Genomic DNA, 144,179 nt, shown 5'->3' on the forward strand with positions numbered 1-144,179 from the left:
AAAACTGCCCCATTTGTAGATGACATGATTGTCTACGTAGAAAAAAAAGGAAAAGAAATCTACCAAAGAAATTTAAGAACCAATATGCGAGGTCAGTAAGATCTTAGGATACAAGATAACCATATAAAAATAAACTGCAGTTTGATTTACTGGCAATGAACATGTGGACACTTGGATTAAAATACAATAGCATTTAGATCACTCAGGAAAATAAAAGAAATATTTACGTATAAATCTAGCATTGTAACCTATGAAGCACAAAGTCTTAATTTTGATAAAGTCCAATTCATATATTTTTCTTTCTTCTTTCTTTTTGAGATTTTATTTTTAAGTAATCTCTACACCCAGCATGGGGCTTGAACTCACAACTCTGAGATCAAGAGCTCCACCAACTGAGCCAGCCAGACACCCTCATATATATTTTTTTTCTTTTGTGGCTTGTGCTTTTGATATGATATCCAGGCAACCATTGCTAAACCCAAGGTCACAAAGACCAGCTGAATTACAAAAGCAAATCATTGTAAGAAAGATAACCTTTTCAACAAATGGTGCTGGAGTAACTGCACACCTATAATGGGAAAAAAATGAACGTTGACCTAAGTCTCGCACCACATAATAAATTAACTCAAAGTGGATCATGGACTTAGATGTAAATTGTAAAACTACAAAACTCTCAGGAAAAAATATAGCAGAAAATCTTTGGAATATAGGACTAGGCAGAGTTTTTCGACTTGAAACCAAAAGCATTATCCATAAAAATAAACAGATGAATTTTACTTCATCAAAATGAAAAACTCTCTGAAAGAATTCATTAAGAGGATGAAAAGACAGACTACAGACTGAAAGAAAATATTTGCAAACCACATATCTGTCCAAGGACAAGTATTTAAAATATATTAACAACTCTCAAAACTCAACAGTAGCCTTTTGCCTTCTCACATCCATTAAAGCGAGATGGGTCACCACCAGTTCCATTGAAGCCACTCATGAGAATCCAGCCAGGTGCTTGCTCTTGCTACCTTTGCTCAAATCTGCACAATCTGGTCTGGAAATAAGGCCTCAGTTAAGTGACAGCAGTGTTTGCATCAGTGTGCAGTGGGATAGGTTGCATCCAGTTGGACTAGGTGATATTCCTTGAGTGGCTCATCCAAGACATCTAGTGACAAAACAAACAAAAAAACAATGCCAGCCCTTCTACTTTAAGCAATGGAGATAACAATGAGAACAACAAACTTAACAGTAGATAGGAAACAATCTAAATAGCAAACAGTCCAAAAGCAAAGAATCCATGGACAAAAGACATGAAAAGACATTTCAACAAGGAAGATATACGGACGGCAAATAAACACATGAAAAGCTGCTCAACATCGATAGCCATCAGGGAAATGCAAAATAAAATCCTGATGAGCTACCACCTCACCCCATTCACACTGCAAAAATAATAAATACAGACAATACTAAGTGTCACCGCAGATTTGGCGAAACTGCATTGCTCCTACATTGCTGCTGGGAATGCAAAATGGTATAGCCACTTTGGAAAACAATCTGATGGTTTCTTTAAAAATTAAACATATAACAATCATACAACCTAGCAGTTGCACTCCTAGGTAGTTCTCCCAGAGAAAGACTTAGGATCACAGCAAAACCTCTATATAAGTGTTTATATTAGCTTTATGCATCACAGTAAAAAAATTGGAAACAACCCAGATGTCTTTCAGTAGATCCATACCATGAAATAGTACTCGGCAAGAAGGAAAGATTGCTGCACGCAACAATTCCTACATGAATCTCCAGAGAACTGTGCTGGGTGGAAAACGCCAATCCAAAATGTTACATACCATATGGTTCTGGCTATATAACTTTCTTGAAACAAAATTAGAGAAATGAACAGTGTACTGCTTTCCAGGATTAAGGAGGAGATAGGGGTGGCAGGAAAATGAAGGTGGCTGTAAAAGGGCAGTATGAAGGAAACTTCTGGTGATAAATGTTCCATATCTTTTTTTTTAAAAAGATTTTATTTATTTATTTGACAGAGATAGAGACAGCCAGCGAGAGAGGGAACACAAGCAGGGGGAGTGAGAGAGGAAGAAGCAGGCTCATAGCAGAGGAGCCTGATGTGGGGCTCGATCCCATAACGCTGGGATCGCGCCCTGAGCCGAAGGCAGACGCTTAACCGCTGTGCCACCCAGGTGCCCCAAATGTTCCATATCTTGACTGTATCAATGTCAATATCCTGCTTTTGATATTATACCACAGTTCTGCAAGATGTTACCAATGGGGCAAACTGGGAAAAGGGTACATGAGCTCTCGCTACAATATTCCTTAGAACTGCATGCAGCTCTATATTTACCTCACATTAAGAACTTAGTTAAAAAATAACTTGCCTAGGGGCACCTGGCTGGCTCAGTCAAGAGCATATGTGACTCTTGATCTTGGGGTTGTGAGTTCAAGCCCCATGTTGGGCATAGAGCCAACTTTAAAAATTAAAAAAAAAATAACTTGCCTATATTCTTAAAAAAAAAAAAAAGTCAATGTCATGAAATATAAAGAAAGATTCAGGAACTGATCCAGAAAAAAGAAGACTAAAGTGTCATGACAACTCAGAATCTTGGATTTTCTTTGTTATCAAGGATATTATTGAGATAATTGGCAACATTTGAACAAAGCCTATAGATTATAAAATCACATTGTGTCCCCCTCATCCCCTGATTTTGTTAAATGTACGCCAGTGGTATAAGAGTATTTCTTGTTTGTTTTAGGTAATATACACTGAAGTTTTAGGGAGGAAAGGGACATCACGTATGCAATTTGACATAATTCAGAAAAAAAGTAGAGAGGGCAGAAGAGATAAAGCAAGTGTAGGTAAATGTTAACAACTGGAGAATCTGTGTGAAGGATGTCCAGGAATTCTTTGTGCTATTCTTGTAACTTTTCTGTAATCTGAAATTATGTCAAAATAAAAAACACTCAAAAAACGATAAACAAAGTGTGGTATAACCATATAATGAAAAGCTATTCTTCAACAAAAAAGAACAAACTACATGGAACAACATGGATAAATCTCAAAAACATTGCGCCGAATGAAAGAAGCCCTACTCAAAAGAGTACGTGTTGTTACAAATGGCCAACAGACACACGAAGAAAACACTCCACATCACTCGGCATCAGGGAAATACGAATGAAAACCACAATGAGATACTACCTCACACCAGTCAGAATGGCTAAAATTAACAAGTCAGGAAACAACAGATGTTGGCGAGGATGTGGAGAAAGGGGAAACCGCTTATACTGTTGATGGGAATGCAAGCTGGTGCAGCCACTCTGGCAAACAGTCTGAAGTATCCCCAAAAACTTAAAAATAGAACTACCCTACAACCCAGCAATTGCACTACTAGGTATTTATCCAAAGGAAACAAATACAGTGATTCATAGGGGCACATGCACCCCAGTGTTTACAGCAGCAATGTCCACAAGAGCCAAACTATGGAAAGAGCCCAGAAGTCCATCGACAGATGAATGGATAAAGAAGAGGTGGTGTATATAGACAATGGAATATTACTCAGCCATCAAAAAGAATGAAATCTTGCCATTTGCAATGATATGGATGGAACTAGAGGGTATTACGCTAAGTGAAATAACTCCATCAGAGAAAGACAAATACCATATGATTCCGCTCTTATGTGGAATTTAAGAAACAAAACAGGCGAACATAGGGAAGGGAAGAAAAAATAAAATAAGATGAAAATTGAGAGGGAGGCAAACCATAAGAGACACTGAACTCTAGGAAACAAACAGGGTTGCTGGAGCAGAGGGGTGGGGGGTCAGGGTAACTAGGTGATGGGCATTAAGGAGGACACCTGATAACAATGAGCACTGTGTTATATGCAACTGATAAATGACTAAATTCTGCCTCTGAAACTAATATTTTAAAAAAGAGTACATGTTGTACAGTATGTCTATATGAAGTTCTAGGATAGGCAAAATTAATCTATGATGGAAAAAATCAGAACAGAGGTTGCCTCTGAAGGGTGGAGGCAATGTTTCTGAGAAAGGGCATGAGAGAACTTTCTAGATTGCTCAGGATCTTCTGACTCTTCATAGAGGTTTGGGGTTACATAGTTGTATACATCTGTCGTAAGTCATCGAATGGTACATTAATGATTATACCTTTCATGGTATGTAAATTTTATTTAAAAAATAACTAAATACTGATTACTACTTAATATTACGTAGCTCAAGTGTTTGGGCGAAGTATTCTGTTGTCTCTAACTTACTCTGAAAAGCATGCAACGATGAAATGGCAATTGTAAGATCTACGTACTAGATGTAGTATTCACTATAGAATAATTTGTGCGTATGTTTGACATTTTTATAATAAGATACTGGGAAAAAAGTCACTGGAATCAAATGGCATACATTCCAGATTTCTAAAAATGCTAGGATTCAATTGCATACAAAAAGTGAAAAAATTTAACTTGGTCACTGAGCCAAGATTTGATGAATTTGCTACACAATTCTTAATCCTGAGAAGAGCTCCAGAAGTGACCTTGTGAACTCTGACCAGTAGGTTTCATTTTCCCTACTTAGCATTGATTTCATAAGCTGTTTTCAAATTCCTACACCTCCATGAAACTTTTCCTGATTCCTCCTTCTCTCTCTTTAACTCTAGTCAAACTGGATCCCATCACATTCTTATGAACAGCTTCCTGCTTATTCCTGCCCCTGCCCCAGACATCTGTAGGCACTGAGAGCCTGTTACCTACAGACTGTGCCCCAGCAGCCCCAAACTAATGAGGATCTGACCTGGCACAATTCCTGTTCCTTTTCCTCTGCTGAGGATATAGTCTGCTGCCCTTGGCCTAGTGCGGACAGTGTTGGATGTCTGCAGAACACTGAATTAGGTCTTCCTGTTTACCCCTCCAGCGTGCATGATCAGTCTAGACAAAGACCTCCGGCCTGGGTCCTTGATTCTCACTCCAGTTTCCTTCCAGAGTTGCATCCTGCCCCTGGAGCCTGTTTTTCAGTCAATGCTCTGACCCCTTGCAAAGTTTCTCACCATCCCTTTATGCAGTATTACTTACACTGATTTTATAATTCTTTCTCTTCTACTTGTTGGCCAGTATCTGCTGATGAGAAATCCTGTAACCATGTCCTGAACCCCTCACTTTGGGGCCTTCAGAGACTGACCCCCAAACAATTTAACTTGGACTCAGTGATGGGGCTTCAACCCAGGCCCCCATGTTCATCCTGGTCTCCCCTATTCTAAGGTCCTTACTAGAAGGTCCCAGCATGTGGATCTGAGAGCCATGTCATTATAACAATTATGTCCACACATCTTATTTTTCCAATTTTAAGAGCCTTAAACATAGGGGTGCCTGGCTGGCTCAGTCAGTGGAGCATGTCACTCTTGTTCTCAGGGTCATGAGTTTGAGCCCCACGTCGGGTGTAGAGATGACTTAAAATAAAAAAAATTTAAAAGCCTTAAACGTAAAAGCTATGTCTAATTTATCTTCCCACTTCTCACACTACTTAGCACATTGTTTGCATAAAGTAAATAATAATAGACTTATGGAATATGTAATAAATGAGAGGGTTTCATGACTATTCTCATAAATTGCTGGGGAAAAAATTCTCATTGCCAATCACACTGGGCAAGTCGGTATGTCCAAATATACTCTGTGCTTGCTGGACTTGCACCTGCTTTTTGACTACATATATTTTCAGGCTTCACCCTAAATTTACTGAACCCCAGTCTCTGAGAACAGAGCCACAAGTCTGTTCGTTGTAGAGGGTGGAAGTTTCACACATAGCCAGTTTGACGGAGCAAACTGTTACAGGGAGCTTACCTCAGGGTACCAGCTGAGGAGCTTTTCAAGGGCAGACTCCCTGAGCCCGGCTCCAGAAATTGACTCGGAAGGGCCTGAGAGAAGCCCCAGAATCTTCATTACAAATCGGCACACAGGGGTGCCTGGGTGGCTCAGTCGTTAAGCGTCTGTCTTCGGCACAGGGCGTGATCCCAGCGTTCTGGAATCGAGCCCCACATCAGGCTCCTTGTCTGGGAGCCTGCTTCTTCCTCTCCCACTCCCCCTGCTTGTGTTCCCTCTCTCTCTGGCTGTCTCTCTCGCTGTCAAATAAATAAATAAAATCTTTAAAAATAAATAATTAATAAATAAATAAATAAATAAATAGGCACACAGTGCTTGTGATGCTGGCAGCCCTGGGCCAGACTTTGAAAGACACTGATTTGAGAAGTAATCTTTTCACCAGTAGAAATTCCTGTCACTCCCTCCTGACTGGTATCATCACAGACACAGCGATAGATAAATTTGGTATATACCAAAAATGAAACTTAATGAGACACAGCCATATACAACATATAACAATAATATTGCATAAAAAGAAGCCAATACAGGAGAACTCATACTTTATAATTCGATGTACATAAAGTTCAAAACCAGGCAAAGCTAATTGCCTGTTGTGGAATTGATAGGCAGATAGCGACCCTGTAGAGAAAAGCAAGGATATGGTTGTCAGGATAGTTGTTATGTCTAGGGGTGGGGTTGTGGAGGGAGTTGTAATAGAAAATGGATACAAGGTAAGATTCTATGGTAGTGGAAATGTTCTAGTTCTTGAACTGGTGTTCACTTAAGATTTTTATTTAAACAGTGAGTTTTCATTATATAAACTTCTATGTATATTTCACAATAAAAAAGTTTTTAAAAATTCCCTGTCATTGCTCATTTGTTCCTCTAAGTCTTCCTTGAAATTTTCCAGTTACCACTCTCACCTGGAAATCACTATAAGTTAATTTCGTAATTGAGATTTCCCAAGATGCTAGATCAAAATGCTTTACTGATAGCCCAATCTAGACTATCTAACACTTCTGTTCTCTTGTTCCTGGAATTCATAATCCAAAAACCCCCCAGAAATCCGTTCACACCAATCTGGCAAGGTCCACTATTTATAATTCATCACTGCTGTTGATTAGTCAGAATTCCTTCATCCTTTAGAGGCTACATATTTTTCTTTTAAAATATTTATTCCACTATTTTATGTAGCGTTAAGATCATGTTTGCATGATGGTGATTTCCAGAAACATATTTTTTGAAATTCACATATTTATTACCCATTCTTCCCTAATTCCTATCATTCATTCAACACCCACAGGATAAATGGAGATGAATGAAAATAACCATGATATATTGTTAAGATTTTAGAAAAATTACAATATAATATTTAACCAATGTCAGGGTGCCTCAGTCGCTCAGCTGGTTGAGCGTCCAACTCTTGATTTTGGCTCAGGTCATGATCTCAGGGTCATGAGATCAAGTCCGTGTAGGTCTCTGCACTCAGTGGGAAGTCAGCGTAGGATTCTCTCCCTCTGGCCCTCTCCCCACTTGTACGCATGCATGCGCTCTTTCTCTCTCTCTCTAAAATAAATAAATAAAATTTAAAAAAAAAGAATATTTAAACAAGGTCATATGATGAGAAGTGATACTAATGCACAATGCTTTGATTTCCCTGTTGGCTTTAAACATGAGTAATGAGTCGTACAATATTACTGCTGTTTGCCTTCCATCACAACTGGGCCTTTTTTTTTCTTACGGAAGGGAGATTTTCTTTTCTTTCTTTTTTTAAAAAATATTTTATTTATTTATTTGAGAAAGAAAGCATAAGCAGGGGCGGGGAGGGGGACAGAGGGAGAGGGAAAAGCAAACTGCTTGCTGAGCAGGGCTTGATCCTAGGACCATGAAATCATGACCTGAGCCAAAGGCAGATGCTTAACCGACGGAGCTACCCAGGCACCCTTGAAGGGAGATTTTCTTTTTATTCTTTTTTTAAAAGATTTTATTTATTTATTTTAGAGAGAGAGAGCATGAGCAGGGGAAGGGGTTGGGGCAGAGGGAGAAGCAGACTCCCCGCTGAGTGCAGAGCTAGACCCAAGGACCCTGAGATCAAGACCTGAGCCTAAGTCAGACGCTTAACTGACTGAGCCATCCAGGCGCCCCTGAAGAGAGATTTTCAATGTACATTCAGCTTTCAGTCATCTGCCTGACTTTAACTTCCTAATTCCTCTTTCGTTATCAGGTTTCTTCTAACTTCATTTATAGGATATCACTCTAAAGACCACTTCCTTTCCATCAGTTACAACTCATTAATATAATATTTTCTAAAATATCATCATTTTAAGTTTTCCTCATCTAATTCCAACTGCATATCTGAAAACAGGGTTTCCCTTATACCCTCAGGCATGACATGGGTGGCAGGGCACAGATAACACAAACATAAATCCATACAATATCATTTCCTGTCTCTGAGAGAAATCACACATGCTTGTGGTAAACACTACAGGTACCCTCTTAGGATATACTTCAAAAATTATGTAGTATATCCCTGTATCAGTCAGGATCTAACTAGGAAAATAGAACACTCTACGTATTTGAGACAGAGGGAATTTAATGCAGGAAATTAATTGCACAGCTGATGGAGGAAATGAGAAGTTAACAGTGGATAGTGAGATAGTCCAGAGATGATCAACAACAGGAATGCTTTACTATACCTACACTGGAATAACTTCCTCTCTTTAGAGGAAGTGGTATTACCGGGGCCAGGATCAGTCTATAGAAGCTGAAACCATGACAGGCCTGGCAGGCTGGCAATGAAGCCATGGGTCAATGTTGGAGATACCACCGAGGGTGCAAAGTGGGGAAGGGCTATGAATAGCTGGGCTTCTCCCTCTCTTTATCTTCCCCCAGTGCTTCCCACTAGCCAGCACCAGCAGGAAAACAGCACAAGTCGGAGAATAGGGAAAGGGCAAGAAATGGAGGGACCTGGGGGAAAAGGGGGACTCAGAGAAGTCATAACACCTCCAAAAAGTCAAAGGGCTACCCCTTGGGAGAAGGAAAGGATTTATTGTCCATGGCACTATGGGAGGATCAACAGATGGAAAATTCAGTAAAATGAAGTTCAACTCAAAATAAAGGTGAACATTTAAATAAACAGAACTATCTAAAAAGGGGAACAGTTTGCCTTGAAAAGCAGCAAATGTAGAATCCATAATTCTGTAAATATTTTGAATTATTACAAAAAGTATGTTTTCTTACAAATTCTACATGATGTCATTAAAAGCCACAGAAAAATGTTGATAGAATCTAGGTGGTAGGTTCATGGGAATTCACTGTAAAATCTTTTGACTCTGCTGTATGTTTGACATTTTCTACAATAAGATGTTAGAAAAATAACACTGAATTCAGCAAGCTATCTAGGCCCACAAAGTGAGATCATCTGTTTCTAAGTATATTTGTTATCCATTACTAGATCACAAATTACCCCAAAACTTAGCAGCTTAAAGCAGCAAACATTTATTATTTCAAAATTTTGGAGGATTGGTAATCAAGAATCAGTTTACCTGGGTAGTTATGGTTCAGAGTTTCTCGTGAGATTTCAGTCAGGCTGGTGGCTGGGGCTGCAAGTTATCTGAAGGCCTGACTGTGGAGGATGCACTTCCAAGGTTACTCATGTGGTTGTTGGCAAGATACAGTCCCTCACAGGTTACTGGAGGGAGTTCTAAGGGTTTTTTTTGCCAGGTTGGCCTCTCCATAGGACTGCCCGAGTGTTCTACTGACGCAAAAGCTGACTTACCTCAGAGCAAGTGAGGGAAAGTGTACCCAAGAAGGAAGCCACAGTATTGGACTTTTCAGTGAAAATAAGTGTATACCAAGATTCTGGGAGGATGGCAGCAGTAGCTATGATGGCATAGTTTTTAAATCTTCCCAAATTCCCACACAAAAACAGAATAATTAAATAACCTCAAACCCTTGAAAATATTCGCAACAAAACTCTGTGACAAAGTATTCTGTAAACTTTAAAAGCTGATGAGGACAAACCACCAAGAGCTACCGGGATCCATGTAAGAAAAAACAGAAACAATGGGACATGTGACAGACCTAAAAAGAAACCCATAAAATAGCTAATAGTTATTCATTAGAAAGTAAGGGCCAATTTGAGAACAAAGACTGAAACTGGGGCGCCTGGGTAGCTCAGTCGTTAAGCGTCTGCCTTCGTCTCAGGGCATGATCCCAGCGTTCTGGAATCGAGCCCCACATCGGGCTCCTCCACTGGGAGCTTGCTTCCTCCTCTCCCACTCCCCCTGCTTGTGTTCCCTCTCTCACTGGCTGTCTCTCTGTCTGTCAAATAAATAAATAAAATCTTTAAAACAACAACAACAACAAAGACTGAAACTGAGAGGGTTTTGTTCACTCCAATAGCAAAAGAGTGTAAGGTACCCACGATGTGAAGGTTTATTTTGGCTTGAACAGCCTAGACCCTATATTCCAGAAAAGAATCAACCATGGCCCCCTTTCTGGATAGGGTCCCACACTGAAGAGAAACTGTTAGAAATGGAGTCAAAACTGAGTAGGACGCAGACAACAAAAAAGAAAAAGAAGCTCAAGATAGAAGTGCAGCAGAAAAAGAGAGCCAGGAAATCTCAGAGAGAAAATCACAGTCGTTTTAACATGATACAGAAACAAGAAAAGTGGGAGCTCTGCGAAGCTAAAAAAAAACAATTGAATCAAGCCTCCTACCAAAATTTTAGGAAAACTACTTTCACGTAAATATGGGCAACAAAAAAAGCATGCCACTCAAATCCCATACGAGTTTATTATAAGGAAAAAGAGAATAAAAACCAGAATAACATCCCAGCGAGATCATGCCAAAGAGACATACTCAAAAACAGACCAACACTCAAATGTACCATTGCGTAACAAGCTAGAAGTCATTTAAAATATTATACAAGAGGGGCACTGGACGGCTCAGTTGGCTAAGTGACCAACTCTTGATTTTGGCTCATGATCTCAGAGTCATGGGTTTGAGCCCTGTGTTAGGCTCCCTGCGCTCAGCACTGAGTCTGCTTCAGATTCTCTCCCTCTGCCTCTCTCCCTGCTCACTCTTTCTCTCTCTCTAAAATAAATAAATTAAATCTTAAAAAAATATATTTTACAAGGGGTGCCTGAATGGCCCAGTTGGTAGAGCGTCCAACTCTTCATCTCAGGATCTTGAGTTCAAGCCCCACATTGGGCATGGAGCCTACTTAAAAAATATATTATACAAGATAAGAAAGAACGTAATAAGAATTAGAAATATTCAGAAATGAGGTGACAAAACCTGAAAGAGAATTAGAAATCCAATTTAATAAACCATTTTAAAAATAAAGACTAAACTGGAAGCAACACATAAGCAAATAAACACAAGCGTACATCAAGAAAAAGAGAAGAAAAGGAGGAACATTCTTTAAATTAAAAAAAGACATGTGAAAGGAAAGTAAAAGGATTTGAAAGAAAGTGGCAAATGGAAGGACAAGCAAAGAAAATCCAACACAAGGAAAATAGAAGCATTTAAAGAATAAAAACAAAGCAAGGGAAAAGAATACTAAAAATATAATTTAAGAAATCATTCCTGAAATTTAAAAAACAAGCTTAAAACTACATATTAAAAAGGCATGCTATAGGGGCACCTGGCTAGCTCAGTCAGGGGACTGAGTGACTCTTGATCTTGGGGTGCTGATTTTGAGCCCACATTGAGGGTAGAGATTACCAAAAATCTTTTTTTTTTAATTATTTATCTTTAAAGAAAAATAAAAAAATACTTTGGGCGTCCAGGCAAGAAGACTTTGTGACATAAAATTAGAAATAATGTTAGGGGTGCCTGGTGGCTCAGTCAGATGAGTGTCCAACTCCTGATTTCAGCTCAGGTCATGATCTCAGGGTTGTGAACTGGGGCCCCACCTTGAGCTCCACACTGAGCATGGAGACTGGTTAAGATTCTCTCTCTCCCTCTCCCTCTGCCCCTCTTCACCCCTTGCTTGAGCATGCACGCATGTGTTCTCTTTCTCTCTCTCTTTTTTTAAAGATATTATTTATTTGAGAGAGAGACTAAGAGAGAAAGAGCACGAGCCATGGGGAGGGCAGAGTGAGAGGGAGAAGCAGGCTCCCCACTGAGCAGGGAGCCCAACTCAGGGCTCAATCCCAGGACCCTGGGATCATGACCTGAGCTGAAGGCAGATACTTAACCAATTGAGCCACCGAGGTACCCCTCTTTCTCTCTCTTAAAAAAAAGAAAAGAAAAAGAAAAAAAGAAGGTTGGATTAGTATACTTAGACTTTAATAGAAACATGTTGTTCCAGAAAAAAATGGAGTAACATATTTAATATACTAGAAGAAGGAAAATGCAAATCAAGGATTTTATATCCAGGAAAACTGACCTGTAAATATAAAGCATAGATAAATTTTTTTACATCATGCAAGAACTCAGGGAAGGTTGCTTCCATGAGCCCCTGCTAATGAATCTACTAGAAGAAGATCTTCAGACAATCAAAATGACTAGAAAGTCATTGACATAAGAGCTGGTAGTAAACATTAATTACATGGCTTTTTATAGAACTAAGACTAAATGAAGGCGAAGAGTTAGATAATAGTATGTAATAGCTACATGATCTGGCAACGTAGATCTAATACAACTATTAAACAGAATGGGGAGATTGGGAAGTCCGTGCAAAAACTATTCTTTGATTTTAGTAATCATAATTTGGTGGTGGTAGTGGTACTAGTATCAATATTATAGGGGCGCCTGGGTGGCTCAGTCGTTAAGCATCTGCCTTCGGCTCAGGGCGTGGTCCCAGAGTCCTGGGATCGAGCCCCACATCAGGCTCCTCCGCTGGAAGCCTGCTTCTTCCTCTCCCACTCTCCCTGCTTGTGTTCCCTCTCTTGCTGGCTGTCTCTCTCTGTCAAATAAATAAAAATCTTAAAAAAATATATACTATAAAACTTGTGCAAACTTGTGTAAAGTTGATAAAGAAATGAGTTGTTACAGGATAGTCTAATTCTAACATCCCCCCATGCCCTTAGGAACCAGAATTCTTTATGTGGAAGAGATACAGAGGTAATACAATTATCAGGATGGTGCTTACTTTTGGAGAAAAGTTAAGGACTGTACTTGAGTTGGGGCATGTGGGGGATCCTCTGAAGTGTCTGCCAAGTTCTTTTGCATGACCTGGGTGGTTGCTATAAGAGTGTTCACCTTATCTTCCTAAGCTATAAAAATGAATACCTCCTAAGGGCGCCTGGCTGGCTCAGTTGGAAGAGCATGCAACTATTGATCTCAGGGTTGTACGTTTGAGCCCCACATTGGGTATAGAGATTACTTAAAAATAAAATCTTTTTTAAAAAAGATTTATTTATCTATTTGAGAGAGTAGCGGGGGAGGGAGGGGCAGAGGGAGAGGAAGAGAGAAACCCAAGCAGATTCTGTGTGGATCACAGAGCCCAATAGGCTCAATCTCATGACCCTGAGACCACGACCTGAGCCAAAACCAAAAGTCAGACAACCAACTGTGCCACCCAGTCTCCCCTAAAAATAAACTCTTTTTAAAAAATGCATATCTCCAGGGCACCTGGTCGCTCAGTCAGTCAAGCATCTGCCTTTGGCTCAGGTCATGATCCCAGAGTCCTAGGATCAAACCCTGCATCAGGCTCCTTGCTCAGTGGGGAGTCTGCTTCTCCTTCTCCCTCTGCCCCTCCCCGCAACTCGTGTTTTCTCTCTCTCAAGTAAATAAATAAAATCTCTTTTAAAAATGCTTATGTTCTAAAGCAATTATACATCTAAAATATTGGTTAAAGAGGGGCACCTGGATGGTTAAATCAGTCTGATTCTTGATCTCAGCTCAGGTCTTGATCTCAGGGTCTTAAGTTTAAGCCCCCGGTTGGGCTTCATGCTGGGCATGAAGACTATTTAAAAATAAATAAACAAATAAAAAATAATAATAAAACAAAACATTGGTTAAAGAAATGTTTAAAATAATTTGTGGTTAATAATGTGCTTTGGGGGCGCCTGGGTGGCACAGTGGTTAAGCGTCTGTCTTCGGCTCAGGGCGTGATCCCGGCGTTACGGGATCGAGCCCCACATCAGGCTCCTCCGCTATGAGCCTGCTTCTTCCTCTCCCGCTCCCCCTGCTTGTGTTCCCTCTCTCGCTGGCTGTCTCTATCTCTGTCAAATAATCTTTAAAAAAATAATAATAATAATAATAATGTGCTTTGAAAAACACTTTGGCAGTTCCTCAAAAAGTTAAACATATAGTTACTATAGGATGCAGCAATTCCACTCCATACCCAAGAGAAATGAAAACTGTCCTCATAAAAAGTTGCACACAAATGTCCATAGTAGCATTATTCATAATAAACAAAATGTAAAACCAACCCAAACATCCATCAACTGATGAATGGATAAATAAAATGTGGTACAGAGCACCTGGCTGGCTCAGTCGGCAGAGCATGTGACTCTTGATCTTGGGGCGGTGAGTTTGAGCCCCACATTGGGGCTAGACCTTACTTTAATAAATAAATAAATACATAAATAAATGGTATATCTACATGATGCAAATATAAATGACTTTGGAAATATTACGCTAAATGAAAGAAGCCAGTCGCAAAATACCACAATGTGTATGATTACATTTATATGAAATATTCAGACTGGTAATTGCTTATGTCGGAGAAGAGGTACAAGAGAGAAATGAGGAGTGACAATTAATGGGTATGGTGCTTCCTTTAGGGGAGAATAGAATTAGGTTGTGTTAATGGTTGCACAACCCTGAGAATATACTCAAAAGTGAATTGTATACTATCAGTGAGTGAATTATATGTTATGTCAATTATATCTCAGTAGAGCTATTAGAAAGAGTTTGTGGTGGATATATTCACAGTAAGTGTTCATCAAACCATAAGTGAGTTATCTTCTGGTTTCGTGATACTATTCTTTTTTTTTTTTTTTAAAGATTTTATTTATTTGTTTGACACAGAGACAGCCAATGAGAGAGACAGCCAGTGAGAGAGAGACAAGCAGGGGGAGTGGGAGAGGAAGAAGCAGGCTCCCAGCAGAGGAGCCTCATGTGGGGCTCGATCCCAGAATGCCGGGATCACGCCCTGAGCCAAAGGCAGACACTTAACAACTGAGCCACTCAGGCGCCCCTCGTGATACTATTCTAATTTTCTTCCTCTTTGTCTGCTCCCTCTTGGTATCTGTGTGTTTCTTTCTCCATACCCTCCTTTTTGAATGTGATTCTCATTTCCTTTCTCTTTTATTCTCTACTCAAACGCTGGTAAACATGGTACATGTCTATAACGTCAAAGGCTATTTACATGGTGATATCTTCCAAATCTTTTTTAGCTCAGATCTTTTTCTTGCTCCTTATCCCCATATATGCAACTGCCCATTAAACATATCCATTTCAAAATTCCAAATGGATCCTAAATGGCAAACATGTAAAATTCAACTTACATTGAGTCACCATTCCTTAATCTGCCCTCTCAATGCACTGTCTGTAATGGCCAACTTTCAAACAGATGTCCAAGTAAGAAACCTGGGAATCAACCAAGAATTCTCCCCCTCCTTTACCACCCATATTCAATTGGTCATTTGGTCATTTGGTTCATTCTCCTATTCATTCTTAAATATGAATGTATTTAAGAATCCCTATAAAAATTCAAGCATTCACCATCTCCCACCTGAAACAATGCAAGAGTTTTTATATGATTCCCCCTTATACTATTTTTGACCCTTTCCAATCCATCCTCCAATTTAAACCAAGATGATCTAAAGTCTACTTTTCTTATCATCTTGGTTTCTTGTTCATAATTCTTCAATGGTTTTCTATGGTCTACAGGACCATAAAACCTAAATTCGACAAGGCATATCCTCAAGTCCCCCTTCCTTTGGCAGGGCACTTAAGATTTCTTTTGGGAATTACCTTTTCCCTAGTGTTGGCAATGTTAGTAGGACAATAAATCAAGGTGGCCTAGATGGGTGGGTGCATGACATAAAGTCAATTATATTCTCTCTCAGGATTTTGAATCCCGAGTCAAATTATGCAGGGAAGGGGAAAAAATGCATTGGCACTCATTCCCTCAAACAGTTGAGTGGTTTCTGCTGCCCAGAGTTGTACAGCTGTCCTTGATCTTATTTCCAGCCCTGGTTCTCCAGCTTTCCCGTCAATTCTGTAGCCACTAATCTTTCCAATAAATTCTCTTTTCATTCATATTAGCCAAGTCAGTTTTTTTGCTTATGACCAAAAAACCTTAACAGACACGGACCCTGTTTCTCAGCCTTACCTCTCACCATCATACCCTATATGCTTTCCCCTTTCACAATAGTGAACTCCTTGTAGCTCTCTTAACCAAAAGCACCCTTCCCTACCTCTTAAGAAGCCTGTTGACACACATCTCAATTCCAGGGTAATTGCTATCTCCTCTCCAAGGCTATTCTGTCTCCCCTACTCCCACCCCCCATCGCCCATGCACTGGGACACCTTGAACATAACTATTATTTCAATTATAATATTTTGTACGTGTCTCCCGCTACACTTTGTTCCTTGAGACTAGGGGCTGTGTCTTTTTTCTTTTTTCAGACTGATTTATTTATTTGAGAGAGAGATTGAAGGGGAGAGAGAGTATGAGCACAGGGAGGGGCAGAGGAACAAGCATACTCCCCACTGAGCGCAGAGCCCCAATGCTGGGCTCTATCCCAGGACCCCGAGATCACAACCCCCTTAACCGGCTGAACCACCCAGGCGCCCCAGGACTGTGTCTTTTTATCTCTGATTCCCCAAACCAGCCCAGAGCCTAGCTCCAAAAAGGGTGTCCAAAACGTTCTCTAATGAATGCAAAAAAGCAGCCTGCTATGTTGGATACCGCACTAAAGCCGCTTCACAGCCACGGCGTGGTGTTCAATATTTTAGAGGCAAGTATAAGTATGAGCTACTCATACATGTAATCTTTTCATTCATATTTTACTTCTTTTATGGACCTATACCTTCTCAGAAAGGACTGAGGAAGTTTCCTCGCCTCTGTCAAAAGTTTGCTATGTTAATGGCTTCTTAAAAAGCAAACTATGGATGGCATCCGTACAAGTTACACAATAACTAGTAGAGCTTTTTCCCTGATCTCCCTCGTTCCTGGAACTTCCCGCCTCGGCTCTTCCTGAGGAATGTTTTCATTAGAATTTGTTTCCATTACAAAGCTTTTATTTAAAACATTCAGGGTTTGGCCATCAGGTGGCTTTCAAGTTATAAACAATAAGCACTCTGGGGAATGTGAGAACTCCAGAATGTGGAAGTTATCTCCTCCAAATCAGAGAGGCTACTGTTGCAACGGGGAGAGATGAGCCATGTCTGCCTGTTCTTGGCCCTTCTGGTTTACATCGCAATTAAGTGCATTTCATTAACGGTTCCATATCTATCTGTTCACACTCCAGTTCATTGGGGATAAAAGAGGAAGGGAAATTAAAATATTAAGAGGATGCATCTGGGGAAAAGGGCTGAGGCTGGGGAAGGATGGGGCAGGGGATACCCATTTTCACTCTCAGCCCTTCTGTACTATTTTATAACTATGTGCATATATTACTATTTCTTCTTAAATTTTGTTTGAATTTTATCTGATTACATTAGCAACATAACATTGGCTTCTGTTCATTGGCATTGTTTAACAGAATGTTGTAATCCTAATGATTCTCTTCCCTCTACCCACTAGACCAGTGGCTTCTAAATGTTTTTTAAAATAAATTCTTGAGGCACAGCTTATGTACAATAATACTAATGCATGTACAGCTCCATGGGTTTCAACAAATGCATACGCTGGTGTAACAACCACCACAATCAAGATATATAACATTCATATACCTGAAAAAATACCTTATGTCTCTTTGCAATCAGTCCTCAACTCCACCCTCTAGTCCCAGGCAACCACTGATCTGCTTTCTGTTACCTTGGATTAGTTTTGTTTTTACTGGAGTTTCATATAATGGAATCGTGTAGTATGTACTCTTTCGCATCTGGCTTCTTTTGCTCAGCAACATTTTTTGAGAGTTGTCCAGGTTGTGTGAGTTGTAGTTTGTCCCTTTTCATTGCTAAGTATTAGTCCATTGTATGGATATATCACTATTTTTTTATCCAGTTGCCTGTTGTTGGAATTTTGAATCCCAGGTTAGGGCTAAGAATAAGGCTATCCGGGTGCCTGGGTGGTGCCGTAGGTCAAGTCTCTGACCCTTGGTTTTATCTCAAGTTGTGATCTCAGGGTTGTGAGATGGAGCCCCGAGTCCGGCTCCGGCTCTGTGCTCATCACAGAGTCTGCTTGAGATTCTCTCTCCCTCTCCTTCTGCCTCTCCTGCTTGGGCTCTCTAAAATCAATTGATCGATCGATCTATCTTTTTAAAAAATCAACTTAATTGATGCATAAATACGTAGGAGCTGAATTTCCAGGTTGTTTGGTAAGTGAATATTGAACATTTAAGAAACAGCCAGAACTTTTTCCAAAGTGTTTGTACCATTTTACGTTCCCACCAGCAGTGTACGGGAGCTCGAGTTGCTCCACATCCTCACCTATATTTGGTGGTGGTAGTTTTTTGTTTTGGTTTGTTTTTTATTTTTAGCCACTGCAGTGAGTGTGTGGTGGTATCTTGTGAGCTTAATTTGTATTCTCTGATAATGAATGATAACAAATAATACAGTGCTTACTGGCCATTCTTATTATCTTCTTTTGTGATATTTCTGTTCAAATCTTTTGTCCATTTTTAAATTAGATTGGCTTATTGAATTATAAGATTTCTATATATATACTAAAGGCAAATTCTATGTCAGAATATAAGTATGGCAAATATTTTCTCCCAGTTTGTGGCTTGCTTTTTCATTTTCTTTGAAGAATCTTTCAAAGAGCAGAACATTTAGATGTGATATGATATCCAACTCATAGGGGTTTTTTTTCCTTTATAGTTTGTGCATTTTGTATCCTAAGAAATTATTGCCTATTTCAGTGTCATGAGGATTCTGTTTCCTCTGACATTTTTGATAATTTTATCTTTTTTTAAAGTTTATTCGTTTTTAAGTAATCTCTACACCCAACATGAGGCTTAAGCTCATGACCCTGAGATCAAGAGTCACATGCTCTCCCAACTGAGCCAGCCAGGCACCCCATATAATTTTACCTTTTACGTTTAGGTCTATGATTCATTTTGAGTTAAATTTTTGGATGGTATGAGATAAGGATTGGCTTCCTTTTTTTATAGGGATGCCTAGTTGTTTTGGCAGACTTTTGTTCAAAAGACAGTTCTTGGGGCACCTGGGTGGCTCAGTTGGTTAAGTGTCTGCTTTCAGCTCAGGTCGTGATCCAAGGGTCCTGGAATTAAGCCCCGCGTCAGGCTCCCTGCTCAGCTGTGGGGAGTCTGCCTCTCCCTCTCCCTCTGCTCCTCCCCTGCCTGTACTCTCCAGCATGTGCCCTCTCTCTTTCTCATGAATGAAAAGTCATTAAAAAAATACAATTTTACTTTTAAAATTTCTAATCTATATGCTTTTTTTTTTCTTGCCTGATTTCACTAGTTAGTAACTATAGTATATGTCAAAGTAGTGAGACCATATATTCTTTCTTTCTTCTAAATCATATGAGGAAAACATTCAGGCTTTCAACATGGCAAGTGAGCTGTTAGTAATAGGGTTTTTCCCCCCTAATTTTAAAAAAGTGGTAAAATACATATAAAATTTACCATCGTGTTCATTGCACATGTTCAGAGGACTGGTGTTAAGTACATTCATATCATTGTGGAACCATGACTACCATCAATCTCTAAAATTCTTTTCATCTTGCAAAACTGAAACTATAGCCATTAAACAGTAGCTCCCTATCCCTTCCTCTCCCCGGTCCCCAGCAACCACCATCTATTCTCTCATTCTACTCTAGGTAGCACGATTTGTTTGTTGTGACTGGCTTATTGCACTTAACATAACATCCTCAAGTTTCATCCATGTTTTACCATATGTTAGAATTTCCTTTCTTTTCAAAGCTAAATCTTATTCCATTGTAAGTATGTATCACATTTGGCTTATCCATTCATCTGTCAATGGATATTTGGGTTGTCTCCATGTTTTAGCCATTGTGAATAATACTGCTATGAACATGGGGCACAAATATCTCTTCAAAACCTTGTTTTCAATTCTTTTGGGTATATATGCAGAAGTAGAGTTGAAGGATGATTTGGTAATTCTATTGTTAACCTTTTGAGTAAACATGGTACTGTTTTCCACAGAAACTATACCATTGTTCATTCCCACCAATAGTGCACAAGGGCTCCAATTCCCGTATATCCTCACCAATACATGCTATTTTTTATTTATTATTTATTATGATTTTTAAAAGTAAACTCGAACTCACAACCCTGAGATCCAGTTGCATACCCTACCAACTGAGTCAGCCAGGTGCCCCTATTTTCTGCTTTTTGATAGTAGCCATTCTAATGGGAATGAGGCGGTATCTCATTGTAGTTTTGATTTGCATTTCCCAATAATTAGCAATATTGATCATCTTTTCATGTACTTACGAGACATCTATATATTTTCTTTGGAGAAGTGTCTCTTCAAGCCTATTGCCCATTTTGAGTCAGGTTGTTGTTTTGTTGTTGAATTTTAGGAATTCTCTATATATTCTGGATATGAATCCCTTATTAATATATGATTTATAACTATATTCTCCCATTTTGTGGGTTGCCTTTTTACTCTTTTAATAGTGTCTTTTGATGCACAAATTTTTAAAATTATCACAAAGCCCAATTTGTCTATTTTTTTCTTTTGGTGCCCAGACCTACATTGATTTGTTTTTTTTAAGACCTTTGGTTTTTTTAAAGCACCTTATTAGGTAATGGAGTACTCTCCTAATCCTAGTTTGTTTAAAGTTTTTCTTCTTACCATGAATTGATATATAATTTTCCAAAATATTTTTTAGTAGCTATTGAGATGTTAATGTGGTCTTTCTCCTTTATTCTGTTAAAATCATGGATTGTATTTTCATGTTAAACTACACTTGTGTTCCTGGAATAAACTTCACCTGGCCATGATGTATTTCCTTTTTATATATTTCTAGATTCTATTTGCTAATATTTTGTTAAGGACTTTTGCATCTCTGTGAGGAATACTGGAATATAGTTTTCTTTCCTAGCAATATTATTGTCTACTTTTGCTATCAGAGTAATACCATATTTATGGCCTCATAAAATGAGTTGAGAGGTGACAGCTCCTTTTTTACTTCCTGTAAGAATTACTATCATTGCTTCCTTAGAAATTCACCATAGAGCTATCTAGGTATGAAGTTTGCTCTAGGGAAAGTTTCAAATTATGAATACAATTTATTTAATTGATTTAGGGCTATTCAGGTTTTTTTTTTTTTTTAAGATTTTATTTATTTATGTGACAGAGAGACAGCCAGCGAGAGAGGGAACTCAGCAGGCGAGTGAGAGAGGAAGAAGCAGGCTCCCAGCAGAGGAGCCGGATGTGGGACTCGATCCCGGAACGCCGGGATCACGCCCTGAGCCGAAGGCAGACGCTTTAATGACTGCACTACCCAGGCGCCCCAGGTTTATTATTTCTTCTTTTTTTATTTTTAAAAAAGATTTTATTTATTTATTTGACAGAGAGAAAGAGAGAGCGCATGCGTGCGCACAAGCAGGGAGAACAGGGAGCCAGAGGCAGGGCTTGATCCCAGGACCCTGAGATCATGACCTGAGCTGAAGGCAGACGCTTAACAGACTGAGCCATCCAGGTGCCCCTAGGTATTCTATTTCCTCTTAAATTAGTTTTGGTGATTTGTGTTTTTCAGTGAATTTGTCCATTTCACCCAAGTTGTTCAATTTGTGGGCACAGAATTGTTCATAGTAGTCCCTTGTTATCCTTTTAATATATGCATTATCTGTATTAATAATCTCTTTTTCATTACTGATATTGGTAATTCATGTTTTTGGTTTTTGTCTTGCTCAGTATAAAGGTTTAGCAATTTTTAAAAAAGATTTATTTATGGGGCACCTGGGTGGCTCAGTTGGTTAAGTATCTGCCTTCGGCTCAAGTCATGATCCCAGAGTCCTTGGATCAAGCCCCGCATCTGGCTTCCTGCTCAGCAGGGAGCCTGCTTCTCCCTCTCCCTCTGCCTGCCACCCCCACCCCCTGCTTGTGCTCTCTCTCTGTGTCAAATAAATAAATCTTTATTAAAGATTTTATTTATTTATTTGAGAGGGGGAGAGGAAGAGAAACTCAAGCAGACTCCTCCTGACTGCGGAGCCCCATGCAGGGCTCGATCTCAAAACCCTGAGATCAGAATGTGAGCCAAAATCAAGACTCAGGTGCTCAACCAACTGAGCCACCCAGGCAGCCCAAAGGTTTAGCAATTTTTAAAGATTTCATTTATTTGAAAGAGAGAGAGATCACACAAGTTAGAGAGTGAGAGAAAAAGTGAGAGAGAGAACACAAGTGGGGAGGGGGGAGGGGGAGGGGGCAAAGGGAGAGGGAGAAGCAGGCTTCCCCCTGAGCAGGGAGCCTGATTTGGGGCTCAATCCCAGGACCCTGGGAGCATGCCCTGAGCCAAGGAAGATGCTTAACTGACTGAACCACCCAGGCACCCAAGGTTTAGCAATTTTATTGATCTTTTCAGCCTGATCCAATCAGGTTTCAGTTTTATTGCTTTTCTCTGTCCACTTTTTTATTTTATTGATTTCTACTCTAATCATTATTCATTTTATCCTCTACTTACCCCAACTTTACTATTTTTTTTCTAGCTTAAGATAGAAGCTATGATCATTGACTTTAGATCTTTGTTTTATTGTGTAAGTGTTTAAAGATATAAATTTCCTTCTATGCTTAACTTTAGCTGTTTTTTTGTTTTTTTTTTACTGTAACCAACAGTAAAAGTACACATACCCCAGGCATACAACCGAGAAAAAAAGTTTCACAAAACAATATTTTCCCTTAATATGTGCAATGCACTCTGATATTTTCTATTCCATCCCATTGTTTAAGAAAATGCTGCTCATGACTGACTAAACTGAAGCACAGTATAGATTCTTTTTTGCGATGACTTAAGATCAGATTGTTATTTTAAGATCAGATTGCTGATTATGCCTTGATTACAATTTGACAGCTCTTCCTGTTTGAGTAGGTGTATTAAATTGTAGAGTCACAGGCTCAAATCCTGAGTATGTGGAATAGAATGTATCAAACTTTATCTTAGGGTGAACCTACCAATTTAGCTAAGATTCTTGTTTTACATAACAGTAAACATCACTTTCTATGATACCCCTAAAGGGAGCTCTGAGACATTTCAAAGATACATTTTGTCATGAATATAGAGACCTTGGTTTTATTTTAGGATTCCTAGGATTTAATATTTTACCTATAATATTGTCCTTACTTAGAGATCAGGGACATTTATTGGGTTTCAAATGTCCCCAGTATTTACGTTCTCATTAATCTTCATAATACCCAATGCAGGTAAGTTACAAAATATGACAGGAATCCTTTCACATGTATAAATGAAGAAGTTAGAATTTTGAAAGTCAAAAGTATGCCATGCTTCTCAAGAAAAAAATCTAATGCTCTCAATGGTACATCATTACTACAAAAATTGGAGGTGGCAATATACTTGGTTAACACTTTTGGAAAGTAACTTAGTGAGAGCTTTAAAAAATTTTTGTAATTACAAAAACAAGAAAACCTCTATGACCTGCTGTTTCTGTTTCTGCAATTTCACTCTAACAGAATGATCCAAAACATGAAAAAGCTTTGAGATAGCTTTGAAAAAGCATGAAATGAGGAAATGGAAACAAGCTGAATGTACCCCAATATAGTTAAACAAACCATACAGCATTCGCTTAGAAATATTGGGCAGTCATTGAGGTTTTGGCTCAGGTCATGATCTCAGGGTTCTGGGGTCGAGCCCCACATTGGGCTCTGCCCTCAGTGGAGAGTCTGCTGGAGATTCTCTCTCCCTTTCCTTCTGCCCCTTCCCCTGCTCGTGCTCTCTCTCTCTCTCTACAGTAAATAAATAAATCTTTAAAAAACATATTATGCAGTCATTAAAAATCTTCACAAAGGTTGTACAACAGGATAGGAAAACCTTCATAAGAATATATTCATATATGTATGATTACAATGATATGGGGGAACTACACATAAACACTGGAATTAACAAAACTGTTACCTGCTTTTTCTGTTGAGTTAGAGGAATTAGAGTAAATTTTTTATTTTCCAGTATTTTCTAAATTCCATTTAATAGTATACAAATATTAAAATTAAATACCTACTAAAAGAGTAGTCTGTTAGGATAATGAAATGAAAAAATACATGATATAAAAGGCACAGTAAGTGTATTTATATTATGATATGACTGCTTCAAGTGGGGGGGGCGGAGAGGGAGAGAGGAGATAAGAGGGAGGGAGGGAAGGGGGGGAGGGAGAGAGAGAGAGAGAGAGAGAGAGAGAGAGAGAGACACTGAGAATGAAAGAAGATTGAAAGAAAAATGCCAAAATACTAGGAAGGGTTATATAATATGGGATGGTAGTTATTTTTTTTTTCTATTCTCTAAATTTCCTCTAAGGTATTTATTTGTGTTACTATTTTAATAAATGTCTTTATGATGAGTATACTTCGCTAATCACCCTGAGGCCCCCTACTTCGCCCCAGGCCTCATCTCTGCTTGCTACTGGGACTTGCCTTGTGTCAAAACAATGAAAGGTCTATAGGGCATTAAAATTCAATTGTGTCCTTTTAGGATTTATCAAGCCCACAGCTTGATTGGACGCAAAGCTGCTGCAGTGAATTTTCATCATAACGTAGAAAGAACATTGAATGGACCAAAAACCAACCATGGTTCTATTCTCTGCATTTTTGTCCAAGGAAGTCATTTAACTCTGTTTCCTAGTTCCCGAAGTAAAAGGGTCAGGTTACTTGTAAGAAGTTCTAGTTGTAGGTCACATATATAAAGGTGATACCAGAAAAGTCACACGTGAGTAGAAGAGATGCATGAAATTAGTGTAGACTGAAACAAGACCCCAAGAGTTTGGGAAACCAAGTAGTGCGGTTTATTAACTCTCAACTAGAAAAACACCAAGTAAAGAACTCAGTGATAGACTGGGACAAGAACAGGATTTCCCAAAATTCTGGGCAATATTTAGACAAGAAGTCTGAGTAAAGGCACAGAACACTAGCAACAGGGCTTGAACAATGCAGGGATTTTTTTTACTCTAGCTAAAACAGAACTTCATGGTGGGAGCTGGGCGCACACATGGGGTTTAGGTTGGCACTTCAGGCTATAATGAGGTTATGGAGAAGAGTGTAGTTCTCGGGTATGAATGTTTCATTGAGAAAATACTGTGATGAAACCCAAAAGGCTCATTTAGTTCTGGGAGTCAAAGTACCTCTCAACTAGCACGGTCCAAAAGAACCTTCTTAAACAATGGAAATGTTCTTCACCTGTGACATTCAATACTCTATAGCCTCTGGGCACATGGGACTATTGAGTACTAGAAATATGACAAGTGCAAATAAGGAACTGAATTTCTAATTTTAATTAATTTAATTTTAAATTTAAATAGCCACACATATGACTATGCCACCACATAGGGCAGCACAGCAAAGGCCTAACATAGTCCATGAGTTCAAGACCCGAGCTGACATCAAGAGTCAGCTGCTTAACTGAGTGAGCCACCCAGTCACCCCAGTTCTTCTCAAATATAGCCAAACATACCTAGTGAAACAAGAATTCTTTTTTTTTTTTTAATATGAAGAATATTTTGTTTTTCTTTGTAGCCTTTATGTGTATATGTTGTGTGTGGTAATTTAATGGTTCTATAGGAAGTTAACTCAGTTCTAGGAATTTTACAAGAATTCATGCTCTTTCCAGAGTAAACCTAGATTAACCACATTCTGGGCTCAACCTGAAGATGTATTCACCCAAGATGAACCAGAAACCACCCTGGCCCCAACTGACCTTTTATTTATTATTTATTTATTTATTTATTTTTAAAACAAGTTGTTTTTTTTTTTTTTTTAGATTTTTATTTATTTATTTGACAGAGACAGGCAGCGAGAGAGTGAACACAAGCGGGGGAGTGGGAGAGGAAGAAGCAGGCTCCTAGGGGAGGAGCCTAATGTGGGGCTTGATCCCAGAACGCTGGGATCACGCCCTGAGCCGAAGGCAGACGCTTAATGACTGCGCCACCCAGGTGCCCCCCAAGTGACCTTTTAAATTAAGGACAAAGTGAGACAACCACAACTGCAGGGATGAGCTGACTGTTCTTGGACCTGCCTTCATCTTTAGTTTAGACTAGATCTGCATTCTGAAGTTTGGAAGGGCACGGCTATTTTTTCAGTGGCACTCAGAATTGGCGAGTGCAGACAAGGTTGTTCCTAATTGTAGGTTGTCCCAAAATTTCCCATAAGCACAATAAATAATACAGTCCTGTATGAGAGTCAACTTACAGATTTTTAGACTGGACTCTAGACCCAGAAATCCAGACATATTCCAACTTATTCCTACTGTGACCCAATGAAGAGAAGAGATAATCCAATGGCACAACAGGTTTATTGGTCATTATACACAAAAGAATGCGAGCAACTTGCAAGTATTCAATATAAAAAGGGCTCAGTACAAGCTGACTTCCTTTCACCCTAAGAAAGTATATCAAACTGGGTCACCTGGCTGGCTCAGTCAGTAGAGAATGCGACTCTTGATCTCAGGGTCGTAACTTCAAGCCCCACACTGGGAGTGGAGCCTACATAAAAATTTTTTTTTAATTTTATTTTTTATTTATTTTTTTAAATTTTAAACAAAAAAGGAAAGTATACCAACTCCAGGAAAATAGAGTGGAATCAAACTTTAATTTACATAACAGACGTACTCAAAAGAAGTCTTTTCTTTGTTACAAAAATGGACAAAACCTCCTAAAAGTAAATGGAATTAAAAGAAATGAAAACTGGGATACTGATTCCTGTAATAACATTAACTAGTTGTTTGTCTATGACATAAGACAGACAAAACATAAAAATTCAGAACTAAAGTCAGTATTTTTTTTCAGCTTTTTTGAGGTATAATTGAAAATTAGAGTATTTTTAAAAAGAAAAAAGTACCGGTAAAGTTATCAGGCACCAATTTTTTTAACTTATTGATACAACTTTTACCAACCCCCTTCAAACCAAAAAACACAACAAAAGTTTAAAAGTAGGGGTGCCTGGCTGGCTCAGTTGGTAGAGCATGCAACTCTTGAACTTGGTATTGTGAGTTTGAGCCCACTTTGGGCATAGAGCTTACATTAACCAAAAAAAAAAAAAAAAAAAAAGTTCAAAAGTATAGATTCTTCCAGATACTAAGCCCAAGATTTTTTCCTTCCTCAAATCCTCTAAACCCAAATTATGAGAAATCATTCACTCTGACCACTGGGAACATTTCTGCACAGTGACATAATCAAAACATTTACTTCTTCCATTATTTAACGTATTCCTTCCCTCCTAATCAAATTCTAGGCATGTAGGAGTAAGCAAGAGCCTATAATTTTTCGCTGAAGCCTTCCTTCCTTTGTGATTGAGGCAAAACTAAATTTACAACATGACAAACTTAAGCACTGACGAAGGCCCTATTGGTAGAGGAAATGAGCCACCTTCACCATCTCAAGAATAAACTGCACATTTCTAAGATAAATTTGGAGAAGTATTTATCCAAGAATCAGTTTTCTCCAAGGCTGGACAAGGAGGAAGTGTGGGAAGCACAGCTTTTCTAAAAGGATGAAAGGTGTCACTTGGAGACACTCCGGTTTCCGGAGGAAGGGAAGGAGACACTGAAACATCTCGTTTTGTGCATTTTAGATTTTCCTTGTTTTCCACCGTCAGTAATTGTTCTATCTCCTCTTTCAAAGATAAACTTGTCTGAAACTCCTGTTTGGGTATCTTACCATGTTCTTCTTGAATTATTATCCTCTGGTCCTCTAGCCTCTGTGACTCAGGGCAAATGAGCTTGTTGATACAACCCTCACTGGTTTCTTCCTTCACGGGAGGTAGACGTTGAGGTTCTGCGGGAGTCTGTTCAATTTTAGATTCCTCCTTCAGCAAATTTACGTCCTGATGAGATGTGAAACTTGCAGTTTCATCTAGCATAGAGTTTTTACAAAGTAAGGAAACCCCTACTTGCCCCTCTTTCCCTGCTGTCTCTGTCACTGATTTCTTTGGATGGACCACTGTCCTTATTAGGAGTCCCCGTGCATTCACCCTATATTCTTTTGCAGCTCTCTCTCTGCGCTGCTTCTGGAAGTCCTTGAGTTGAAGCAGTTCTTCTGGAAGCTCCATACATGTAGGCTAAGAAAAGAACAGGAAAATAAGTCTGCTGTAACTAAACTTCTGAATATGGTCCTTAAGACCGCTTCTACACTTCCCAGTATCTGGCAAGTGAGGATCACTTCAAACGTGTTCTTACGGCTCCCTCTAGCGTATTCAACTACAGTAGTACTATTTTTGATTAAGTTAAATATTTTGAATCCGCAGTTTATGTGTGTGTGTTGTGCACTGTGTGTTATGCATGTGTGTGTGCATGTGTAAAGATTAACAATGAAAAGTAAGTGTCCCTTCCAACCTGTTCCCAGTTGCCTTAGCGAGTGCATCTTCTAGAAAGCAGTTTTTTTTTTTTTAAAGATTTTATGTATTTATTCGACAGAGATAGAGACAGCCAGTGAGAGAGGGATCACAAGCAGGGGGAGTGGGAGAGGAAGAAGCAGGCTCATAGCGGAGGAGCCTGATGTGGGGCTTGATCCCATAATGCCGGGATCACGCCCTGAGCCGAAGGCAGACGCCTAACCGCTGTGCCACCCAGGCGCCCCTAGAAAGCAGTTTCTTGCATAGCCTCCCATGTTTGTGTATATAGATCCGTTACTAAGAGTTTATCTTTTCGTTGCTTTGCGTTTTTCAATTTTAGTTTTCCCCCAACCTTTTGTTTTGAAAACTCTTTCTAAAATTTATTTTATGCAAATGGTATCATAGTATTATATATTTTTCTGCATCTTGATTTTTTAAGCTAAAAAATTTGTCTTGGAGATTTTTCCCTATTAGCATTTTTAAGGGCTGTATGGATATGCCATAATTTATTTAACTAAACCCATATGGATGGATATTTGGTTGTTTCCAGTATTCTGTCATTACATAAATGCTACAGTAAAGTTTATATTAAGAAAATGTCCTCTTTGTTATATAAGGCAAATAATTTTTCCCAGGTTGCTTGCCTTTTGACTTTCATCGCAGTATTTTCTTTTTTTTTTTTAAAGATTTTATTTATTTATTGGACAGAGAGAGACACAGTGAGAGAGGGAACACCAGCACGTGGAGTGGGAGAGGGGGAAGCAGGCTCCCCGCTGAGCAGGGAGCCTGATGTGGGGCTCAATTTCAGGACCCTGGGATCATGACCTGAGCCAAAGGTAGACGCTTAACGACTGAGCCACCCAGGCGCCCCTCATCACAGTATTTTCACCACAGAAAAACTTTAAAGTCAAATATATTAAGGGGGGGTAATCAGAAGGGGGAATGAAACATGAGAGACTATGGACTATGAGAAACAAACTGAGGGCTACAGAGGGGAGGGGGGTGGGGGAATGGGATAGACCGGTGATGGGTAGTAAGGAGGGCACGTATTGCATGGTGCACTGGGTGTTATACACAACTAATGAATCATCGAGCCTTACATCGAAAACCGGGGATGTACTGTATGGTGACTAACATAATATAATAAAAAATCATTATTAAAATAAAAAAAAATAAAGTCAAATATATTAATCTCCTATGAGTTCAGAGTATTTTTGCATTGCATAGAAAGGCATTCCCTCACACACCTGAATAGCAAAAAAGCAAATGATAATCCAATTTAAAAATGAGCAAAGGACCTGAATAGACATTTTTCCAAAGAAGACATTAAAATGGCCAATAGGTATATGAAGAGGTATTTGACATCACTAATCATCAGGGAATGCAAACCCCAAACACAGGAGTTATCCCTTCACACCTGTTAGGATGGCTATTGTCAAAAAGATGGCAAAAATGTGGAGAAAAGGAAACCCTTATTCATGGTCGGTGGGAATAGAAACTGGTACAGTTACTATGAAAAATAGTATGGAAGTTCCTAAGAAAATTAGAAATAGAACTACTATGCAGTCCAGCAATTCCACATCTAGGTATATATACAAAGGAAATAAAATCACTATCTTTAAGAAATATCTGCATTCCCTTTACACTGTAGCATTACTCACAATAGCCAACATATAGAAACAACCTGTTTACATCAATGGATGAATGGATTAAAAAAAGATGTAAGATACACACACACACACACACACACACACACACACACACACACTGGACTATTATTTAGCCTTAAAAAAAGAAAATCCTGCCATTTGTGACATGGATGTACTAAAAGGGCATTATGCTAAGTGAAATAAACCAGACAGAGAAAGACAAATACTGTATGGTATCACTTATATGTGGAATCTTTAAAAAAAAAAAAAAAAAAAGCTGATTTCATAGGAACAGTACAGAAGGGAGGTTGCCAGCAGCTGGGGGGAAGGGAAAAGAGGGAGATGTAGGTCAAAGGGTACAAACTTTCAATTACAAGAAAAATAAACTGTAAAAAAATAAATTCTGAGGATCTAATGTATTGCATGTTTACTATAATAATTTGGTATTGTATACTTGAAAGTTGCTAAGAGCAGATCTTTAGCATTTTCACCACAGAGTTAATTATGTGAGATGATGGACACATTAATTATCTTAGTCTTGATAATCATTCCACGATGTATATGTCTATCAAATCATCACAACGTACACTAACTATATACAATTATTTTTGTCAATTATTCTTCAATGAATTTGGGGGGGGAGAAAAGCATTCCTTACTGTGAAACAATTTTGTTTTTACTAATAATTTTATAATCCCATTGTTTACATAAATACTTGATCTGAGGAATTTATTTTGGTAATCTCGCTCTGACTCTCCTCCCATCCAATGGTTAGTCAATTACCTAAAGCCATTTATTGATTATTTTTTTCTCATTAACTGGAAATTCTACCTTTATCCCAACGATACTGGGAAATATTTTCTTTTAAAGATTTTATTTATTTATTTCAGAGAGAGAGAGCAGGTGAGAGCACAGCGGGGTGGGGGGGTACGGCAGGCAGAGGGAGAGGAAGAAGCAGACTCCCTGGTGAGCAGGAAACCCAATGCTCCATCCCAGGACCCTGGGATCATGACCTGAGCTGAAGGCAGATGCTTAACTGATTGAGGCACTCAGGCGCCCCCATACTGGCAGATATATATTGGATCTATTGCTGGGTTCTCTACTATGTTCCACTGAACCGCCTACACATGTACCAGTCACAAACTGTTGGTTTTTTTTTAACTAATCTCTGCATCCAACATGGGCCTCAAACTTACAACCCCAAGATCAAGAGATTCATGCTCTATCAACTGAGCCATCCAGGTGCCCCACAAATGATTTTTATTTGATGTAGACTTATATGACTTAATATCTGACAGGACTATTCCTCTTTATATGTATTTATCTTTATAAACACTATAATCACAGTTTGCCAAAATAATGCTGGTGTTAGTATTTTTCTTGGAATAGAGGTGAATTCAAAAGTTAATTTAGGAGTAATGGATAGCTAAAAATGCTTAGTGTTCCCATTCACTTAAGTCTGCTTTTATGCCATTCAGTAATATTTTAATGTTTTCTTTATATTTCACGTTTCTTGTAAGATTTATTTCTAGGAAATCTATCATTTTGTTACAATTAAAAATGGATGTTGTCTCCCATTGTATTTTCTTGCTGTGTATATGGATGCAAGAAAACTATCAATTTTCATGTTATATTTGTACACATTTTACCAAATTGTTCTTTTGTTTGTAGTAATCTTCTTCCATTGATTTTCTACAGTTTTCAGTTGTATCATAGGCAAGTCAGAATTCTGATTCCTCCTATTCATTTTTTATAGTTTGTCTTTTTTTTCCTTCAAATTTCATGGGCTAATAGCTTCAAAAAATGTTAAAGTGGTGGTGGTAGTCACAATTTTTGTATTTTCTTAATACTAATGGGAATGCTTTTAGTGTTCCCAAACATTAGGTAGACTTCTTGCTTGATGTATGTTCTATCATTACTCCAACCTTAATCAGTAAATGTATATAGGATATACATACATGCAAACATCTTGCTCCCAAACTCCATCTCCACACTGCTTCTAGAGAATCCAAACTGCTTCACTTGATATACGTTTTATCATTATTCCAACTTTAATCAGTAATGTATATAGGATATTATCACATTTTCTCAGCATTAAACAGTGAGAGCAAAATACAAAAAGCTATAAAACTCCTTGGTTTCACAATGATAAAGACATTTAAATTCTCCGATTGAACAAAGTATGCAAGGATTTTTATGTTGCTATTTTTTTTTAACAGAGCAAAATACAGAAAGGTTACATTTTTTTTCAGCATATATGAGATAATCATAAGACTTTCTTTGTTCTAGGAAAATGGAGAATTTCCTAACTGTACCAGGCTTGCAAGTAGAAATCAGCAACACATAAAAAGAGAAGTACAATATATCTAAGTAGGAATCACATAAAAAATGCTATTTTTTTAATTTAGGATTTTGTTTTAGTATTCCTAAGTAAGAACGAACGGCTAACAGCGGCAATAGCAGCAGACTGCAACCTTGTTTGTTTTTTTCAAGTGATTTTACCTTTAAGCAATCTCTACACCCAACATGGGGCTCAAACTCATGACCCTAAGATCAAGAGTCACACGCTCCACTGACTGAGTCAGCCAGGTGCCCCCAGACGGCAACCTTTTTATGTAAAGGGCCAAACAGTAACTATTTTAGCCACAAATGGTCTCTGTTGCATTTATTTTTTTTTTAAACAATCCTTTAAAACCATAAAAAGCATTCTTACCTTGTGAGCTGTACAAAAGCAGGCTGTGGGCCAGATGTGGCCTTCGGGCAATAGTTTGCCAGCTCCGGGTCTATAGTTCTGTTATGTTGTGCTGGCTTCTTACAAATTAGTAATGAAATCTTAAATTTATCCATTCTTTGACAGAATATAACTTTATACTGCGCAAAAGTACTCAAGAAGACGAATGAAACTCAAGCTATAGCCCCTTCAAATATTTATTACCAAGTCAGCCTTGTGATTTGCTGTAGCTGTGAAGAAGGGGCATCACTGTGCCCTCCATGAGGAATGGCGCAGGAATGGAAGTCCTAAACACACAGTCACAGACAGCCGCACCTACCTCTATGCCTCCCAGGCGATCTGCAGACCCTTCTCGGTAGGTGTTTAGGTACCCGTCCACAAGGGTGGTTAGATCAGACATCATCTCATCCAGGAGCACCAAACGAAGGGGTAGTAGGTAGGTAGCTTCCAGGGCCAAAATTTTCAGTAAGGAGGGTGAAAGAGGTCGTGTGAACCACACTTCTGGATTTTCCTAGAAATACCAAAACAATTTTCTCTGAATAATAAGGAAAACTTTAAAGGTAACTGTTTATCTAAGGATTGCTTAACTTGAAACACTATTGCCGTCATTTTCTCCAACGATAGTATATTTCTGAAAATACACACACACACCCCTTATGTATGTATACAGTAAATGTGTCTATGTGAGAGGGAAAAGATGGGGTGACAGGGAGGAAGGGAGGGAAAGGGAGAGAGAAAGATCAATCCATTGATCAATCGATCAGGGCTTCTCATTCAAAACTGAAGACAGTAGACTTGATTATAGGACCAAAACTGTAACCAATATGGTCATGACCTAAGTGTGCAGGTGAGGCTATTAGGAGCTAAGGAAAATTTATCTTACTTTGGGAGAAATAATTGGGATGGTTTTTGTTCTACCACCTTAATCAACATTCCCAACAAAAACCTCCCCTGGAGGACTGTAACTTTATTTCAGAGTACTTTCTGATAACCAACAAATCTAAATCCTGGCTTTTATCCACTTGAAATCACAAACTTCCCACTTGAAACAGCTAAAATTTTGGCAATGCTCATATGCTTACGAAGCAGCTGTCATTTGTCTATATAATATGCTTATGATCCCGCTCTCAAAACCCTGGGAAAAATTAATGTCATATGGGACATGCTTTAATACTCACCTGAATTAATTTTTGTCTTTCTTCCAGAAAGGAGAGATATTTAGGGGCTACCTTAAGATGTCTGATTAAACTCTCCTGTAAAGAACTGATGCAGTTTGGAAGAAAGCCACCTGTTTCCATGGAAAATTGAAGGACATCTGCTACCTGTGGCATACAAAACAAAACAAAACAGAAGCCTGTCTATAGAATATACACAAAGGTATCTCATGGCAGAAATAGCAGAAATATATTTAGAAAAATGTATTTAAATACCATTTTCCCCAAGGACCCACATGATAGAAAATGCCATTCAGAAAAATTGTTCAGTCAACTAATTCTGAAAAATTAGGAAAGAAAAAAAAAAGGATCACCCAACTCTAATGTATCCTTGGCTACTTTCTTTTCCATCCCTTTTGTTTGCCTGCCTTATGGTTATCTATTACTCCTTGGTGCCTTAGGCAATGGGGAAAGGAAGATAAATTTCAAGAATTATTTGTATTACTTATCAGAAACTCTGGCAAAGTTTAGGTAAGGAGAGCTAATACAATTAAGAATTGGAGGCGCACCAGGCTGGCCGAGTTGGTACAACATGCAACTCGATCTCAGGGTTGTGAGTTTGAGTCCATTGGGTGAAGAGATGACTTAAAAATAGTAAAATCTTGGGATGCCTGGGTGGCTCAGTTGGTTAAGTGTCTGCCTTTGGCTCAGGTCATGATCTCAGGGTCCTGGGATTGAGCCCTGTGTCAGGCTCCCTGATCAGTGGGGAGTCTGCTTCTCCATCTCCCTCTGTCCCTCGCCCTTGCTTGTGTACATGCTGTCTCTCTCTCTCAAATCAATATTTTTTAAAAATCTTTGAAAAAATTAAGAATTGGACTAATTCTTTATCTGTGTGTGGTAGGCTAAATAATGGCCCCCAGAGATGTCCACATCCTAATCCCTGGAACCCGTAAGTGTTATTTTATACGGCAAAACGGACTTTGCAGGAGTGATTAAGTTAAGGCTCTTGAGATAGGAAGATTTTCTTGAATTATCTGGGTAGGTCCTAAATGTAATAAGAGGGAGGCGAAGGGAGATTTGGCTACAGTCACTGGAAGCGATGGGGTGATGGAAGCAGAGACTGCAGCGTACGTTTTTGTTTTTGTATTTTAACAAACAAAGGAACGAACTGTTTATTTGAAAACAATCAGAATCAACTGATCATCTTTTCTAAAACTTAGAGAGGTTTTTTTTAAAGGGATTCTTTCCCAGAAAAAAAATTATGTCATTCCCCAAATACGAATACAATTTTTTTCTTTCTTTCTTTCTTGCATACACACTCACACTTCTTTATGCCAATATCATAGTACTATTAAAAGACAAATGTGCTGTCACAACACTTCAGCTTCAGGGCAATCGGTGGGCAGTCCTCCCTTACTGGGACCAATAAAAAGGTTTCAATAAAAAAGCTGGTACTCTAGAAAACGTTCATGCCAACAACACTGCTCACTTCCACGCAAAACTCGAAGTTCTCCAGACTTCTTGATTCCTTTAGCTCTCAATAACCGCTCCTTCCTAACCTTCTACCCCCACCCCACTGCCACGGAGCAAACGCCAACAAGCTCGTAAGCACTCAGGAGAAATTTAAAATGCTTTTCTCATTTCTCTGTTTTGCCAAAACAAAACTAAAATAAAATAGAGTTCTATATACTTATATAGCTATATATCTCCCTCTAGTTGCTGGCCAGAGCCAAATGTCACTGGGTTTATGTTTTCTCGGTCCAGCCCACCGAGTGACTACCGATTTGTGACTGCAAGCAGTGGTGCATTTTGAAGATGGCAGGAGTCACAGCCAAAGAATACAGGTGACAGCTGAAAAGGCAGAAAAACAGACTTCTCTTAGAGCCTCCAAAAGAAACCAGCCCTGTTGACACTTTGATGTTAGTTCAGTGAAAATGATTTCAGAGTGCTGACCTCCAGAACTAAGAGAATAAATTTATGTCGATTTAAGCTACTAAATTTGTGGTGACTTGTTACAACAGCAATAGGAAAGCGAATACACTGTGTTAAAGGGGGAAAAATTAGAAAAATTCTGAATTCTTTCTTCTTGTACTATGGAAATCTGAAAAGTAAATATGGAAAGATGTGCCAATGTGTTCATATGGGGTCTAATGAAGAAGCCTAATGGCCTCAGGGGAACAGTGAGCAATTCTCTTACATTTGGGAGTAAGCTAGAAATTATCTCTATATAGTGAAAGATCTTGAAAGGCCCAAGGAACATGTCAACAAGAGAAGTGGCATAAAGTTCATTATGGGAAGATACATAAAGAGCAAACTTGAACCATATTTAATAACATAAAGTTGAGCATTTAGGAATTTTTGCTCAAAAGTATTGGCTAGAGGTATAGAGATTACTTAAAATAATAATAATAATAAATAACCAGCTAACTCATTATTTTAACCCCTCTCCAAAGGCTCTAGACTTATGTATTCAACATGTCCCCTCTGACTGGCATAAACCTAGAAGACTAGAAGAACATAAAGAAAACATAATGAAAGCTAGTGGTTTTACTATTCTCACAGCCAAACCAGAAACTCACATCAGCTCTAAGAGCTAGTTAGTATAGACTAAGGACTTCTCGTTTCTCTAGGATTCTTTAGGGCAGAGAAAAATCACACATAATCAGACTATTTTGGCCCAGAATAGGCTTTTGGGGTATGTTTAAGATAACCTGCACCTCTGAGGTAGATAGTAACTAGGTATTAGTCTTAACTGATACACATGACCTTAAGGCACAGATGTGACTATTCACCTCACCCTAAGTGTCTCATGTTGAACTTCTGAAAGACCCCCAAACTCTTCGAGTTCCTGAATGCTATAGAGTATGTAGCTTGCTTCTTCTTATTCTTCTTCTTTTTTTAATTTTGAGATTTTATTTATTTATTTTTTAAGTAAACTCTACATCCAACATGGGCCTCGAACTCACGACCCCAAGATCAAGAGTTGCGTGCTCTACTGACTAAGCCAGTCAGGTGCCCCAGAGCTTGCTTCTATATTTGACAAATTCTGGAGCAAAATGAGGGGGGAAAAAATCCTCAATATTTTTTTAAAATATTTATTTATTTATTTATTTATTTATTTATTTATTTGAGACAGAGAGAGAGCATATAAGCAGGGGGAGGGGCAGAGGGAGAGAGGTAAGCAGACTCCCCGGTGACACAGGGCTCCATCCTAGGACCCCAAGATCATGACCAGAGGCGAAATCAAGACTCAGATGCTCAACCAACCGAGCCATCCAGGCACCCTTTAAATATTTTTATGTAACTTTTCTGTAGTGCTTTTATAGTTCACCAAATGGTCTCACCTCTCGTATAGACATCTTACATGAAGAAGAAGGCAGAAATGAGGCACACACACACAAAAAGACTCAATCACTCACCAGAAGAGGCCTGTCTTCTAAAAGAGCTATATATGCTGGACTGAATCATGGTTTCCTGTACCTGTGTGTCGAAGACATTATTCAGCAAAATTCCATACTGATGAGAGAGGCAATCAGAAAGCCAACGACAGTCGTGGATAACCTAAGGAATCAGAAGAAAGACGGAGTAATTAGAACCTGGTTGCTAATCTCACTAGCAGGGGAATCAGCTTACACACTCACCTTCAAAATTCTCTTGTCTTCTAATACCATCTGAAGTCCATTGTTGAAAGCACGACTTCCCAGAAGGAAAATGTCAAATAAGTAAACTCGGCTATTTGTGGCCACCTACAATAGACCATCCAGACATACATATTATAGGGTAAAAAGGAACTAAGGAAGGGATCTGAGATCAAGGAAGGTATATGACAACACATTTCACATCCTCATTTTAAAGAAAACAATAGGCATTCAGTGATTCTTAGGGAAAACAAATTTAAGTTGACCTTAAATAAAGAAAAGAAACTATCGTTTGTGATCTTGAGAGAGAGAGAAAGAGAGAGAGAGGAAGCATGAGCAGGGGGAGGGGGAGAGGAGAGACAGAATCTCAAGCCGACTCCATGCCAGGTGCAGAGCCTGACGCTGGGCTCAATCCCACAACCCCAAGATCATGACCTGAGCTGAAATCAAGAGTCAAATGCTTAATCAACTGAGCCACCCAGGTGCCCCTCATTGTGATTTTTCAAAAGGGCAGAAAGAGACAAGCTGGTGGATTTAGCCTTTTGCTTTTTACAGTCCCAAATATAATGTTTTACATCTCACCCATGGCATTTTAATACTCCAAGGATTACAGATTTAAGAGGAATGAACAGCATTTCATTGTTAGTAACACAACATGCTATTTCTGAGTCTCATAATATGCATGGTTGTGTTAGGTGTTACATAAAATTACTCATAAGAGAAGATCCTTGCTTTCTAGCAGTTTTTTTTTTTTAAGATTTTATTTATTTATTTGAAAAGGAGAAAGAGAGCATGAGCGGGTGGAGAGAGAGAAGCAGACTCCCCTGCTGAGAGGGAACCCAGTACAGGGCTTGATCCTAGGACGCCGGTATCATGACGCAAGGCGAAGGCAGTTGCTAACCAACTGAGTCACCCAGGTGCCCCTCTCTAGCAGTTTTAAATAGGCAACAAATAAACTGGCACAAATGGTAGGATGTGAGACACTACTTTTTAGATCAATTTTATATAATCATAAGAATCTTAGATTGTTTCTGATCATAAAGTTCACAAAGGCAGTACTATGGCTGGAGTCAGGGAATGAGGCAAAAAGAGATCCTAATAGGTCTAGAGAGCCAGCGACAGGGCAGTCTGATGTCATCTTTGTCATTTCAGGAGCTAAGCGTTGATACTGCTGCAATTGCCAAGCCTACCTGACACCCATTCTCAGAACTTTCATGTTGTTTGTGAGAACCGGACCCCTAATATAGTCACTCCTTGCTCTTTTTCTCTACCTCTTTAATTATAAAAACTGAATAGACACATTATAAAAGTTTGAAAAATAATTCTCTGCTAGACTGCAAACTCCGCGAGAGGGGAGATTATGCTGGATTCACCACTGTACATGCATCGACTAGAACAGAACCAAGCCCATGGATGGCTTAGACATTTCTTCAGCGAGCCAATGCATGCCATACGACTCTCCCTTCCTTTTTCATAAGCAAACAATGCAGATGGCTCTGATAATATGCATTCCAATCTATATCCTGCTTTTTTCCACTCGTAACTTCGCAAACATTTTCCTGCATTGCACTCGTCATCAAGTTTTGGCAGCTGCATAAGATCTATCGAAACTACAGTAATGTCTCTTATTGTTCACTACTTACATGGTTTCTGATTTTTCACCATAAAATGATGCCAAGATCACTAGGTTCTCACATGATTTTTTTCATATTTTGAATTATTTAGGGTAGATACCTTGATGAGGCCCTGAGAAGTGGGCACTCTGCCAATCCTAATAACATTTATTCTCTCAGTAGGTGGCGGTAGGTCCTGACTCAAAGAATAGAAGACATGGGTTGGGGATTCAGCCTGCTTTCTCGGCCCTCCTTAGAAACTGATGCTGCCGAGTTTGATCCAAAAGCAGCTGCCCAACCTATAGCTATTCGAGGCTCACTACAAGCTTTTGACACAATGGAGATCCTCACCTGACATCTCCCACGCCCAGGAAAATGAAAATGATGTGGCAGAATCCTGCTGTGGAGTGCTACCAACCAGAAGGAAAGATAAAAATTCTTCATGTAAAAAAAAAAATCTTCATATATATTTTTTAAGATTTTATTTTGGGGGCACCTGGTAGTCTGTAGAGTGTTCAACTCTTGATCTCGGGGCTGTGAGTTCAAGCCCCACGTTGGGTGTAGAGTTCACTTGAAAAAATTAAAGACTTTATTTTTAAGTGATCTCTATATAACCCCAAGATCAAGAGCTGCACACTCCACTGACTGAGCTAGCGGCCCTTGAAATTCCTCATGTATCTAAGATGAGAGAAAAGAGCTGGGAAAGAAGACGTCAAGCAGAGCCTGTGAGACAGCAATGCTGATTATAAAAGTGAACCTACAAAGAGACAGAAGCTCTTTCCTTTTGAAAAGAATAAACTAAGTACTAGAGGAGTAAAGGACATTCTAAACAAATTAGAGGATAGTGACACTGAGGTGACATAAAGAGGACAAAAAACAATTTGCCAGGGAATCCACAATTATTTCTTTTTTTTTTTTTTTGAAGATTTTATTTATTTATTCGACAGAGATAGAGACAGCCAGCGAGAGAGGGAACACAAGCAGGGGGAGTGGGAGAGGAAGAAGCAGGCTCCCAGCCGAGGAGCCCGATGTGGGACTCGATCCCGAAACGCCAGGATCACGCCCTGAGCCGAAGGCAGACGCTTAACCACAGTGCCACCCAGGCGCCCCTGCAATTATTTCAAGATAAAGAGTTGCAAATATCTTTTACCTGAAGCCAACATAGTTTGCCATGACGACACACATTAGCACCTTCTGCTGCCACACTCAGCACCGTCTGCTTCTTGATGTGAAGCATCTAGGGAGAAACAGGGGAAAATGTCCAGATAATAAATGCTGTGATTACGACATCGCGAAAGGCACAGGTCAAATGGCTAGCAATTAAAAGTGGATGTTTTAAACTTACACAATTTGACTAATCCAAAACACAAGTCAGCTTCTCTTTTTCACACACACACACACACACACACACACACACACACACACACGGCACACCGAATATTTCTAATTTCTTTTTCGTTTTTGGAAAATTGTAACACAACTGGAAAATAAATCATTCATATCACCATAAATGCTAACAGGAGTTGAAAACTCAGATACCTTGTGTTACCACTCATGCTACAGCAAAAGATTTCTGTCTTTATGACCATAGGAGGCAAAAAATAGATTATTGGTTGCCAAGGACTGGGAGACTGGGGAGGCATGGAGGTGACGGCTATGAAGTATAGAGTTTCTTTTGTTGGTATCAAAAATACTCTAGGGGCACTGGTGGGCTCTGTCAGTACAGCATGTGACTCTTGATCTCAGGGCTGAGTTCAAGCTCCACGTTGGATGTAAAGATTACTTTAAAAAAAAAATCTTAAAAAAAAACAAAGAAAATGTTCTAAAATTCATTGTGATGGATGTACAACTCTGTGAATATGCTAAAATTCAGCGAGCTATACATTTTAAATTGCTGGATTTAATGGTATGTGAACTATATCTCACTTAAGTGGTTAGAGAAAAAAGAATCTGTGGAAAGCTAACTCTCCCTTAAAGAAATGCACCCATGCGTCTACAGGAGGCTTAATGAGTCCCCTGAAGTCCATCTGTGAACGTATGCTAGCCTGAATAGTTACTGTCATGTTTGGAAACTCATAAATGATTATACAGAAATTGCCTAAACAGAGCATGTAGAATGGACTTTAAAAAATGTTAAGTAGGGGCGCCTGGGTGGCTTAGTCGTTAAGCATCTGTCTTTGGCTCAGGTCATGATCCCAGGGTCCTGGGATCGAGTCCCACATCGGGCTCCTTGCTCAGAGGGAAGCCTGCTTCTCCCTCTCCTCTCCCTGCTTATGTTTCCTCTCTCACTGTCTCTCTGTCAAATAAATAAAATCTTTAAAAATAAATAAAAAATCAAAAGTAAAAAAATTCCTGACTTTCCTCTAAAACTGCCAATGGCTTTCCAATCTATTCAAGCCAAACTCAAACTCCTTACAATGTCCAAAAAACCCTACCTGATATGCCTTCTGATCCCTTCCATTTCCTATCACTCTTCTTCACTGTGGTCCTGCCTCCCTGCTTTTCCTTTATACAAGTTAAGTGTGCTTCAGCCTCAGGGCCTTTGCACTTGCTAATCACACTTTTTAAAAGTTCTTTAGTTGAATATCTACCTGGCTAGCTCCCTTACTTCTTTCAGATGTCTGTTCCAACATCTCCTCTTCACAGAGGTTTTCTCTGTCCACCCTACACAAAATAGCAACTCCTTGTTACTCTAATCTTCAAATCACACTTTATTTTTCTTCATAGCACTTATCACCAGCTGATAGACAATTGTTTGTTTATTTTCTTGCACTAAAATGTAAACTCCTTGGGGTGCCTGGCTGGCTTAGTAAGAAGAGCATGCAACTCTTGATCTTGGGATTGTGAGTTTATACCCCACACTGGGTGTAGAGATTAAATAAATAAATCTTGAAAAAAAAGTAAAATGTAAACTCCTTGATGGTTTGAACTTTCTCTTTATTATTTATTTTACCCTAGACCTCAGAACAATGCCTGACATTTAGCAGGCACTCAGATATTTTATTAGGAATTTATTAGGGAAAACATCAATGATCTTATAAGAACAGAGAAATGTATGAGATATAAACATGATATCCATATGCACACAATACTTGGAATGATCAAGGGCAATGCTTACTGCAGCACCAAACTTCTGCTGGAACTGATCGATGACTGTGTATGTCACCTCTTCTTCCTCTGCAGGAGAATGATGGTAATAGATATATTTTTCTTCCTTGGCAAAAGAATAGCCCTCCCACTCATTTTAGCCATCCTCATAAATTCCTTCTCTATTGCAACTCAAAGGTCTAATGCTATTTCATTATCACCTGCATCAGCCCAACACACAGTGAACACTCTAGCATCCTATTAGACTATTTAATCATTTCCTGTGAAAAATCTAGTAATGTTTCCCTCCTCATAGATTTAGGTCTTAAGTATTTCAAGACATGCACTTTTTAAAAGGATGTTCATAATAAAAAATAATGGTTTAAAATAAATCAGTCCTGGAGATGGGCCATAGTCCACACTATTGGAATTCTCTGGGTCGTTAATTATGGTTTTAAATCATGTAATTTAAAAGATTAGAGGTATAGCATAACATATAGTTTCTTTTCATCTCCAACCTCTAAAACTTAGGAGCGGCACAGGACACAGTCCACGAACCTCTTTTTCTCAATTGTTACTCACTTTTCTAATGATCTCATCTAGTCTCAACACCGTAACTATCATCTATCGGCTAACTCTTACATTTGTAACTCCATCTCAGACCTTTCCCTCCTCTCTAGGGTGACATTCAAACTTACGTGGACCTAAACGCTTAATCACCTTCCCAAAACCCGTTCTGCCCAGAAGTATCCCCAGGTCAGTTGAATAGCACTCCATACTTCAGGCTATACTCAGACCCAAACCGCGGAAGTCACCCTTAATTCTCTTTCTCTCACATCCACATCTAATACGCCGGTACACTGTGTTGGCTATACCTCAACATACATTCAGGAATCCATCACTTTTTACCAACCATACTGCTACCACTGCGGTCCCAGCCACCATATCAACTCGCCTTAAAATTATTTCAATAGCCTAATACGTATTCATGCTTTTACCTTTCTCCTTCTCTCAGTATCCATACAGTATCTAGAGTAACCTTGTTAAAACAGAAGTCAGATCATGTTACTCTTCTGCTCAAAACTATCCAACAGGAAGAAGTATTTTTAAAAATACCATTGATAATAGTATAAAATATGAAATACTTAGGGATAAACACAGCAAAAGATGTCTAAGAACTACAAAACACTGCTGAGAAATTAAAGATCTCATGGAGCGATATACTGGGTTAACAGATTGGAATAGTCAATATCGTTAAGATGCCAATATTCCCCAAACTGATCTATCGATTCGTTGCAATCCCAGTAAAAATTCCAGTGGATTTTTTTTTGTAGAAATTGGCAACCTGATTCTAAAATTCATAGGGAAATGCAAAGAACACAGAAGAGCCAAAACAACTCTGAAAAAGAACAAAGTTGGAGAACGAACACTACCAGATTTTAAGATCTATCATCAATCAACAGTAAACCACAACAGTCTTAAAAAAACACAAAAGAAACAGTAAACAAACATTCTAGTATTGGTGTAAAGACAAAAAAATAGATCAGTGTAACAGAATATAGTGTCCAGAAATAAACCTACACATTTATGGACAACTAAATTTGACAAAGGTACAAAGGTAATTGAATAGAGAAAATACAGTCTTCTCAACAAAGGATGCTGGAACAACTGGCTATCCATATGCAAAAAAAAGAAAGGAGGGGGGAAGGAAGGAAGGAAGGAAGGAAGGAAGGAAGGAAGGAAGAAAGAAAGAAAGAAAGAAAGAAACTTGTTGATCCATACTTCACAGCATGTACAAAACTTAACTAAGAATGGATCATAGGCCCGAATGTTGGCTGAAATCATGAAATCTGTAGAAGAAAACATAGGAAAAAAATCTTTGTGCCCAAGCAGGAAAAATTTTTTTAGATATGATTTCCAAAGCATAATCCATTAAAAAAAAGGATAAATTGTACTTTATCAAAATTTAAAATGTCTGCTTTTTGGGGCACCTGGGTGGCTCAGTCGGGGAAGGGGGTAACGTCTGCCTTGGCTTAGGTCATGATCCTTAGGGGGCTTGGGGCTGAGCTCAGTGGGGAGCCTGCTTGTCCCTCTCCCTCTGCCTCTCCCCACCACTTGTGCTCCCTCTGCTTTCTCTCTCTTTCAAATAAATAAAATACAATTAAGTTTAATTAAAAAAAAAAAGTCTGCTCTTTGAGAGATACTTTAAGAGAATAAAAAGACAAACCACAGACTTGCAGAAATATTTGTAAAGCATGTATCTGAGAAAAGATTTATATCCAGGATGTATAAAGAACTTCCAACACTGAAAAATAAAAACCCAATAAGAAGATACACATAAGATGTGAATAGACAATTCACCAAAGATATTCAGTTAGCAAATAAGGACATGAAAAGATCCTTAACATACTTAGTCATTAGAGAAATGATAAAACCAAAAATCTCCCAATGGTTCCCCTTCTCACTTCAGAGTAGAAGCTCAAGTCCCTACAATGATCTAGGATGACCTCCGTGATATGCCTACCCCACTTCAGCTCCAACTACCTCTCTCCTTGCTCCAACTACACTGATCACACTGATCTGGCTGCTCCTTCAAGATCCTGGCATGTTCCTATCTCAGGGCCTTTAGATTCATTCTTTTTTCTGCCTAAAAAACATTTCCTCCAGATAGCCACACAGCTTGGTCTCTCACCTCCTTCAGGCTTTTGCTCAAATGTCACCATTTTTTGTGAGGCCTGTCCTAAACACCCTAAAATTGTTAAACCACCCTCTTCACACACTTTTCTTCCTTCTATTTTTTTCTCCTTAGCATTTGGCACTAGCATATTTTATGTTATACTCCTTTATCTTAGTGTCCGTTTCCTGTATCAGAGCTCAGTGAAGGCAGAGACACCACGTTTTGGCATCTCCAATGTCTGGCATATAGTGTGCCCTCAATTATTAAATAAATGAATCACAATATTTTATCTTAATTCAGAGCCTAGAAGCAATGGCCTAGCTCAGCATTACATATAGAACCTTAACTCAGGGGCACCTGGTGGCTCAGTCAGTTAAGCATCTGCCTTCAGCTCAGGTCATGACCCTGGGATCCTGGGATTGAGTGGCTCCCTGCTCACTGGGGCACCTGCTTCTCCCTCTCCCACTCCCCCTGCTTGTGTGCTCTCTCTATCAAATAAATAAATAAAATCTTAAAAAAAAAAAAAAGAAGCTTAACTCAGAGTTATGCCAACTCTAAAGAGTTTTGAACCACAATAAAGAGAGGCTAGACAATTCAGAGCCCCAGTACTCACCTGATGGGCTGTACTTTAGGTCACTCAGCAGAGAGGTGGTTGGTGGCTCAGAGGCAGGAGAAAGAGGCTCACATATGTCTAGGTCTTCACCTTTATCCATCCTGGTTCTTTCTGTATTTAGACTATGCTTACAAAAAACAACACTCAGATGAACTTGTTCTTTGTTGCTGATGTTTACACAGATTTTGCCACGCATCAATGGCAAAGAATCTAGACCTCCGTTTCATAGAGGACCCACACTCATCCAGTGCTTTTACACTGATTTGAAGATACCATCTAAAGATGGAAGAAAATACCCATCTATTTCTTCTCATTTCTATTACCCCAGACCATTTGAGAAATTACATAGCTAATGAATTAGAGGTAAGGCTTTCTACCCTAATGTGTACATTTGACTAAAATCATAATTAAGAAAATTATTCCACCATACCTGACAGAAGATGCCTTTTCTCTCATCGCACCCTGTTCCACTTCATCCAGCAGTTCCACTGTAAAATAACCAAATGGCTTCCAACAGAGTTTCCAATCTGAACACAATTAACCACTCCCCTGTCTCCCTCTACCACAGTCTGACTAGGTACCATACACAGTAATTGGAAATGAAATATTAGTCCATAGAGTCCTTCACTGGAGAGCAATAAATAGAGCGGAAGAGCCTATTCACAGTACTGAAGATACCTGATATTACGTTCCTACCTAGCTTCACTGGTCATTCAGCAGGATTAGAAAGCTCCCTACATGGTCCGGGGCACCTCTGTAGTCGTGCAGATTGGTTCTAGAGAGAGGTTTTCTTTCCTATTAATTCCCACCATAATGCATCTTCCCTCACACCGTGTACTGTTTGGGGGTTTTCTCTCACATCCTTCCCGGATCGGTCCCTTGCACTCTCACAAGCTGGTGCATTAACAGTTCAGTGATGCGAGTTTTGCACAGTGGCAGTACCGAAGCCACTGAGGTTTATCCGAGGTGCCATTATTGTGAATTGAAACAGTTCAGTGACATGAAAGGCAATAAAAGCTAGACTAGAAATCACAAAAGAAATATGAAACATTCCACAGATTCTGAAAAATTTTATTTTTAACCTAACAGTGCAGGGAATGTAGGGCAATATTGCATATCATTGAGTCTAAGGTGCACATTTTAAACAGCTCTGAAATCAGATACGATTTACAGTAAGTGCACATGACAGTTTAATTGGCAGCTACTTTTTCTTTCTTGGGATGTGAAAAGTAATAGTGTATTTATAATTAACGGCATTTTAGAGTCAATTAAGTATACTTAAGGATTACTCAGAGAAGATCCACTCAGGGGTCACTATGTTTCAAAATGTCCCTTTCCCCTGTACCAGCACCATTGAGATGCTGAGTCTGGGGCAGATAAAGTGGAAGTCACTAAAAATACTGACTAGTCAATTATTCTTCTTGATTTAATTTTTTAAATTTATTTTTGTTTCAAGGTTTTGTTTAAATTCCAGTTAGTATTATTCTTCATTTCAATAATTCTTACTCAAAGTGCTTTTCAGGGAGAGTAGAAAAAGTCTCAACCCATGGCTGGTTGAACCACAGGGCAAAGCAGGAGAAGTCCTTTGCACTAAAAATTATGAACAAAGGCCAAGTCTTAAGAATTTAGAAAGAGATGAAATCCATGTATACAGTTCACAAAGCTGGTCAAACAGTTAGCCTTCTTTGAAACTAGGGAGATGGTAGTAGCGATTCCTTTACTTCTCTTTACAAACCCATCCACAGCCTAGCTTTGTTCCAGTCCAGAGCTCTGATCCAGTGCAAAGGCTAATAGCTAAAACACAGTAAGAACTCCACCACGGGGGCGCAAGGTTGGCTTAGTTGGTAGAGCATGCGACTCTTGATCTTGGGGTTGTGAGTTTGAGCCCCATGTCGGGTGTAGAGATTACTTAAAAATAAAATCTTTAAAAAAAAAAAAAGAATCCCACTACTACCACCACCCTCACAGCCACTACAAAAAGGTGTTCGAGGGACAACGAGTGTTTCTAGTAGCATACTCTGCGAGAAAGGACACTTAGATAGCTGGCTGGAACTGTCTGCCTTGAAATAAATCTGGATTGGCAGTCATTAATTTGGTGAGACTTCCATCTGTCTCTCAATTCTACTTCTCTCACAAAACAAAGCAATCTTTTGAGCAGCAGTAGCCTCTGGTCTGCAGGAGTCCTTTCCTTTCCTCCTATCTGCCCCACTGGTAAGACATAAACAGCTCTATTAGGTCCCAGATCTCCAGCTCTCCCCACTCCTCCACCCTATGCTGATCTTTACTCCTCCTTGGAGGGCCTTCTGCTTTTGAGTTCTTGAAAGTAGAACACCTCTTGCTTCCCGTGTCTTTTATCCTATTTGGCTCGTCTGAAGTACACTGACCAGAAGAGCTTCCACATCTACTCTTTTTGGCAAACAGTTGGACCTACTCTTGCTAAATGGTTTTTGCTGGCAGAAATGAAAAACAGAGCTGCAGCTTGCAATTCCCAAATCCAAAAATCTCTGAAAACTAAAAAACTAAAAATTTTGGCAGCAAAACCTAACTGCATACTATTTATAGTCCTATTTTATTCCATTTAGAATGATTATCCACCCGTTTCCCTGTAGAAATGTGTTATTACAGAGTATTTCCCAGAACTGCTTGAGATTTATATAATATAAAGAGTATACACTGTGTTAGATTTTCCAAAAATCCAGATTTCTGAATTCTGAAACATTTGGCCCCCAGGGCTCAGATAAGGGACAGCGAAGGTACTGATTCCATAGTGCTAAATTCAATTGCTGAGCAAGACAATTCCTTGCGGTTGAGATTCCTAACTACTCACTGACTGAGTCTCTAGTAACGAGCACCAGCCGTCCTCACATTGTAAAACCAAGATGATTAAAATTCTCTATGACGATTCTTCTCATAGTACCCACCGAAAAAGTAAGATACATGTCAAGTCTCAAATACGAACTTTAAGAGTTCATAAGAGCAATATTAAAGGCAACACAACATCTCTTTTTTTTTTTTTTTCAAATACTGGAATGAGGCAGAGCAATGAATTTACGACTACCACAAATCCCACTACCAACAGTCAGGGAACGTGCAGCTCTCACCGTTCAGAATCTCATGCCCAAAAAACATCTTCACTCCTGGAACACTTCGACCAGTCTCCACATTCTTCACTGTTACGGAAAACAATTCATTCAGTTAATAAAAAATAGCATTTCCCTAAAATTATAAGAAAATAATGCCTCTCAAAAGTGCCATACCTAGGGGTGCCAGGGTGGCTCATTTGGTTAAGCGTCCAACTCTTGGTTTCGGCTCAGGTCATGATCTTTTCTTTGTTTTTTTTTTAAGATTTTTTTTTCTATTTATTTGACAGAGAGAGAGAGCACAAGCAGAGGGAGCAGCAGGCAGAGGGAGAGGGAAAAGCAGGCTCCCCGCCAAGCAGGGAGCCTGACATAGGGTTTGATCCCAGGACCCTGGGATCATAACCTGAGTCCAAGGAGACCCTTAACAACTGAGCCACCCAGGTGCCCCTCAGGTCATGATCTTAGTGTCCTGAGATCGAGCCCTGTGTCGGGCTCCCCACTCTGCTTGAGGATTCTCTCCCTCCTTTCCCTCTTCCTCTGTCCCTCCCTCCACTCACTGACTTTCTCTCTAGAATAGATAAATCTTTTTTAAAAAGCACCATATCTGAGTTTTATAAAAATCCCCAAATTATTTTCCCCAAGAAATGAAGACTCAAAAATAAATTACAAAGCTATAGCCTTGAAACAAGAAGGACAACGAACAGAGGGAACCTCAGAATGGTCCAAGAGGAACTTAAAGGGCAGGAGTAGTACGGTACATTTAAACTTCTCCCAAGACTCTTGGGGCCCTTGAGGCTCAGGACTATCTATTTATTATATTTCTATTGATTTTTACTCTGCCTAATTCCAGATAAAATTTTAAGGCAGCTGACTACTTCTAGAGTCCACACCCTGTTTCATGCCATGCTACATGCTCGAAAATACTGTCAAGGACAATAATCCAACTTCTAGCCCAAATATAGGGCTCTTCTGTGAGTAGGTAAGAGAGTCAGGAGCAGTTTAGATGTCTTATCTACAATATGGTGTCATTTCTCTAGATGTAAGTGTCCCAGCAGCTGTATATTTCCATATCGCTCAGCAATCCAAAATAATTGAGTTCCACCCTCCTGTTCCACTGAATATATTCTTACTGAGGTCAAAAATCACAACTGCCTATTTTTCTTTCTTTTTCTTTTTTAAGATTTTATTTATTTGACAGAGAGAGAGAGCGCAAGCAGGAGGCTCCCCCCGCCGCCGGGCCAGCAGGGAGCCCGATGTGGGGCTTAATCCCAGGACCCCAGGATCATGACCTGAGCTGAAGGCAGATGCTTAACCAACTGAGCCACCCAGGCACCCCACAACTGTCTATTTTTCAAATCCAAAAAGAAGTTTATAGTCTTATCACCCTTGGCTCCCATGTATCCTTTGACAATACTGTTCTTTCCTTTCTTCTTTGGCTTATAGGACACACTTCAAGTTTAGTTCTTTCCTACTAATTTCGTAGAGCTACCATACTGAGCACCGACTCAGAGCTAGGCACCATGCTAATTATTTGCCTACATTTAATTCTCCAGTAACGTAACGAGAGAGGCACTTCATTATCTCTGTTATGGTCGAATCTGAGACTGAGAAAGGTTGAATAACTTGGTCAAGATCACCCTAATTAAAGACAGAGTCAGGATTCAAACCCAGGCCTCGGGTATTTTAATATGCAACTCTGAACCAATGTTACAGTCTCCCTCATTTGCTCCTTCCCATCTCTTCAACTGCCTCCACTACCTCTGACATCCTCACCCCCCCCCATTTCTTTTTCCTTTCTTTTTTTTTTTTTTAAACATAAGTAATCTCTACACCCAATGTGGGGCTCAAACTCACGACCCTGAGATCAAGAGTCACATGCTCTTTGGACTGTGCCTTCAATATCCACTATTTCTACAGCACAGATTATTTCTCTGAGCTCCACTCATTTCCAAATGACTAGTAGCAGGCTTACTATAAGATTCTCAAACTGAAATCATTATCTTCTCCTAGTAACCCACAAACTTCCTCTTCCAATTTCTATCAATTAATAACTGTACTATAGGGGCGCCTGGGTGGCACAGCGGTTAAGCATCTGCCTTTGGCTCAGGGCGTGATCCCGGCGTTGTGGCATCGAGCCCCACATCAGGCTCCTCCGCTATGAGCCTGCTTCTTCTTCTCCCACTCCCCCTGCTTGTTTTCCCTCTCTCGCTGGCTGTCTCTATCTCTGTCAAATAAATAAATAAAATCTTAAAAAAAAATAACTGTACTATATACCTAATCTTCTGAGTCATAAATGTAGTAGTCATTTTCCATTGCTATTTATTTATTTATTTAAGAGCACGTGTGCAGGGCTGGGGAGAGACAGAGGGAAAGGGAGAGGATCATAAGTAGGCTGCACGCTCAGTGTAGAACCCAACGTGGGGCTCAATCTTATGACCCTGACATCATGATCTGAGCCAAAATTAAGAGCTGGATGCTTAGGGGCACCTGGGTGGCTCAGGTGTTTAAGCATCTGGCTTCAGCTTGGGTCGTGATCTCAGGGTCCTGGGATCGAGCCCCACGTAGGGCTCTCTGCTCAACAGGGAGCCTGCTTCTCCTTCTCCCTCTGCCTCTCCTCCCTTGCTCGTGCTCTCTCGCAGAAAAAAAAAAAAAAAAAGAGTAGGATGCTTAACTGACTGAGCCACCCAGGCACCCTTCCATTGCTCTTTAATTATCTAACTGATTACCAGGTTACTTATCCCATCTCTTATGTATTTCTAAAATCTGTCTTCTCTTTTCCATTCCTTGCTGAGCTTTAGCTCTGACCCCCATCATGTTCCCTTTATTGGATCCCTTGCTTTTTGCCTCTAGTTTCTCCCTAATTCAGTTCTTCCTTCACATTGCTGTCATAGTGAAAATACTCCCTGCTTTGTCCCAGTAGTGCATAAATTTAGTAAAGAAGTGTAAAGAAATATATTCAACTTCTTTAGGAATATTTTTTAAACATGCCAAGATGAAATATCACTTTTTACCTATAAAACTAGCAAAAATTTAGGAAAGATACACATCAGCATTAAAAAAAAAAAATTCCAGTGTTAGGGGCACCTGGATGGCTCAGTTGGTAAAGTGTCTGCCTTTGGCTCAGGTCATGATCTCAGGGTCCTGGGATAGAACCTGCCTAAGATTTTCTTTCCCTCTGCCCCCCACCCCCTTCATGTGTACTTTCTCTCTCTAAAAAAAAGAAAAAAATTTTTTAAAAATCAAAAGTTTAGCTATTAAATTGGAGTTTCAAATAACATGAGAAAATGCTTTTTATCATGTTAAGTAAAAAAAATATGATATACCTAAATTACTATGTCAACTATATAACATCTATGTAATTAGAGACTAGAGAGAAATATACCAAAATATTTCATTTAAACTGAATGCTATGTTGAACAAGCATGTGGCATATCTTGATTCTTTTCAACTCAATGTCATTTATTCAGGCTAGCAATGAGCTTAGTCTCCCCACAGACAGTGGTGGTTTCTTGGACCTCCAGGGCATCTCTTTAAGGGGACTGACTCAGCTAGGGGGAACACCCTCCCACCCCTCTTTCCTCTTCCTCCTATCTGTAATGTCTACCAGCTACCAGGCCATCACAGGATCTTGAGGTTTGAAGTCATGAAAATGGTAGAGCATAAAGATGGATAATCCTGGATCTCTGCCAAGTCTGGGGAGACTCACAGCAGCCCTGAGAGGCCTGCCTTCTTTTATATAAGAGAATAAATTCCTACTTTAAGCCACTGTACATGAATCTCTTTCCAGCAGCTGAGCATGGTTCCTAACTAACACGGCATTAAAAATCTCAGACAATGAGTCTGAAAACTTAGATGTCTCCCACTTAAAAATCTTTCAGATTGTGGGGTGTCTTGCTAGCTTGGGCAGTAGAGCAAACAACTCTCGATCTCATGGTTATAAGTTCAGGCCCCACACTAGGCCTAGAGCCTACTTAAAAAAAATCTTTCAAATTTTTCCTCATTGCTTTCAGAAGTGTCCAAATTCTATAATATGGTAAGGCCTTTTTTTTCTTTTTTTTGACAGAGACAGACAGCCAGCGAGAGGGAACCCAAGCAGGGGGAGTGGGAGAGGAAGAAGCAGGCTGCCAGCAGAGGAGCCTGATGTGGGGCTCGATCCCAGAACGCCAGGATCATGCCCTGAGCCGAAGGCAGACACTTAACGACTGCGCCACCCAGGCGCCCCAGGTAAGGCCTTTTGATCAGTCCCATACCCACTTCTCCATCCTTAAGTCTCACTACATCCCCATAGGGAAATTTAGTTAGGTTTTCTGAATGAACCAAGTTTTCATGGGTCTACATTTTTTGTACATGACGCTACTTCTACGTAAAACTATGGTTTTCTCAAAGTGTGGGTCTCCTGCTGAGCACCACCGTCACCAGGAAACTTGTTAGAAATGTAAATTCTTACGCCCCATCCCAGACCTTAAGAATCAGAAACTCTTGGAGGGTGGCCCAGCAATCTGTGTTTTAACAAGTCCCCCAGGTGATTCTGATACACAGATAAAGTTTGAGAATCACTGGCTTAAAACATTTACCACTCTTTCCCCATCCAGTTAAATCTTACTCACCTTTGGGACTCCTTCCCCACTATCTTAACCCTACCACCCCCAGATCTGAATTAACCAAATCTTGGTGTTTCCATAGCATCTCGTGCATCATTCTATCAGAGAGGATACCACACTGCATTATACCTTTCTACTTCCTTACCACACTAAGTTTTTTTAAGGACAGGGACCATGTTATTCTTATCTATATCCCTGGTACCTATCACAGTGTCTGTGATACAAAACTATCAATAAATGATTACTGAATGAATTAATATTACAAAAGTCTGGTATAGCCCCACCATGGTCCACAAAGGTCTATTCTAACTTATAATATGGCTTAACAATAACACTAATCTCTCAAATGCCATTTATACATGTTTCAATTGTGAACTTGAAACGTATGCCAGGTGAACAACTACCCTAGCAAGTTAACATTCTAGCTGAAAAAAAAACTATATATTGGAGCTTAAAGATGAGCACATGTAGGAACTAGGAGGGTGGTACACCCAGAGGCCGCATGGACACTCTGAGCTCCTTCCCACAGACCTTGACCTATGCATCTCTTCCACTTGACTGTTCCTGAATTGCAACCCTTACAATGAACAGAATTGAAGCTGGGAGGTTAGAGGCTACCTTGTGACCATGAGGATAATACATCATCCCTGAGGTGGCAAAATCACAAGACACCTGGTCCCTCCCCGCATCTTCAAGCCACTGCACTATTCCTTAGCAGCCTACCTCTGGACTACCTTTTGCATGTCAAAAATTAACCCCTGTCTTTGTGAATTTGTCTGTTTAAGCCAAAAGTAATTCTACTTAATAGAGTGGCTAATTTTAATTTCAATATGCATATAGTAAGCAATTAAAAGAAGCACCCAATGAAAAAGAATCTATACACTGAAAATTTCCACTATCATGTCAATAAAAGTATAAAAGTGGGGACAAGCCCACAGATGCAGCCATGTTTTCTGTTAGGGAAAACAGCATTCTAATCTTCCTCTTAACTCTTCCCTAGAATAGGAATGCCTCCCTCCCAGTTGCTAATGAAGCCCCCAGAGCCCTCACCCAAACTTAACTATTAATTTCTTAAAGGCAAAAGATAACGACAAATAAAATGAGACCTTTCTTCAGGACAACAATCTTGTTAGGGTCCACATGCTGGAGTACCCCCTCAAATATGCCACAAACCAATGTGAGTTTCACCCTTCTCCACAAAATCTGATTGAGGAAATGGTAGTCACTGCTGGGATCCATGCTATTTGATTCCAAAAGCAGTCTTCAAATAATCTTCTTTAAGTATCCAAACACTTGAAAATAAAAGAGATCCAGGATTTAAAAAAATATTTTGGGGGGAATGAGGTTATTTTCCCTTTCCCCATACCTAGAAGGGACAAGAAAAAGAAAAATGAGAGTAATTCAGTTTTGCTCATCTTTTTAGAACAATAATGAGAAAAGGACTATTGCAAGCCCCAACTCTAATTTATACATGGGAAACTGAAAGCCATAAGACTTCAGGCACTGTAGGTTTGACTTCTTTGTCTATAAAATGGGGTAATACTACCTTTCATTCCTTAGCTAAGTGGAACAAGCAGAACATTTTAGAGGATTTTAAATGGCACGTACATATATCTTTTTAACACCAATAAAAAAAGAAAGGAAGGAAGGAAGGAAGGAAAGAAGGAAGAAAGAAAAACTAAAAAAAACAAGTGAAAAAAACTGATGCTGGCAAAATATTTGCCAATACATGCTGCCATAAGCTGCCCACCCAGAAATATCTAGGATCTAAATTCTTCTGGCCTCTTATGCATTAGTAACATTTCCAGAATTTGACACTGTTACCAACCAAAGCATAAGACGCTTAGAACTATCACAATTTACACATGACCAATCCGGCTGCCATGTCAGTGCGTTTGAAAGGAGACAACACTAGAACAGACAAGAGCAGGTCAATCATGAAAACAACTCAGTGAGACTAGAACCTTGGCCTCATGCTAAGTCGTCAAAACCGTAGGTAAAGCTTAAAAAAGTGGTTTAGGTACTAAATGACAGTGGTTAGAATTTGGTTCTTCCGTATCTCAAACCGGTTATGCATAAAGCAACACTCAGAAGGGTGGAGAGAGGGTGAAAAGGCATTAAAGCCACAGAAAAAGAACCGGTTCACGCAGAGGGCTAAATTAGTTAACGGGCGGCTTAAACATTTTCAAGAAAAACAAAGAAAAATATAAAAATAAAATGCAAAACTCCTCATTTTTAAGACAAAACAATAAACTCCAAATAAACGGCGGGCCATACGCTAGGAATTCAATCTTGTCCACCGTTAGGTTATTTTTTTCCCGAAGGAAGTTTGGGAAATCCTGTCCCAATTTCAGCCAAATGGTGACTTCCTTCAGCTTCAGTCTTGAACTAAAAAAGGAGGTACCGCTGGTAAGGAAGAACTTTCAGGGTGTTCCAAGCCAGCGCTGGCGGTTATCAAAGGACAGAGCCGAAAAAACAGGAGAAAAGTACACGGGACTGAAAACCCACACCGCAGAGCGGACGCCAGCTTGGCGGAACCAGAGGTCCCGGCTGTTTCCCGAGGAGCCAATCGGCGCTCGACCCGGAGGCTTGCTCCCGAGCGCCCCCAGTGGCCAGGAGGTGGGAGGACCTCCAGAAAAAAGGAGGAGGTGGAACTCCCAGCATGCAGTTCCCAAGAGACACACCCTAGAGTTGCCCCAAGAGATGTTTGGTCTATTTTTATAGTTTCTCTCTGCAATCCGTGCCACCTGTGGGTGGGGTTTCCACTTTCAGAGTTCTGTGAGAAACGGGTTGGCTATGCTCCCTGCCTCAGGTTAGCTCGCTGTAAAACTGTGGGTTGATGGCGTTTCCCTTTTAATTGCGGTCGGTAGAGCCAGAGTGGCATCGCCTTTTTAAGGCCGGTGGCATCACGCTTCCGGGGGCGTGGTCCGTCCTTAGGAATACCCGGCCCTGCGCTGGGCTGATTCATTCGGGGGCTGGGGCTGGAACGGCCGACGTCGGCTCCTGCGCCGGGCGCAGCCTCGCTCCTCATTGGCTCATTCTCGGGGACCGCCCTCCCCCTCTTGCTACCCCTGGGTTCCCTCCCGGGTCCGCAGTAGAAACACTGCCCTCTCGCTTCTTGACCCTGGGCCTTCCCTTCCCTCCCACCCTCCCTCCCGCCGCCGCTGTCGCTTCAGACGCCCCTGCTCCCGAAGGAGCTCCCGGTTTGGTGATGGGGTCTCGGGCTTCCACGTTACTGCGGGACGAAGAGCTCGAGGAGATCAAGAAGGAGACTGGCTGTGAGTTCGGGTAGGGGGTGGGAAAGCGGCCGGGCGCCTCTGGCTGGCCTCAGAACCGACGGCGGCTGTCGTTGAGGTCCGGAGTTGGGGTGCCCAGAGGTTGCCGGTACTGGGCAGCCTCCAGCGCTGGCGCTTCGTGGCCGAGGGCTGGAGGACCTGTTCTTACGGCTACTTGGAGCGGGTCTCTGGCTCCTGTGGGGCTGTCCTTCCCCTCAAAGGCAGGATTCATGATCACCCTTAGAGCAGAGGCACCGCTCTTTTCTCTACCCCCTGCTCATGAAAGCCTCCGAACTCCTTTATCTTTCCTCTCACCAACCTCGAATTCAGGAGCTCTGGATGGATCCTGTAGAAAACAGTCCGCTCCTATGACGTTTCTGGGGAAGCACTTAAAATCACTGTCAACTGTGGGAAATGACAAATAAATTCTTTCTTCAACTGGGAAAATAAATCCAGAAAGCAAGATCCTATAGTAATGCTTTGGAAGACGTGACCTGGTGACAGGAGACCTTTAAAAAAGAATGAGGGATCGGAGATTGTGAGACTTCTTTCATTCTGAGGCTGTGGAGAAAAAAGCACAGATGCTGTGACCACCAGCTTTTTTACTCACACTGAGAAAGCTTGCATCCTAATTTCAGATATATTGATTTCTATGCTAGTGTACTTTATGCAGTCGCTATGGAAATTGGATGTGCTCCAAAGTCTCAGTGCAAATTTGTACTAGGAACTGATTTTTTATAGTCCAGTCTCTTCCTCATTAGCCTGAACATAGGGGCAACAGGGCTTTGGGAATTCAGAAGCTCTGTGTAACATCATCACACAATTTTGTATAGCCCTTGATAATGCATACACTATTTTCTCAGTAATCCATTATGACTCTTGTATTTTACATAAGTTATGTAATTGTCTGAGCTCTGTCTCTTCATGATAACCTGTCTTTTTTTTTAATTGTGTTCAGTTAGCCACTGTATTGTACATCATTAGTTTTTGACGTAGTGTTCAGTGATTCATTAGTTACATATAACATCCAGTGCATATCACAACACGTGCCCCCCCTTAATACCCATCACCCTGTTACCCCCTCCCCTCAGCCCCCTCCCCTCTGGATAACCTGTCTTTCATAGTGAGGTGACCAGTAAGTAACCCAGTGGCCCATATGCAGGTAAGGTCAAAGGGTGCTGGGGGAACTACAGAATTACACAGGCAGTGGTGGCCTGAGAGAAAAAAATTTAACTTTCTAGAATCTTCAGTTTGGAAGGGATGTTATCTAGCCCCCACCCTTGTCAGATTGGTTTACTGCTTTTAGCATCCCCTAACACATGGCCAATAGCCTCTCCATAAATACCTTTAAGGATGATGAGCATACCACCTACTGATTTTGGATGGAAGACAGAAAGTAGTTAGCTGGTTATAATGTATGATACTTGTTTGGCTACTTGACCTTATGGTCATTTGATGACTCATTCTGACTCTTAAGAGTAGAAATGCAGGCAGTTTGGAGTCAGCAAGCATTTTATTAAATTTTGTGGTCATGACCTCTGGCCACACTTGTAAATGTAAGAACTACTTTAGGTCTAAGGTGACACCAGTTAAAGCATTCATACTTAAAATAGAAAGTCACATAATAAAGTGCAAGCCATAGTGAGGATGGGAAAAAGCTATTTTTGCCTCAAGATGAAGGGAGCACTAATCCCATTTGGGCTTATTTACCTTTGACAAAATGGCAGACCTTGGACTCTATAAGGACTGGAGTTAGTTTACTGTGGCTTGTGGAGGAACAACACTGCATACTTCTGGAAGAGCTGTTTTCCTAGTTGCCAAAAAGTGAATCAAGCCTGAAGGAGATTCTCAACCACAACCAGTGCAAGTGATGTTAAGCCAGAAAGCCTAAAGAACAAGTAGTTATAGAATTTTTGCATTGTCTGTGATTAGTACTGTGCTAGGTACTCAAAGCAGATGGTGACAAAAGATGCCCCTAGGAGTTAGGATTAGCATTACCACATAAGGTAGCTGAAATTGTGTACCTTGCGCCTTCAGTCTCAAGGAAGACCGAGTCTGTGGGCTGGGCTGGGAGAGGACAGGAGTTGGGCTCTGATACAGCCATGAATGAATTAGATTTAGAAACATTAACCTAGGGCATTTTGGGTGGCTTCCAGGCTTTCTCCCTCAGCTTGCTACACAGTCATTCCTGTGCCCTGGGAGTTGAGCTATCACTTTATCCGGTTAGTGTCCCTCAGTGGAGTTGATTTTTAAAGCAGTAATTGTAACGTGATACAAAAAAGGTTTAGAAGACTAAAAACAGATACCCAAGGGTGAGGTGGAGAAGTGGAATTTGTCCAGTTTTCATCTGCTTCTTGTTCCATTAAGAGTTTAAGGACCTATCAATCAGAAATACTTCAAGTTAAGAACAAGTAATATGACATCTCACTACTTCCTTTGCCAGTAAGAAAATGTGGCATAATTGAGGAAAACTGACTTTATATTGAATATGAAAGCTTTGCATTGGAATTGATGATTATATTTAAACATATTTTCCGTAAGTCTAAATTGATTAGAATTCTTGCATGACTGGTTTAGCCAGTATTTCAAATGTAATCTGTCAAGTGTTTGGCAAACTAATTCTAGGTAAGAATTACCTGTAAGCCTCACTTTTGTCATCTGTAAATGGGAATAATAATAGTATCTACTTCATAGGATTCTTATGAGGATTAAATGAGATAAATTATGTAAACTACTTACAACAGTGCCTGATATATATAAGTAGCAGGTAAGTGTCAGCTACTATTTTGAACCATAGATAAGAGTCATCTTATTGGGAAAATATTTGTATGTGCTAGTTATAAAACTATGTCTAGGTCTGTATAAATGGAGAGGTGAAAGCATTTTATGCTTTCTTTTTTTTTTTTTTAAGATTTTATTTATTTATTTGACAGAGAGAAAGACAGCCAGCGAAAGAGGGAGCTCAACGGGGAGTGGGAAAGGAAGAAGCAGGCTCCCAGAGGAGGAGCCCGATGCCAGGCTCAGGCTCCATCCTAGGACTCTGGGATCACGCCCTAAGCCTAAGGCAGATGCTTAATGACTGAGCCACCCAGGCACCCCCATTTTATGTTTTCCTATTTTCAGGGAGCATCAGAATAGAAATCAAGTCGTTTTCCCAACTCTACAGAAGTAAAACCTTTAAAGGAATAGACTCCTTAATGTTTCTAACAGTTTAAAAAACACTCTAGGGGCGCCTGGGTGGCACAGCGGTTAAGGTCTGCCTTCGGCTCATGGCGTGATCCCGGCGTTGTGTGATCGAGCCCCATATCAGGCTCTTCTGCTATGAGCCTGCTTCTTCCTCTCCCACTCCCCCTGCTTGTGTTCCCTCTCTCGCTGGCTGTCTCTATCTCTGTCAAATAAATAAATAAATAAATAATCTTAAAAAAAAAACCACTCTAAAAAAATTAAAACATTTTTCTTTCTTTCTTTCTTTCTTTCTTTCTTTCTTTCTTTCTTTCTTTCTTTCTCTTTCTTTTTTTTGCAAGAGATTGGCTGGGGGTAAGGGGGGTGGGGGTTCCCCCGCACAGGGAGAGGGAGAGAGAGAATCTTAAGCAGGCTCCTTGCCCAGCTCGGAACCCAATGCAGGGCTTGATCTCACAAACCCTGAAATCATGACCTGAGCCGAAATCAAGAGTCCGACGCTTCACCACCTGAGCCACCCCTTAAAACATTTTGTGTTGGCATAAAACATTTGCTATATTGTCTTTGTTTTATTACCTTCTTTCATACATTAGCATTTTCATATATTAAAGCCCAGCTGAATAAAAGTTGTCATTGGGGGGAAAATCACAACGGTCTTGGGAGTTTCTGTAATCTCCACTCTTAGTTGACTTAACTGTAGCAATAAACTGGCTGTGAATTACTTAAAACCATTTTTTAAAAGTAGCCACTTAATCTGTGAGAAGCAGTTCAAACCAATGGAGTAGTAATGAATGCCCATTCATTTAATTTAATTATTATTTTTTACATTCATTTAATTTTAGTTTCTAGTTCTGGTGTGTGTTGTGTGATATGGGGATGGTGTTGAACAGATTTAGGAAGTAAGTTTTACAGGCTGGTGAGGTTTTGTTTGAGAAGGTATAGTGGTGATAGAACTAGTGTGGGTTTTTCTGTAGTTTCAACAAAGAGCACAAGTCTGGCAAAGGCAATTGCTTGAGAATAATTTCCTGGATTAGAGTGTACACGAAGTTCAATTTCAGGCTCCTGCTATTTCAAAATGCAAGAACTCCTTCAGGGCCCTTACCTGCCAAGCCATGTTGCCTGAAAGTGCTATCTTCCGGCTCCTATTGAAATGGAAATGCACATATAACTAACACGTTTAGCTGGTCTGAGGTTAAGTGATTTGTAAAGCTATGTACTTTTCCCCCCAATTTACTATGAAAATTTTGAAATATACAGAAAAGTTAAAGTAGTGTAATGATCATCCATATACCTTCCACTTCAGTTCAACAGTTAACATTTTGCTTTATCTACATATAAATATATATAGCTTTAGCTGTGTATTTGCTTTATTTATATGTGTATATATATATATTTATTTTTTGGTGAACCATTTAAAAGGCAGATAACGGAACTCTTCACCTTTAAATATTTCTGCATGTATCTTCTGAGAATAGGGATTTTTTTTCCTACATACCCTCAGTACTATAATAACACCTAAGAAAATTGACAGTAATTTTAAAATACTATCTACCATTTAGTCCATATTCAGCTTTCCCCAATTATAAGAAGGTGGTTTGTTGTTGTTGTTTTAATGTCTTTTAAGTCTCTTTTAATCTATAGGTTCTCTTAGAGAGTAGGCTAGCCCTTGAAGTCCTCTGTCGGGAAATAGGAAGTGTTCGGGTGTGGAATGGTTGAGATTCAGGCTTCAACTTCTCAATCTTTTATCTGGAGTTCCCTTTGGTTGTATTAGTATGCTTTACCTAGGTTATCAGTCTGTTCTTCTGTATTAAGATTTAGGATAAAGGTGAGAGAAAAATAACTTTTTTCTTACTCCCTTTCCATTGTATTCTTCCCTCTGTCATTCTTGCCTCGTGCTTGGTACTTCTCTGAAATGCCTTTGTCCTCTGAGCATGAGGCAGTGATGATAGAGAGTTCTGTAAGTCAGATTTGCAGGGTCTTTCAAGTAATCTTTCAACAGAATAAAATAATTATTTACACATTAGTGGAGAAGAATATAGTTTCATTCAAGACATGACTATGTGCACAGCCTTTTCTGAGAGGTCAACTCCAGAGACTTCCTTTGGGTTACCAAGAATTGGTGCAGGTTTGGGGCACCTGTTCTGTTAGCCTAGTGCCTCCTGGTGAGAAGAGTTTACTGGAAACTTGTCCTGCCTTCATTTGTGGCAGTTCCAATATCTTTCTGCTCCATGAAGTTGCTCTGAGCTCTATACCTTGGAGACTGCTTTATATTCTCTGTCATGGTGGATTTAAACACCCAAATTAAAGCTTGCTTTCCTCCTCCTCCTCTTTCTCCTTCTCTTTCTTGTTAATAAACAGTCTGGGGATGCCTGGGTGGCTCAGTCGTTAAGCATCTGCCTTCGGCTCAGGTCATGATCCCAGGGTCCTGGGATGGAGTCCCACATCACGCTCCTTGCTCTGTGGGGAGTCTGCTTCTCCCTCTGCCTGCTGTTCCCCTTATTTATGCTCTTGTGAGCTCTGTCACTCTCTGACAAATAAATAAGTAAAAACTTAAAAAAAAAAAAAAACCAAAACATTATTTCTGAGGTTTAGAACATAGATTGAGATTTTACCATATCGAGTTGTATTAAAAGTTGACATTTGGTTGTACATTTCTCCAGTGATTTCCATATAGCCCCGTTCCTTCTGGAAGATAGCAGGTTTATGGTTCACAAAAATTTGTGAAGTGTCCCACATTTTTTTAAAAAAGATTTATTTATTTATTTATTTGTTTGTTTGAGAGACAGAGAGCATGTGCACGCAAGGGGGGAGGAGGCAGAGGAAGAGAATCTTCAAGCAGATGTCCAGCCCCCCCCAGCTTGGAGTCTGATTTTGGGCTCTATCCCACAACCCATGAGGTCATGATCTGAGCTTAAACCAAGAGACACTTAACCAATGGAGCCACCCAGGTGCCCCAAGCGTTCCATATTTTTAAGGAAGCCAGCCATAAGCCGATCTTTTTTCTGAAATATGGGATGTAATACCATATCAGTACTTAGTAAGGGAATTTTTAGAATCGTACTTTAAGAGGTTCTTTGAGATGATCTAGATTAGAAAGATGTCTGATGGCTCACTTGTTAATTGAAGGGGTTGGACTAGATGACAACATTCCTGCCATTTTTAAAATTGTATCAATAGCTATATATACTTACATATACATATATGGAATGTGTAGAAGGTTTCACAAAAACTGGTAATAGTGTTTGCTTCTAGCAAGGGAAACTGGAAACTTGATTGTTAGGGAGACTTTTCATTGTGTACACTTTGTACTATCTACATTTTTGCAATGTGTGTGGATTATTTTCTCAAATTAAAAAAAGGGGCTCCTGGCTGGCTCAGTCTGTAGAGCATGCAACTCTTGCCAGATTGTGAATTGAGACCCATGTTGGGTGTAGAGATTACTTAAAAAATAAAATCTTAAAAAAAGAAAAACTAGTATAAAAAGAAATATAATTCAATGTTTTCCTTGTTAAAAAGAAAGTAATCTGAAATATATAATAGTCTAAGTGCTAAAAACTGACCCAGTGGATTAAATATTCTGCAATTATTAAGAAGAACTCCAAAACAACACAGAAAAATTATAAATGAATAAATGAGAAGCTGTTCTAACTATGGAAAGTGTACAAGTGGCTGATACTAGATGGTACATAAAGAAAAGAGAACAGTGGTGTCGAGATTGTGAACAAGTTTTGTTCTTTCAAAAAATCTTTCGGGAAAGTTAGTCATTCTTTAACTGACTTATTTTTGTTAAACTAAAGGGAACTGTAGTTCTAGAGCATCCTTTGAGGCCAGAGGCCAGAGCCAGGGTAAACAGGTCAGGTTCCTGAAGAAAACTGACGCAGCTGCCAGCGTCAGGAGAAAGGTGGAGATTAATTAGCACAGCAGTGAAATGTACCTTCAGGCTCACAATGTGAGGACGATGATGATAATGGCTAACCTGGAGTGCTTACCCTGTACCAGACACTCTGCCAAAGTGCTTTCCTCTAGTGCTCTCCGCAGCCCTTTTTGTTCACCCCTCACTAGGTAGGCGGTGGTGCCATGAATGGGATCAGTCTGTTACCTGACCCTCGCCAGAGAGCGCTGGCTGGCAGTGGGTCCACAGCTGCCTCTCACTGCCTGGCACCTGCTGGCTCTGCGCTGGCTGAGATTGATTCTTCTCTGCTCTCTTTGGAGAGCTAGTACCCAACAGCGCAGCTTGGGGTGAAATCTGATGCTGAAGAATTCACTGCTGCCCCTAGTGTGTCCTCTCATCCTAGCTCTAGGCCATTCACTTCCTGCTTCTCCCGCTGTGCCCCGGTTTACTTTGTCCCATTGTTCCTAAGACTGCAAGTAGATTTTGTTGAGCTTGGGGGAGGAGGGCTACTATCAGAACGCCTTCAGCCACCCCTTTTAAGCCCCTGAAGGTACAGCCTAGGACAAAGTCCACACTTACCACACCCTTTTTGGCTCCTGTCTTTTCCCTTTTGATAACTCTCCTTTTTCTACCCTCCTACTTCCCATCAGCCAGGAAGCTAAACTGTTTCCCAGAAATTCCTTTTTGCATTTTCAAACTCTAACTGTGTACCTGTGGTTATTACCTCATTTTAATTGCCAGCTTGTGCTTGAGTTAAAAAATGAAGAGGAAAATAGCTTCCTTGTAGATATCATTTCTTGATAACCTGATCTTTGTACAGATAGCTTAATTTGCTTTCTGGGAGCCCACTGCTTTACTGGGAACTCAGTGGAGCTCATGGAATCACAGGAAAGAGGCTGACCTGACCCTGTGATCTTTTACCTAAATGTCAGTCGTGGGGGAAAAGAAAGCCACTAAAGCCTGGTGCAGGAGCAAACCAGATTTTAAAAATAGAATCTGTCCCAGGGCACTTGGCTGGCTCAGTTGGTGGAGCTTGCGACGCTTGTTCTCAGGGTTGTGAGTTCGAGACCCACAATGGGTATAGAGATTACTTAAAAATAAAATCTTTTTTTTTAAAGATTTTATTTATTTATTTGACAGAGAGAGAGACAGCCAGTGAGAGAGGGAACACAGGCAGGGGGAGTGGGAGAGGAAGAAGCAGGCTCCTAGCGGAGGAGACTGATGTGGGGCTCAATCCCAGGACTCTGGGATCACACCCTGAGCCGAAGGCAGACTCTTAACGACTGAGCCACTTAACGACTGAGCCACCCAGGCGCCCCTTAAAAATAAAATCTTAAAAAAAAAAAAAAAAGAAGAAGAAGAAGAGGAATCTGCCCCAATCTTTAATTAAGTATAAGTTAACCAGCCTGGCATTGCCAGCCTGAAACATCAAAATGATTAATAGGTGTGTGTTTTTAATTAAAGTGTACATTTAATAGCCTCTAAGTCAGGTGAAAATGTGAAAAAAGGTAAAAATTTCACAGTTTCCTTTGAAACTAAATTTGGTTTTGTTTTGTTAAATCTTAACCACTTGACATTTCATATATAGTCCTAATGAAGCCTAGATTTTATTCCTGAGAGTCAATTTTGATTGCTCTCTATTTATTTTCTAACTCCTTTCTTTCTTTAGCTTTTAAAATTTCTGTTTTGACACTCTAGAAATCAGTTAGAATTGAGACAGCTCCCCATTTTACTCTCTTTGAAGTGTATGGTGGGCTGGGACCAGAAAGGCAGTTGACTTCTGCAGGGCCACACTCTAGTTGTCTGAGTGGAGGGTGACTTCTCCAAATGGGACTAATTTTGTGTTCTTTAGTTTCCCACAGTCAGATCACTCGCCTCTACAGCCGCTTCACCAGCCTGGACAAAGGAGAGAACGGGACTCTCAGGTAGGCAGTTCCCATCTTTATTTTCGGGCAATATCTGAACCAGGTGCCTTTATCCCCAGGGCAGAGTGATAGGCATCTAGAGAGCGGAGAGCAGGGACCAGTTCTTCACTGTCTTTGAGTATCATGGATTCACAAGGGAGTTAAATAAGCAGAAGAATGGCATTACATTTATCACTTGGTACTTTCTGCCTTACTCTTAACTCCCCTTAGCTTGGGTGGCCATTGTTTTGGTCCTACGAACTTCCTTTTGAGAATTCAGCTCTCTCTGCTTGAGTTTTCCCATGGCCCTTTCCCAAACGTGTTAGCTTTCAGAAAGTCGACCATTAGCATTCCAAGGTGGTCTAGATTGTTTTGCCTTCTCCTCTCATTTCCCAGTCCAGCCCCCTAACCCTAAGGTCCACACACCACTTTGTATGTATTAATGTTGGATAAGATGTTCAGTGTTTTAGTCTGGAGCAGTGGTTCTCAACTGAGGGCTCTTTTGCTCATAGGCAACAGAATATCTGGAGATGTGTTTGATTGTCCTGTCTGGGGTGTGACGTTGATGTCTGGTGTGTAGAGGCCAGGAATGCGGCTAAATATCCTGTGATAGACAGGACAGGCACCCCACAACAAAGAATTATTCTTCCCTAAATATCAAACATGCCGAAGTTGAGAAGCTCTGGTCTAGAGTTAATAATTGACTTAGAGTAATGTGATGTTATACCGCTTCATATTTGTAATTGTCTTATCATAGTCCAGTGAAATATCACCTTACCATCACCTCCCACCCTAACTCAGTAGCAAGCTCAGCTTTAACTAATATAGAATGAAGCTGAGCTTTTCTGGTGGCTGGCAGGAAGCAAGAAGTAGTTTGGGAATTCTTTGGAAGACTTCTAGCACAGTTGTGGGATGTGGTCTAAAGGGGGAATATAGTTGCTAAGCCTTTGTACATAATCCTCAAGCAGAATAGCTAGAGAATGCTGGTAAATCCATAGGGCCATGTTTGTTCAGGGCAAAATCTGCTGTCACTAGAAGCTGCGATGGACTCAAACCATGCTGTATTTAGTCATTACTGTCAACAACTATGGAATACCTACCATGTGCAAAGACCACACTGGGTGCTTTTTCTTCTTTTTTACATTGAGGCAAATAATATAAAATTTACGGTTTTAAAGTATACAATTCATTGGCATTAAGTGCATTCACATGTTTTATAACCATTACTACTATCTAGTCACAGAACATTTTCATCACCCCAGATGGAAACCATGTACCCAATAAGCAGTCACTTCCTATTTCAGGGTCAAGGGCAAAGACTAATCTACTTTTTTCTCTCCCTGGACATTTCATATAAATGGAATCATATAGTAGGTGGCCTTCTGTGACTGGCTTCTTTCATTTAACATGGGTTTTCAAGGTTCTTCAACAATATAGCAAGTATCAGTACTTCATTCCTTTTTTATGGTTGAATAATATTCCATAGTGTGCATATACCACATTTTGTTTATCTGCTGATAAGTTGATGGGCATTTGGGTTTTTTACACCTTTTGGCTATCATGAATAGTATTTCTGTGAACATTTTTGTGTGGACATATGTTTTAATTTTCATTGGACTTACGCTTAGGAGTAGTATTGTGGGAGGCGCCTGGGTGGCTCAGTCATTAAGCATCTGCCTTCGGCTCAGGGCGTGATCCCAGCGTTCTGGGATCGAGCCCCGCATGGGGCTCCTCCACTGGGAGCCTGCTTCTTCCTCTCCCATTCCCCCTGCTTGTGTTCCCTCTCTTGCTGGCTGGCTGTCAAATAAATAAATAAATAAATCTTAAAAAAAAAAAAGAATAATATTCTAACCCTAACGGTAGCTTGCGAAGGCCTTTCATAGTCTGTGCAACACCCCCCACCCCTGCACGCTACCGCCAACAATTTGACGAGGGAGTTGGTCTCTTGTTATTGGCATATCCCAAAGGCCTAGGTCACAAAAAGAGTAGTATTGTGGGTCATTTGGTAGTTTTATGCGTAATTTACTGAAGAACACCAGATTGTTTTCCACAGCGGCTGCACTGTTTTACATTCCCACCTGCAGTGTATTGAGGATTCAGATTTCTTCACATCCTCACCAACACTTACTATCTGTCTTTTGATGCTAGCTGTCCTGGTAGGTGTGAATGGTATATCACTGTGGTATTGATTTGCAGTCCCTGATGGCTATTGATATTGAACATCTTTTCATGCTTGACCATTTGTATATCTTCTCTAGAGAAATGCCTAGTCAAGTCCTTTGCCTATTTTTTAATTGGGTTGTCTTTTTGTTGTTGAGTTGTAGGAGTTCTTCCTATATTCTAGCTTTTAGATCCTTATGAAAGACATGATTTGCAAATATTTTCTCCTATTCTGTGAATTGTCTTTTCATTCTCTTTGTAGTATTCTTTGAAGCACCAAAGTTTTAAATTTTGATGAAGTCTAATTTATCTAATTTCTTTTTTGGTCTGTGTGCTTTTGGTGTCATTATCTAAGAAACCATTGCCAAATCCAAGTCATGAAGATTTACCCCTATATTTTCTTCTAAGAGTTGTATAGTTTTAGCTCTTCTGTTTAAGTCTTTGATTCATTTTGAGTAATTTTGTGTGTGTACATATGTACTATATATATATGATGTGAGGTTATTGAAGTCAAACTTTTATATATATTTTTTTTTGCATGTGGATATCTACCTGTCCCAGTACCATTTGTTAAAGAGACTATGTGGATTTGCACTTGAAAAAATAAATCAGGGGTGCCTAGGTGGCTCATTCGGTTGAGCGTCTGACTCTTAATTTCGGCTCAGATCATGATCTCTGGGGTCATGGGATCTGGCTCTGGGCTCAGCGTGGAGTCTGCTTGTCCCTTCCCTCTGCTTTTCCCTCCACTTGCGCACTTTCTCTCTTTCACAAATAAATAAATAAAAGCTAAAAAAAAAAGAAAAAGAAATAAATCAGACTAGAAATCTTTTTTTTTTTTAAGATTTTATTTTTAAATTATCTCTATACCCAATGTGGGGCTCGAACTCACAACTCCGAGATGAAGAGTTGCTTGCTGTACGGACTGTGAGCCAGGTACCCCAGAAATCTTTTTTTTTTTCTTTCAGCTCTAATACTTTAATTATTTACTTGAATTCGGGGTTACATCTTCCTCATAAATTCAGATTTAACCACTGAGTAAAGATATAAAATTCACATTTGGGGCGCCTGGGTGGCTCAGTCGTTAAGCGTCTGCTTTCGGCTCAGGGTGTGATCCCAGCGTTCTGGGATCGAGCCCCACATCAGGCTCCTCCGCTGGCAGCCTGCTTCTTCCCCTCCATTCCCCCTGCTTGTGTTCCCTCTCTCGCTGGCTGTCTCTCTCTCTCTGTCAAATAAATAAATAAAATCTTAAAAAAAAAGATATAAAATTCACATTCATTTTGAGTCCTTTTCTTTGTGGAAACTGAGTGATACGTAAATGTGTGTGTGTTTAAATCACTTTGATTATTTGCTGAAAAACAGTGGAAAGACTCTTATAAAAGGAGCTGTCTCTCAGAAGGGATGAAAACTTTGCAGATGTCAGCTAGTATTTACCCGTTCATTAAAATCTAAGATTTGCTCAATTCTTAAAACACTGTTTCATGCTCTATGGAAAGCCAGTGGGCTAATCACTCATTTGATAGGTATTATTTGGTTATCTGTGATGTGCTAGGCACTGTTCTCAGTGCTTGTTTCTACATATTCTTGGGGAAGAGGTGGTAGAAAGTGATAATTTTTTTTTCACAGCTACCTGTATCTAACTGATTTTTTTGTACTCAGCTTTACAAAGCACTAGGTCCTAAATTTGTGCTTTGACCTCCATGTGGTGTGGATTCAAATATGGGAGAAGCCCCAGGCTACCTTGAATACAAGAAGAAATTACCCCATTGTATTACATAGTAAACAACAAGCATATTACATGTCAATCATTTTGTTGGACCACCCACTATCAGGGGTGTCACTCTGGCTGTGCTTCCGGACAACAGCCATCTCTGCCTGTGCTTCCGGACAACAGCCATCTCTGCCTCTGGCCATCTCGTAGATTGTCTTACCCTCCTCCTCAGCCACATCTTCTTTTCTGCTCCCTCCAGCCTTAGAGAATACCTACTGGACTCTAAAATCTTCTGTAGTGTAGTATGATGTAGCTCTTTCTAGCCTTTACTGCCCAACCCAGCCCAAGTCCTGTCTTGACCTTTCCAGAACCCATCAGGGTGTTTAGCCAAATGCAAGTGACCAATGTTTTGTTGCCTGCCCACTTTCTTAAGAAGGCTTTTAGCAGAGATCATTTCCTTTTTACATTTTCTTCACTTCCCTCCTCCGTGGTGCTCTGGGCCTAGGCCTGAAACCAGATCTACAGAGCAAGAGGCTATACCGTGTACCACCCATAGCATTTGTATGCCTTTGCAGGGTCAGTCCCTGGGGGAACATAAAGCAGAAACTATGGAAAGCTTTCATTAGAAATGGAGCCTCTCCGGAGTGCTTTCAGAGTTCACCCCAAAGTATGTTGTTGTGTTTTTTTTAGTTACTTTTTTATAATAATTTTTTATTATGTTAGTCACCATACAGTACATCCCTAGTTTTTGATGTAAAGTTCCATGATTCATTCTTGTGTCTAACACCCAGTGCACCATGCAATACGTGCCCTCCTTACTACCCATCACCAGCCTATCCCATTCCCCCACCCCCCTCCCCTCTGAAGCCCTCAGTTTGTTTCCCGGAGTCCATAGTCTCTCATGGTTCATTCCCCCTTCTGTTTACCCCCCCCTTTCTTCTTCCCTTTCTTCTCCTACCGATCTTCCTACTTCTTATGTTCCATAAATGAGTGAAACCATATGATAATTGTCTTTCTCTGCTTGACTTATTTGGCTTAGCATTATCTCCTCCAGTCCCATCCATGTTGCAGCAAATGTTGAGAAATCGTTCTTTTTGATGGCTGAATAATATTCCATTGTATATATGGACCACATCTTCTTAATCCAGTCATCTATTGAAAGGCATCTCGGCTCCTTCCATGATTTAGCTGTTGTGGACAATGCTGCTATGAGCATTGCACCCCAAAATATGTTTAACAGAACACTAGTTTGTTGGTCGACCAATAGGTGTTGAATAAAAAGAAGAAAAAAAAATTATCAACTGAACTTAGTGCAAAGCTTCATGAGCAAGGTTTAACAGGCTTCTTTTTTATGGAATTTCCTGGCATCTTTAAAATGCTCAAGTGAATTGGGCCTCTTCAAGAAGGGAATATTGTAAACAGTATTTGTCAAATGATTTGCAGTTTTCCTATAGACCTCCTTTTTGCGTGGATCATCTTTCTGATTGGTATTTCATAGAATATAAGAATATACTCTAACCTCATAAATCTTATTTTCTTCAGATGCTGTTATTTTGGGTAAAATGTTTCTACCAGTGCTGTTGAAATTGATTTCCTGAAATGGCATCTGTCTTGTGAAGGTCTTACAGTGGCCCTTTGCAGGTCAGGTCAAGATGAGAATCTGGTCAGCATCTGAATACAAACATGATTTCTTTTGTTTAAATATCATCTGTACTGGGAAACCTGGGTGTCTTAGTCGGTTAAGTGTCTGCATTTGGCTCCGGTCGGGTCGCGATCCCAGGTTCCTTAGAGGGAGCCCTGCTCATTGGGGTGTCTGCCTCTCCCTCTGTTCCCTCTGCCCTGCTCATGCTGGCTCGTGCATTCTCTCTCTCTCTCTCTCTCTCTTGCTTTCTTATATAAATAAATAAATCTTTAAAGAAAAATATCTTCTGTACTGATCTAATGTATGGTGTTAAAAGTCAACATAATGATTACCCTTTGCGGAGGGGATCAGGTAGAGACAAAAGGACCGTGAGGCGGTGACTGGGTACAGATCATAATCTGTTTCTTGATTTGGGGGCTGGTTATACTCTTAACTCGGTTAAAATTCATCATGCCAAATACTTGTGATTTGTGCTCTTTTCTATGCGTGTATTATACTTGAGTAAAAGTTTACTTGAAAAATCTCTTCTGTATTGTGCAATTTTAATATTGACTCTTTGTCAGATAATACTTTTTCCAAGTAATGATGAAAAATATTTCTGGATATTAAATCATGCAGGTTAAGTTGACTACAGGGGATAGTGCAAGCCAACTAAACTCTGCAAGTACGTTATTACTGAGAAATACTAGCGGCTGTATTGTTACATATCACTTTAAAAAAATTACCTGTAAATTGCAGGAGCTTGTGTCCTGAATGGTAGCCATTTATCTGCTTTAACACTGAGTGCTTTTGAAGTTCACTTTATTTTTTGACTTCATCCAGAGGACAGATGATTTCAATGTCCCAGACAAGCATTTGCTTTGTACACACTGCTATTAGTCATTCCAGAACGAAGTTTCACACATAAGAACCATGATGCCAGTCTAATTCTCACTCTTGTAGTAGAAAATCTTTTTTTCCCTTTTTTTCCTCTCTGAAACCTTCAAATAATCTTTTGACGTTCTGAGACTTCACAAAGATGTACCTTTTTGTGGGGTTTTTTGGGTCATTATTCATTGCTCAGTATTAGATGAACATTTTCAATCTAAAAATATGTCCCTTAGCTGAAAAGTTTTTCTTCTGTTATTTCTTTTATTATTTCCTCCTTCCTTCTTCCTCCTTTTTTTTTTTTTTAAATCTTTATGGGATATCTGTTGGCTGGTTATTGGACCATCAAGACTCAGCTTTTCACTCATAATTCCTGACTGACTTTTTCCTTTGCTTTCTGAAAGAAATCCTTGAATATATTTTTCAGTTCTTTTGATGAATTTTCTTATTAGTCCACAGTCTTATTTTTAACTTCTAAGAACCTTTCTTGTTTTCTCACCTCTGTTCTGTCATAGTAGCTTATTTTTGCTTTACAGATGTAAAAATGTATCGAATGTTTATTGGGCTATTTACTAGAGTCTTTCAGAACTTTATGTGTTCCCTGAATTATCATTATCTCTATTCATCTTGATCCTGTTCTTTTATGCTATTAATTTTCCCAAAATATCTGGTGAGCTTTGGTTGTCCATTCATATTTATGAAAACACCTGCATGGATTACTGTAGAAAACTGGCATGGATTTGTTTGTGGTTGGTTTCTCCACAGGTCTTCCCTGGATGGAAGGGCTCACTTCAGGCCCTCTATTCTCTGAGCAGGGCCAATAAGTTGGTAGACCTCACTTTAGGGTCAAGGAGCAAGGGAACAGACTAGTGGCCCCCTTCCCCCAAATAAAAGGACTGTGTTCCGCCGAGGCCAACTTCCCATATTTGGTTGCAGCCCTGCCCAGGTAGGACCTTCTGTTTCTTTCCATAACCCTTCTCCATTTTTCTCCTGGGGACAGATGGTTTTATAGTCTTAGGATGGGCACTAAGCAGCAGTGGGCAGCTGGCCTATTCTTTAAAAATTCCTTTAATTAATTGCCCTAAATGCTGCTTCCCTTACCTGGCACCTCTGAGTGTGATGCTTTGCTGAGATTCTGTAGGACAGAATGGCTCTCAGCTGTGCTGCAGCCTCTTCATGGGCCCTCCTCTACTTTGACTTACTTGTTACTACGTTTGCATTTATTTTCTGACTTCCAGAATTTGTCACAATCCCTTGTTTACAAGCACATTCCTCCCACCCTGGTTGTTTATGTCAGGGATATATTCCCATGTGTATGTTTCTGCTTGACATTTCAGGTGGTTTTAGAGAATGAGAGAAGGTACATGTGTATGTGCCCACTGTATTCAACCAAAAGTCACATGCAGCCTTGCAGCCTAGCCAGTCTGGCCCTGCAATGCTAAAACAACTAGCAAAGACTCGATTTGGCACCTGTTGACACTTTACATGGTTCTGTTATCAAGACAACAACAAAATTATATTATCAGTTTAATTCAAAATATTAATTAAGTGGGGGTGCCTGGCTGGCTGAGTTGGAAGAGCTTGTGACTTTTGATCTTGGGGTCGTGAGTTTGAGCCCTACGTTGGGTGTAGAGATTACTAAAAAATGTAAACTAAAATATCGATTAAATGCTTCAAATGGAAATTATTTCAATGTTAAATCTAAATAATAAGTTATTTATTTCTATTATATCACTTAAATATAGAACACTTTTCTTCATTGAATATTTTCCCACAAGTACGTCCTTTTAACAGATTTTAATGTCCTCGTTATGTATAAGTCATCTCACCATCGACCCTGGGTCCCGAAATATAAACAGTTAACTGAGGCTGATTCTCCAGGTAAGAGAAGGCCTGTATCGTGAAGATCAGTGTAGAGGGCTGGCACTTCTGGTTACTCTGGTCTCTCAAACGTCCCTATGCCTATGAAGGTCTGGAAAACCACTCTTCATTGGGAATTTCTTTTTTTCTTTTTTTTTTTTTTTTAAGATTTTATTTATTTATTCGACAGAGATAGAGACAGCCAGCGAGAGAGGGAACACAAGCAGGGGGAGTGGGAGAGGAAGAAGCAGGCTCACAGCGGAGGAGCCCGATGTGGGGCTCGATCCCATAGCGCCGGGATCACGCCCTGAGCCGAAGGCAGACGCTTAACCGCTGTGCCACCCAGGCGCCCCTTCATTGGGAATTTCTTGGCCACAAAGAACGCTGTTATATACGATTCTATTCTCAGACTTGCCTACATCTAGTTATATCTTTTCGTAAAATTTCTTTGAGGGAAAAAGGTATCTTTGAGAAAGATTTTCCTAGGTCTACTGTAAGGTAGAATATAATATTGGGATGCTTTTTTTATGAGCGCACGCAAATTTTGAACAAATACTTGTGTGTGGACTGCTAAGAGTATATATTTTTCTCTATTAGGTTCATGTTAGTGGACAAATTTAAGAAGCTACATTTTAGAAAAATTGCCCAGATGGTCTCCATTCTTCTGTAGAAGAACTAGTAATAACGAACTGTGTATTGTTTAGCATTTTACCAACTATTGTTTTATACTCTTTCATTTTAATTTTGATACTATCAACAGTATTCCTCTTGGTCTTCTAGAACTGCATTGTATATACAATCTAAATTCCAAGAGTAGAATAAAAAAAAAAGTGTCAAAGGACAGGTTTAGGTCTTACTAACATTGGAATTCCAAGACTGGATCCCTTTTGAGACTGAAGTTCAGGCTAGGTTGTGTACTCACCACCTAATATTAGACCTGGTATTTAAACTGTGCCTTTTCTCAGCTAAAATTACTCCAGCTTGTTATACATTAAGCTGAGGTATGTGGCTATGCAATTCAAATGAGCCTTAATCTTCATTTAAAAGGAAGTGGTTATTGTTTCTTAACCTCTGTCAAAGAAGAGGAACCATTTTGGGTGATAATGTGGACTTCGTATTACAGAACAAGTTATGTAATAAGAGCTTAGTGCATGTTTGTGGAACCAAATAATCAGGACCTCTGTAATTTCCTTTATCTTTTTTCATCTTAAGCAATGACTTCTTCGGGTTCATTCATTGATGTAAACATTATTACCCTAAGTGATCAAGGAAGATGAGAATTCAGAGTTATTGTTCCAGAGCTTTGCATGTAGTCCCCTAGGTCAGTTTCAACCTGTGTCACCACCGGATGTGCTGGAGTTGAGCTTCTTGAATTAATTCAGCACTATCTAAATGTTAAACCATTCTAAGAGAAACAGAGAAGGGTTCTGGATAAAATAGGGATATTTCATTAGCACTTAGTACAGAGCAGGTAGGGGAATAAGTTTTATCTCTTCTGCTAGTAAACGTCTTGAAGGCAGGAATCAGGTTTATTTGAGTTCTATTTTTCTTTCTCTCTTTTTTTTTCCTTTACTTTTTATCTGAAATTAATTTCAAACTTACAGAAAAGTTCCAAGAATAATACAAAGAACTTCCACATACTTGATATCCAGATTTACCAATTGTTAATATTTTGCTACATACTTCAGTGTGACAAAGTCAAGAAATTCAGCATTTTGATATAGTACTATTATGTAATTCCATATTCTATATGGCCTGTGTTCCATTTTCACCTATTGGCTCAGTAATGTCCTTTGTAGCAATGTTATTCCTAGTCTAGATCATGCCTTGAGTTCAGTTGTGTATCTCTTTAGTCTCCTGTGACCTGGAACAATCCTCTGCCTTTCTCTGTCCTTCATGACATTCATTTTTTTGAGTACAGGACAGATACATTATGGACAGCTTTATATTCTTGTCACAGAATATCAACTAGGAAGTTTTTAGAAAATACCTAACTAAACGTTTTTTGGGAGACCACCTTTCTTTCAGAATGTTTAATATGGGAAAGAAGTGTGTGTGTGTGTGTGTGTGTGTGTGTGTGTGTGTGTGTGTGTGTATTGGGGCGCCCTGGTGGCGTAGTCTGCTGAGCGTCTGCCTTCGGCTCAGGGTATGATCCTGAGATTCTGGAATCGAGCCCTGAGTTGAGCTCCCTGCTCAGTGGGGAGTATACTTCTCCCTCAGCCCCTCCCCCTGCTCATGCTCTCTCTCTCTCTAAAATAAATAATCAAATTTTTATTTATTTATTTATTTATTTATTCATTTATTTATTTGAGAGAGTGAAAGAGAGAGAGCAAGAGGGGGTGAGGGAGAGGGATCAGACTTCGAGCAGACTCCTGGGTGAGTGCAGAGCCGGGTGCAGCTGGATCCCACAACCCTGGGATCGTAACCTGACCTGAAGTTGAATGCTTAAACAACTTGGCCACCCAGGCACCCCAAGAAGTGTGGGGTATTTTTTTTTTTTTTTTTTAGATTTTATTTATTCATTTGAGAGAGGATGGGAGGAAGGGGAAAGAGAAGCAGGCTCCCCGCTGAGCAGAGAGCTGAAATGGGACTCTATCCCAGGACCCTGAGATCATGACCTGAGTCGAAGGCAGACACTTAACCAACTGAGCCACCCAGGTGCCCTGTGTTTTTTTAATTATTCTATTCTATACTATTTTATTTTATTTATTAAGATTTTATTTTTAAGTAATCTCTACACACAATGTGGGGCTCAAACTCAAGAGTCATGCCCTCTGCCGACTAAGCCAGCCAGGCACCCCAGAAATGTGTTTTGGGGTGGTTTTTAATTTTTTTTTGGTTTGTTTTTTTTAGAAAAAAGAACATGTGCTTTGACTTAAATTTAAATTTAGATTTAAATCATAGTTCTGCCACTTACTAGCTCCTAGCACTGGGCAAGTTTCTTTATCTCACTGACTTCAGTTTCCTCAACTTGAAAAAGGTGCAGGTAAAATGTTGGCCTAAAGAAATGAGATAATGTGTATAAACAGAGCAGCACATGGTGTGTGTACAGTGAATGGCAGCTAATGCTATTCATTTCAGCATAACTTCCAAGTTGCGAGAGGATGACTGCTCTTGCCAGGCTCAAGGCTTAAATACTCCTGTGGTCTGAGTCTGTAGAAGGCAATGGAGAAAAGGCCAGAATCAGAGCAAGAAGTTTGGAAATCAGTTAGTTGTCACATTTTATTCCTCCCTTGGACATTGCCTAAGAATTGCTTGCATTTCATAGGTATTGTAAATCTTACCAAGGGTACAGGAGTTTTGCTGCTATACCCAAGCTCTGTGGTGTTGATAGTTCGCATTGCTGTTCACTCTCCAAACTTAATAACTAGGTACAAAATGGTAATGTTCAAAGAATGATTTACAGGGACAGCTCAGTGTTTGCCCGTCAGTTGTTTTATTGACGTAACTTGTGTGCTGAATTCACTGGAGTGCGGCATAGTCAAATCTGGCTTCTTCCACTCCTGAGTTGGTGCAGGAAACACTTGGCAGCTGCTAAAGTGCTATTCTTTGCAGTTATTTGGTATAATTTGCCACAGAAGTAAATTCCACGAGGTAATATTCCTGCTAGGTTGTACTCTTGCATGACCGAATGAGTTCCTGTTAAGGGCCAGTAGTCTCTAATTCAAGGTGATTCTCTTGGCAGCCGGGAAGATTTCCAGCGAATTCCGGAACTTGCTATCAACCCATTGGGGGACCGGATCATCAATGCCTTCTTTCCAGAGGGGTGAGTCCCTGCAGTGGTTGGGTTCCTTTCTGAGGCAAATCTGGAATAATGTTATTGGTGGGGTCATTTTAGGCCACGATCCACCTGATTATATTGGGCGTCCTTAACTTGGTTGTATCTAGAATATCTCTTAAAGTAGGGATATGAGCCTATTTTCAAAATTCTGTCTTTAATCTCTGTTTATCTTTAATGTAAAACTAAATCTTTAAAAAACTTTTATTTGGAAATAATTTCAGATTTATAGAAAAGTTGCTAAAATTGAAAACAATACAAAGAACTTCTGTATGTCTTTGACCCAGATGCATCTCTTGTTAAATCGGTAACCTTTTGCCTCATTGTCATGTGCTCTCTGTCTCCCTGTGTTCTAGCCAATGAAAATATAATCAAGTCACATACTTGATTATAATAGTACCCACATAAAAAAAGTAAAAATTAACTTTGTCAACATATATTTTATTTATCCAGTGTATTTAAAATGTTATCATTTAATATATAATCAATATATTTACATTACTAATTTATTACATTCTTTTTAATATTAAGTCTCTGAAATCTTATGTGTAGTTTATACCTACAGCACCGATCAGCTGCTGTAATACTAATATAACATATTATGTATTCTTTTTTCCAGCTTTATTGAGAAATAACTCATATTGTGTAAGTTTAAGGCATACAGCACAGTGGTTTTATATATGTATATATTGTGAAATGATTATCACAGTAAGGTTAGTTAATGCATTTATCACCTTACATAGTTCCTATTCTTGTGGGATGAGAACTTCTAGAATCCACTCTCTTAGCAACTTTGAAATACACAGCACAGTACCGTTACCTATGGTCACCATGCTGTACGTGACATCCCCAGAACTTACTCATCTTATAACTGAAGTTTGTACCCTTTGACCACCTTCACCTGTTTCTCCCATTGTCTATTTTATTCTTATATATCCGTCATGTTCCTATTTTAATCTCCTTTATAACACTTTCTCCCTGTGTAGTACAGGATCCAGTGTGGGTCAGTTGTCGTGTTTCTTTGGCCTCCTTTAATGTGGACCATTTCCACAGCCTTTATTTTTCTTTTACAACATCGGCTCCACCACACACACAGTTTATCAACTAGATTTGGGCTTGTCTAGTGTAGAACTAGGCTTTCGATATGCTTCACTACCTAATACACTGACTTCAAAGTACTGAGTAAATATTTATCGATTTGATTAGGTACCTTTTTCTGAATAAAGCTTATTATGTTATATTATTTTAAGTAATCTCTTTAACAGTTTCTTCCTGGTTCCTTGTGACTTATCCGTATGACCCAAAGGACTTTAAAAAGTTCAGTGGTTGCCAATTTCTTAATAATGAGACTAAGTGTCAGTGAGGATATTATCAGATAAAATGGAAAGGAAATTTTAGAACTCTGAACTGAAAGCAAAAGAATTTGTGAGTTGAGAAGTTAGGCATTCAGTAAAGCTGAGTGACAGGGAAGACTAGCAGCTGGTTTATGTGAAGACAGGAATTGAATCAAACTGATACCTGCTCTCTTCAGATTCATGTTGACCAGAGGAATATCTTGCCCATATTCATTATTCCCTTTTTCTCTCCATGAACTGCCCTGTTTGTTTCAGGTGTGGCTTTTGTGCTGCAATCTTGCAATGCAAGATTTTTTTTTTTCCTACTTCCTCCTCATTAGCCCATGCAGAGCATTGACCCTGTCCAGAGATAACTTTCACAACTATGCTTTGTATCCAAACCTTATCCAATGAAAAGTAAACCCAGCAGAGTCATTTTGCCAACACTTTTTTTCAGAGTTCCACAGTAACCACTGGTTATTAGAAAAAACAGCTTGAGGCAAGCGGTTTTGACTCCAGTGTCGCCTGCCATCCTAGGTCATGTTCTGCTAAGGACACCAGGCAGGTGTACACGAGGAAGCTGAGGCCCGCACTGGGCTACACCACGAAGCTCTCCGCAAGCTGCACTTCTGCTGCTTACTCTAATAAGATACAGATGTTCAGGTTCTGGGTTTTTTCTTCTCTATCTAGTCTTATGCATGTGGAATTTTTTAAATGAGATTTGAGAGCGGAGCATTGGTATTTAGTTCTCTTTTACTCAGAGACTGATGGCAGTAATATTTGTACTCATTAATCTGTTTTTCAGGCATATGACTCAAATCTTATTCCACATTACTTGATTCCTCAGATCTGCTCCATTAGCCATCTAGCTGACTTGAAAAACTAACGGTCATTCTTTTGAGTACAGTGGGCTCATGAGCTGGCATTTGATAGCTGCCCTTAGAAAGTCTGATCTGTGTTTCTGCCTGGCACTTATGAGACCTGACATATCACAACGATTCAGTGGGGCAAGAAAAGAATGGGATTTACTTTTAGGTAGTCACAGGAACCAGGCAGCCTGTTCTTTACATGACTGCCATAGATAAATAACTATGTCACATTGGATATTCTTCGCTGTTCATTCAGGTTTTAGAATTATTTCTCAAAGGGTTACTGATTTGCCTGTGGTATGATAGAAAGATTTTCTGTAGTCTTAAGTACCGGAAAAGCCTTTTACAAGAGTCCTCCCAGCATTATGATCATGAGAAATCTATCCAATTGTGAGGGGATAATAAAATCATAATAAGTAACATAATTATTTTGCAGATGTTTAAAATGTTTCAAAGTGTTTCTATTGATTGGAGACATGCTTAAAAGTTTAAAAAGGCAGGGTAGAAAATTGGATATGCAGTATGTTCACAGTTCTCTAAAAATCATAGAAAAATGAATAGAAGAAAAGATACTAACAATAGTAGTAATTGCTAGAGCTAGGAATGGTATTTTCTTTCTACTCTTTTCCCCCAAATTTCCAAAAATGTATTTATTGCCTTTATAGCAAAGTACTTATTTTAAAAGCTGCATTTCCGTAGTATACTTTAACCTTAAAATACCACTAGGTGTATGTGCGTGCAGGGGAAACATGAGAGGTGCCTGGGGAGTCATTGGGTTGACACAGCTTAACTTCCTGCTCACTGTAGATTTCGAAGCAGTGAGTTCCGGTCCTGACTTGCCTGATAGTGTAGCCCTGGTGCTGCTTGAAATCCCTTTGAGAAAAGAGCTATAAGGAACTTCAGTAGGTGACTTTGCTGAGTTCCGTTACCTCTCTAAGTCTGATTAATCATTTATAACATGGGAAAAATAATACCTACCTCACAAGGTTGGGGTGACGCTAATAAAGGTATTTTAATGAGCTCTAAAGAATCGTGCACATGGGGAAAGACCTCATTGAATGGACTTTCAAGCCACTCTAGCTAAAACTGTTGCCAGTATATTGGATTCATAAGAAAGAATCCCCTGATTGAGATGGTGTTCTGTTTATTCTGTTTCCCAATCAGAGAGGACCAGGTAAACTTCCGTGGATTCATGAGAACTTTGGCTCATTTTCGACCCATTGAGGATAATGAAAAGAGCAAAGATGTGAATGGACCAGAACCACTCAATAGCCGAAGCAACAAACTGCACTGTAAGGAGAAGTTTTGTGCTTAAAATATTTGCTTTCACTTGCGTTTACAAATCATTTATTTACTCATTCATTCATTGAGCAAGCATTTACAAGAGCATAGTGATTAAGAGCTCAGAATGTGAAATTACACGGACTGGGTTTTGAATCCCAGCTCTGCCACTTTTTGGCCACGTGACTTTGGGCAAATTATTTAAAATCTTTGGGCCTTGGTCTCCTCTTGTGTAAAATGGGATGTTAAGGGGTTTCACCTAAAGATGTTGTGATGATTAAATGAGTTAGACTATGTCAAGTACCCAGCAATAAAAAGCTTAGCTGCTAATATTATCCTGTAAATTCATAGAATGCTTACCGTCCACCAGGCGGTGTGGTGAGTGCCAGAGCAACAACAGTGAGTAAGACCTAGCCCCACCTATAAGGGAGAATGGCAGTCTCAGCTGCTGTTAGAATTCCATCGATTCTGGATGTGACTTAAGTAAGGGTAGACAGCTGGCTTAGTGCAAGATTTAACTTTTGTCCCCATGCCTCTTGTCTCCTTTCCTTGGCTATTTGTTAGATTTCCCTCTGCCCTCGTTGATCCATGTATGGGATTGCCCAATCCCTTGCAACACTACTGCAGAAATTGAAATTGAATTTCTCTTTTCATTCAACACAAGTTGAAATTGACATTGACATTGTATTGCACTGATGGAGCCCAAGCTTCTCTTACAGGAGTATACGGTGGTATACAGAGAGGTCTTCGAAGCCACAGAATAAATGGGGCCCATCAAGTTTTTACTGGGTGATTTAAAGAAAAATAACAAGCTTTTTAATATTGAAACAAATATAGATAAATTGTAGAATATAATGCCACATTTACACACATTTGAAAGATGTAGGCCACCTAGCTGTCTCAGTGCGTAGAGCATGTGACTCTTGATCTCAGAATTGTGAGTTCCAGCCCCATGTTAGGCAGAAAGATTACTTTAAAAAAAGAAGAAGAAAAAAGATGGGTGCTTGAAACTTCACCTTTTAACTTGTGGCCTTTGAACCACATCGTCAGATCTCCCTGGCCATGGGACTATGATTTTACTCCTCTCTTGATATTTTGGGTAAAGAGTTTCAGAAGCACTGAAATAAGTTTTGTTATATAGGACAGGGAAGATTTTTGAACCCAAATAGTAAAATACTGCTCTTCTTTACCACAATATCATGTACCTTAATGAAGAGCAGAAAACTTAAGTACAAACAAAACAATGTAGAAGAAAATAGAACTCCAATGAATTGTTCTCAAATGTATTGAATACTTTGTTAGTGAATTCTAATTTCTTCTTTCAAGACTAAATACTACTTGAGACAAAGCCTGTTTCTCAACATTTTAAGAGTTTCAGCATATGTTTGGTACATGTTTGCCTGATTCTGACATTAGCATAATAGAAATTTTCTTACTCAATGTTGTCAGACCAGGACTTCAATAATAATTGAAAAAGCCAGTTATAGCATAGAATCAGAGAAGAGGATACATGGTTTAATATTTTATTTTACCTTAAAATATTTATTTAAATTCAGTTAATTAACATATAATGTATTATTGGTTTCAGAGGTAGAGGTCAGTGATTCATCAGTCTTATATAAAACCCAGTGCTCATTGCATCATGTGCCCTTCTTAATGTCCAATTACCCCATCCTCCCATTCCCTCCTCCCCTCCAGGAACCCTCAGTTTGTTTCCTATTATTAAGAGTCTCTTAAGGTTTGTCTCCCTCTTTGATTTCAAGTCTTGTTTTATTTTTTCCCTCTCTTCCCCTATGATCCTCTGTTTTGTTTCTTAAATTCCACATATGAGTGAGAACATAGGATAATTGTCTTTGTCTGACTCACTTATTTTACTCATCGTTGCAGATGGCAAGATTTCTTTCTTTCTCTCTTTCTTTTTCTTTTTTTTTTTTTTTTTTTTTGATTTACACATTCACTGCCCAATCTTTTGGTTTGGGACTAAAGAGTTTTTGGGTTTTATTTGTTTTCATAGAAGTCTGCTGGTGGGAGTGGTGTGACGTTTTTATATAGAGCACATATATAATGTATAGTCTGAGGTCTCTGGTTGCAGTTTCTTTTTAGTGGAAAAAGCTTAAAGATGCTCATAAAGCATTCCGAAAATAGAATCTTTCTGTTGTTTACATTTTTCCTCAATCTCTTACCCTTGTTCTGCCACACTTTACGTAAGCAGCAGGTGTTGTTTTTTTTTTTCTGGTAACTTAATTTTGAATCTTTCAGAAGTAATCTAATTTTCACAGAAAAAGTAACTTTGTTTTCACATACATGTTTCACTTTTTATTAATTATATATAGTTTTTATTAACAGTACAAATAGCCCAATTTTAGGTCAGTGTATATTCCTGACTCGTGGTGAGCATCCACCTCAGCTGGTGGGGTAGACACTCAGGTGTTGCCCATTAACTACGAGTACGCAGTGTGCCACCACGTCAGTTGGAACGATTTGCAAAGAGAGGGAGAGAATCCTTGAATCAAGTGAGTTAGTTAAGGAGAAGACAGTTGAGAGACGTTCTGTGCTGTTATGAAAGCACAGAATGAAACTATGTTTGCTTTTCTAATCCAGGATTAGAGGAGACTCTAAAGGTCATCAGACCTAACACATACCTGTTACCTGAATTCCCTCTCTAGCATGGGCTCTACTTTTGGGGGTAGGGAGAACTCTACTTATTTTAAATCATGAATTCCTTCGGCAGTTTAGTGAATCCTACTGACCCCATCTCAGAATACTCTTGAAAGCATAAAATCAAATACATAGGATTATAAAGGAAACCAATTATATCGAAGTACAATTGCCAAAGTGGTTTTTTTTTTCAAAGTATTTTTTTAAGATTTTATTTATTTGAGAGAGAGAGCATGAGAGGGGAGTGGGTCAGAGAGAGACACAGACCCCCCGCTGAGCTGGGAGCCCGATGTGGGACTCAATCCTGGGATTCTGGGATCATGACCTGAGCCGAAGGCAGTCACTTAACCAACTGAACCACCCAGGCACCCCAATTGCCAAAGTATTAAGGCAACTTTGTGGCAGAGTAATAGATGTGCTTCTTTGTTATTTATTTGTTTAAAGATTTATTTATTTGAGAGAGAGAGTGTGCACGCGTGCACGTGCCCATGAGCCCACGAGCCGGGGGAGGGGGCAGAGGGAGAGAATCCCCAACCAGTCTCCCTGCTGAGCACAGAATCTGATGCAGGGTCCCATCTCAGGGCTCAGAGATCATCACCTGAGCCGAAACCAAGAGTTGGACGCTTAACCAAGTAGGCCACCCAGGCGTCCCAATTATTTATTAAATAACAGGATGTAACTTTGGAGGCTGTGTAACAGCTTTGTATCTTTTTTTAATTATTATTATTATTGAAGTATAGTTGACGTACAATATAGTAGTTTCAGGTGTACCACATAGCGCTTTGACATTGATAGATATTATGAAGTGCTCCCCATGGTAAGTGAAGTTACCATTTGTCACCAAAAGTTATTACTGCTCATTTTCCCTATGCTGTACTTTACATCCCTGTGACCAATTTATTTTATAACTGGAAGTTTGTACTTCTTGATCCCCTTCACCTATTTTGCTCATCTCACCCATCTCCCTTCTGACAGTCATCATTCTGTTCTCTGTATTTATGAGTCTGTTTCAAACAGCTCTGTATCTTGAACGTGGTGATGGTTACACAAAACTACATGGGTGATAAAACTGCATAGAACTGTACACACACGTGTGTGCTTACACAGAAACACACACACAGTGAAATCTGAATAAGCTTTGGATTGTACCACTGTCGATTTCCTGATTTTGATGGTATATTACAGTTATGCAGGATAGTAACCACCAGGATATGGGTGTATATATATATATACCTTCCTATATATTTTTTTTTGTAAATTCCTGTGAATCTCTACTCCAAAATAAAAAGTAAACCAAAAAACGGCAAACAATACATTGGAGAAAGCAAGAGAAACTCATTCATGTGCTTCTCCTTTGCATATTTCTTTCATGGCATTTGTTGATGTAAAATAAATTTCAGAAAAACATTTAATAAAGTCTTTCTCAGTATTTCGTTGTATACAATGGAGCAGTAGGTTAGAATACCCAAAAGGTGTGAATTTAGGGGCGCCTGGGTGGTGCAGTCGTTAAGTGTCTACCTTTGGCTCAGGGCGTGATCCCAGCGTTCTGGGATCGAGCCCCACATCAGGCTCCTCCACTAGGAGCCTGCTTCCTCCTCTCCCACTCCCCCTGCTTGTGTTCCCTCTCTCGCTGGCTGTCTCTCTCTGTCAAATAAATAAATTAAAAAAAAAAAAAAAAAAACCTTTAAAAAAAAAAAAGGTGTGAATTTATGTCAGACGAGAAAGAGGTTCCCAGTGGTATGCTGAGGGGCCCCATAGCTTTTTGTTGTTCTTTTCATCGGTGGCTTTCATTGAAGCTGTAATAAGTAAATATATCAGGTTTCTGGTTGACTCTAAACTTAGAGGCATAGTGAATACAAGACACCACAGAATCAGAACCAAAAGAGATATTGATAGGCTGGAAAAAGTTGGACTAAATGTAATTAAATGAATGCTGTAAGGGATTTACTAGGGTGCTGCAGTTGGGTCCAACAGCATGTTTGAACAAGACCTCAGGGATAAATCTCAGATGCAGCCGCTGTACACCGGGACTGCCTGGCTTGTAGGACCTTCACCCTCACCTCAGAGTCATGTAGTATCAGGGCCGCAAGAACAGAAATGTATCCTGTAGAATGAGAATAATGGTAATCCCACTCTATGCTAAAGAGAATACAGTTTAGGAGCCGTATTTCCTTTTGGATCCCAGAGATATACTAAAGCACATTTATAAGAAATTACCTAGAAGTTTGAGGGCACTGAGAGCCATAAATTGTTATGATAAGGAGGATTTTTTTTTATTGTACTAAAAAACACATAACATAAAATTTGTCTTTTTTAAAAAATTTTTGGTGGGCAGCAAAGGAAAGTTTATTGAGTGATAGTAAAGTGATAGTACAAAGCTTCCAAAGAGGGAGGGGACCCGATAGGGTTTCCCTAAAATTTACCATCTTAACCGTCTTCTTTAAAGATTTTACTTACTTATTTTGGAGAGGGCGTGCACGCCTGCACATGAGCTGGGAGGGGCGGGCAGAGGGAGAGGAGCAGACTACCTGCCAAGCTCAGAGCTGTGCTAAGGGTTCTACCTCAGGATGCTGAGATCATGACCTGAGTCGAAATCCAGAGTCAGATGCTGTTCAACTGAGTGACCCAGGCACTCTGGGAGGAATTTTTTTTAACAAGAGAGATGAGTATGAATAACAGGTAATTCCCTGTTCAAGAAGAAAAGGGCATCTTGTAGAATGCTTTTTTTTTATTTTTAAGATTTTTAAATTTTTTATTTATTTGAGACAGAGAACACAAGTGGTTGGGGGAGGCAGACAGAGAGGGAGAAGCAGGACTCCCCACTGAGCAGGGAGCCCTACAAAGGGTTCAATCCTAGGACCCTGGGGTAATGACCCGAGCCGAAGACAGACGCTTAACCGACTGAGCCACCCAGGTGCCCCAGGTCAACTGATTTTTTATAAGAGTGCTGAGACTATTCAATAAAAAGAGAACAGACAGCCTTTTTAACAAATGGTGCTGAGAAAACTGGATATCCAGATGCAAAAGAATGAAGACCGTTACCTAACTATGGACACAAACTATAGACACAAACTAATTCAAAATGGATCAAGGACCTAAATGTAAGGCCTAAAACAATAATACTCTAAGAGCAAAACATAGGACAAACCTTCATGACATTGCATTTCACAGTGATTTCTTAGCTGTGACACCAAAGGAATAGGTGACAATTAAAAATCAAGAAATTGGACTTCATGAAAATAAAATGTGTTCTTGTTTCAAAAGACAATACAAAGTACAAAGACAACCCACAGAATGGGAGAAAATAATGGCAAATCATATATCTGATAAGGGCTTAAAGCCCAGAATATATAGAGAACTCCTAAAACTCAACAACAAAAACAACGCAATTTAGAAACGGGCAAAGGGCTTGAATAGACATTTCTCCAGAGAAGACATACAGATGGTCCACAAACACATGAAAATCTGAACATCAGTAATTATTAGGGAAATGCAAATCAAAACTACAATGAGATATTACCCTGCACCCATTATGATGGCTACTATAAAAAGCAAAGAAAATAGATGTGCCTGGGTGGCTCTTTTGGTTGGACGTCTGCCTTCGGCTCGAATCACGATCTCAGGGTCCTGGGATCAAGCCCCGCGTCAGGCTCCCTGCTCAGTAGGAAGTCTGCTTCTTTCTCTCCCTCGGCCCCTCTCCCTCCACACGTGCTGTCTCTCGCTTTCTCTCTCTCTCAAGTAAGTAAATAAAATCTTAAAAAAAAAAACATAAAATAGCAAGTGTTGTTAAGGATGTAGAGAAATAGGAACCCTTGTACACTGCTGGTAATGCAAAGTGGTACAACCATTGTGGAAAACAGTATGCTGGTTCCTCAAAAAATTAAAAATGGAGCTACCGTATGATTAAGACTTCCACTTCTGGCTGTGTTTCCAAAATAATTGAAAGCAGGGTCTTGAAGAGATATTGCTACAGCCATGTTCTTAGCAGTGTTATTCACAATAGCTAAAATGAGAAAGCAACTCAAGTGTCCATCCATAAATGAGTAGATAATCAAAAATGTGCTATATACATATTGAATGGAATAAGGCCTTAAAAAGAAAGGAAATTGCAGTATTCTGCAACACAGATGAACCTTGAGGACGTGATGCCAGTCACAGAAAGACAAATAATGTATGATTCCACTGATAGGGGTACTTAGAGGTAGTCACAATCAACAGAATATATAATGGTGATTGCCAGGGATAGGGGGGAGGGGAGAATGGGGAGTTATTACTTAATAGGTATAGAGTTTCAGTTTTACAAAATGAAGAGAGCTCTAGGGATGGGTGGTGGTGATGATGGTATAACAGTGTCAGTGTATTTAATGCCACTGAACTGTACACTTAAAAATGGTTACGATGGGGGCGCCTGGGTGGCGCAGTCGTTAAGCGTCTGCCTTCGGCTCAGGGCGTGATCCCGGCGTTCTGGGATCTAGCCCCACATCAGGCTCCTCTGCTGGGAGCCTGCTTCTTCCTCTCCCACTCCCCCTGCTTGTGTTCCCTCTCTCGCTGGCTGTCTCTATCTCTGTCAAATAAATAAATAAATAAAATCTTTAAAAAAAAAAAAATGGTTACGATGGTAAAGTCTGTGTATTTTACCCTAATAGAAAAAAAGAAAAACTAGTGGGTAAAACAAATTGAACCCCTGTGGTTTTTAAAAATTTCTGCATTATAGACCTTTCAAATCAGCAAGCAGTTAATAGTAAGAAAAGAAAAAAATTGTACCTCTTTAGCTTTGTATTCCCATGGCTTGATCCAGACATTTTATGCAACACATGGGTCAGTGTCTTTTCTTTGTAGTTCATTTCCTTTGTAAATTGCCATGGTCTAAGGCATTAATTCACACTGACCTTGAAGAAAACATTCCAAACAGATTCGGTAGTTACTTGGTGTATCAGTTAGAATTCCTTTAGCTGACTCATCTGGATTGAACAGTAAGAAAGTATTTTATCTCCCTTTACAAATCAGGTGAGCTAAGTGTCAGAGTTGATTGTGTTTTTTCCTGTTGCTCTGCTCTGCCATCCTTAGGATGTGCTTCATCCAAAGGCCTGGTTCCTTGTGGTCACATGATGGCTTTCATCAGCAACGAGGCTGTTTCCCTGTTCAATTTGATGGGACAGAGACAGACAGCTGTGGATGAGAGTGTGTTCGGAAGGAAGAAGGTCTGAATGCCACAGAAATGGCGAACTAACTTTCCTTCCTTCTTTTCTTTCATTTCCTTTTCCCTTTTCTTTCCTTTAAGTAGGCTCTACACCCAATCTGGGGCTTGAACTCTACCCTGGGATCAAGAGTCACACGCTGTACTGACTGAGCCAGCCAGGCGTCCCCAGAAATGGCAAACTTTAGAATGAGAGAGAATAGTAGCAAAGTGCTGTGCACGTTATACATAGTTTTTCCATTACTTTCGTCTTGGCTTTCAGACCAGCTTTTACAGGAATCTGAAAACCAATTAGAATTCTGTTGCAATCTATCTGTTGGGATCACGTTCATGTGATGTGATTGATGAAACCAAAGCTATAGGAGGATCTTGTATGTCTACTTCTGTTTATATGTTGGTTTTCTCTGAATTTCCCACAGAGCTAAAGAAGCAGCAAGACAGTACTTTTTGGTGTAGACTAAGAGCAATTGAACATTGTACATCCAGCAACATATTTGCCACTAAGAGACATTTACCTTCCACATTTAGCTACTTAAAAATATGAGTTTCTGGAACCAAATTTGATTATGATCAGTGAAAGAATGTCAAGGGCAACCACCAGGGCTGAACTGTACCCATGTAGGCACAGGCCCAAGCACACATAGTACTACTGATCTGTTTGTCTCCAAGGAATGGTTCCTAGTTGCTCTCCTTTTCAGATCAGTGAGGTTATAATGTCTTACATGAAAGGTACCACCCGCCTTAGGTGGTCCGGGATGTGGTAGGGGAGAGGTCTATAAGCTTTCCTGTTGATGTTCTGATTGTCTTCTTAAATGATTGAATTTTTTTTTTTAAGATTTTTTATTTATTTGAGAGAGAGGAAGAACACGAGCAGGAAGAGGGGCAGAGGGGGAAGCAGACTCCCTGCTGAGCAGGGAGCCACATGTGGGGCCCAAGCCCAGGACCCTAGGGCCACGACCTGAGCCAAAGGCAGATCTTAACCAGCTGGGCCACCCAGGCGACCCTAGAGTTTTTTATAACACATAATGAATGATGTGGAAAATGAGTCTGCATGAAGCTCTTTTATTTGGATGTTGAGGAATATTGTAAAGTGGAGTTGGGGAGAGTAGCCAACAAGAAACAGTGAGCAGCATATTCAGAGACAGCTAAAAGGCAGAAGAAACCCAAATGTCCATCTAAAGATGAAAGGATACACAAAATGCGTTATATACACACAGTGGAACGCTATTTGGCCTCAAAGAAGGAGATTCTGCTACATGCTACATGGATGAAGCTTTAAAAAAAATAGACAAAAGGATAAAAATTGTTTGATTCTTCTTATATGAGGTTCCTAGAGTAGCCCAAATTCATAGAAAGTTGTCAGGGACTTGACAGGGAGAAATGGGGAATTACTGTTTAATGGGCCAGAGTTTCATGGGGAAGATGAAAAAGTTGTGGAAATGGTTGGTGGTGGTGGTTACACAACGATGTGAAAGTACTTTAACTGTACATTGTAAAAGAGTCAAATGGTAAATTTTCTGTATATTTTACCACAGTGTTTTTTAAAAAGAAGAATCAGTGATTAAAAGGTGAAGATTTGACTGAGATCATTCATTTGGTCTTTCATTAAGCAAGTGTTTGAGCAATTACTGTATGCCAGGCACTAATTTAGTCCCATGATACAATGATGCATAAATCAGATAAGGCGGTTGCTTTCATAGAGCTCACGATCTAATAAGGGAAACAGACTACGTGGAAAAAGACAGATGGGGGTGCCGGGGTGGCTCAGACAGTTAAGTGTCCGACTCTTGATCTCAGCTCAGGTCTAGATCTCAGGGTCGTGAGTTCAAGCCCTGTGTTGGGCTCCACTCTGGGTGTGGAGCCTACTTAAAAGAAGAAGAAGGAAAAAAAATGACAGATGAAGAAACAAACTTTATGATTGTGGTAAGTCTTGTGAAGGAAATGGATAAGGTGAGTTGAGAAAGCGGTGAGGGGTGCCACTGCGTTAGAAGGAGTTGTGAGTGAAAGAAAGCCTCTCTGAGCTAAGAATGAGCCAGCCATGCAAAGAACAGAAGAGAGCTCTAGGCATAGGGAACAACCAGGGTAAGTGAGTACTTGGAATGTTCAGAGAACAAAGCACTACCAAGACAGAAGTGAGTGGTGTGAAAGGAGGGTAGGAAGGTAATGGCAGGTAGGTGACATTTATTGAGCTCCCACTGTGTGCCCAGCACTGTTTAAAGTGCCTTTTGTGTACTAACTCATTCGGTCCTTACAACCCAGTGAGGTGGATTGTGTTATCCTCACGTTGCTTACACCTTTTGGGCAACTGAGGCACTGTGAGGTCAAGTAACTTGCTCATGTTCACATAGCTCGTAACCCTCAGAGCCGGAATTCAGCAGAGCCAGAGTCCTGACCAGTGTACCATATCACTTTGACATCAATGTCAGGAGCTCAGAGCACAGGTCCAAGCTGGAGCTGCGCATTTAGGAATCAGGGCACTAGAAAGCGTTCAATTAAAGCCATGGAACCAGAGATGCAGGAAGATAGCTCTGGGTTAGGAGAGTCCAAATCATAGGACCAAGAATGGCGAGATGAAAGAGAGATGAAAAGAGTAAAGAGAGAAATGTTAACAAAATGGCTCAGTCATTTACGCATTTGACCATTCATTATCTTAGGGAAAATGTTTTTGCTGGTTCAGGGCCAGAACTGCCTGATAGGAATCCACGTCAGTTAAGAAACAACTACTAATGCTGTGGGTTTTCTTCGAAGGTCCTATCAGGTAATCTCTGCATTTACCTCTCTGCTGATACCTACCTCTGCTCAGGCCGCTGTAACAAGACACCGTAGACCGGGCGGCTTAAACAACAGACATTTCTCACATTTCTGGAGCCTGGAAGTCTGAGAACAGGGTGGGAGCACAGTCAGGTTCTTGGTGAGGGTCTTCCTGCTTCACCCAGAAGGGGCCCCCTTTTTCTTTTTTTTTTTTTTTCTTTTTTTTTTTTTTTTTTTTTTTAAGATTTTATTTATTTATTTGACAGAGAGAGACAGCCAGCGAGAGAGGGAACACAGCAGGGGGAGTGGGAGAGGAAGAAGCAGGCTCATAGCAGAGGAGCCTGATGTGGGACTCGATCCCGGTACGCCAGGATCACGCCCTGAGCCGAAGGCAGACGCTTTAACGACTGCGCTACCCAGGCGCCCCGGCCCCCTTTTTCTTGCTGTATCCTCATATGGGGAGGGAGGGAGAGACAGAGAGGAGGAGAAATTTCCTGTCTCCTCTTTTTATTAGAGTATTAATTCCATCTTGAGGGCCCTACTCTCAGGACCTGATCCAAACCTAATTACTTCCCAAAGGCCTCACCTCCTAATAGCATCACATTGGGGATTGATTGAGAGTTCCAACATAGATATTGGGGGAGGGGTTACAAACACTCAGTCCTTGGCAGCTGAGTTTTAAGAATTAGCAGTTTAAGGGGCGCCTGAGTGGCTCAGTTGGTTAAGCATCTGACTTTTTTTTTTTTAAGATTTTATTTATTAGACAGAGAGAGCACAAGCAGGGGGAGTGGCAGGGAGAGGGAGAAGGAGGCTCCCCCCTGAGCAAGCAGTCAGATTCCGGGCTCGATCCCAGGACCCTGGGATCATGGCCTGAGCCAAAGGCAGAGGCTTAACTGACAGCCATCCAGGTGCCCCAAGAATCTGACTTAATTTCAGCTCAGATCATGATCTCAGGGTCCTGGGATCAAGCCTTGTGTCAGGCTCCACACTCAGCATGGAGTCGTCTTAAGGATTCTCTCTCCCTCTGCCCCTCCCCCTACTCCCGCTTTCTCTCTCGTCTCTCTCTCTCTTCTCTCTCAAGTAAATAAATAAATCTTAAAAAGAAATTAGAATTAGCAGTTCAGGCTTCTGTAAATACCTTGGCAGAAGGGGATGTGTTTATAACAGTTACCTGATTAAAACATTCAGAAACAGGGGCGCCTGTCTCGCTCAGCTGGTAGAGCATGCAGCTCTTAATCTTGGGGTCATGAGTTCAAGCCCCATATTGGGCGTGGAAGTTACTTTTAAAAAAATGAAAATAAATGGTTGTTTAAATTTAAAAAATTCAGAAACAGATGTTTATGGGTTACATAGCAAACAGATTTCCATTCTGAAATCATCCTGAATAGTGCTTAGTAGATCGATAACACATTTTATGTATCTTAAACTTGACAGCATACACAGGTATGTGTGTCCTCATGTGTTCACTCTGGGGATTACACTAAACACATATTCCTGGGGCGCCTCGGTGGCTCAGTAGGTTAAGCATCTGCCTTTGCCTCAGGTCATGATCTCCAGGTCCTGGGATCGAGCCCTGCAGCGGGGAGTTCGCTTCTCCCTCTCCCTCTCCCTCTGCGTATCTCCCCTGCTTGGGCATGCTCTCTCTCTCTTTCAAATAAATCTTTAAAAAAAATAAAATAAAATGAACACATACTCCTTTAGGAATAGTAATGATCTTTGTCTTCTTTCCTTTGCAATCTAAACCTCCTAAGCATATAAATTCTCAAATGTGACAAAATTTATCAACTAACCAAATTAAAGAAAGCAAACATTAGAGGAAGTCTCCCAGTTCTTTCCCCCTCTAGGTTTTTGTTTTAAGTTTATTTATTTATTTAAGTAATCTCTACACCCAGTGTGGGGCTTGAACTCACAACCCCGAGATCAAGAGTCTCATGCTCTACCAGCTGAGCCAGCCAGGTGCCCCTCCCCCTCTAGAATTCTAACATGCGCCTTAAAACAAGTAAGTGAAATTTTTCTAAAATGTTTACTTCAACTTTTGGTGGACTGACTCCTTTTTGGCAGGGGTAGGGGGTGAAGGAGGGGTGATGTTTTGACACTGAGATATTCATTCAAGTTCTAATGCCTTTGTGCCCAGTATGAGCTCTGCCTAGAAACTCACCCGTCGTCTGCCTTGTCTGTCTTTCAGGACCATGTTTAAATATTACTTGAACCAGAAAGGCATAAAGGCCATACTTTTTGTTCCCCAGCATTTCATATTTATGATAACATTGCAAATGTATTAAAATGAGAGGTGTGTTGGGGCGCCTGGGTGGCACAGTGGCTAAGCGTCTGCCTTTGGCTCAGGGCGTGATCCCGGCGTTCTGGGTTCGAGCTCCACATCGGGCTCCTCCGCTGTGAGCCTGCTTCTTCCTCTCCCACTCCGCTGCTTGTGTTCCCTCTCTCGCTGGCTGTCTCTATCTGTGTTGAATAAATAAATAAAATCTTTAAAAAAAATAAAATGAGAGGTGTGTTGCTGTCCTCTCCCAGATCGTGAGCTGCAGAGGACAAGATCTAAATCTGTATCTTAATAACTAGAGCAGTGGATTTTGACCTTTTAATATTCACAGCACCATACCAAAACCCCAAAATCTTAGTAGCGTACTGTGGTTCAGAGCCTCAAAACCACACTCCATTCAGCTATAATTACAAGGCAGTCATTTCCTCAGTGTGACGATTTCTCATAGTTGCCAGTAAAATCATCCAGTGGTATGACACTCCTCACCTGGTAGCTCTTTAGCAACGTGGCACTGTCTGAATGATTTTTGCTCTTCTGAATTCTCATTTATCCTGGTTTCCAGAAGACTTATGTATCATTTTTTTTAAAAGATTTTATTTATTTATTTGACAGAGATAGAGACAGCCAGCGAGAGAGGGAACACAAGCAGGGGGAGTGGGAGAGGAAGAAGCAGGCTCCCAGCAGAGGAGCCTGATGTGGGGCTCGATCCCAGAATGCCAGGATCACGCCCTGAGCCGAAGGCAGACGCTTAACGACTGAGCCACCCAGGCGCCCCAAGATTTACTTATCATTAAAGGGAGACAAAACATGATAAGGCCAGGAGACCATCGCATTCTTAGCATTTTTATTTGAAACTGAAGTTCTTTACTCTTAGGGTTCCGACAGGGAAGATAGTTATTTGAAATTTGGCACAAATATGCCGAAGTGGCCATTTTCCCAGAGTGGTACTTTGTGTAATCAGCTCCTTTGTCCGCATGGCTCCTATTCCTGGCTCCCTCTGAGCGGTGCACGGTAGACTTGATGGGTTTTGTGAGACGACCTCATGTATAGAACCACTTACAGATTTGTTTGGATTTTTTTTTTTAACATTCTAAGGTAAGAAAAAGGACGTTCAGTTGTTTCTTTTTATTAAGTTTTCTGATTTGCCTGAAGAGGGGCCCTATTGTATCAGGGTTAAGATGTCATCAATTATGAGATGCATTTCAATTTCGTAAAGGTTAAAAAGTCTTTAAAAGCTCTAGAGTCATGTCAGTTGCACTTGAAAAACTGTTGTCGGTTTCCTGTCTACTGTTCTCTACACACTTACTTTTTGAGAAGGGGCAAAACACTACTAATTTCCAGTAACTTCTCGTTTTCCCCTACCAGTTGCTTTTCGACTCTATGACTTGGATAAAGATGACAAGATTTCCCGTGATGAGCTGTTACAGGTATGTGGGAAAGCTGCCATGCATGTGGACAGCTTGTTTGGGCTGTGCCTGCTTGTCCTTTAGGGCGAGAACTGTTCCTTCAGCAAGCATTTATTTAATGCCTGCTGGTGGAGGGTCCCATCCAAGATGTAAAGCAGAACCCGATGACCCTGGGGAAACGTGAAATGGCTCATTGAGTTCTCAAAGACAAATGTCTCTGCTATTTAAAAGCCAACTTAATGTCTTTTAGGTGCTGAATGGCAGGGCTAAACTATGCAAGATGCTCTAAGTCACATAGTTCATTATTGTTATATCCGCTTATTGACATCTAGGTGATTCTGATGACACTTAGGTAAATGCTGCTGTCCCGACTGTCCTTGGACTTGACGTAGGAGTCAAGAACTGTTGCCAGGCTGGTGTACAGAGCCGACTGCTCCCTGTCCGTTGTTGCTCCTGAGGACAATTCCCTGTCCTCCCACTAGCAGTGACCAGCATGTTGTCCTCTTTAGCATTGCCTTCCTCTTGTCTTCCCCACTTCCTTAAATACAAGCTTAGAGGGGAGAAGTTTCTCCTTTTTTCTTTTCTTTAATATTTACGATTCTGGAGGACCTTAGGAAGCTAATACATTCAGGAATTTCCTAGGGAGATTCCTCTATTTCAAGATACACCTAAAAAGTAAAGTGGGTTCCGCTCACCCCAAAGTAAGTCTGAACTCATTTAGTGTCTTGAGAAGTCTCCTAAGCTGTAGATGACTCAGGCCAGATTAAGGACCAACCCAAGGTATTCCTACAGTTCTGTGTCTGAGCAGAATTCAAAACAGGCTGCAGGTCACTTTTAGTGTTCTTTGCTTTTGAGTTGGAGATCTCTTTCTTCATTGAGAAGAATGTACGTTAGGGGTGCCTGGGTGGCTCAGTCGGTTAGGCGTCTGCCTTCAGCTCAGGTCATGATCTCAGGGTCCTGGGATCGAGCCCCACTTTGGGCTCCCTGCTCAGTGGGGAGCCTGCTTCTCTCTCTCCCTCTGCCTGCCACTCCCCCTGCTTGTGCTATCTCTTTAGCTGTCAAATAAATAAAATCTTTAAAAAAAAAAAGAAGAAGAAGAAGAAGAAGAAGAAGAATGTACTTTATTGAAAATTGCTATATATGGGCTTCTGAGTTCTGAGGAGAAAAGACAGAGGCAGTCCCTCTATACTTGAATGTTTTCATCCTCTAACCGAGAAGATCTGGCTGCCAGAAAGATTTTGGAGTGGTGGGTTGATTTATCTTCTATTATTAGGATAACAAAGCCAGAGGCAAGGAGTGGGGAGATCATGTGCCAGAGTGCCAGTCAGTGCCACTAGAATGTTCCTCAAGCCCGAAATGACTTTAGGACAAACATGTTCATGGACTGTCGTGATTACAGAGCTAGTTTTATCCTAGCAGGAAGAGGATATGAACATCTTAGCAAAGTGAGAAGAAAACAAAGAAAACAAAGTTTACCTTTCTAGACACTGCCATGTCTAAAATATTTTGTGACACACAGTTCTTAACTACTCAGTGGATGTTTAAAAGTTTGTGGTGAGTTTATCCTAAGAGAAGCTGAGTGGCTGGTTTTTTTAGTGTGATTTTTTTTTTTTAAGATTTTATTTATTTATTTGACAGAGAGAGAGACAGCCAGCGAGAGAGGGAACACAAGCAGGGGGAGTGGGAGAGGAAGAAGCAGGCTCCCAGTGGAGGAGCCCGATGTGGGACTCGAAGTACCGGGATCACGCCCTGAGCCGAAGGCAGACGCTTTAATGACTGCGCCACCCAGGCGCCCCTAGTGTGATTTTTGTATAAAAAGTACTGGTTGAACTTTTGGGCATGATGGATATGTTCATTATCTTGATCGTGGAGATGGTTTTACGTGTGTCGACATATGTCAACACGTAACAGACTGCACATTTTAAATACATATAGTTTAACGGATATCAATTATACCATAATAGATAGTTGTTCTACTCCATGAGGCTAGCGTATCTTTGATGTGAAAATCTTGTTAAGACTGCAGAAGAAAATTACAGCGCAATCTCTTTCATTCACATAGATGTAAAAATCCTAAACAAAATATTGACACATTGAATCCAACAGCATAGAAAAAGGATGCTGGATTTTAGCCAAGGTGGGTTTAAATCAGGAATTCAAAGTTGCTTTAAAATTAGAAAATCAATATATTTTGCCACATGAACAATTAAAATAGGAGAATTGAGTGGTCTTTCCTGCAGAATAAAAGCATTTGATAAAATTCATCGTCCATTCATGATTTTTAAAAAAAGTCTTAGCAAGTGCTCGCTTTGGCAGCATATATAGTAAAATTGGAACAATACGGAGAAGATTAGCATGGCCCCTGCACAAGGATGACACTCAAATTTGTGAAGCATTCTGTATTTAAAAAAAAAAAAAAGTCTTAGAAAAACAGAGAGAAGGGAGCTTTCTTAACACTAATGTAAGGAATATACAAACCTTACCAGACATTAGCAAGTAGTAATAATAGGGGTGCCTGGCTCAATTGGTTGAGCGTCTGACTCTTGATTTCGGCTCAGGTCATGATTTTGGGGTCCTGGGCTCGAGCCCCACATCTGGCTCCATGCTCAGCAGGAGTCTGCTTGGGATTCTCTCCCTCTGCCCCTCCCCCTGCTCATGCACTCTCTCTCTCTTTCTCTCTCTCTAATAAATAAATAATCTTAAATAAAAAATGAGTGGTAATAATAAAAGTCCTGTTTGCTAATGAACTTCCAACTGGAACCCTGAGTGGCTCTGTGGAGTGTTGACTGGGCACAGAGGCCTGGCAGACCGTGAGGGCCACTTCTAGGCCCTCTTGTCCTCGTTAACAGGCTGGAGGAGTGATTCTTCAGACACCACCACTCCTCTCCCCACAGAGCACACATGCTCAATACAATTCTCTAATTTTAAAAATAAAACACTTCAGAGAATAATTGGACTGAGATCTGAAGAAGCTGCTATTTGAGGTTGGATTTCTCTAGTCAACCACACACAATCAGGGAAGATGGCAAATGGGTTAGCCATTCATTATTTTTGCCAGAATCGCCTCTTTTTTTTTTTAATTAATTTTGTTTGTTTTTTGGGGGAGAGAGAGAGAGGTAGGTGTGTGTGTGTGTGTGTGTGAGGGGAGGGGCAGAAGGAGAGAGAGAATCTCAAGCAGACTCCATGCTGAGCACAGAGCCAGAGGTGGGGCTCTATCTCACACCCTGAGATCATGACCTCTGAGCCCAAATCAGGAGTCAGACACTTAACCAACTGTGCCAGCCAGGTGCCCCAAGAATCCCTCTTTTTAGTAATCCTTCTATTTGTCTATCTTTTTACCCTGAAATGTACAACTTCAATTTTCAAGAATTAGTTTCTAAAAAATACCCAGTATTGATGCAAATCAGTATTCAGCTCTTTTTTTCTTTTCAGAAAATTCTGTAATTTACTTTTTAAAAATCTATGTCATGAGACTGGAGAGGGATGTAAAGGAGTGGGGGAAAAGGAAGGCCCGTGCACTGCTGGGCCAGGTCTTTCTGTCCTGTGGAAAAGCACGGCTCTTACCTCTGAAGACAGAGGCGGCTGACTGCAGTGACGTGAGGCGCCACTAAAGCACCCTGTCCCCCGTTTCATACTAAGAGTCATCACTACAGTTGCTTATTTTGCTTAAAGTAACAATTTTCAAAGTCTATTTATACCCTAAAGATGTTAGCAGAATTGGGGGAGGGGTTCTTTGTTATGCGTGAAGCAAATGTGGTGAAACCCTGTTCAATTCTCTTGACTACAGCCCTTTATTTATTTTTAAAACAAACCTTTTCTTTTTTTTAAGATTTTATTTATTTATTTATTTATTTATTTATTTATTTGACAGAGAGAGACAGCAAGAGAGGGAACACAAGCAAGGGGAGTGTGAGAGAGAGAAGCAGGCTTCCCGCTGAGCAGGGAAGGACCCTGGGATCATGACCTGAGCCAAAGGCAGACGCTTAATGGCTGAGCCACCCAGGTGCCCCAGACTACAATCCTTTAAATGTGCTTGTTATTTTTCTAAAAAGAAGGGTTTAGTATTTGACCCTTCAAAGATCTTTATGTTTCTGGGCTATCCTTTAAGAATAGCTGGGTGAATGCACTGCTTCAGAGAGGACTGCATTCGTGTGGGATTCCTAGAAAGCCCTACCAAACCGACTTAAACCAATAAGGAACTTGTTTGCCTAATGCAACAAGGAGTCTGGGGAGAGATTATCTGGGTTGATAACAGAACCTACATGATGTCGAGGAACCAGGCTTCTGTATTCTTGCTCTGGATGCGTAACATAGAGGACTTTGACCTCATAGTCCCAGAAAGGCTGCTATACCACCAAAGCATCATTGTCTATGTTCCAGACAGAAAGAATGGGAAGAGCAAAATGTAAAGGACTCTCCCCCAGTTTTTTTTTGCCTTCCTATCCAGCAACTTGCCAGAGAGTTCTGCTCATATCATTGTCTAGAATGGCCTAGATGAGAAGACAAGGGTTTCTGCTTTCTGGCTGTTATATTCGAGGACATCAAAGGAAAAGAGGGTGGGGGTGGCTTTTTCTTTAATCTTTTTCTTTTTAAAAGAGTCCCCCTGACCCCCAAGTCTCCTGTAATTCCTGGCTTTTGGTCCTGTAGGTGCTCCGTATGATGGTTGGAGTAAATATCTCAGATGAGCAGCTGGGCAGCATCGCAGACAGGACCATCCAGGAGGCTGATCAGGATGGGGACAGCGCCATATCTTTCACAGAATTTGTTAAGGTCAGTCACTCACCTCTTGGTTTGAAAAAGTTGAAACGTTTGAAAAGTTTGAAAATTCTGTTGCACAGGAGGGAGGGAGAAAAACATTCAGATAAGAACTTGGGGGGGCGCCTGGGTGGCTCAGTCATTGAGCGTCTGCCTTCGGCTCAGGGCGTGATCCTGGAGTTCTGGGATCGAGCCCCACATGAGGCTCCTCAGCTGGGAGCCTGCTTCTTCCTCTCCCACTCCCCCTGCTTGTGTTCCCTCTCTCGCTGACTGTCTCTCTCTGCGTCAAATAAATAAATAAAATCTTAAAAAATAAAAAAGAAAGAACGAACTTGGGACAGTATCTCCTCTTTTGACCTTCATAACCATAATGGGGTTTTGGGGTTTTTTTCCCCCCAGGTTTTGGAGAAGGTGGATGTAGAACAGAAAATGAGCATCCGATTTCTTCACTGAAGGACTGAGACCAAACTATCCCCTGCTTTCTAGTATTTAAGAACTGGAACTTGAGAGTCCTCCTATCCACCAGCCCCACCTCCACCCCATCATTCCCCTTCTCCCAAAGTACTACTGCTGTTGCATGACAACCCCAAATATGTTCTGTCAACATAAACCTGCCTTTGGTGTATAAACAGGGCATTACAGAATGGTACACCAGTCTATTTCTGTTCAGTATCATTCGCCAGTTATCTCCATTTCTAAATATCATCTCCCCTGGTCCGCTGCTGAAGGCCACATGTCCATCCAGTCTGAGAAAGTGAGAGAGGGAATCTATGCCAAGAACCAACCAGCAAAGCTCTTTCACTGGATGTAGACGACAGCCTTGCTGCCTTCCCTCCAGCAGGCTTCGGCATGCTCCTTCATCTGTTTTATATGTCCTTTGCTTCCTACGTCTCTTTCGCCCAACATACCATTCACTTAGTTCTTCAGTCTCCCTGCTCTTTATTAAGCTTCAGTCCCTCTGTTCTACTTGGCACCCAAGCTGGGCCTGTTAAACGTGTTTCTGACTTGGCAGGATAGTGTGGTGGTCTGGCAGTTTTTGTCTAGCTTTATTCTTAAACGGGTCTCTGGGATGTTGCCTCTTCAGGAGCTTTTCCGTAACCAACACTTCTCTCAGAAGAATGATCATCTCTTGGTCCTCTGCACTCTGCTCTGTCATCAAAGGGCTGTTGGTCAGATGTTGAAAGGTGGTGGCCTTGGTGAGAGGCGTAGAGCCAAGGCTTCCAGGTCGCTTGCCCAGGTCGGTCTACCTCTGGCCTCTGATTCTCAACATACATAACTGCATGGCTACTCTTGTTAGTACAATGTTGATTCTTCAGAAAAGGGCCATATGCCTGCAGGTTTGCTTAGTTTTCGGGTACCATCACCACCAAAATGGCTGCCCTGACAATATGCTTGGGGCCTTTCTTGTGGCTTTTTGATCAAGGAGCCCAGGCACTCTCAAAGCCTGCTGTATCCCCACTTCTGTAGCATGGTTTATGCCTCAGTGTTATGTGCCCTGGAATGTGTTTCACGTCACATTTGCACACTGGATGAGCAGTGTTAACAGAAGTGCCTGACTTATCCCAGTCCAAGAGATTTAAAGATTGTCCTCAGTGTCTTGAAGTTTTGCACAAAATTCTCAATGAATTTTACACTTGGCAAATGTTATTGCTGGAAGCCATAGTCCGCTCCTAAAAGAGATCCAAAGCATTGAATGTATTATTATCATAAGCTGCCTGGTTACATTGACTTCCTAGCTCCTCTCGTAAACCACTACTCATCCCTTAGAAACAAGGAGTCTGGCACCAGTGGCGCAACCTGAGGTGGCATTACAGGCTTTTGCATGAGCCAGAGCAACTTCTCTGCCTGTCCAGCTTAGTATAGACCTCAGTGAATCAGGGGCTTGTCACCCTGTCTTTAAGAATCTCTTTGTCTATGTATCTGCCCTTGGCTGATTTTCTCTGACTCATCGCTTGCTTGCTTGGTTGTTCCCTTGCTTTGGAAGGCTATCTAAGATGTATACACAATACTTTAGGAAGGGAATTGCTTAAAAACAAAAACAAGATGCTGCAAAGGGATTGGGAAGAGTGGGAAACAAGAGTGGCCAGACTGGATGACTCAAGTATAAATGACTGAGGAATTCTTGATGAAATATCAGTCTGACTTTGTGATCAAGTGATGTAATATAGGAAATGTATAAAAGGGAAGAATTTTCTGACACTGATCTGTTAGAGAGGTACTTCAGAGGCTCCTTGACTTCCATATTTAAAGTTCCTAAGATATGGCTTTTTCCTCCTTTTGGCTGTATAGCAAACTGTTTTAATCCACGGTTGTGCCTTATTGTTCCATTAAAATTGTATTCTTCAATCCATCAATAAATACTTGTGGTTAAAACAAAATAACTTGGGTCAATTTTGTCCTTGTGTTTTTTAAAGAATTTTATATAACTCAGTCCCCTTCCTCAAGTTTGAAATCCCAAACCGTGTCTCCCTTACTCAGGTTTATGTCTGTGCTATCAAATGTATGTTTGCTCTGCTGCTGACCGGACATACTATGTGGGGTGTTCATCCAGGGGCCAGCACTGTGTGCCTCTGGGCACAGGTTTGTTACCTTGGCCACTTCCCACTCACTCCAGGTAGAATTCGATTTCTCTTCTTGACTCACTGGCTTTTTAAATGTAGAAAAGGCCTAAAAATGGGGTATGTGTTTATTGCTTGTTATAAGGTCGTCCACCCCCTCATGTACGTGCAGCCTCAATCACATATTATACCCAGCCAGTATTACATGGCTTTTCACATCGTTAAGACTCAGTGACTCGGGGCGCCTGGGTGGTTCAGTTGGTTAAGCACCTGAGTCTTGATCTCAGCTCAGGTCTTGATCTTAGGGTCGTGAGTTTGGGCCCGCAGTTGGGCTCCATACTGGGTGTGGAGCCTACTTAAGAAAAAAAAAAGGACTCGGTGACTCCTTTGTCTGTAGGGTGTGAATATCTGTCTTTAGTTTTAGTGGCATGCCACAGGATCCAAAGCAGTAATAATAGCTGGAGTCAGCTATACAAATTCTAAAACGATACCCTCTTCTTCTCCCATCCATCTGCCTCCAAAGTCCATTCCAAATAACTTGCATGGTGTTTTTAAGCTTTGTTTCACTTTGAGTCTAATGTTAGGATTCAGTGAAAGCAGAAACTAGATGAAGGACCAAGCAGTCCATTTTGGGAGAAACTGAATGTTACTGGCCATGGCCAAAGGCACAGCAGTCTTGTGACTAAAGTAGAACCCAATCAATACTGTAAAAATGTTGTGAGAACATTACAGCATTAAATGTAGTTTGAGGGAATCTCCTTAACCAACCTGATTCCTCTCTTGTTCCTTTCTGGTCTATCCATGCATTACATATTTGAACATAAACGGAACATAACACAAGTTTATGTCAGCTTTAAAAAATTAACGTATTGTAATACTTGCCTATGTTACCTGTTCTTCCTAGCTTGTATTAATGGTTACATTTTACAAACTTGATATAGTATTTAATTATTACCTTGCTTATTGTTTCCGGTTTTATCTATTATAATGATACGATGAATACCTTTCTGCACATAGATGTTGGGATTACTAGGTCCAGGTTGGACATAACACTTAAAGCTTTTGATATGTCTCTAAAGAAAGGAATGCCAGGGGGCTAACAAGACGGCGGAGGAGTAGGAGACCTAAATTTCGTCTGGTCCAGGAATTCAGCTAGATAGTTCTCAGACCATTCCGAACACCTACGAACTCAACAGGAGATCAAAGAAAAGAATAGCAGCAACTCTACGAACAGAAAAGCAACCAGTTTCTGGAAGGTAGGATGTGCAGAGAAGTGAATGGTGAGGCGATAAATGGGAAGATAGACCGCAGGCGGGAGTCGGTTACTGGCAAGTGATAGAGCCATGGAGCACAAAATCGGAACTTTTAGGGAGCGCCTGGGTGGCTCAGTCGTTGGGCGTCCGCCTTCGGCTCAGGGCATGATCCTGGCATTATGGAATCGAGCCCCACATCAGGCTCCTCCGCTATGAGCCTGCTTCTTGCTCTCCCACTCCCCCTGCTTGTGTTCCCTCTCTCGCTGTCTGTGTCTCTCTGTCAAATAAATAAATAAAATCCTTGTAAAAAAAAAAATCGGAACTTTTAGAAGTCGGCTCCTGTGAGGGATGTCGCTCCAGTGGCTAAGCAGGGGGTGGGAACCTCACTGGGACAGTGTGGTCTCGGGACTCTCAGGGTCACAGGAAGACAGGGGGTGCCTGAGTGCAGCAGAGCTTCCAGGCATCAGAGTGAGGAAGCTGGCTGCAATCAGTGAGCCGAGCAGTGGGCTTTCAGCTCAGGGTTTCCATAAGCCAGGATCCGGGGCACAGTCAGGCCACTGCTCTTCGAGCCAGGGCCCAACAAACTGAACTGGGCAGAACCCCCTTCCTACCTCAGGAGGAACCGCAGGGGAGCCCACTGCAGGAGTCTGATGGGTTTGGAGAGTCCAAACGGGGTCGGATGCCTGAGTTAGAAACACAGGGTCACAGGCCCAGTGAGCATGGAGTGTGGCTGGAGACCAGGGAGACGGGAGTGATTGCTTTCCTCTGAGGCCGCACTGAGGAGTGGGGCCCCGAGCTCTCGGCCCCTGGGGCCGGAGACTGGGAGGCCACCGTTTTCATTTTCATCCTCTAAAGCCGAGTGGAAAGCCTCCAGGAACAACAGCCACAGAGAGCAAACCCGAGCAGATTACTTAGCCTGGCCCCTGGCAAAGGTGGTGCAATCCCGCCTGGGGCAAAGACACTCGAGAATCAGGACAACAGGCCCCTCCCTGAGAAGATCAGCAAGAACACCCAGCCAAGACCAAGTTTACTGATCAGTGAGAACTGCAAACTCCAGCACTAAGGGAATACAGCAGGTAGAATTCATGGCTTTTTCCTATGATTCTTTAGTCTTCCAAAGTTAATTTTTAAAATTTTCTTTATTTTTTTTCTTTTTCTATTTTCTTCTTCTTCTTTTTTTTTAACGATTTTTTATTTATTTGACAGAGAGAGAGAGACAGCCAGCCAGAGAGGGAACACAAGCAGGGGGAGTGGGAGAGGAAGAATCAGGCTTCCAGCGGAGGAGCCCAATGCGGGCCTCAATCCTAGGACCCTGGGATCACGCCCTGAGCCAAAGGCAGACGATTAACGACTGAGCCACCCAGGCGCCCCTCTTCTTTCCTTTTTCAACCAACTTCTTATCAATTCCTTTTTTAAAATCTTTATTAATTTTCATTTTTACAGTCATATTCTATCCCTTCATTGTATTTGACTGTATTTTTTGTGTATATATAAGCTTTTCTTTCTTTAAAATCTTGGGATGCAGTTTCTTCTAACAGACCAAAATATACCCTAAATCTAGCGTATGGCTTTGTTCTATTCACCGGCCTGATCACATTCTCTCCTTTTTTTTTTTTTCTTTTTTTAAATTTTTAAAAAATTTTTTCTTCTTTCTTTTTTCAACCAACTTCTTTCTTTTTTTCTTAAGATTTTATTTATTTATTTGACAGAGAGAGACAGCCAGCGAGAGAGGGAACACAAGCAGGGGGAGTGGGAGAGGAAGAAGCAGGCTCCTAGCAGAGAAGCCTGATGTGGGGCTCGATCCCAGAACGCCGGGATCACGCCCTGAGCCGAAGGCAGATGCTTAACGACTGAGCCACCCAGGCACCCCTCAACCAACTTCTTATCAATTCCTTTTTTTAAATCTTTTTTAGTTTTTATTTTTTACAGTCATACTCCAACGCTACGTTGTATTTATCCTTGTTTTTGTATACATATAAGTTTTTGTTTCTCTAAAATTTTGGGAGGCGGTTTCTTCTAACAGACCAAAATACACCCAAAATCTAGTGTGTGGCTCTGTTCTATTCACCAGCCTGATCATATTCTCTTTTTTTTTTTTTTTCCTTTTCCCCCCAGTTTCGGGTCTCTTCTGATTTGTTTAGTGTATATTTTTCTGTTTTTGTTGTTGTTACCCTTTTAGCATTTTGTTCTCTATTTAGCATGTTCGTTCATCTATGTTTCTCAGGACAAAATGACAAAACGGAAAAACTCACCTCGAAAAAAAAAAAACAATAGGAGGCAGTACCGACTGCCAGGGACCTAATCAATATGGACAGTAATAAGATCTTGGAACTAGAATGGCGATTATAAAGATACTAGCTGGGCTTGAAAAAAGCATTGAAGATACTAGAGAATCCCTTTCTGTCAAAATAAAATTTAACCCAGTCAAAATCAAAAAGCCTATTAATGAGGTACAATAAAAAATGGAGGCTCTAATGGCTAGGATAAATGAGGCAGAAGAGAGAAATAATTATCTGGAAGACCAAATGATGGAGAATAAAGAAGCTGACAAAAAGAGAGATACACAACTACTGGATCACAAGGGGAGAATTCAAGAGATAAGTGATAAAATCAAGCAAAACAATATTAGAATAGTTAGGACCCCAGGGGCACCTGGGTGGCACAGCGGTTGAGCATCTGCCTTCAGCTCAGGGCGTGATCCCGGCGTTCTGGGATCGAGTCCCACATCGGGCTCCTCTGCTATGAGCCTGCTTCTTCCTCTCCCACTCCCCCTGCTTGTGTTCCCTCTCTCGCTGGCTGTCTCTACCTCTGTCAAATAAATAAAATCTTAAAAAAAAAAAAAAAGAAAAAGAATAGTTAGGACCCCAGAAGAAGAAGAAGAAAGAGAGAGAGGGGTAGAAGGTATATTGGAATAAATCATACCTGAGAACTTCCCTAATCTGGGGAAGGGAACAGGCATTCAAGTCCAGGAGGCACAGAGAACCCCCCTCAAAATCAATAAAAATAAGTCAACACCCCGACATCTAATAGTAAAACTCAAAATCTCAGAGACAAAGAGAAAATTCTGAGAGCTTCTCAGGGGATAAGAGGTCTGTAACCTACAATGGTAGAAACATTGGATTGGCAGCAGACCTATCCACAGAGACCTGACAGGCCAGAAAGGACTGTCATGATATATTCAGGGCACTCAATGAGAAAAATATGCAGCCAAGAATACTATATCCAGCTAGGCTGTCGCTGAAAATAAAGGAGATATAAAAAGCTTCCAGGACAAACAGAACCTAAAAGAATTTGCAATCACCAAACCAGCCCTACAATAAATATTGAAAGGGGTCCTCTAAGCAGAGAGCCTAACAGCAACATAGACCAGAAAGGAACGGAGACAATATACAGTAACAGTCACCTTACAGGCAATACAATGGCACTAAATTCATATCTTTCAATAGTTACCCTGAATGTAAATGGGCCAAATGCCCCAATCAAAAGACATAGGGTATCAGATTGGATAAAAAAACAAGACCCATTGATATGGTGTCTGCCAGAGACTCATTTTAGACCCAAAGACACCTCCAGATTGAAAGTGAGGGGGTGGAAAACCATTTACCATGCTAATGGACATCGAAAGAAAGCTAGGGTGGCAATCCTTATATCAGACAAATTAGATTTTAAACCAAAGACTATAATAAGAGATGAGGAAGGACACTGTATCATAAAGGATCTATCCAACAAGAAGATCTAACAACTGTAAATATTTATGCCCCTAATGTGGGAGCTGCCAATTATATAAGCCAATTAATAACAGAATCAAAGAAATACATGGACAATAATACAATAATAGTAGGGGACTTTAACACCCTCCTCACTGAAATGGACAGATCATCTAAGCAGAAGATCAACAAGGAAATAAGGGCTTTAAATGACACACTGGACCAGATGGACTTCACAAAATATATTTGGAACATTCCATCCCAAAGCAACAGAATACACATTCTTCTCCAGAGCACATGGAACATTCTCCAGAATAGATCACATCCTGGGTCACAAATCAGGTCTCAACCGGTACCAAAAGACTGGGATCATTCCCTGCATATTTGTAGACCACAATGCTTTGAAACTAGAACTCAATCACAGGAGGAAAGTTGGAAAGAACTCAAATACATGGAGGCTAAAGAGTGGCCTGCTAAAGAATGAATGGGTGAACCAGGAAATTAAAGAAGAATTTTAAAAATTCGTGGAAACAAATGGAAGATGAAAATACAACTGTTCAAAATCTTTGGGATGCAGCAAAGGCGGTCCTAAGAGGAAAGTATATAGCAATACAAGCCTTTCTCAAGAAACGTGAAAGGTCTCAAATACACAAGCTAACCCTACACCTAAATGAGTTGGAGAAAGAACAGCAAATAAAGCCTAGGCCCAGGAGGCGAAGAGAAATAAGATTAGAGCAGAAATCAATGAAATAGAAACCAAAAGAACAGTAGAATAGATCAATGAAACTAGGAGCTTGTTCTCTGAATTAATAAGATTGATAAACCCCTGGCCAGACTTATCAAAAAGAAAAGAGAAAGGACCCAAATAAATAAAATCATGAATGAAAGAGGAGCGATCACAACCAACACCAAAGAAATACAAACAATTATAAGAACATATTATGATCAACTATATGACAACAAATTAGACAATCTGGAAGAAATGGATGCATTCCTAGAGATGCATAAACTACCAAAACAACCAGGAAGAAATGGAAAAGTTGAGCAGACCCATAACCAGCAAGGAAATTGAAGCAGGAATCAAAAATCTCCCAACAAACAAGAGGCCAGGGCCAGATGGCTTCCCAGGGGAATTCTACCAAACATTTAAAGAAGAATTAATGCCTATTCTTCTGAAACTGTTCCAAAAAATAGAAATGGAAGGAAAACTTCCAAACTCATTTTATGAGGCCAGTATTACCTTGATCCCAAAACCAGACAAAGACCTCATCAAAAAGGAGAATTACAGACAAATATCCCGATGAACATGGATGCAAAAATTCTCACCAAAATACTAGTTAATAGGATCCAACAGTACATTAAAAGGATTATTCACCACAAGCAAGTGGGATTTATTTCTGGGCTGCAAGGTTGGTTCAACATCCCCAAATCAATCAATGTGATACAATACATTAATGAAAGAAAAAGAACCATACGATACTCTCAGTAGGTGCAGAAAAAGCATTTGACAAAGTACAGCATCCCTTCTTGATTAAAACTCTCCACAATGTAGGGATAGAGGGTACATACCTCTTGATCATAAAAGCCATCTATGAAAAACCACAGTGAATATCATTCTCAATGGGGAAAAACTGAGAGCTTTTCCCCTAAGGTCAAGAACATGGCAGGGATGTCCACTATCACCCCTGCTGGTCAACATAGTACTAGAAGTCCTAGCCTCAGCAATCAGACAACAAAAAGAAATGAAAGGCATCCAAATTGGCAAAGAGGAAGTCAAACTCTCACTCTTCACAGATGATATGATATTTTATGTGGAAAACCCAAAGACTCCACCCCAAAACTGCTAGAACTCATACAGGAATTCAGTAAAGTGGCCGGATATAAAAATGAATGCACAGAAATCAGCTGCATTTCTATACACCAACAACAGGACAGAAGAAAGCGAAATTAAGGTGTTGATCCCATTTACAATTGCACCCCAAACCATAAAGATGCCTAGGAATACATCTAACCGAAGAGGCAAATAATCTGTACTCAGAAAACTATAGAATACTCATGAAAGAAAGTGAGGAAGACACAAAGAAATGGAAAAACATTCCATGCTCATGGATTGGAAGAAATATGTTGTTAAAATGTCTATGCTACCTAGAGCAATCTACACATTTAATGCAATCCCTATCAAAATATCATCCACTTTTTTCACAGAAATGGAATAAATAATCCTAAAATTTGTATGGAACCAGAAAAGACCCCGAATAGCCAGAAGATTGTTGAAAAAGAAAAGCAAAGCTGGTAGCATCACGATTTCAGATTTCAAGCTATATTACAATCCTGTAGTCATCAAGATAGTATGATACTGGCACAAAAACAGACACATTGATCAATGGAATAGAATAGAGAGCCCAGAAATGGACCCTCAACCCTATGGTCAACTAATCTTCAACAAAGCAGGAAAGAACATCCAATGAAAAAAAGACAGTCTCTTCAACAAATGGTGTTGGGAAAATTGGACAACCACATGCAGAAGAATGAAACTGGACCATTTCCTTACACCACACAAAAATAGACTCAAAATGGATGAAGGACCTCGATGTGAGACAGGAATCCATCAAAATCCTTGAAGAGAACCCAGGCAGCAACCTCTTCGCCTCAGCCAGAGCAACTTCTTCCTAGACACATCACCAAAGGCAAGGGAAGCAAGGGCAAAAATGAACTATTGGGACTTTATCAAGATAAAAAGCTTCTGCACAGCAAAGGAAACAGTCAACAAAACCAAAAGAAAACTGACAGAATGGGAGAAGATATTTGCAAATGACATATCAGATAAAGGGCTAGTATTCAAAATCTATAAAGAACTTATCAAACTCAACACCCAAAGAACAAATAATCCAATCAAGAAATGGGCAGAAGATATGAACAGACATTTCTGCAAAGAAGTCATCCAAATGGCCAACAGACGCATGAAAAAGTGCTCAACGTCACTCGGCATCAGGGAAATACAAATCAAAACCACAATGAGTTACCATCTCACACCAGTCAGAATGGCTAAAATTAACAAGTCAGGAAATGACAGATGTTGGCGAGGATGTGGAAAAAGGGGAACCCTCTTACACTGTTGGTGGGAATGCAAGCTGGTGCAGCCACTCTGGAAAACAGTATGGAGGTTCCTCAAAAAGTTGAAGATAGAGCTACTGTAAGACTCAGCAATTGCACTACTGGGTATTTACACCAAAGATACAAACGTAGTGATCCGAAGGGGCATGTGCACCCCAATATTATAGCAGCAATGTCCACGATAGCCAAACTATGGAAAGAGCCTAGATGTCCATCAACAGATGAATGGATAAAGAAGAGGTGATATATATATACAATGGAATATCATGCAGTCATCAAAAAATGAAATCGTGCCATTTGCAGTGGCATGGATGGAACTAGAGGGTATAATGCTAAGCGAAATAAGTTGATCAGAGAAAGACAATTATCATATGATCTCACTGATATGTGGAATTTGAGAAACAAGGCAGAAGATCATAGGGGAAGAGAGGGGAAAATGAAACAAGATGAAACCAGAGAGGGAGATAAACCATAAGAGATTCTTAATCTCAGGAAACAAACTGAGGGTTGCTGGAGTGGAGGGGGTGGGAGGAATGGGGTGGCTGAGTGGTGGACATTGGGGAGGGTAAGTGCTATGTTGAGTGCTGTTAACTGTGTAAGAGCGATGAATCACAGGCCTGTACCCCTGAAATAATACATTGTATGTTAATAAAAAATTTAAAAAATAAAAATAGATTAAAAAATTAAATTAAATTAAAAAAGAAATAAATGCTGAACTGCCACAAGTAATTGAATTACTTTCTTTTACCTTCATTCTTGGAATATTCTTTACTGTCATCTATTTTTTCAAACTGCTTTTTAGAATCATGTTATCAAGTTCTGTGTTTAAATTACTTACTAGAATATGGGGCACCTGAGTGGCTCAGTCGATTAAGCAACCCACTCTTGATTTCAGCTCAGGTCATGATCTCAGGGTTGTGAGATCAAATCCTGTGTCAGGCTCTGCACTCAGTGGGGAGTCTGGTTGAGATTCTCTCTCTCCCAATATCTCTACCCCTCCCCACTCTCTCGTGCTCTCTCTCTAAAATAAGTAAATCTTTAAAAATAAAATACTAGAATAGATTGTGTTGATTAGGATTTAGAGCAAACATTCATTGCAGAGATGCCTCAGAGAGGACTATCTTTACAAACTGGGTTTCTTATACTGCAAACCAGTATTTATCCTGCTTCCCAAACACTGAGACAGAATTGCTTGGAAGGAAGTCATTAATGGGCTGAAATTCCCTAAATTCACGTTATTTTGACTGAGCTTTAAGTCAGCAAATGATTCACACTAACGATGGCTGGCATTTCCTAATACAGATCTGTTTAACCTCTAGCTTAGTAGAAACTTCAACTTAGAGATTCTTTTTCTTTTTCTTTCTTTTTTTTTTTTTTAAGATTTTATTTATTTGACAGAGAGAGACAGCCAGCGAGAGAGGGAACACAAGCAGGGGGAGTAGGAGAGGAAGAAGCAGGCTCCCAGCAGAGGAGCCCGATGTGGGGTTCGATCCCAGGTCTCCAGGATCACACCCTGAGCCAAAGGCAGACGCCCAACGACTGCACCACCCAGGCGCCCCTAGAGATTCTTTTTCTTTTCCTTTACACCAAGGAGTGATGGGAGATTTACCTGTAAGTTTGTGAGGTACTGCAGGCACTTTTTTCCCAGCTCTGGGATGGAGCAGACTGCAATGAGGAGCCTCATGTCTTTTAAGATGGAATACATAATTAGCCTGACATCTTATCTTGAGGTAGCTGCTGATCTAGGACTTGGTCTTGAGATGTCAAGACTCAGTTTTGTTCTCTATACTCTTCAGTCTTCTAAGCACTAGATTCTGATCTCTTGTCAAAACTAGAAAGACTTTGGAGACACCATCTTTTGCAGTCTATTTAAGAACTGAACCAGGTAGCTGAATTGTTATATGCTATACCTGAATGTGGCGGCAGAAATAAGAATTAATCAGGGGCGCCTGGGTGGCACAGCGGTTAAGCATCTGCGGTTAAGCATCTGCCTTCGGCTCAGGGCGTGATCCCAGCGTTATGGGATCGAGCCCCACATCAGGCTCCTCCGCTATGAGCCTGCTTCTTCCTCTCCCACTCCCCCTGCTTGTGTTCCCTCTCTCGCTGGCTGTCTCTATCTCTGTCAAATAAATAAATAAAATCTTTAAAAAAAAAAAAGAAATAAGAATTAATCAAGTAAGTTCTCTTGGCTGCTATAATAGATATCAAGCACCATTAAACAGACTTTTGGTGTTTTATTCACAAGAAAATCTCTTACTCCCTAAAACACACACACTATTACTTTAGAAACAACTATTTTTTTTAAGACTTTAATCTCTACACCCAACGTGGGGCTTGAACCCGAGCCCTCCCGAGATCAAGAGTTACATGATCAACCAATGAGCCAGCCAGAACACCCTCTTCAGAAACAATTATTTAAAAAAAAAATTTTTTTTTTTAGAGGTTGGGGTATGGGCAGAGGGAGAGGGAGAGAATCTTAAGCCAGGCCCCACACCCAGTGTGGAGCCCAGTGTGGGGTGCAATCTCACAACCCTGAGATCATGACCTGAGCTGAACTCAAGCATCAGACACTTAACCAACTGAACCACCCAGGCACCCCAAAATTTCTTTCTTTTTCTTAAAATGATTTTTTAAAATTGTTTTATCTCTACCCCCAACGTGGGGCTTGAACTCACAACCCCACGATCACGAATCTCATACTCTGGGGTGCCTGGGTGGCTCCGTCGTTAAGCGTCTGCCTTTGGCTCAGGTCATGATCCCAGCGTTCTGGGATCAAGCCCCGCATCGGGCTCCCTGCTCAGTGGAAAGCCTGCTTCTCCCTCTCCCACTCTCCTGCTTGTGTTCCCTGTCTCGCTGTGTCTCTTTCTGTCCAATAAATAAAATCTTAAAAAAAAAAAGAATTTCATACTCCCATCAACTGAGCCAGCCAGGCACTCCTAAGGAAGAATTTCTTAATAATTATTAAACTAGTCAAATGAGGAACAGGATATTGCCAAAACTAGTGCATTCTCTAGCCTTTAGTTGGTAGAGTTGCTTAAGCAAAATCTTTTATGACCATTTTTGTCAGGAACCTTGCAGAATTCCTAAATTACAACAGAGGTTGTAGATGATCTTGAATTCCTATTGGCTCAGAGCATAATTATTAGGTTGTCAGGTTCTCCGTGTATATATAACCGTATTTTACAAAAATATTTTTTTATTTTTGGGGGGCACCTGGGTGGCTCAGTTTGGTTAAGCATCTGCCTTCGGCTCAGGTCATGATCTCAGGGTCCTGGCATGGAGCCCCACGTTGGGGCTTTCTGCTCATCAGGGGCCTGCTTCTCCCTCTCCCTCTGCCTGTCACTCCTGCTTGTGCACACGCGCTCTCTCTCTCTCTATGTCAAATAAATAAATAAAATCTTTAAAAAAATATTTTTTATTTTAATTTTTTTGTTTGTGTGTGTGTGTATTTGTTTTGTATTTGTTTTTGTTTTTAGGTACATACAGTTACATCTGCAGAATTTTTAAGCATGAAGGGTATGGTTGTTGAGGAGGAAATAAATGAGAAACAGTCTGTATTATCCCAGTTTACACTGTTTTATGGTTTCGTTTTTGGTTCTTTCCTAGTTGCCTGTGCCGAAGGAAGAAAAATATGTATAAGGGGAAATTATTTTTAGCTAGTGTTGCACTGATCTATCAGAATGTATGGCTGGAGCTGAGTCCTAGAGATAGATTCTCTCCAATGCTAGGCAGTAAATCCCTCAGTTGCTGGATAGAGGGTAAGTCGGGGGGGGACGGGATGTGGTCCTGAGTATAAGAGGAGGAAAGGAAGGGAAACTTGGGTTCGGGAAAATGGGAAATGGGAAGTGTGTAAGTATTTTAATATTTTAATAACTGAGCTAAATATCAATTGACCCTGCCAATATCCTGGATTGAAGACACTATTCTTTCCCCATTGAATTATCTTTGTGTCTTGGTCAAAAATTGATTATAAATGTGGGGCACCTGGGTGGCACAGTCGTTAAGCGTCTGCCTTTGGCTCAGGGCGTGATCCCAGCGTTCTGGGATCGAGCCCCACATCAGACTCCTCCGCTGGAAGCCTGGTTCTTCCTCTCCGACTCCCCCTGCTTATATTCCCTCTCTCGCTGGCTGTCTCTCCGTCAAATAAATACATAAAATAAAATAAACTGATTATAAATGTAAGGGTTTGTTTCTGGACTCTCAATTCTGTTCCACTGATTCTATAGGCCTATCCTCATGAATACTACATTGTCTCAATTACTGTAGCTTTGTAGTCAGTTATGAATCAGGTAGTGTAATTCAGACAACATATTCTTTTTCAAGATTGGCTTGGCTATTCTGCGTCCTTTGTATTTCCTTATACATTTCAGGATCAGCGTGTCAATTTCTATCACACACACACACACACACACACACACACACTCAAAATGTGCTAGGATTTTGTTAGGTATTGCACTGACTCTAATCAATTTGAGAATTGCCATCTTACTATTGAGTCTAACAAACCATGAACGTGGAAAGTCTCTTTACTTTAGATCTTCATTTCTCTCAGTATGTTTTATATTTTTGGTGTATACATCTTGGATTTGTTTCATTAATTTTTTTCCTAAGTATTTTATTCTTTTTGATGCTATTATGAATGCAGTTGTTAATTTCATTTTTGTTATTAGTGTAGAGAAATAGTTGATTTTTATATACTTATCTTGTATCCTGCAACGTCACTACACAAAGAAATTCCAGTACTTTTGTTTTTGCTCTGTGCTTGCTCCTTATGATTTTCAACAGAGAATCATGTCACCTGCAAATAAAGGCAGTTTTGTTTTCTTCCAATCTGGATGCCTTTTGTTTGATTGCCTTTTTGCACTGGCTACACCCTCCAGTATACTGTTGAATAGAGGTGAAGGGAAACTGTCCTTGCTTGGTTTCTGATCTTGAAGGGAAAGTATGAAGGCTCACCATTAAGTACGACTTTTTTTTTTTTTTTTTTTTTAAGTAGGCTCCATGCCCAAGGTGGCTCAGTCAGGCGCCCCCATTTTAAGTGAAGGTTATCTCTTAGTTGTCCTTTATCATTAGCTTCTGTAAAAATTAATACTCCTTAGCTTCATCCAAGGACTTTGGAAATTGGATCTCAGGGAGGTGCAGCCTTCGGAATCCATGCTTCTAGGAAGCAGCCCATTTGACAGCCTTAGTGGTGTTTGAGGACCTACATCTCTTAACCTGGGAGCCGCCAGGGGCACCGTTTAATACCAACTTCTAATTATCCTACCTGCCTCTCCTGGAGCAATCCCTTTAGAAAGGATCTCAAGAGCCCTACAACTGAGCATAGAAAGCAACAAAACTGTCAGTTTTAACTGACATTTGGCAGAAGGATCCTCAAAGGAAAGAAACTAATTTGTTCTGTACTGACCAGAGCTGCAAACAGCGGTCTGACGTTTGGACGTTTTACGAATGGAAACGAGTCAGACAGAATCAGATACAAACTGGAGCTATTAAATTGTCTGCCTAGGTGTGGTGTTATGTCCGGGGTTAAAAGCTCCCAGTCCGAGAATGAAATTTTTAGCAGTATAGTTGAACCTAATGGCGGCTTAAAATTGTCATGCGGCCTATCCAGACTACCTTTCCACGAAGTGACACAGCTTCTACGCGGAAATAATTTTACATTCCTAACAAGTGAAGTACAATAACATTTTCCCCCGTTACCTCAACCCTGGTACCCAATCTGACCAAAAAAAGGATCGAAAAGAGTGGGGTCGGCGCTATTGACAGACATACATTCCAACCAGCCCACAACGGGAAGAGAGTGCGCTTGCGCAAGTCGTTATCCAGTCAGGACTCAGCGGCAGAAGCGGAGGCGGGGCTTGTGGAAACGGCTGCCGCAGGGTTGGCGGACTTAGGAAGGAGCGAAGATGGCGGAGTGAGACGTGCTGGTGAGAGCCGGCCGTTGGGCCGGGGGCGGAAAGGCCCCCGGTGTGTCCAGTGCTTCTGCTGGTCGGTGCGAGGTAAGCCGAGAAGACGGGTGACGGGGAACTAGCAGGAGGTGGTGCGGCCCGGCCCAGCCCGGCCGGGGGACCGGGGCGCGCGGAGCCTGCCTGCAGCGGGCGCGGGCCTCGGCCTGGCGCGGGTTTCCTTCCGAGCTGCCCAGGGCGGCAGTACAAACCTTCCGGGGTGTGTCGCACCAACACTTCGTCCTTTACCCGCCGCTGTCCTTCTCAGTGCCTTTTTGGCTGCCTTCATGCTTTCGGCTTGTTCCTGGGTGATTGCATCCACGCGGGTGTGTATCTGCCAACCGCTGCGTCGTCCAGCGGTTTATTTTTTAAAGAATACCCTTATTTTATTGATTTATTCATATTCCTCACCTCACGGCTTCGTGTCCACTGTTTTGCCTGAGTTTCCGATATCAGTCGAGGCCCCTTGTGGCCCTTAGTAATTTGTGTCCCTGGTCCTTTGACCTTGAGATTTGGTTTAACAGGTTCTCCCCCGAGATTTTAATTTGTGTGTATCATTCACGTTCTCTTGCTACCTATCCATTCATTCCCACTCCCACCCCTCAAACTTTTAAAAGCCGAGTAAGCATCTTTGTCCTTGTATGACCTGGTAACTGCTTAATGGCGCATTAATCTCGACTGACTCGAGGTCTCGGGAGAATTCACCGTTGTTTTCCAGAATTAAAGGAGTCAGTGTACAATTTTTATTTATCATCTTAGAGATCATGAGAAAGAGTTTGGGGGAAATATTATTAGAACGTAATTTGTGTAATGTGGTGGGGTTGCCAAGTATAATACTGTCAAGTCATTTGTATTCGGTTCTTGTTTATGGGGTTTCTTTTTATAATTTGGATTTTTGTAACCCCTCATTCGGTCTTTCAGTTAAATTCTTGTAAAGTTTCCTGTTACTAAGTTTCTGAATTGGTGAAGCCTATTTAGAACTGGCATGTTAGTTGGGTCCAATTCGACTGATAGGTCATAATAGGAATGAATGTTTCTGGTGTGCTCTTTGCTGGTCCTTGATTTAGCAAAGCTGGAAATACCGGGTAAAGAAATATCTTCCTTATAAAGAGGACCTTTCTCTTGCTTTTGTCAGGAGTATTTTTTTCGATTTCATCTAGAAGAAAGAAGAAGATACATAGGGCAGAGGAAAGGAACAGAACATTCCTTCCTACCTTACAACAGAGGGGTGTGGTCATCTGTATTAAAGCAAAGGTCTTTTGTGAGAAGAGGGACGATAGCATCGTGAGATTCTTAGTGGGAACAGTGTACCATAAAACCCTGAGAACCACTGATTCAAGAGTTTTGACATCTTCATAAAATTAGTGCCAGTGCAGGTAGAGAGTAACTTCTTTCTGACTATTCCTTTTAAATAGTTTTTGATAATGATTTTTTTTAAAGATTGATTTATTTTAGAGAGGGAGAAAGGCAGAGAGCGCGGGTGAGGGGTGGCAGAGGGGGAGAATCTTTCAAGCAGACAGAGAGGAAACCCCCCCCCCCCCAGTTGGAGCCCTACGTGGGGCTAGATCCCATGAAGCAGGAGATCATGCCTGAGCGGAAACCAAGACTGGGACATTTAAATGACTGAGCCACCCAGATGCCCCATAGTGATTTTTTAAAAAAGGTCTTGGTTCATTTGAATAGTTTTGCACAAAGAAGCATATAGCACAAGTGAGGGCTGTATCCTTACTGTAATGTTGTTTTTATTTTTCCTTCTCACAGGAAGAACATTTTCTTTGCTTTCCAGGTGCTTTTGTATTCATCTTGAGAAGAAAGCAAAAATCTGAACTCAGGATTTGGCAAGTGAGTAATACTGGCTAGTGCTTCCAGATACTGTTTAAGCAGCTTGAAAAATAGCTAGATAGAAGTAGAACAGTAAGCTTCAACATAAAATGAACATCAAAAATGACTAGAATTTTTTTTTTAAGATTTTATTTATTTGAGGGGGCGCCTGGGTGGCGCAGTCGTTGAGCGTCTGCCTTCGGCTCAGGGTGTGATCCCAGCGTTCTGGGATCGAGCCCCACATCGGGCTCCCTGCTCAGTGGGAAGCCTGCTTCTCCCTCTCCCACTCCCCCTGCTTGTGTTCCCTCTCTCACTGCCTTTCTCTCTGTCAAATAAATAAATAAAATCTTAAAAAAAAAAAAAAAAAAAGAACAACAGAAATATATTGTCTCACAGCTTTGGAGATCAAACGTCCAAAATCATATTAGTAGGGCCATACTCCTCTTGAAGGTGCTAGGAAAGGATGTGTTTCAGGTCTTTCTTCTAACTTCTGGTAGTTCCTTGGCTTGTGGCAGCATGACTCCAGTCTTTACATGACATTTTCCCTGTGTGTGTGTCTGTGTCCTAAGTTCTCTTTTATGAGGACACTAGTCATGTTAGATTAGGGGCCCACTCTGCTCCAGTATGACCTCGTTTTAACTAATTATATCTGCAGCGACTCCTTTTTTTTTTTTTTTTTTTTTTAAGATTTTTGTTTATTTAACAGAGAGAGAGACAGCCAGCAAGAGAGGGAACACAATCAGGGGGAGTGGGAGAGGAAGAAGTAGGCTCCCAGCGGAGCAGGGAGCCCGATGCGGGTCTTGACCCCAGAACTCTGGGATCACGCCCTGAGCCGAAGGCAGACGCTTAACACCTGAGCCACCCAGGCACCCCTGCAATGACTCTTTGACTCTGTTTTCAAATAAGGTCACATTTTGAGGTACTAGGGATTAGGACTTCAATTTATGAATTTGGGGAGGACACAGTTCAACTCATAACATCTACTTAGTCATATACATTGATTGTATTACATGGAAATCATTCACTGTACAACTGCTTTAAGGATTAAAATATTGTATGCCACTTATAAAGGTACTTAAGAATAGTCATAATCATAGAAACAGAAAGTAGGATGGTGGTTGCCAGGGGCTTCCGGAAAGGGAAATTGGGAGTTATTATTTAATGGGGGCAGAGTTTCAGTTTTGCAAATGAAAAAAGTTCAGGAGATGAAAGGTCGTGATACCTACACAATATGAATGTACTCAGTACCACTGAACTGAACACTTAAAAAGGGTATAGATGATAAATTTTATATTATGTGTATTTTACCACAATAAAAACAAATTTTAAAAAAAGGTAAATAAAAAATTCCAACTATACAGACTGTCCCTGACTTGATGGTTCACCTTAACGATTTTTTGCCTTTTCAATGGTGTGAAAGTGGTACACATTCAGTAGAAACCATTCTTCGGGTTTTAAATTTTGATCTTTTCCCTGGATAGCGGTATGTGGTGTGATGCTTTTATGGTGCTGGACACTGGGAGCAAGCCACAGCTGTTAAGTCAGCCACATGATCCACGAGGGTAAACAGTCAATACACGTAACAACTGTTTTTCAGTACAGTATTCAATAAATTATATGAGATATTCAATAATTTATTATAAAATAGGCTTGGGTTAGATGATTTTGCTCAACTGTAGGCTAATGTAAGTGTTCTAAACACATTTAAGGTGGGCTAGGCTAAGTGATGAGGGTTAGTAGGTTAGGTGTATTAAATGCATTTTTGACAGGATATTTTCAACTTAGGATGGGTTTAGCAGATCATAAGGAAGATCTATATTACCACATACAAAAGAAAAGGAATAACGGGGGGCGCCTGGGTAGCGCAGTCGTTAAGCGTCTGCCTTTGGCTCAGGGCATGATCCCGGCGTTCCGGGATCGAGTCCCACATTGGGCTCCTCCGCTGGGAGCCTGCTTCTTCCTCTCCCACTCCCCTGCTGTGTTCCCTCTCTCGCTGGCTGTCTCTCTGTCATATAAATAAATAAAATCTTTAAAAAAAAAAGAGAGAAAAGGAATAAAGGAATAAAAACTGCTGGGACAAATTTAGGTGATAGAGTCTTTATCATATGCTTATAGAACAGAGGCTTTGTTGCTTGAATTTATAACCTTAATTAAATCCAGGTAGATGGAGGGCGCCTGGGTGGCTCAGTTGGTTAAGTTTCTACCTCTTGGTTTTAGGGTCCTGAGGTTCAGCCCCACGTTGGGCACTGTGCTGATTGGGATTCTCTCTCTCCATCTCTCCCACTGCTTGTGCGTACCTTGTCTGCACTCACTCTCTCTCTCTCTCTCAAATAAATAAGTCTTTTTAAAAATAAATAAATCCAGGTAGATAGTAATAGAAACTTGACATTGGCATAGCACAATATCGGTAACAATTTAAATATCTACCTGCAGGGAACTGATGTAAATAAATGTAGGTGCTTCTGTACTTAAAGGGTAGCTTTGGGATGCCCAGGTGGCTCAGTCGGTTAAGCGTCTGTCTTTGGCTCCGGTCATGATCTCCGGGGTCCTGGGATTGAGCCCTGAGTTGGGCTCCCTGCTCAGTGGGGAGTCTGCTTCTCCCTCTCCATTTTCCCCTCCCCCTACTTTCTCACTTGCTCTCTCTCAAATCTTTTTTTTTTTTTTTAAGGTAGCTTTAATTCTGATACAGAATGATCACTAATACACATTAAAAGGAAAAGCAAGGTGCAGAACATGGTGTATAGTATACTTTTATTTGTAGGGGGAAATTAAATCTACTTACACAGATGTTATGTAGCTATAGAATATCTAAAAGGATATGGAATTGGGTGATGGGCATTAAGGAGGGCAGGTGATGTGATGAGCACTGGGTGTTATATGCAACTGATGAATTATTGAACTCTGCATCTGAACTGTCATGAAAATACATCTGTACATCTGTTAATGATGTACTATATGTTGGCTAATTTAATTTAAATAAAAATAAAAGGATATGGGAGAAACGTTGTATATCCTATTGTACCTTTTCCCGTTACGTGCTTTTGTTACCTATTCAAGTAAATAATTAAAATTTTCAAAGAAAGGAAGCACTCAGTAAATGTTGAATGACGAAGCAGTTAAAAGTTTTGCTCAGGCAGTGATTTTACATTAGTAGAGCCTATCCATATCTGGGGGCAGAAACTGTCCAATAGGCCCAGCACTATTTTAATGAGACACTTAAAAACTTAACTGGAATGATAAGGATATCCATTGTGTTTTGTAAAATGTGTTCTGAATTTACATAGCAAAGTAAGAAAGGAGAATTTTTATTTTTTAAGAAGAGTAATTAACTCCCATGATATATCATTCTTTCTGTCCTTAGAGGAAGCAAAGTGCATTAGTTATTTAATGATGTGTAACAGATTACCCAAAATTTTAGTGGATTAAAACAACAGTAAACAGGTATTATCTCTTACAGTTTATGTGGGTCACGAGTTAACAGAGCTGTTTCACACTGGGGCTTTCTGGCTTAGGTTCTCTTCTAAGGTTGCAGTCAGGATATTGGCTGGGGTGGCAGTTACCTAATTCCACGGTGGCTCCTTCACGTGGCTGGTAAATTCATGCTGGTGGTGGAAAGCCTCTGTTCCTTCCAGTGTCAGCCTCTTCCAAGGCTGCTTGAATGTCCTCATGATACAGCATCTGGCTTCTCCCAGAATAAGCAGTTCAAGAGAACAGTGCAGAAGTCATAGCCGCATCTATGACCTTGTCTCAGAGTCCCTCATCATTACTTCTTGCTCACTCAGTTGGTCCCTCTCTTGACACCAGCTAGTGTACTGTAAGACAGCTCTGACACTAACCATCCAGAGTTAATGCAGACCCCACAAGTCAGAGGCCCCGTTCCCAACAAGACTGCCCTCACTTTAGTCTTTGTGGGTTTTGTGGTGGTGGTGGTGGTTTTTTGGTTTTTGTTTTTTTAATTATGTAGGCTCCATGCCCAACGTAATGCTTGAACTTACGACCCTGAGATGAAGAATCACATGCCCCGTGGACTGAGCCAGCCAGGTGCCCCAAGACCGCCCTCACTTTAGAAGACAGCCACACTTAGGAGGATTCCCAGGCCACCTGCACTTCTGATCAACTGGCTGCAAATTCAAGGGTTCTCACAACCCTGTCAGAACTGAATTTTGGTTTCATTGGTTTTCTCTGTTCTTCTAATCTTTTATTTATTTCTGCTCTGATACTTATTTTTTCCTTCATTCTTGCTAGCTTTGGGTTTAGTTTATTCTTTCTCTAGTTCCTTAAGGTGTAAAGTTAGGTTGCTGATTTGAGATCTTTCTTTTTTTTTAATGTAAGCATTTATAGCTCTAAAATTCCCTCTTAGCACTGCTTTACTGCAGCCTGTAAGTTTTGGTTTGTCGTGTTGTTTTCGTTTATCTCGAGGTATTTTCTAATTTCCCTTGTCATTTTCTGTTTGACCCCTTAATTATTTAGGACTCTGTTGTTTAATTTCTACTGGCTCATTTACTGTGAATTCCAAGGATTTAGAGTTTCCCTCCCACGACAAAGGCCAGCCAAAATCTTTATCATACCCTGATTCATTGTTAGAGGAGACTGTAGGAGGGTGTGAATACCAGGAGGCAGCAGTAACTGGGGCGCATCTTGGAAGCTGACTACACCCAGAGTTATTTGAGACAGGTATGGCTAGCCCAAGTACTACATTAAAAATTCTGATTTCCCTTTCTGTCCTCCCAGTTAGTCAGATTTTCTTTCTTTTTTTTTTTTTTAAGATTTTATTTATTCATTTGACAGAGAGAGACAGCCAGCAAGAGAGGGAACCACAAGCAGGGGGAGTGGGAGAGGAAGAAGCAGGCTCCCAGCGGAAGAGCCTGACGTGGGGCTCGATCCCAGAACTGCAGGATCACGCCCTGAGCCGAAGGCAGACACTCAATGACTGAGCCACCCCCGCGCCCCAGTCAGATTTTCTAATACAAAGTTATTTTATTTATATAATCAGTAGCACTAAACGAGTGACCTCAGAGACCTAGAAGTGCCTAGTAAGTCATCAGCTTTATGGGGATATATTTGAAATTTTGTAGGTCAGTGTGTATAGTTTTGGTTTCCTCACTTAACTGTAGAACCTGTTTATTTACAATTGAACTCATGTTGGCTAAATGTATTTAACAGCCCTGCTCTTCACTCATTTATTCAACAAATTTTTATCAAGTGGTTACCTGGGTCACATGCTTAGTCTGGGTGCTTGGGATTCGTTTTTGAACAAAACAGTTTCCTTCCTGATGGAGCTTACATGTTATGTTATGTTATTTATTAAATATTTTATTTTTAAGTAATCTCTACACTCAATGTGGTGCTCAGACTCAGCCCTCAGATCAAGAGTCGCACGCTCCACCGACTGAGCCAGCCAGGCGCCCCAGGAGCTTACATTTTAGACAAGACAGTAAATGAGAAACATAATAAATACCTTATTAGATACTGTTACATGCTATGGATAAAAGGAAAAGTAGATCGGGTAAAGGGAAATGGTAGAAGTGTGTCTGTAGATGGAGGGGCGCCTGGTTGGCACAGCGGTTAAGCGTCTGCCTTCGGCTCAGGGCGTGATCCCGGCGTTGTGGGATCAAGCCCCACGTCAGGCTCCTCCACTATGAGCCTGCTTCTTCCTCTCCCACTCCCCCTGCTTGTGTTCCCTCTCTCGCTGGCTGTCTCTATCTCTGTCGAATAAATAAATAAAATCTTTAAAAAAAAAAAAAAGTGTGTCTGTAGATGGGATGCAGGGACAGTATAATCTTAAAGGGGCTCAAAGCAGGCCTCACTGAGAAAATGACATTTAAGTAAAGACTTGAGGTGAGGGGCCTAGTTATGTGGATACTTGGGGAAGGGTCCTCTCACAAAGGGAACAACCAGTACAAAAGCTATAAGGTTGGAGTATGCCTGACATTCCAGGAAGAGCAAGGAGTCCAGTGTGCTTGGAGCACATGATGGAGGAGGAGATAGAAATAGAGTTGGGGTCAGAAGAGATCTGGTGGAAGATCTTAAGGGGAATTGTACGTCATGGTCAGGAACTATGGCTTTCCTACTAAGCAGCTACTATTCATTCACTTTTCAATAGGTCTACAGTTTGTGATCCAAATTTGTGTTTAGAGTGAATAAAATTGAATGGTGACTGAGTGAAAGGGAAATTGGGTATTTTGGGTTTTTTGTTTGTTTGTTTGCTTTTTGAAGATTTTATTTGAGAGAGAGTGAGAGAGGACGAGTGGGGGAGTGGCAGAGGGAGAGGGAGAAGCAATCTCCCCACTGAGTAGGGAGCCCAATGTGGGACTTGATCCCAGGACCCTGGGATGATGAGCTGAGCCAAAGGCAGAGACTTACCCGACTGAGTCACCCAGGCCTGAAATTGGGTGTTTTGAAGAGAAAATAAGCTTATGATATTCTAGCATTTTTGCCTCATATAAAGATATAGATTTGGGGTGGTGGGAGGTGAGGTTTATATATGATGAATGTATACATTTTTATTAGTAGGTTCCCTGTTAGGAACAGGTGCTCGTCTTGGTGCTTATTTGGTTTACATAGAATTGTTTTAGCATATTTCCTCCTGGAAGGAACTAGCTTGTATTTTCTTTCCCCCTCAACGTTACTGCTAGTTATCTTGCCATTAGAATTGAACTGCAGGGGATGCCTGAGTGGCTCAGTTGGTTAAGCATCTGCCTTCACCTCAGGTCATGATCCCAGGGTCCTGGGGTCAAGTTCTGCATCCGGCTCCTTGCTCAGTGGGGAGCCTGCTTCTCCCCCTTTCTCTGCTGCTTGCTCTCTCTCTCTCTCAAATAAATAAATAAAATCATAAAAAAATATATTAATAATTGAACTGCAGAACAGTCTAATGGCTGGTGCAAGCTTTGAATTGGCCTGTGTAAGCTTACATAACGAAACAGCTCTGTTGCCCATGGTGTTCTAAAGGGCCTTCTGTGGATCTTCTCTTTTTTTTTACCCTTACTTCTGCTGCTTTTGCAACAAAATGCAAATTCTGTAATTCTCTTCCTCCTCATTTGATTCTGAATTAATTTACATTTGCCTTTATTTTAATTCCAGTAAACATACAGTGTTGCATTAATTTCAGATGTACAGTACAGTGATTTAGCAATTCCATACATCACCCAGTGCTCATTACGACACATGTTCTCCTTAATCCCCATCACCTATTTCACCCATCCTGCCACCCACCTCCCCTCTGGTAAGCGTCAGTTTGTTCTCTATAGTAAAGAGTCTGTTTCTTGGTTTCTCTCACTCTCTCTCTGTTCTTTGCTCATTTGTTTTGTTTCTTAAATTCCACATATGAGTGAAATCATAGGTATTTTGTCTTTCTCTGATTTATTTCACTTAGCATTATAATCTTTTTTTTTTTTTAAGATTTTTATTTATTTATTCGACAGAGAGAGACAGCCAGTGAGAGAGGGAACACAAGCAGGGGGAGTGGGAGAGGAAGAAGCAGGCTTCCAGCAGAGGAGCCTGATGTGGGGCTCGATCCCATAACGCTGGGATCACGCCCTGAGCCGAAGGCAGACGCTTAAGGACTGAGCCACCCAGGCGCCCCTATTTCACTTAGCATTATTCTCTTTAGCTCCATCCATGTTGTTGCAAATGGCAAGATTTCATTCTTTTTGGCTTATTCAGCTTTTTGGCCTTTTGACTTTCATTCAGCTTATGGCTGAATAATATTTTATTGTGTATGTATATATACCTTATCTTCTTTATTCATCTATCAATGGACACCTAGGCTGCTTCCTAATTTGGCTATTGTATATAATGTTGTTGTAAACATAGGGGTATATGTGTCCCTTTGAATTAGTGTTTTTGCATTTTTGGGGTAGATACCCAGTAGTGCAATTACTGGATTGTAGGGTAGTTTCATTTTTAACTTTTGAGGAACCTCCACACTGTTTTGCACAGTGGCTGCACCAGTTTGCAGTCCTACCAACAGTGCAAGAGGGCTCCTTTTTCTCCACATCCTCGCCAACACTTGTTTCTTATGTTTTTTATTTTGGCCATTCTGACTGGTGTGAGGTGATACCTCATTGTAGTTTCGATTTGCATTTCCCTGATAACGAGTGATGTTGAGTATCTTTTCATGTGTCTTTTGGCCATCTGTATGTGGTCTTTGGAGAAATGTCTGTTCATGTCTTCTGCCCATTTTTTAATTGGATTTTGGGGGGTTTTGGTGTTGAGTTTTATCAGTTCTTTATATTTTGGATACTAACCCTTTATTGGGTATGTCATTTGTAAATATATTCTCCCATTCAGTAGGTTGCCTTTTAGTTTTGTTGATTGTTTCCTTTGCTGTACAGAAGCTTTTTATTTGGATGTAGTCCCAATAATTTATTTTTCTTTTATTTCCCTTGCTGTAGACCTATCTAGAAAAATACTGCAATGGCTGATGTCAGAGACATTACTGCCTGTGTTCTCTTCTAGGATTTTTATGGTTTCAACTCTCACATTTAGGTCTTTAATCCATTTTGAGTTTATTTTTGTTTATAGTGTAAGAAAGTGGTCCAGTTCCATTCTTTTGCATGTAGCTTTCCAGTTTTTCCAACACCACTTATTGAAGAGATTGTCTTTTTCCCATTGAACATTCTTTCTGGCCTTGTTGAGGATTAATTGGCTGTATAATTGTGGGTTTATTTCTGGATTTTCTATTCTATTGATCTATGTGTCTATTCTTGTGCCAGTACCATACTCTTTTGATTACTACAGCTTTGTAATTAAAAAAAATTACATATTTGAGAGAGAGAGCACGTGTGCGAACCGGTGAGGGGCAGAGGGAGAGGGAGAGAGAGAATGTCAAGTATACTCTGAGGCCGACACGTTCTGTCTCACGACCCTGAGATCATGACCAGAGCTGAAATCAAGAGTCGGATGCCCTATCCGACTGAGCCACCCAGGAACCCTTGGACATGTGTATCTCTTATTCTAGGATACAAGTTTTTGCATAAATCTAACTTTTTTGTATTGTGTTTATGTATTTTTTCTGACTGTTGCTGCTTTTCTGATGACAATACTGAATTTGGTGTTATGGTTGAACATTTTCTTTTAGTGTATAATCTAAAATATATTTTCTTTCTATGTGTTATTATTTTTATTTTTTTAAAGATTTTATTGATTTATTTGACAGAGAGAAAGACAGCCAGTGAGAGAGGGAACACAAGCAGGGGGAGTGGGAGAGGAAGAAGCAGGCTCCCAGGGGAGGAGCCAGATGTGGGGCTCGATCCCAGAACGCCAGATCACTCCCTGAGCCGAAGGCAGATGCTTAACGACTGAGCCACCCAGGTGCCCCTTAAAGATTATATCTATTTGAGAGAGAGAGAGAAGCAGCGGGAGGAGAGGCAGAGGGAGAGGGAGAAGCAGGCTCTCCACTGAGCAGGGAGCCAGACGTGGGACTCAATCTCAGGATCCTGAGATCATGACCTGAGCCAAAGGCAGATGCTTAACTGACTGAGCCACCCAGGCACCCCTCTATGTGTTTTTAAATATCATTCTTAAAAGTGAGCTCATGCAGAAGTACCTGCCTTAACCTCCCTGTTTTTAATTTATTTTGTATTTCTAGGTATTCTGTGTTGTCTCCTGGAGTGGGTGGTCCTGCTATCCAGCCACTTTCCCTACTCTTGAAACGTGGGATCTCTTCTCTACACGTTTTACCTCCATGATTTGGATTGGAAAAGGCTGCGTTTGTGTTCCACTTCTCTGATTCAACATTGAGAAGCTCTTAGGATGCAGCTGGCGTGCTGAGTTCTCCAGGAAGAAAGAAGCAACTGACATGCATGTTCTGCTTTTTACTTCATTATAAAGAAATTATTTTGGAAGCTGAGGCTGATGTTTAATTTGAAACAGGTGCTTAGATGTCGGTGTTTATGAATTCTTTACCTTTTCTTCCAAACAAGAAGACTAAATAAATAGCAAGTATGGATGACATCAGGTTGTTTTTTTTTTTTTAATGTCTTCCAGTTTCAGCCACTGTCATAAGCACAATTGAATCTGCAAGGAGTAAATTCCAAATATGTGTTCTAATATGAAATGAAAGAGATGCTTAAAAACTACAGATATTAAATATCTAAATCCTAACTCATCCTTTGAAGTACATTTGCTGGAAAAGAACAAAGGTTCAATTTTGCAATAAAACATTTGATGTTATAAAGAAGTATAAAGACAAGATAATGCAAAGGTTAACAGAGTCCCTGTAAAATACATATGTTTACGTGTGTAAATCTATGTTTTGGATGAGAAGAGGGATTTTTCTCCTAGAGAAGGAAGCTGTTGTTGGCTTCCTTCTCAGAAGTCTTTGGACATTTCATATTTTTAAATGATTTTTCATTTTTCTAAGGAAGGACCACATTGTACATTTGCTTACCCTATGAATGCATGCTTGGGTTTACTGAAAGGTTGGAAAAGGAAACAAAACAGCTTCAAGTCCAGTGATGGAACCCTGTTCACCTCCCTCAGATGAGAAGCTCCTATATTGCAAATTACTTCATTCTTTTTTGTGGACTCTTACGTAGCACTTGAGACTTGATTTTCCATGCTGCTAAGGCAGGAACAAGTGTGGCTTAAGTGGTTTTTCTGTTTAGAAAATATGGTGGATCCTCTAGTCTGACCTGCATTCAACTTTGGGCGTGGAGGAATGGGGGGAGAAAAGAAAAGTTTCAAGAGAATTCCTTTCTCCTGAGAAAAAGAAGCAAAAATGCCTTATGCAGCTCCATCTGACTTTATGGCATTTTACATTCTGTAGCTCCAGTTTTCTAAAAACATAAATAACTCTGTTCCTTTGACCCAAGATGGGTACTCAGATGTTTGGTTTATTTTTTTAGGTGAGGTGTAATGTTAGGCTGTAAAGTCTGGGACTCAGGTAACTTTCCCCAGTTGGAACTGAACTTTTTCATCAGAGAATGGACTTCAGTGGCAGTGTTCCCACATTTGTGGTTGATTTAGAAGAAATTCGGGGCTGGATAAAACCTCAGACAAGAAAAGTAATTCAATAAAAATACGGATCTTCCTTCTCCTTAAAACTTACACCATGTGATGAACAGACTATGGTGTGAAGCTATTCTTTCTTCCAAATCAACAGAGGACCACTGTATGAATTGTCAGGTCTTTATGTAAGAAGAAGGAAACTATGAGTCTTTGTGAGAAAGAATTTGAAACTTCTTAGATGCACTTAAGAACAAATTGTCTTAGATCATATCTGTGATTTAGGGAATTTGCCTACGGTCACACATGCTGTGATGCTAAAAACGTAGTGTAGATTTACCAAATTTAGCAGTAATAGAAATGGCCAAAAATGGGAATTGTTGAGCACTCTTAATGATTAGTTAAGTTGGTCAACCTATTTGAATTGGCATAAGAAAGCTTTTTAGTAAAATAATTACATAATACAGGTAAAATATAATTTCCTTTGAGGGCACATACTGAGTGGTAAAGCATAGAAGTAACTTTGGGTAAAGGTAACTTAAATGTTTCTCTAAGTAACTTCTCAGCCAACTTCCTGGTACTTTCTTTTACTGTGTTGGAATTGTTAAAGACAGAAAGGAACCTACGTACATGAGTCCCCATCGGTGTGTTGAGAATTTATATCTTTAGTTGTCTGTTATTCTTCTTCCCCATGTCCTTTTTGCAGTGTGTTGGGTAGGACCATTGGCAGGGGATAGGGACTTAATACTGTCAGCACCAGTGAAACCATCTCTGGCCCATTTGTTTGAGTATGTATCAGACTCCTCTTCTCCAGTTGCTTTGTATTTTTTATTTCACAGCTAAAAGGACCACTGTTGAATGCTCTCGTTCAGATTGTTCTTTGCATCTTTAATGGTTGTCACCAGATAGCATCTAACAAAATGGGTCTGTGCCAGGTGTACTAGCCCAGTGTTTACCTAATACACCTACATTTTCCCCCCTGACTGTTTTGTCCCCTTCTTGATGGGAAAAGCTGTAATTTTAGGCAGGACTACACCTCAATCAGTAGCTGTGCCTACTTCTTCCCTTTGCTTATCCATGTCAGCTGGCAGTTTTTCTTTTGAAAAGTTAAACAAAAACGGGATAGGTGCAATAGAAATATATATATATGTATATTTTAATACTTGTGGACAAATGTTACAAGTTGTTTAAGAACAACAAAATCACCAATGTCTTCCATTTTGAGATGTGTATAGTTTTGTAAGCATTAGTGCTTGGTAGCATATTGTAGTGTCATGTTAGGAGTTAGTGCATGAGCCTAGTAATAATTTAAACTTCAGGATGATAACCAATAGTGTAAAATGAGTGGAAAATTTTTTCATAAATATCGGAATCATGATATTCTCCCTGGGGAAAGGAGATTAAGGCCAAAAAGACTCATTTATGAATAGGACTGTGGGATCACAGTGTAAAATACTGTGTTTGAGGATATTTAAGCTTTCTCTGAGGTAGCTGGAAACCAGCTGCCTTCGTGTCTTATGAAACCTCAAATCAAAATGAGGCCCCATTTCATGATTCTACTTTTGTTCTCTTAGTTTGAGATGAGATTGTTCTTATGCTGTTTTCACACGGCGTGTCTTGTAGGTTTATTATTTAATCCACTCCTTTTGCATCAAGAAATTATTTTTTATTTTGCATGTCTTACTAAGATGCTGTGTTAGTTGAGTGCTTTTCTAATCTGCAGACCATTACCATTTCCTGTCTGCGGCATGCTGATTGTTATCGAAGGACACTGGTCAGAGGTTCAGTGTCCTACATTAATTTGTCACGGGCTTTTCCTATTTCACTATCTGAATTGTGTGTTGATGGGATCCCAGACCTTTTCACAAGAATTGGAATGTAGCTAGATGGAGCCTAAGCAGGTTGCCATGTAATAACTATGTATTTTGCTTGGTTAGAGTGAGCCACCTCAGACAACTTTTACCTTTCTGCTTGTAAAAATAAAAGTTGTTTGTTCTGAAAGCGTAAGGTAGCTTTCCGTGGAAAAATTCCTACCTCTAAAAGCTGCCTTGAGAACTTGGAAAGGGCAGTTTTCTGAGGTGATTTTTAAATCTCAGTATTAGGAGAGTTCAGGATTTATTGACACTGATTCTACAGTTCCCATGATAGGAAATGCAAAAACTAGTGTGGTGTGTCTCAGGACACAAGCCAACTTAAACAAATAGACTCTGCAGCGGCAGATATCCAGGGACCCAGGTTTAGATTCTCATAGTGTACTTCAAGTATTTGTACTCTTGGCTCTAGTAGTTTAGTGCCTGGGAGAATCCATTTCCAAAAAGCATTTAAATATTTTTAAAAATACCTCTGAAAAGGTAATGAATGCAAAATAGCACAGTATATAGGAAAGGATCTTTCCTTTTGCAAAAAAAATAAAAGCCATAAAACGAATAATAATTTTCAAGAGGTAGAATTTTAGTAGCAATAACAGTTTTGCATGTATAGTAAATTGTATTAGCAAAGTTGTACAATAGAGTAAATATTACTACTTGAGTTGGCGAAGCTCTGTGATCAACAGAGTTGCACAAAAGGAAGATGTTTTAGGCAAAGAACATATAAAAGGTACTTTAAAAACTGAATGTATATGAATATATCATTGTGTGAGAAATAGCAACTTTTGTGTAAGTTAGAGACCCTGTTTGTTTCCTAAAGCAGAGGGTTAGAGCCATTGAATGAAATTTTTCTAGTGGTTAACCTGGAAGCAAATGTACTCCTACTGATGTAGCCCCACTGAGGCCGTCGTGTGGGGATTGTGCTTGCGATATTTTTTTCAGCAACAGGCATTTATGGACTAGCATACTTTGTGCTCTGTCACCTTTTCTTTTCTCCTTTAGTTCTCTGGGTGCATTTTAAAAATGGAAAAGTTTGTTGTGTATGTGTGTTTGGGTTAAAAACAAACCAAGAACTTGGATAGCTGGCTTTTCCTTATGCCTGTGGTTAGTTTAGGGGTGTTAGAATTTAAAGATGTAAAGCAAAGGATCGAAGGGAATAGCCAAAGACAGCATGTTGGTTTTATAAACCTTGTCTGCTATACATGTGCTGAGGACTTTGGTCTTACTTTAAATAAGAGCCCAGCAAACTAGTTTCTTGATCCAAGGAATCTCACACCTCACATCAGGTTATAATAGTGGAATGGAAGGTGATTTCTTAACTCCCTTTTACCTTGTGTTCATTTTGGCCATTTAGCACCTTGAAGGTCCCTGAACAGATTGTGTCTGTGTTCCCGTTTTCCCAAGGAAAAAACTAAAAGTGGAGTGGATTTAAGAAAATAGTGCCTCTTGAATATTTAATTCTTATATGGCAACTCCAGAGGATAGGGAGAAGTCTCTTATATTAAATTGATTATAGCTCCTCTTTAAATGTCCTACGCCATCAGTTGGTGTTAGAGACATTGGAATAACCAAGCAATATTCAGTCATCTGCGCGATCATGAGGACACCGCTGTGTATTATAGTGACAACAATTTAGTTACTTACTTAAAGACTACCCTTAACAGCCACGTTAATAGTTTTAAATGCTAAAATGTGCTACAAGTTTTTGTAGTCTCTAAGTATGCGGTTATTACTTTTCAATGTTGTTGTGGTCTCATGTTTACTTTTTGTGTACCTGTGATATGCAAAATACGAAGAGACCCTTGGCCTCCAGGAGTTTACATTCTCATGGTGCTGCTGGTGCAAGCAAATTACTTCTAGTTTATTCAGAACATTGCTTGGCTATTAACCATACCCTATTTGGAAGAATCCCTTGGCCGATAGTTTTCAAAAAGAAGTCTGTGCTAAATTTCAGGGCATTGATTTTGAGTTTACATTATATCAGCTCTGCTGTTCATAAACTCCTTTTCCGCAGGGGGCTGTGCAGATAAAATTCATTAATGTGAATCAGAAACTATTCTGCCTAAGAGCATCTTCACCATCGCTCTGCCGCCTATGCTCTTCTGTGCTGTAGCTGTCAGTAAATGGCCAAGAAAACTTAATGCTCCAAAAGACTGTACATCTTTGAATTCTCTTTCTTTTCCCAGAGTTTTTACATCATTCTGTATCCAAAAGGGCCAGGATTCGCAATTAAGCCTTTTGTAACTAAGTAGTGGTCCTGATTTTAGCCTTTTTGTGTGTGACTTTGTACCTCTGTTCTGAAGCAGCGTTGTGATGTGGAGCACCTGCCCTGCCTGCATTTCTAAGCAATCACTTTATTAACCCACATCTTCAGTTGAAACTTTGCATGTATCTTTGTCGTTTCCCCTAATTCCTCTGAATCAGGGGGTCTTTTCTGCATGTTTATTAAAACTGGGTCTGCATGAAAGTGCAAGCAATAGTGGCAGGCCCAGAGCTCTGATTTTAGAGGACTAATATTCTAATGCATGATTGAAAATGTGCAGTGTTATGTGGTGACTAGTAGATATATATACATATGCATTTATTAATGAAGCAATAGAAACTTGAACCAATAGCCTGAATTTACTGTTTGGATTATTAGGTTTCATTTTCTAATTAAAGATTATCTTAACTTCCATTGAAAATGGGAGCTAGAAGATAAACAGGGGCAACCACAAGACATTCAAACTGTCAGGAATAGAGAGCATGACATTGCTCACCCTCTAACCTCTTGCCTGGTTCCCTTAGTCCCCAAGCATGTTTAAAAACCAAACAAAGGCACAGACTAAGCATGTTGAATAAATAAGCTGCTATGGCTATAATAATCAGAAAGGTGCAGAGTTTCAGAAAGGCTACGAAAGTAGGAAATTACCGGTGTAGAGTATATAAAATAACTAAGTATGGGGTTTATCTGATAAAATTTATGTGGCTTAAGTTTGGATCTCTTAAAACTAGTATCTTGGAAGTGAATGGAAGCAATATGCATACAGTTCAGACGTTCCAGGATTTTCAGATAACCAGCCAACTCTTCTGGATGGTACTGGTACTGATCAGCCATATGGTTCCCTGCAGCAAAGGAGACCGCTGCATTTTGTGGAAACAGTGCTAAAAATACTGACAAATCTGTGGTTTGGGTTCTCTTTTGTTATTGTATTATATAAATGTTTTGTTTTTAAATTCTTATAGCCAGGGCTTTATCCATGATATTTTGCTCAGGCTGCATAATTTGTTGCCTAAAGCCTTCGATGCCAGGTAAACAGGAGCAGGTTTTCCCACTTTTGGAAAAAAGAAAAACCTTGCCATTTATTTCCGTACTTGTTGAAGAAAATAGATCAGTTTATTGTGGTAGCTTAAAATTTTTGAGATGTCCTGACTTTGAAATAACCCTATTAAGTGCAAATGATCGTGACAAATAATATACAAATGGAATTCATAGGTGAGTAGTGTAAACAGAAGAGAATTCAGAGTTAGACTAGATGATTCTCACTAGGCCCCTCCCAGGTTTCCTGTTCTATGATTGAAAAGTAATTTTTCTTAAGTCATCTTAACCTGTTTTCTTTGGAGTGGGATTTCACTCCATATGCCTTTGGGAAGGTTTAAGTGTAAGTGGTAGCTTTCCAGTAGTTCAGAACTGAATTAGACTTAACAGTCATTGCAGTGTTTAGTCTCCACTTAAGTACAGGAAGTGAGATATCATTTCCCATTTGCAAATTTTCTCCTTGTCACTTAACTGACTTCCTCTGCCAACCAGTGAAACCAGTAAAGATATAAGGAAGGAGTTTCTCTCAACTCTGTCCCTTTATTCCACAAAAGTGTGTAGTTAAAAACTAAACCTCACAGATTTCTCTAGGAACTTTTACTCCTAAATCTTTAAAATCAAAATAGATATCGTAAGGTTACAATTTTCAAAAGGTTTTGTCTCCCTTAGTGATAGTAAGCCATGCCATCAATTTTCCTCCCGGGGGTAAAAACTGTATTCTGGCAATACGTTATCGTCAGTCCTTAAATAACAGTAGTAGTCTTGGCACTTACCTGAAAACCACCCATCACTTACAGAGTCATATTAGAGTATCATTCACGGATTTTTATTTACTGTCCTATAAGTACAGTTGTTGCTCTTATGTTTTTACTAGCTGTTCTGTATTTTCTTCATTGCATCATTGGTATATAATGTAAAAAAAGAATTTCATTGAATGTTTATAAAGTATTACAAAAGGCAGCTTTTTAATCTATGCATCCTTGGAATTTCAGAAATTTTATTCTTTGATGTAAAAGGGAACTGCTATACGAGTTGGAAACTCTGCACCTGTGTGTGTGTGTGTGTGTGTGTGTGTGTGTGTGTGTTCGTGTGCATATTTTGGCAATAAAGCAGCATGGACTGAGAATGCACTGAAACTTCACTGTGTTACTCATTACTTGGAATGGGTAATTTTTTTAAAAACTTTTTTTTTTATGATTTTATTTATTGTCAGAGAGAGGCAGGGAGAGAGCATAAGCAGGGGCAGCAGCAGGCAGAGAGAGAAGCAGGCTCCCCGCTGAGCAAGGATTCCCGATGCGGGACTCGATACCAGGACCCTGGGATCATGACCTGAGCCAAAGGCAGATGCTTAACTACCCAGGTGCCCCAAAATAGGTAATTTCTAATAATGCAGTAGATTACTGAGATGGGAGGAGCCAAGCCAGAGACCTGGGCTGAGGTAGGCTCTAGATGTCAGAAAAGGCCAAAGATCTGGGCGTTGATACCAAGTTGCAGCAGTCTCTGCTGTAGTCCGAGGGAAGTGGCAGCCATGTGAACAGAGGCACTCCATTTAAACTTAACGTCATTCCCACCTTCAGGGCCAACCTTATGCTAGGTAAGAGCAAATCTTTAGTTGGTTTTTTTGTTTTTATTTTTTAAGATTTTATTAGCACAAGCGGGTGGAGAAGCTGAAGGAGAGACTCCTGGTTGAGCAGGGAGCCTGACATGGGGCTCAATCCCAGGACCCTGAGGTGATGACCTGAGCCAAAGGCAGACACTTAACTGAGCCACCCAGGCACCCCAAATGTTTAGTTTCTGATAAGGGAACAGTGAGCTAAGTACAATAGTGTTTATAGCAGGGAATCCTTCCTATATGAAATATATAAAGCATTTTAAATGCTTTTACATTGAATATTTATTAGCTTAACTAAAGAGGCTTAACACTAGAAGAGAGGGACACCTGGGTGGCTCAGTCGGTTAAGTCTTCCTCTGCCTGCTGCTCCCCTTGCTTGTGCTCGCTCGCTCTCCGATAAATAAAATCAAAAGAAAAAAAAAAAGGAAGAGATCTTTCTTGGGGAGCCTGGGTGGCTCAGTGAGTTAACTGACACTTGATTTCAGCTCAGGTCTTGATCCCAGGGTCCTGAGTTGAAGCTTCACGCTGGGCATGGAGCCTATCTTTAAAAAAAAAAAAAAAAAAAAAAGATCCTTCTTGATTCAGGGGAAAGTTTTTTTAAGTTTAAAGTAAGAAAGTAGATGTTACAAACTTCCTTAGGATTGGCTATTGTCAAGTGGAGAGGAACAAAAGCTACGTGGTTTTTGTGGTATGATTCCTAATGTAATATTTCCTTCCTGTGATTTATGCCTAATCATTTAGCACACACTGATACACTCCACTCCCAGGTACTGTGCTAGATAGTAGGGTTACAAAAACGGAGATAGTTTCTGCTGTTAACTTAGGAGCTTAAAAGTTTACGACTCAGGAGGAACTTCAGTATGCAGTTTTATCGTTCTTATGATTATGGAATTTTGAAAATACTTGTATTCAACATATATAGAGTGCTAAATGATGTCAAACTGTAGCAAAGTAGACTTAATATCTGTTAATATCAGTCGATCATTGATGTTTGTTAGACTTTCGTAGGAACTCCTAACCACCTAAAGGTATCCTTTAAAAGGGTTGTTTAAAAAGTCAACCATCTGTGAGACTATCAGTGTAACATTTATGGAAGGCATAATATCATAATTGTACATGGACATGCCCTTTGACTTTCCCACTTTAAGAATCACTCCTACAGAAATACCAGTACAGATCTGCAAAGATAGGTGCAAGGATCCAATATAAGAATGGTTAGATTCTGATATATTCACATCACTGAATCATGTAGGTGTTAAAATAAATGAGGTAGTTTGCATATGGGCTGGTATGGAAGGTTGTGGCATTTATTGTGTGAAAAGCAGGTTGCAGAATGTGGAAGATAAAACTGCCTTTGTTTTGTCTGTACGTGTACATCCACATGCATAAAGGTTATTATATTTATTGAGCACCTAGTATGTGCTAAGCACTGCTGTAATTACATTAGATGTATTCATTAATTCATTTAATCTTCACTATAGCCCTGGATTGTTTGGTTTTTTTTTTTTTTTACTATTTATTTATTTCTCTCTACACCCAATGTGGGGCTCGAACTCACAACCCTAAAATCAAGAGTCGCATGTTCTTTTTTTTTTTTTTTTTAAAGATTTTATTTATTTGACAGAGACAGAGACAGCCAGTGAGAGAGGGAACACAAGCAGGGGGAGTGGGAGAGGAAGAAGCAGGCTCATAGCGGAGGAGCCTGATGTGGGGCTCGATCCCGGAACGCCGGGATCACGCCCTGAGCCGAAGGCAGACGCTTAACCGCTGTGCCACCCAGGCGCCCCAAGAGTCGCATGTTCTGACTGAGCCAGCCAGGCACCCCTAGCTTTTTTTTTTTTTTTTTTAAACAGAACAAGCCTTTGAATTTTTTTTACTCCAAAAAGCTTCATGTTTTAATTTAGCTTTCTGACCCTGTTCTTGTGCCTTCAACACTTTCACAATGATTTTCTGCTCCTCAATAAGGAAAGCACGCTTGATCCTGTCAAGAACACACGTAGCACACATGGAACCACCCTAGGCCCTGCTGACGCACTCTCTCGTTTTAGACCACCTCAGTAAGAACTGCAGGTCTCAGCATGGACTCCCTGAAGTCAGCCTGGGCACGTGCCGCATGTGGATGTTGGGGCGTTCCCCATCTGCTTGGTATCAAGGTAAATGATTCTATTACCAGGGATTTGGGACAGCCTGGTTTTGTTAAGAGGCCGTATTGTAGGACAGCCTTCAATGGTATGTCAAACGCTGGATCATTCTGAATGCCTATGGATGCTGTCCCCAGAAAAGGAAAACGCCAACCCTAGTTGTTAATCCCTATTTTACAAGAAGAGTTGAAATAAATTCTTCATGTTCGTGGCTCGTAACTGTCCAAACGCCAATGTGAATCCAGACAGTTTGGCTGCAGGGCCTGCTCGCTTCCCAGCATGCTATCCTAGGCCTCTCGAAGATGGAAAGGGAAAGCGTACTTTGCAGCCTCTATTTTGTCTTACATCTATGCATGAATTGTTTTTCTAGAGTAAGCATGTAATTTGTATTTGGGGGGAAAAACTACTTAAAACCAGCCAGCTTAATTTGATGTTAAGTACAAGTTAAACTTTCCATTTAACTTTCTTCCAAATCAGCAGTTCCAGAGGTTAAGGAAATTAGCTACATAAGAACATACCCACAGATAATAAAAACCCCAGGATGATTCAATATAGTATTAAATTTATTAGGTCCATTCTTTAGGAGTAGAAAGTAAGAGCTTTTCTGGTACTATTTGTTGACAGAGGCTCCACCCTTATTTATGGAATCAAATTTTGCAACTCAAAAGTATAAAGCAAATCAGAATTTTGTTTCACATATTTCTTAAGGGAAATGGCCTTTACTCAGTATAAAGTGCAAAGGATGGAAAGAGTAAGAAAATGGCTGCTAGCGACATCTGAACCAGGTCCACTTTTCTATGCATCACCACTTGGCTACATCATATTTGGCTTGTGCTCTTGCCAGCCCCTCAGCGGTCTGCCCGCTGCCCCTGTAAACCCATTCTCCACAAGGCGACCATAACGAAGTTCTACAAAAGTGAAACCAATCCTGCCATACGCTGCCTCCTCTAAAATTCTTCAAGGGCTTCCATTGTTCTTGGGATAAAAACAAACATGCTTCAGGAGGCCAGTAAGTCCTTGCACCCTCTGGCTTCTGGCCACTGGTGCACCTCCTGCACGTCTTCTTTTAAGGGCCTCTACACAGATATCCCCCTCCGTTCCCTAATTAACTCCTCTTTCAGACCAAGGCTGAAATGTCACTTCCTCAGAGCGGCCTTCCCTGACCCCCAGACCAGGTCTGTTACCTGCTGTATGTGCTGGTAGCTCTCTGTCTCTGTTCTTCAAGACGGAGTAGTAATTCACATGTATTCATGTGGTTATTTCAATGTCCACCTCTAATGAGATTATAAACTCTGTGCAGGTAGCGAGTACCAGTATACTTTTATTAAATGAATATGATAAGGTACTGAGCCTACGTGGTACATAAAGCAAAACATGAAAAAACACCATTTTGGTGAATGCTTGATATTTATCATTCCTCTCATTATTACCCAGTTTAGAAATGAAAAGATAAATTGTATATTATCCAGTTAAGTTACTGAATATTACCTACAGAATACATATGTACCTATACTTTACATAAGAAAAAAATGGTTTCTCAATCTTTACCATAACAACTGCTCCATGTAGAAATAACAGTAGTCAACATTAAATACAATTTTATTTTCATAACAACCATGCATCTTTATATCAGACCATTCACAGGACATTGCTTCCTAATCAACCTAAATTTGCAGGAAAATATGTTTTTAGAAATAAGTATTTATGAAACTGATAAGCTAAAATAAGTTCTTAAGGCAAATAGCTATAAAACCGGACAGAAGCTTCCTTAGTTTCTCATCTTAGCTTCACAAATCACTTGGAAAATCAGCCTACAGCTAAGCATAATAAACCACTGTTCCCTTCTTGAAGCCGATCATTCTGGAGAATTGATCAAATAGCACCTGTTGATAGAAGACATCAGTAAGGGCTGAACCTGATACTTCAGCTTTAATTCTGGATCAGTTTTCTGGCTTGGGCTGGTCGGGAGTTACTTCCTTCAGAATCTTCATCAGTGAATATAAGTGAGTATGTGTTAACATTATCTTCTCTTTCAGCTGGGAAGAAAAATGAATAGGTATCAGGGCATCTATTTTTTTTTTTTTTAAGATTTTATTATTTATTCATTTAACGGAGAAAAAGAGAGCAATCACAAGTAGGCAGAGCCGCAGGCAGAGGGAGAGGGAGAAGCAGGCTCCCCGCTGAGCAGGGAGCCGATGTGGGACTTGATCCCAGTCCTGGGGTCATGACCTGAGCCGAAGGCAGAGGCTTTAACTGACTGAGCCACCCAGGTGCCCCGGTATCAGAGCATCTTAACACTCAATTTGATGATTCTAGAAGCCACTTCAAATTTAAACTAGTGACTGAGAACTGGCAATGTCTCAACACATTACATAAATATGCCTGTTCTATTTCTGAAAGAACTTTATGCAATAAACCCAGAGCACAGTAAGATCCTCAGATACAAAGTTTCATATGAAAAAAGACAGCCTCACTGCTGCTCTGTCTCCCTCCTTCCTACCCCTTTTCACCAGGTTTAAACGCCAAGTATTGGGAAGGAAGACAAGAATAAGGCGGGGTAAGAAAGTCTGTGGAGAGCAGCATCCATTTAGTCTTCCCCTCCTTTTCTAGTGGCAAGAATCTAACTTTTTCCCCCTCTTTGTTCACAGTAACAGATGCCTTTCTTCAATATTCTGCTAATGGCCTTCAAAAGTAGCCCTGGTTGTTGGGTTAAGAACCCGTGTTTGTGGTAATTAGGTAATTTTCAATAGTTCTTTTACCTAAGAATAGCTAAAGCAAGAACCAAACTTAATGGTATTATTTAGCATACAACATGTGCTTAGTAGCTAAAGTTACCATTGAATACAGAATTATGGATGACAATCTTCTGTTGAAATCAGGTTAGTAACAACAACAACAAAATCTTATTTCTGATAATTTGTACCATACACTAAATCTTTTTATTATCGTCCAAAATACAAGAATAATCAAAATTCCTCAGGAAATCCTGCTTAAATTAAATAGGTAACTCTAGAGCCTCTTAGTCTTATTGGAGGACCCCTGGATGTGGTGAATCATTTCTCTGTTGCCTTCAAGATTTTGTTTCCTCCTCACTTTTACTATGATGTGCTGGGGTATGGATCTCTTCTGTGTTTATCCTACGTGGGCTTGTTGAGGTTTTGGGTGTGTAAATTAATGTTTTTCATCAAATTTGGGAATTTTTCTACTATTTTTTCTTTGAATATGTTTTCTACTTCACTCTACTCCTTTGGTATGTATTCCTTTTACCAAAGAATATTCGGGTATGCTTGATGGTGCCCAAGAGATGTCTTAGCTCAGTTCACCTTCCTTCATTCTTTTTTCTTCGGGTTCCATAACCTCATCCGTCTATCTCCAATTTGCTGACTCTTTCTTTGGGCAGCTCACATCTGTTGCTGAGCCCCTCTAGTGAATTTGTCGTTTTAGTTATTGTACTTTTCAACTCCAGGATTTCCAGCTGGTTCTTTTTTGTAATTTTTAACTCTTTAAGGATAGCCTCTATTTGATGAGATATTGACATCATACCTTCCTTGACTTAAGCAGTCTCCTTTAGTTTTTTGGACCTTATTTATAACAGCTGCTTTGAAGACTTTCTCTGAGAAGTCCAACATCTGGGCCCTTTCATAGGCAGTTTTACATGCCTGCTTTTTATCCCATGTATGGGTCATACTTTCCTCTTTGAGTGTTTTCTAATTTTTGAGTGTTTTCTAATTTTTAAGTGTTTTCTAATTTTTGATGCAAACCGGACATTTGCAAAAAAAAAAAAAAAAAATTTTTTTTAAACTATTTTGAGTAACCAACATGGGGCTCGAGCCCACAAGCCCAAAATCAAGAGTCACACATCCACCCACTGAGCCAGACAGGCACCCTGCAAACGACATGTTAAATAATATATTATAGCAACTCTGGATACTAAACACCCATTCCTCAGCTTATTGTTGTCTACTTATCGGCTTCAGTGAGCTGGCTAGACTATTTCACTGATACCTCTTTTCCCCACCCGTATGAGACTCTGCTGTCAGTCCTCAGAGAACACAGGCGTGAGCATGTGCAGTCAGTCACCTGGAAGGACAGCGGTTCAGTGTTTCCTTGATTTTCGTGTCAAGCAGCTCGCCTTCACTATTGGGCTGACTGCTCTACGGTTTCTGACAATGCCCTGGGACGTAAATTGCTCAAGAGTCTAATCCAATTAAATTCAGGACCCCTCCCCCCATTGGTAGGGGTAGTCTTTGAAAGACTGGTAGCCAGTCTTTTTGTTGTTGTTCTGACCACAGGAGGGGCTCTTCTTAGCTATCTATTCACCGGTTCTGTCTGATAACCTTCTAAACTAATCTATGGCTTAGCTTGTTGCTCTCATGGAACTACCAGCTTCCTCTTAATTGCTTACTCAAAATCTCCACTGTTTTGGGCAGCAGTTCCCTTGTGTGGCAGGGGGAGGGGGGCAGTTTTTACAATCTGCCTCTTACCCTGGCTCCTCCTAACCTGGGGGCCAGCGTCTCCTGGAATGACACCCTCGCTTCATAAGCACAGTGCTGGGTATAGGCGCCCACTTCTCTTCCTGGCTTACCTCTGCCGTTGTGACACCTCTGCCCCACCTGCAAGCTGGGGGAAGGGTGAATGGGCTCCTGGTACTTAGTCTGCTGTGCCGGTGGTAGAACTTGCACGACAAGGGGCCCTTTGTGAATGGAATGGAGCTTCTGATGAGAATTACTGATAGCCCGCCCCTCCTGGGAAGATACCACAGCCCTCAACTGGGAGCTAGGGCAAAAACGATCCCGGGGCTCTTGGCTACAGCTGCCCACCCAGATAGAGCCTCCCTTCTCCGAGGTACAGGCATGAGAGGGAGGGAACCGGCTCAAATGCCACAGGCTTTCACTGTTCTCGGAGGTTTTGTAGGTTTTCTTAAATAAATGTCTCTTCATTTGCCTTATGCCTTGAGGAAAATTTCTTACAGACTTAAAATGGTTGTTTCCTCTGCAATTTTATTCAGTTATGGCAGTTTTGCTGTGGAATTCCTCAGGCTGCCATTCCAGAAGTTATCTCACATGCCAATGAAAATAGTTACTGAGCCCTCTCATCAACTTGGTTGCTTAGAGCGAAGGTTGACTGTGACTGCTGGATACCCTGCTGCCCATTTATGCAACACACCTCATGCATCTGTTTATATATTGTCTATGGCTGCCTTTGTGCTACAATGGCAGAGTTGAGTACTTGAGGATGAATGGTCACAAAGCTTAAAATATTTGTCATCTGGTCCTTTATAGAAGAAGTTCGCAACACCTGGCTTAGAACATGGTTTCATGAGTTAGCTCATGAATGGTTCATTAGTTAGCTATGCAAAACAACACCCCCAAAAATCATTCTTCCCCTGTCCTAAAAGATACTTAAACTTTGGAAAATAAATGCCATTGGTTACAAAATGTATAATGTGCAAGGAATAAACTATTAGCAATACGAAAAACAGGGGCGCCTGGGTGGCACAGCGGTTAAGCGTCTGCCTTCGGCTCAGGGCGTGATCCCGGTGTTGTGGGATCGAGCTCCTCTGCTATGAGCCTGCTTCTTCCTCTCCCACTCCCCCTGCTTGTGTTCCCTCTCTCGCTGGCTGTCTGTATCTCTGTCAAATAAATAAATAAAATCTTTAAAAAAAAAAAAAAAAACAATACGAAAAACAAAATGAACAATGAATTCTAAGGTTGTTCTGAGACTAGTAAAGTTACAGCCAAATTTCCACTCAGAGAGTAAGCTACCAAAACAAAGTTGCTTTCTTCAACTCCAAAACTATCGACCAC

At 40.4% G+C, this 144,179-nt stretch overlaps 3 protein-coding genes, 1 long non-coding RNA gene and 1 other non-coding gene across 8 annotated transcripts in view; 3 read left to right on the top strand and 2 right to left on the bottom strand.

The window, feature by feature from the left end:
* Nucleotides 1-26,418: 26,418 nt before the first annotated feature.
* On the bottom strand, nt 26,419-56,242 carry EXD1 (exonuclease 3'-5' domain containing 1). 3 transcript variants are annotated; one of them, XM_008702232.2, is made up of 12 exons: nt 55,721-56,242; nt 54,423-54,608; nt 48,737-48,805; nt 46,066-46,123; nt 45,636-45,757; nt 42,377-42,435; nt 40,409-40,495; nt 37,649-37,753; nt 37,488-37,568; nt 34,032-34,175; nt 33,173-33,364; nt 26,419-28,200 (listed from the first exon to the last, which is right to left on the bottom strand). In XM_008702232.2, the coding sequence occupies exons 2-12, from the start codon at nt 54,553-54,555 to the stop codon at nt 27,541-27,543; spliced, it is 1,710 nt and encodes a 569-aa protein (XP_008700454.2). In that variant the 5' UTR covers nt 54,556-54,608; nt 55,721-56,242; the 3' UTR covers nt 26,419-27,540. The 3 variants fall into 3 exon arrangements, with proteins under 3 accessions (XP_008700454.2, XP_008700453.2, XP_008700455.2); XM_008702231.2 differs by having other exon boundaries at nt 55,594-56,242; XM_008702233.2 differs by lacking the exons at nt 54,423-54,608; nt 55,721-56,242 and adding an exon at nt 48,893-48,911.
* Nucleotides 56,243-56,385: 143 nt separating this feature from the next.
* CHP1 (calcineurin like EF-hand protein 1) lies at nt 56,386-102,486 on the top strand. Its single transcript, XM_008702230.2, has 7 exons — nt 56,386-56,594; nt 65,516-65,588; nt 77,490-77,570; nt 80,950-81,077; nt 95,313-95,374; nt 100,001-100,123; nt 100,508-102,486. The coding sequence occupies exons 1-7, from the start codon at nt 56,528-56,530 to the stop codon at nt 100,559-100,561; spliced, it is 588 nt and encodes a 195-aa protein (XP_008700452.1). The 5' UTR covers nt 56,386-56,527; the 3' UTR covers nt 100,562-102,486.
* LOC121100239 lies at nt 97,654-97,760 on the top strand. The gene has a single exon (XR_005831995.1). It is a non-coding gene; the product is annotated as a U6 spliceosomal RNA (small nuclear RNA).
* A 14,084-nt stretch (nt 102,487-116,570) lies between the features above and the next one.
* The window catches only part of LOC103673443, a 35,775-nt gene continuing 8,166 nt past the window's right edge, over nt 116,571-144,179 (top strand). The window contains exons 1-4 of the long non-coding RNA XR_571395.2: nt 116,571-116,739; nt 118,447-118,527; nt 128,096-136,213; nt 138,280-138,384. This is a non-coding gene — a long non-coding RNA (uncharacterized LOC103673443). The remainder of the gene's footprint in view (nt 116,740-118,446; nt 118,528-128,095; nt 136,214-138,279; nt 138,385-144,179) is intronic.
* Nucleotides 139,676-144,179, bottom strand: part of OIP5 (Opa interacting protein 5) — a 13,635-nt gene continuing 9,131 nt past the window's right edge. For both annotated transcript variants that reach the window (XM_008702229.2, XM_008702228.2), the window contains one exon: nt 139,676-140,408. In XM_008702229.2, coding sequence (XP_008700451.1) covers nt 140,313-140,408 — 96 coding nt within the window. In that variant the 3' untranslated portion in view covers nt 139,676-140,312. The remainder of the gene's footprint in view (nt 140,409-144,179) is intronic.

This window comes from Ursus maritimus, unplaced genomic scaffold (genome assembly GCF_017311325.1).
Source record: "Ursus maritimus isolate PB19 unplaced genomic scaffold, ASM1731132v1 scaffold_35, whole genome shotgun sequence".
NCBI classification, from domain to species: domain Eukaryota; kingdom Metazoa; phylum Chordata; class Mammalia; order Carnivora; family Ursidae; genus Ursus; species Ursus maritimus.

Coding starts and splice junctions, on each gene's coding strand:
- EXD1 (XM_008702232.2), bottom strand. CDS start 54,555: ATGGATCCCAGCAGTGACTACCATTTCCTCAATCAGATTTTGTGGAGA. Junction 48,806..54,422: donor GATTGTTGTCCTGAAGAAAG/GTCTCATTTTAT, acceptor TTTCCGTAACAG/TGAAGAATGTGGAGACTGGT. Junction 42,436..45,635: donor CCTAAAGTACAGCCCATCAG/GTGAGTACTGGG, acceptor ATTCTCCTGCAG/AGGAAGAAGAGGTGACATAC.
- CHP1 (XM_008702230.2), top strand. CDS start 56,528: ATGGGGTCTCGGGCTTCCACGTTACTGCGGGACGAAGAGCTCGAGGAG. Junction 95,375..100,000: donor CCCGTGATGAGCTGTTACAG/GTATGTGGGAAA, acceptor TTGGTCCTGTAG/GTGCTCCGTATGATGGTTGG. Junction 100,124..100,507: donor CTTTCACAGAATTTGTTAAG/GTCAGTCACTCA, acceptor TTTTCCCCCCAG/GTTTTGGAGAAGGTGGATGT.